Raw genomic sequence first — 144179 nt, 5'->3', positions numbered from 1 at the left:
GATGTTGAGTCAAAATGAGAGTAAAGGTAAAGGGACCCCTGACCATTAGGTCCAGTCGTGGCCGACTCTGGGGTTGCGGTGCTCATCTCACTTTATTGGCCGAGGGAGCTGGCGTACAGCTTCCGGGTCATGTGGCCAGCATGACTAAGCCACTTCTGGTGAACCAGAGCAGCGCACGGAAACGGCGTTTACCTTCCCGCCGGAGCGGTACCTATTTATCTACTTGCCCTTTGACGTGCTTTCGAACTGCTAGGTTGGCAGGAGCAAGGATCGAGAAACGGGAGCTCACCCTGTCGCGGGGATTCGACCTTTTGATTGGCAAGTCCTAGGCTCTGTGGTTTAACCCACAGCGCCACCTGCGTCCCTAAAATGAGAGTACCCCTAAACATTTTTTTAAAGAAAAAAGCACTGATTCTAACCCTTTTTTCTTATAAGGGCTGCTGGAAGGGAAAGCCTAGTACATAGAAGTGATCAAAATCAACATTTGTCATTTAGCCACATGGCCATAATGATATTTTCTGACCTGCTTAAAATATTTTTGTTTCACTAGCATTTTTACAGAATTAATTTGATTTAGTGTTAATAATTTGTCCCGTATTTTATATTATAATTTTATGATGTTTCAATGATTTTATTTTATACTTCATTGTAAATTTTAAAAATTGCTGGCTATTATAAATGTTCCTTTAAACATATAAATGAACATATAAAGTGAAACAACTTGTTCAGAAAAGAAAAATGAAGAAAGTCGCTTGTTTTATACACAGTTGGCTTGGGGGTTTCCTATTTGCTTGTTTTTTAACATATCACTCAACTCCTGGAAGCAGTGTGGGTTTGGTATAATTTAGAGTAATCATGCTTCTTATATAAGCTTAGATCATTCAAGGTCTAAGAGAATTAAGTGGCGTTATCAACTTATTATGTTTATATTTATTCTGCTTCAGACAAGGGATTTTACTTATAGATCTTTTTTTAACCCAAATGTATTTTGCACCATTCAAGTCCAAAAATCCAAGCCACCCTTTGCCGTATAGATGACTCTTCAAGTGACGTACATTACCAAGCAACTCAGCACTCTGCAGATTTAAATCTGATAGGCAATAACAGGTGGTTGCTGTGCTGATTAACCTTGGAAAGATGACCTCCCAAGGGACTATTAATTTACATCTGATGGTTGTGAGATAAAGTAAGGGTTAATTAAGGAGCTGTTCCCACAGGGAACAGACGATGTTCAGGTGGAAAGAAGAATAAAGTGATGCAAAAGCAAAACAAACAAACAAACAGGGCAAAAAGAGCTGCCTGAGACTTCAACATGGTGCACAACTGTGTGTGTATGCAGAACACCCCACTATTGGGGAGAAGTTTTATATCAGTGGCGCCCTACAATCTGGGGGGAGAACAGATCCACAGCACTATCCAAATCACTGCAGAACTATTAGCAAAGGATGCAAGGCAAGACATGCATTCTGAGTGCCTCTGTAGCTCAACAGACCCTAGTCTGAATCTTCCTCGTACTTTCTTATAAGGTTCATGTCTTTTCTTCGTCTGCTGCTAAGGTTCTGGTTTAGTACCCTTAGTTTAGATCACTTAAGCTTTGAGAGTTTTGTCATGAATTTCAGAACAGGGGATAAATTCGAATCCTCATCTTTAGGTAACAATTTTTATTTTATTTTTTATTTTACATGGGGATTTCTGATTGAAAACATCAGTATAGTTCTATGACCAGTTTTAGAGTTTTACATGAACCAAATTCTGGGGGCTCTTTTGAACACCCAGACGTCCAGAGATTTATTAAGCTCAAGCCAGCAAAGTGTATTCTTAGCAGGGATTTCATTGCCAAGTGAGAGGACAGCATGTCTGCTGGGCTAATTTGCTGCTTGCAGTGATAACTATGAGCATGTGGGCTGGGTGCCCCACCCAGGCAAAGGAATCTTAAGGAGAGGCAATTCTGCTTCAGCCAAGGGATTTTGTTGGCTCCATACAATTCAGGCAACATAAAGGCATTCTGCATGGCAATGGAATAGTTGCAGAGGGGGGATCAATGACAAATCTTTTAAAAGAACTGTATTTACATGTTTCTTTCATTTAGCTCAGAAGCGGCCAGTGGCGCTAGAGTGGGTGGAGTTGCATTGCTCTGCTGACTTCTCAATGCCTCATGTTGCTGCTGGTTACCGAGAGGGAGAAGAGGTGGGGCAACCCAATAGGGAGCTTGGCATCGTCCGGTGCAGTGGCAGAGCCAATTCAGCACTGCTGATGCTGCACTGCATCATGCCAAGCTCCCCGATACCTTGCCCCTTGCTCCTGCAGTAACTGGCAGCAAAGCATGATGTTGGGAAGCAGAGCAACACAGCCCCAGTTGCACTGACCCCCTGGTCGCTACTGATTTAGTCTACAAGCCTATTACATTTTGTAGGACATAAGAACATAGGAACCCAGTCTTATACTGAGTCAAACCATTGTTCCATCTATCTAGGGTAGGACCTGTACCAATGGATTCAAGTTACAAGAAAGGAGATTCGGACTGAGCATCGAGAAGAACTTTCTGACTGTAGGAGCTGTTCAACTATGGAATGGCCTCCGTTGGGAGATGGTTAACTCTCCTTTCATGGAGAGTTTGGATTTGATATCCCGCTTTATCTACCTGAAGGAGTCTCAAGGCGGCTAACAATCTCCTTTCCCTTCCTTCCCCACATCAAACACTCTGTGAGGTGAGTGGGGTGAGGAGCGGAGAAGTGAACCTGGTTCACCAGAATACGAGTCTACCGCTCTTACTTAACCACTACACCACACTGGCTCTGGAGGTTTGTAGGCAGAGGTTGGATGGCCACCTGTCATGGATGCTTTAGTTGAGATTCCTGCATTGCAGAGGGTTGGACTAGGTGACCCTAGGGGTCCCTTCTAACAATTCTGTGATTCTATCTAGCTCAATATTGTCTGCACTGACTGGCAGCAGCTCTCCTGGCTTCTAGGCAGAAGCTCTTCCTGGGTCTACCTGAAGATGCTGGGGACTGAAGTTGGGACCCTCTGCATGCAGAGCAGATGCCCTAGAACTCAGCCATGGCCCTTCCATTCCTGATCATCTTGGGGTTTAGCCATTATAGGCGACCTTTTTTTTGAAGAGAAGTACTTATTATGAAAAGCTGCCACCCCTTTCTATCTTTACATGGATAAATATTTGCCGTGGGTGTCAGAACAGTTCCAAAGCAGCACCTCCATCCAAACATTTATCAGGCTGCCTCCGCAAAGCACATGGAGGTTGCATCACTGTTTGTAATCCCAGTGCCTAGTTTTGTGGGCACATCAAGTTTGAGCTTGAGCCACAGTTCACCGAAGATAAAATGTTCAAGTGGGGCAGATCCCCAAGGGTTGAAATTCAAATGGTCGTATCAGCCCTGAGTGATCACTGGAAGGACAGATTGTGAAGCTGAGGCTCCAGTACTTTGGCCACCTCATGAGAAGAGAAAACTCCCTGGAAAAGACACTGATGTTGGGAAAGATGGAGGGCACAAGGAGAAGGGGACGACAGAGGACGAGATGGTTGGATAGTGTTCTCAAAGCTACCAGCATGAGTTTGACCAAACTGCAGGAGGCAGTGGAAGACAGGAGTGCCTGGCGTGCTCTGGTCCATGGGGTCACAAAGAGTCAAATACGACCAAACAACAACAACAACAACAAAGGGGAAATGACATGTTTAAATCTAAGCTTTCCTGAAGCAAGAAGGTTTTTTAACTCTCAGCCTCAGCCAAGAACATGCAGTGGCGATCCTTTCTGCCCTGATCCTTCTGGACTGCCCCAGCTGCCATCTACGTGGGTGATGTCAGCAGTGCAGTGTGTGGGCTCTGTGGGCATCACGTTTCCCTCCGGCTGGGCAAAAGAATGTAGCACTTGCTTGGCCAAACCAGGGAACTGAAATTTCATGGAATGATATCACAGGGTAAGAATTCTCCAGGCAGAAACTTAATGGAGAAGCAAGCCCCAAGTTTTATGCAGTCAGCATCCAGTCAAATGCTTCCATGCCGGCTTGCTGACTATAAAGAGCAATGGGGCAAACAGCCAGGAGCAAATGTAGCATTCTGAGCTCAGTTTTCATCCAACATCCTGCTTCAAATTTGGTTTGTAATCAAGTCCTTTTCTTTAGTCAGGGTGTTCTGTAGAGTCTATTACCGACTCCAAGCTATCTCAGTGTTTGAGCCTGGCGTAGATTTTGCAAGCTCTGTAAACGAAAATTGTAGAGGGGCAAGGAGGGTGGTGGTGTTGTTCTTTTGCCAAAGATAGACATTTTAGATATCACAAAGGAAAGGTGTCTAGGCTAAATGCATGGAAGGAAAGTCACCAGCCCCAGGCCTCCCTGACACCTGCATGTTCAGCATGGCATTGAAAGAGAGCCTATGACCTGGTTCTTGTGTAATTTATTTCTTTTAGTACATTTGTATTCATCCATATATATCAGGGCAGTTCACAACATAAAATACAATACAATACAATATAAAAGCACGAAATACATAAGGATAAAAAAGAACGAAAACCACAAACCAGTAAATACCTCCCTCTCCCCTAAGCCTAACCATGGCTTAGGCTGTATACACATCATGCATTGAAAGTAACGTGATCCTCCCCAACAAAAAATTCTGGGAACTGTAGTTTTTTTTAAAGGGAACTGGGAATTGTAGTTCTGTGAAGCCAGGGTTCCCAGAACTCTTTGGGGAAGGTCAGGTGCTTTAAATGTATGGTGAATACTGTCAGGAGGTCCTACACATGAGTAGGAATCCGGCAGAGATCCTAACAACTACATAGCCTTAGTGTAAATGAGCAAATATGTTGGTTTCCCTGGAAAACATTACAGCTACTTTTCATCTTATTTGGCTGTGCTGCTGTAAACTAAGCCATTGATTCATTTAGCATTATGTCTGAACCCAGGATCATGGTTTATCTTGCACCAGTCAAACCATGAGCTGCATCCAAGCTTTGAGGTATGGCTTACTGTCTGTGATTTCTCCAGGAGAAACAGACCAAGATGGGCGGTTTGGATATAGTGCTAAGTTGAACATGTGCAGGAGACTTTGTGTTGGGGGATATAGAGTTGCAAAGTCTAAAGTGACCTGAGGTTTATAAAATCCAACCTCCAATGGTATGTAGAGAACAACAGGGGTGGCATGAATCATGAGAGAAGCAATAACCGGCTTCACGATTTTCCCCACATCGTGATTTTTTACACAGCAAATACACATATAGTTTTCGTGATATATTATTATGTTGAATATAGTGGGATCTCGGTTTTCGAAAAACCCAGAAGTAACTTGCTTTGGTTTTTTAAAGCTTTTTGGAAGTTGAACGTGCCACGTGGCTTCCGTATTGAGTTTTCTATAAGAAAATACTTTGGTTTTTTAACGTTTTGGAAGTTGAACGGTCTTCCAGAACAGATTACTTTCGAAAACCAAGGTACCACTGTATTATGAAACCATTACCATGATGTTGACTTCAGACCGATTTGGGATGATGTATAGATACATCGCCCAGCCCTAAATCCATGTACAGTGGTACCTCGGGTTACATACGCTTCAGGTTACAGATGCTTCGGGTTACAGACTGCGCTAACCCAGAAAGAGTACCTCTGGTTAAGAACTTTGCTTCAGGATGAGAACAGAAATCGTGTTCCGGTGGCAGCAGGAGGCTCCATTAGCTAAAGTGGTGCTTCAGGTTAAGAACAGTTTCAGGTTAAGAACAGACATCCGGAACGAATTAAGTTCTTAAACCGAGGTACCACTGTAGTGGTTAGAGTAGGTGTGAGGAACAAAATCTGACCAGCAAGTTGGATCCTGTGCTCCCCACACCTGTGAACCACTTATGACAGATCCATAAGGCCACCCACCTGTCAATGCATAGGATTTTGCTGTAATCCTTACAGCACAATCTATGCACTTATCTGAGTGTAAACCTCACTGAACAGTGTATTTGCTGTAGAATTAACAGGCATTTGACTGCACTGTAAATTGACCTAATGCCTGACTCTCCGACTTTCTAGATGTCATATTGACTTTGTAGCTATAACCCACTTGTTTGAGTAAATGTTCAAGCCTGGGAGCTCCATCTTACAAGATACTTCAAATGTAGTGGAATTCAATAGAATCACTGGCATTTTCTTGACAAGTCATGTGCAATCAGAATGAATATGTAGCTTAATGGGTAAAAAAAAGAGCAAAGGCAGCAAAGAATACTACTCAAATCAGCATGCCTAGAATTTGAAGAGAAGCCTTTGTGGATTTCTGTGGTTATTGATCCAAAAGAAAGGACACCTGGAGGGTGAGAGGATGATGTCACAAGGGAATGCAGCCATATGAAAAATGGCTTGTACAGCCTCTATACAAATAGAGACAAGAAATTTAGGGAGGTTAGTGGGAGTTGCCACCCACCCCATGTTTAAAACTGCACGGTCCTATTTGTATAGTGCACCAATGTTCTCTGGTTTAAAACATCTATAAATATGTGTCCACAGGAACAGGAGTAGAAATTCCTCCTTCCTTTTGGCACCCCAGACTTATAGATTCAGGACTGGCACATGTAATTTAGCATTTTTAAGAAAGCTAGGAATCATAGAATCATAGAGTTGGAAGAGACCACAAGGGCCATCGAGTCCAACCCCCTGCCAAGCAGGATGTTCCGTTTTCTTTAAGGCAGGTGGTCTACTCATCATGAAGCCCAATTCAAGTTGTTTTGGCTGAGATTCCTGTGCAGAGAATAGGAATTAAAACGAAACAGTTGGGTAGCATCAATTCTTAACCAGTGCCCTGCAAGCCTCATAGTCGTAGGAATGCCTGTTATTGTGACTAATGCAAACCGATAGCCCCTGTAATCTGATGTTGCAAGCCTGGAGGCAATTTGTAGCCTACTTTAAATAAATCTGTGGGAAGCAACATGGATAATGAATATCTCCAGATATTCCCTTTCTGGGAGAGGGGAATATATGTTGGCATTAGTGAGGGGAGAAAAAATTCAATGATATACCACACGCGAGCTCAAAAATGTAGCTCAAGACAGAATGCAGCCCTGGATTTCTGTGTGTGTTAGGTTTATTTTTTAAATATACATGAGTTACAAATCAACCTACTTATTTCCCAAGAATTTGAAACAAATGTGTGTGTGTGTACCCACCCATCCACACCCATTACCACTATTTGTCCCTCACTATTTCTGCTTCTATAATATTATATATTATTGCTGCATGCACCTCAATCTCTGAGCAGCAAAAGACTCCAGAGGTTCCAGTGTTTGTCCAGGATTCAACTTCCTTGGAATGAATGCCAATGGAGACTGTGGTGTCATTATTATTATTGCTATTATTAGTATTATTGCTAACATACTGTACAGTGTTTTCTTACACATACATACAGCCTGAGCATAGGAGGCAGGGGTTCACAGCACAAACACTCTCCCCATTGCCTCCCCATTAGGTTTCCAGGGAAACACCAAGTCACAGCTTTGGGTTTAGCACAAAGCACGCAATCGTGTGCACACACAGATGCCCTCTTGCCTTATTGTTTTCCAACCTAGAATGTTGTGGCATCCAGCTAGGTGAGATGGAAAGAATCTCACCCATTTATCTCCATAGCAACTACGCAACCTCTTTGGACATGCACATGGCTGTACTAGTCAAATAAGACTAACACCTTAACAAAGGAATTGGTTTGGCTGGTTCAGCAGCTTTATCCTTCCTAAATTTAACCTCATAGACACAGGGTCATTGGTTTGGAAGGTACCCACAGGTATCCCCCCGTTATCATATGAGTAAAATACAGTCAAATTCCCTTGAAACAAATGAACTGGGAAAATGTATTGTTTCTTCCATAACACTGTAGTTTTAAGCAACACAACATGTTGTAGTAACCTGTATAACTTGAGGATAACCACCCACTGTTACCAGGAAGGGAGTCAAGTGTGCAACTGCTGAATGAATGGACAAGCCCAAAAAGTCAAGAAAGAGCTGCACTGAACAACTGGTTTAGCAATTGGGTGTCATTATGTATTATTGTAGGAATGACAAAAGTATATATTATTGTTTTAAAAAGCACAAGGTATGTCTTTCAGCTGCTGTGGCACATAGCAATTAGGAGATAGGGTTTTGCAGCTCTGCAGAAAGCATAGTCTCTAATTCCAGTTGACACTGCCTAAATTAATTGTACTTGATCACAATGGAGCTTTAGAAGTCTTTAAAATGTTACCTTTTATATCCTATAGCGCCACCAAAAACACTAGTCTCAGCAGTCAACCACAATAGTCATTCTACCTTTTCTTTTCCTTGTGCTTCCTTGCATGGTTGAAAATCAAAGCGTTTAGATTAATGCATCATCTGGTGCATAGTAAATAAAACATAAAGGGCAGGATAAAATGCTACCTCCCGAAGCAGTGAATGTGTGCATTCCCTTGCGGATATCCTCCAGCTCTTGGGGCCCCTTCAAACTATAATGCAACATAGGAAACACTGGAAGAGCAAAGGTTGGTGCCAGACATGTCTCCCCTGGCTAGTTGCAGCTTTCTAGATACTCAAAATAAACATGCATGATGGCCTATGCATGACCTTTGCACTTCTCCCCGAAAATCTTAGCTGCGGAAGGAGCTGAGAACATCACTGGGGGGTTCAGGCACACTGGGCCACATCAAACTTGCATCAGACCTCACAGAAGTGTGCAAGCAGTGCTCAAACAAAGGAAGGCTGCACGTACAGCTGTTGTGCTTATGCAAGGTTTAAGCTTCTCCCTCCCAATTCACTAGAAGGCAGACAAAATAAAACCCCAGTGAACAATAGGCGCTGCCCTAATAACTCTAATGGGTGTGTGTGTGTCTCTTGCATGGCAGGTTCTATAAAGGGGCTAGGAAAGACCTAATATAAAATATAAAATTATTTTTATTAAGTTCCCAAAATATAAAAAAAGAAAATGCATACATACAAAAAACCACACAAAACACTACCCCCCCCCCAAACGCAGGATGGGTATGAGATCATGGATAAATCAGAATCCAGACAATTTGGTAAAAAGAAAAAGAGAGAAGTAAAAAGACCAAATATATCTTATTATATAGTCCTTCTCTGGCCACTTAGGATTGAGATAGAGGTGTGTGTATGTCTATGTGTAGTTCAGCATTATATGCCACCAAGGCCATCTGAGCCTCAAGCAACAGCAGTGGGTCCAGAAGTACTCCCAAGCTGCTACTTACCGTATTGGCCTGAATATAAGCGGCACCTTTTCTCCAAATTCTGATAGCGAAAAGTTAAAAATGTGGCTTATATTCGTGACCTTCCCTTTCCCCCAACAGCTTGGAGGACGCTTAGGAGCAGCGGGTGGGCTGCGTGCCATTGCCCCATGCTCCTGGGCTGCTCTTGGGGGGGGGGAGTCGTACCGCTTTGCTGGTGGCCCCCCCCCCAAGAGCAGCCCGGGAGTGTGGGCCAATGGTGTGCAGTCTGCTCGCCACTCCTAAGCCTCCCCCAAGCCGCCAGAAAGATGGGGGAAGGGGAGAAGGCCGTTGGCAAAGCAGTGCGTCTCCCCCCCCCCCGGAAACAGCCCAGGTTTTGTCTTTTTTTCTTTTCCCTCCTTCAGTCTTAAAGGTGTGGCTTATTTGCAGGTGCGTCTTATATTTGGGCCAATATAGTATATAGCATCCATCACATTACCGCATTGTTAGAAGAATGAGGCTTTTATTATAGAAAATTCTAGCATGATGGAACAGTATTCCTGCCCCCCCCCTCCAAGCTTCATGGGCAGATAAAATTTTCATGCTGGCATCACTTTTTAAGCAAGGAGCAAAGCTACACTCTGATGCTTGGAAAACAGAGTCATAAATCTTCAAAGATCTTAGGCTTGCAGAGATATTATGCTCCGGTATGCTGGCATACTGTGAAATGCTATCTGATGATGTATTACAGGAGGGTGTGTGTGCCATCATGCTGACGCCAAGTGCAGAAGTGTGAAAAAAGTGAACACTTGTTTTGGAAATGTAAGGGGAGCAGCGGTCAAGGGCCGTGTGAATTTCCACCTGGATTTTGCCTTTCAGGGTAATTTCCTCCTTAAAGGCTGCCAATTTACTTCTTCATTGTCTAATACGTCCCACTGCCAAAAGCTGCAAACCTGCCGAGAAAGTTCTTTACGAGGCAAGCTGGTTCATTCTGTGCAAGATGATTTTCTTCTGCTTCAGTATTCTCTGACTCATCAGCACCAACTTTTTGTAAGCCCCTATCACAAATCCTGTGAGAGCAGGATGCTGAGCTAGATGGGCCTTTGGTCTGCTCCAGTATGGCTCTTATGTAGTAGTAGTAATAAAACAAACAAACAAACAAACAAACAAACAAACAAACAAACAAACAAACATCATTTATACCCTACCCATCTCTCCAACCACCCTGGGCAGCTCCCAACAGAATACTACTACTACTAATAATAATAATAAAAGCGACAAACTATCAAACATTAAAAACTTCCCTAAATAGGGCTGCCTTACTTTCTTGACATCTGATGCGAGGGCGTTCCACAGGGTGGAGGCCACTACCGAAAAGGCCCTCTGCCTGGTTCCCTGTAACCTCATTCTCACCGTGAGGGAACCACCAGAAGGCCCTCAGCGCTGGATCTCAGTGTTTGGGCTGAACGATGGGGGTGGAGACGCTCCTTCAGGTATACTGGACTGAGGCTGTTTAGGGCTTTAAAGGTCAGCACCAACACTTTGAATTGTGCTTGGAAACATACTGGGAGCCAATGTAGGTCTTTCAGGACCAGTGTATAGGGTCTTGGCGGCCACTCCCAGTCACCAGTCTAGCTGCCACATTCTGGATTAGTTGCAGTTTCTGGGTCACCTTCAAAGGTAGCCCCACATAGAGCGCATTGCAGTAGTCCAAGCGGGAGATAACCAGAGCATGCACCACTCTGGTGAGACAGTCTGCAGGCAGGTAGGATCTCAGCCTGCGTACAGATGATATGATTAATGCCTGCTTTCTCACTTTGCAAATACCCATTCCAAACAGGAATTCCTGAGCCAGCTAACGGAACTTCTCTCAGAGACAGAAATATCATAGTATACTGAATATATCTTTGATGGTACCACTGACGTCCTTTTACACATGTGCTGCATTTTAATTTAGGCAGACTGCAATTCATTAAAAATATTCACTGACTGTAAAAAAAATGTCTGAAGCTCAATGGGCTTTGAGAGGAATGATATATCTAAATGAGTGTCTGGTAACAACTTTTTTTTTGGGGGGGGGACTCAAACTGTGTCTGCACAATGGGAGATACAAAATAGGAAAATATGTTCTAATTATATAAATGAGACACAAAGAAAACCAGATAAGGCCATTGTACTCCATGCATTAAAAAGAGATTAATAACCACCAGAGTGTGGCATATTTTATCTTCATATTTAGTAAAGAAGGGTACAGTGGTACCTCGTGTTAAGAACTTAATTCGTTCCGGAGGTCCGTTCTTAACCTGAAACTGTTCTTAACCTGAAGCCCACATTAGCTAATGGGGCCTCCCGCTGCCACCACGCTACCGGAGCACGATTTCTGTTCTCATCCTGAAGCAAAGTTCTTAACCCGAGGTACTATTTCTGGGTTAGCGGAGTCTGTAACCTGAAGTGTATGTAACCCGAGCTACCACTGTATATGGAATAGGTCAATGTTGAAAGGGAGATGAATGGGACCAGGGAAAAGGAAGATGGTGCTCAGGTTATTAACCCTTTGGTAGCTGTGCAGCTGAGGGCTAAAAGTCTCAATTATTTTCAGTTGTTCAAGATTATAGCAAGCTACTACTTTGTGTCTGGTCACCCTGTTGACTATTCAGGTAGAAATGTTATCATTACCTTTATTATTCATTAAATTTATATACTGCCCTTCACCCGAAGACCTCACAAGATATACAGAAATATTAGCCTCCTCCTCTATACACCTGTAAGGTCATTTAGATCCGGGGTGAGGGATCTATGACTCTATAGATATGGCAATGTTGTCAAGGATTGATGGGGATTTGAATCCAACAATATCTGGAGGGCTGGCCACAGATTCTCCTGACTTAGCTCTTCTGGGTTGCTGCACCTCACAGGGCGCTGACCCCAAATGGGCGAATACTATTCCCTTCCATTATCCATCATTTGCTTTCAGACATGTTGTAATGATACATATCTTTCCCCAGACCCGTAACTTTGTGATTACTGAATTCCTGTTTTTATCTGATTTTACAGTACTGCTGTTCTGGTTTTTTATGTAGTATCTATTTTTATGATACAGTTTCTTTGTTTTTATGTTGTATTTTTGTAAGCTGCTTAGAGGTTTTTAAAGGGTAGGTTTGAAGATCATAAATAAATAAGCTAAACACAGCAGTACTTACCCACCTAATTTTTAACATTCTGTTTGGTGGCAACTGATGGATAAAAACAGGCACTTTAATTGGGGAGAGAAGCAGCTGCACTCATTTTATAGTGTTAACTCGATCCACTTTGATTGGTGTGGCAATTCCAAGGCATAATGCTTCTGTTGATTTGGTTTCCCTTTGGAAGGAGGGCACTGGAGGCTGATGACGTTTCATAATTTTTGAGTTTGTTTACAAATATATAGCTTGATCATAGGGGGAGACAGCCAGCTGAAGCATTCAAACAGATCTACTTACGCAAATCAGATTTTCAGAAAGAAGCAGTCCCTCAGAAGGTACACCCCATAGCCTGCTCTCTTCTTGTCACTTTCTCAGTGGCTGTGTACATAATATACCTTTAAAGCACATTCAAAGTGCATTTTCTTCCTCAGAGAATTCTGAGCACTGTGGTTTGTTGGGTGTGCTGGGAATTGTAACTCTGTGAGTGGCGAACTACGGTCCTCATAATTCTTTGAGGAAAAGAATGTGCTTTGAATCTGCTTTAAAGGTTTAGTGTGTGTTCTCCAAAAACAGTAGCCTGACTTCTGAATATACTCATTTGTTCTCCTCACATCTGGCTTGCCCCACCTGTGTGGCTGGAGTTGAAGCAGCAGGGTAAGTCCTCAACTATCTCTTTGGCTTCTAGGAATATTCATCTGTAATTCCCCTAACAGAAGATATGCCTGGCAATTTTGCCACTCCTTATTAAGGAGCATTGACAGTCATTCTCAACCTATTAACCTTCTCCTACTCACCCACCCCCATCTCACAACACTATTTTAGTTGAACCTGATTATATGGCTGCTGTTGCTAATAGTGAAGTAAATGAATCACATCCCAGCATTATAAGCATATATTTGTATGTTTTTAAAATAGTTCTTTTTAAAACGAGTTTTTAATTATTTTATGTCTTTGATTATTCTGTTGTTCATTATCAAAATACATTCAGAGACTGATCATGGGGGATTGTTGTATACTTCCATCGAAATTAAAATGTAATTCAGTATTATCTGATGTATTCATTTTATCCAAGTATTGTTAATACTACAATTAAACAAAACCATACGTAAAGATGTGCTTTCATATCATTAGCTACACACACTTCTTCATAGCTTCGCTCCTTAGGGGAAAAAATACCAAGGAACTTCAAAAAGATCTTAATACCCAAATAATCCTACCTATTTAAAAGAGGCATTTATAGAAATAATTAGCTATGCCTCGTAAATAATCCACTGGCATTTACAATAACCACCCTCACTGGAGCTTGGAATAAATATTTTGCTGCATATAAAGCTATAAATAACAAGACTGATGTCAGACACAACTTGAAAAGAATGGAAACTTGGGTGAACGGGTTGCACAGTGCTAAGGTATGCTTGTATCTCTTTTGATTATGGAAACAGCAACAAAGCCAATGTCAATGTTTACGAGAGGAGGTGACTAGTAAAACTAACCAATAATGAGGTCCAGGGGGTGACTATAGTTGATCAGATGTTGAGACGTCTATAGTCACTGATCAATCTCACTGTTGTTTGGTTCTACTGTTCATTCCTTTAGGGAACCAAAATACTGAACTTATTTCCCTTTCCTGTTTAACCAAAGGGGATGCAAACACATATGAACATCTAAGCATGCACATTTCATATAACCAAGTCTCCTTTGTTTTGCTCACAGGAACTGGTAGGGTGGAAGAAACAGAGAAGGCCAATAGTAGGTGAAGCTAGATCTGGGGGATTCTCATTCACACAAAGTTTTTAAGCAGAGATTGGATGGCCATGTGTTATGAATTCTTTAGCTGTGGTTCTTTAGCAAGGGTTGGACTAGATGAGCCTTTGGGTCCTTACAATTTTATGATTCTCTGATAGTGACAGGCCAAGACAGACAGAGTCAATGACTGGCAGAGGTGACTAATTCTAGTTTTGTCCCTGTCCTTCTCCTTGCTAAATTCTGCAACAGCAGCACTGTGACTGAGGAGGAGGAAGGTGACCACCATCCGGATTACAGTGGTACCTTGGTTCTCGAAGTTAATCCATTCCTGGAGTCTGTACGACTCCCGAAAACGTTCAAAAACCAAGACGCAGCTTCCAATTGGCAGCGGCAGCTTCCTGCAAAGGAAGCCGCGTAAGCAGTGTCAGACATTCAGCTTCTGAAAAACGTTCACTAACCAGAATACTTACTTCTGGGTTTGCAGCATTCGGGAGCAAAGCTGTTCGAGTACCAAGGTAGCACAGTAGTTATAAGAAGGCAGACAGGTGGGCGCTAGCTATGGACAAACTGAGGTTGCTGGATGTTGTGTCTCGAGATCTATGCAGCCCCCAGGTAAATTTCCCAAAGAAATTTTTATTCCTCACTTGGTGGGCAGGGAAGAAGAGGAAGAATGGGAGGAGAAGGGATGATTCCACTTACCAGGTTCCACCTATATCCATGCCTGGTTTCAGCTCCATCCAGAGTTGATATGTGGTGCCTGACGGACTATTCCCAAGAGAATGTGGTTGCCCACTCATTTTAAACCATGGTTTATTCTCAGCTCCCACAGAAGATGTCAACCTTAGAAGAATCATTTTCTTTCTGTATGAATGGACTCGTATGAAGAGTTATGCGAATTAAAATTAATTAAAAGCGAACTGGACACTCAGCAACATTATCATTATTTTGGTTTTGAACTGATATCTTGTACCTTTCCCCACAAGACTAGGACTAGTCCTAGGCAGATACTATTTTCTCTTGAGCCATGATTTATGCTACTTTGAAATAATTTTTAAAAGAACGTCTACCCTAATGCACTGGAGTGAGTGTAATGAAAAAATTATGCCTTTTAATCTATTATGAAGCAATTAGGATGCTGATGTGTGTTTCTGGCCGATGATCTTCTGCTGTATTCCTAATGGCGCCTGTAAATTTATCAGTGGGTGGGAATGAGACGCCTCAACTTTATTCTACTTGAGCTTTTTGGATTGGTATTCAGCTTGATGTCATATGAGCCTGACAAGAGCAGGTTCTGTGAAGTCAAGGAGAAATAATGCCTAGCATTTGCATGTCCTTAAACAACCTGTACATTTTGTAAAATATCAGGGAGTTTTCTTAATGGAGGGGAGGCTTAGAGATGAAAGAAGTGTTGAGCACCAAAGGACAGACTGGAAGTCTATCATGTATTACTTTCAAATTGCTAATGAGGAAAATGGAAATGAAATCCTGGGGACCTTGAAGCCTATTTGAGAATCTGGTGTGGGTGTTTCACACCTTTTCCTGCTGCTGAGGAGCACACAAGAAATATATTATTGTGCAACCTTATGCTTGTCTGGTTGGCAACAAGTTCTAGTCAGTCCACTGGGGCTTATTCCCAGGTAAATGCATACAGGATTGTAGCTTTACATCACAGTCCTAACTATGTCTGCTCAGGAGCAACTCCTATTGAATGGTGATTATCCCCAGGTAAGTGGCGTTAGGATTGCAGCTTTAGAATGTGACCCAAAGTTAAGCATTTTTACAACCCGCTGGTGTCAGTAGGTGATATTTAAGCACGTACTTGATTGTCCTATTGAAACCAATGGAGAGCATTTCTAATATTCTGCAATAGTGAGAGGCTTCTAGGAAGCATGGCAGAAATCTTTACTTTTAACCAATGAGTTCTGTGGCCTCAGTGAGTATAACGTGTTAGATTTTAGAATGATTATGTCAAGCAAAGAAAAAATAACAATGCAGAAGAGCAACTGACAATGTATGTACAGAGTTTAGATTCCTATATTCCAGTCATGATAAGATCAGAAGGATGCTGCAGCAGATTGCAAGTCAGAGGTTTCCAGAAGCCCTGCAAAGAACCAAATTCTAAACTGCTACTTAGTTTATACAAAAGAATGGGTAACAGCCACCAGCTGTAATATAGTGCTGTAATATCATTGTAATATAATGACAATTTATACGTTCTTCAGACATTCCCTCTAAACAGCTTCGATCCTGAGAGGTGCCACCAAATTGCATTGGGCTTTCAGTCTTCTGTCAAAAAGTGCAAACTTTTAAGAACAAAGCCGCCCCTTGTTACTGTTTCTGTCTTGCATGTGGCAACTTTTTAATGAGAGCCTTGCGTCGTTTTTTTTTAGCCATTCCTACCAATGCAACATGCTGTGTCAACTGAGCTTTGATGGAAGCATGTCTGGATTATCAAAAATAACTTGTGAGCAGAGACACAACAACTGACTCCCACTACAGCATGCAAAGTATTTGTGGCATGTACCTAAGGTTTCAGGAGCTTGCAACTGTGATGAACTGATGTGCTTGCGCATGCACCAATCTGGGCATGCATCACCGCCCCCTGTAGGCTGTCAAGTGCTCTACATGCACACATCCATGGAGTGAGTTTAATTCAAACATCAACGTGGATACAGTACTAGTTGAGTTACTGGAGTGTTGCTCTTTATGTCCACAAGACTCCACACTGTTCTCTTGAGCTAAAGGTCAATAACTCTTTTTCCAATATTACTCCTCTTCACTTGGCTAGGAGCTGCAATTCCTCCAGATATACAGTAAGTGGCGAAGGGCGATGGAAACATAAACAAAAGGCTTTAAAGCAGTAATGTGGGAAAAGCTTCTTTAATTCTCATGCTCCTAATAAGATGCGATGGCAAGATCTGTGAGTTGAACTGATGATATATTTCACAACTGGCATAAATAATTCTGGGATACATTGGTTTTGAATATAGACAGTATGGAATGGAAAAGCAGAAGACAGACATTTAGAAATTGAATGCATATCCAAGGCTGGTCAACCTGGTGTCCTCCAAATGTTGTTGAACAGTATCAGATGCTGGTAGACTACAAACTCCCACTGTGCCTGACCATTGGCCATGCTGGCTGGTGCTGATGGGACTTGTAGTTAAAAAAACCCTTTTTGTAGTTTAAAAAGAGGACCAAGGTGGTGTAGTGGTTAGAGTATTGAACTAAGGCTTGGGAGAAGGGTTCAAATCCACACTCAGCCATGAGGATTGCTGGGTGACCTTGAGCCAGTCGCTTTCCTACCTCACAGGGTTGCTGTGAGGATAAAATGGGGAGAGGGAGAACCATGTATGCCACCTTGAGCTCCTTGGAGAAAAGGTAGGGCATAAATGTTCCAACAACAACAATAACAGGAAATCTAGAGACCACCAGGCAAGAGAATGCTGTCCTAGTCAATGTAGCGTATCAACTGGAAGTGCAGATGTAGAAAATATGAACAGTAGAATTAAGAATGTTGTTTTGCCCCCAACATTGAACACAACTCTAGGTTTTAAAAGGGTAGGAATGTTTTCTGGAAAAGCATCAGGCAGGTTCTGGATACATTATCTGAGGTGGGTCTAGCATGGTTTGAAGTTAGTTCCTGGCTACAATAGTTCTCACCTGCATCGTCCAATATGGCAAGAGGTCAGTGATGCCAATGACTTCCAGTAATGCGAGAAGCCAGGTTGAAGCACATAAAGTGATGCCTAGTGGGGGATGGCTCTTAGCCAAGAATGAGGAACCGGTGGCCCTCGAGATGTTGTTGGAATACTAGGTATCAGATGGGTCAATAGCAAAAACGAAATCATCTGTATTTTCTTTGTCATGGAAGTGTTTCCCATATGTAATGAAACCTATCCCCAAAAAGCGGAAGCCAAATGCAGCATTTGCCCTTGTAAAGGAAAAGCACATCCAGGTACACCAACACCTGTCAGACTGGGACTGGTGCCTTGTGCACTGCTTTTCACCTAGCCAATGTCACACTCCTGTAAGTGGCACCAAACAATGAAAAGAAAGTCCAGTGGAGATGCTTCTGATGGGATGGAGGTCCCTGCGGTGGAAGTGTGAGCCAATCTTTAGCTTCTGTGACACAGAACTCTTGGTATAAGCAACTGGCATCTATGTCTTAAGGTGGGATGGATAGCCTATGGCCCTCCAGATGTGGGCCTAAATCTTCCACCATCCTTGGCTATGTTTTCTAGGGCTGATGGGAGCTGCAATCCAATGATGCAGGTTTTCCATCCCTGTCTTAACAGTGGAAGGGGGTGGTGAGGAACAGAGAAAGAGGGAAAGTACAGAGAAAGGTGGTGTACACAGACCGATACAATAGTTTTCTAGTTTTATGCTATTAACTAACAAGCAGATTCCAAACAGATTGTGTTCCCACATAAAGATAAGACAAAGAAATGAAGTTGCATGCAGGACATACCTTCTGAATATGAAAACACCCTCTGTTGCATATCTCACTGTATAATATTCACTTGATCATCACTCTCTTGCACAGTTACAGATAGGTAGCCGTGTTGGTCTGCCATAGTCAAAACAAAAAATTCCTTCCAGTAGCACCTTAAAGACCAACTAAGTTAGTTCTAGGTATGAGCTTTCGTGTGCATGCACACTTCTTCAGATACACAGTGTATCTGAAGAAGTGTGCATGCACACGAAAGCTCATACCTAGAACTAACTTAGTTGGTCTTTAAGGTGCTACTGGAAGGAATTTTTTGTTTTGACTCTCTTGCACAGTATGATTTTCCAGTCTGCTGCCTATGAAATGCGCTAAGAAAAAGATGTATCCTTGGGTGTTTTTCAGGGTTAGGGTGTAGATGTATCCTTGGGTGTTTTTCAGGTCTGGCAACACCAGACCATGTTATTCAGGTTGTTAAACATGAATCTGCACTTTGTGAAGCCCTGCACATGCTATGACAAATGCAGGGCTGCTGCCAAAACCAGTAGTCCCAGACTGCACTCTTCATCAACCTGGTGCTTTCCACATGCTTGAACTCAAGCTCCCAGCCAGCACAGCCAGTCACTGGGAGTTGTAGTCCAACACATTGGGCAGGAGGCAGCTTTATTCATGGATTATTTTCATGTACAGCTCACCTTTCACCAAACGGCGTGAGGGGGAGTTACAGAAACATAACCATTAAAACAAACACAATCTACAATTAAAATAATAAAGTAAAAGCCACAAAAGGCAACTAATATCAGGCTAGAAAAAGAGTGGCACAGAACTGCAGTCCAGTGTCCAAGGAGGGAAGCCATCCACTCAACCAAATATTAGCGAAGGTTTCTGAACCAAGTTGTCCTGCCCCCCCCGCCCCCCCCAGTCATGGCCACATTCACACTACATACATAAAGTGTGATGATACCGCTTTAAACAGCCATGGCTTCCTCCAAATCATTATGGGAGCTGTAGTTTGTTAAGGATGTGGATAGCTGTTAGGAGACCACTGTTTCTCTCTAAGAGCTACAGTTCCCGGGGTGATTTAACAATCAATTTCTTTTCATAAGGAACTATGAGAATTGTCACTCTGTGAGGGGAATTGTTGTTGTTTAGTTGTTTAGTCATGTCCGACGCTTCATGACCCCATGGACCAGAGCAAGCCAGACACTCCTGTCTTCCACTGCCTCCTGCAGTTTGGTCAAACACATGTTGGTGGCTTCGAGAACACTGTCCAACCATCTCACCCTCTGTCGTCCCCTTCTCCTTGTGCCCTCAATCTTTCCCAACATCAGGGTCTTTTCCAGGGAGTCTTCTCTTCTCATGAGGTGGCCAAAGTATTGGAGCCTCAGCTTCAGGATCTGTCCTTCCAGTGAGCACTCAGGGCTGATTTCCTTAAGAATGGAGAGGTTTAATCTTCTTGCAGTCCATGGGACTCTCAAGAGTCTCCTCCAGCACCATAATTCAAAAGTATCAATTCTTTGGCGATCAGCCTTCTTTATGGTCCAGCTCTCACTTCCATACAGTGAAGTGAGGGGAATAGAGGCCTCCTAACAACTCGAAGCAACTCTAACAAACCGCAGCTCCCACAATTCTTTGGAGGAAGCCATGCCTGTTATGGTATCCTAGCACTTTCAATGTACGGGGTGAATGTGGCCAGTGTCTAGTACAACTTTTGTTTGCATAGCAATGTAATTACACTGTGCATTTCTCTGCCCTTGTGTGATACCATGGGCTGTTGCATGGAAAAGCCCATCTGGGGTCATGCAGTAAGCCATACTGCACATCAGGGAAAACTTGATGCGGGGCTGCCATTTTGGACATTCTTCTTAATTGCAGGTAGTTCTTTCCTTCGAGGAACACCTCTAGCATATTAGCACTGGGCAGACAGTTGGCAACACCATGATGCAATGGCCTGATGATAGCTCACCAGACTCCTCCTTCCTCCTTCCATGTGTGTGGCTTGAGTCTTTGCAAGCTACTGTTGAGCATAAGTAACCCGCCTTAGCTTTGGGCGTGGTTTAGAGTAAGAGTCTTGAAAGACAGAACCTGAGAGTTTCCCCAAGTCATAAAAACAACCGAGCCGCCTGAAGTGTAACTAAGCCAAAATAAAAATAGACAGTTCACCTGGCAGCTCTCCGTCTTCTGTCTGGATCGGGGACAAGAAGATCAAAAGGAAAAAGAAAACACAGGGTCAAGCGCGTCGGCTCCACAGCATAATCCATGAATGCCTTGCCTCTCTCCCTCTTGCTGAGATCCTCTGGGTCTCAACTCAGGCTCCCTTGCTCCTCCCCTCTGCTCTTCTGCATCTGTAACAACCCCTTCTGCCAAGGGTATAAACAAACAGTAATAAAAGAAATGAACTGAAATAGCCGCATGCAGCTAACTGAAGCTTATGGACCTCAGTTGCATGCAGGAGGAAGACTACCCCAGATACAGTGAAAACTGACCAGCCAATGGCCTGTCAGAGATGATGATGATTTCCAGTCCATTGTGCTTCTCTGGGCTAGTGGGTTGTTTGCTTCTAATTTGCAGAAGCCTGGCAACTCATGATGTGCATAAGCAGCAGATGGGCTGATATAGCTCACATTCCTGGTTCTGGCTTCAAGTGCCTTCAGGCTGTGCTCAAAATCTCACAATGCAGTGATGAGGTCCAAGGCCTCACCAGAGTGCAAGACTTTGTCCGGCATGCCAGGACCACCACAACCCCCTCACCTTTTTCTTCAAGCAGTGCAATGGAGCAGAGGGTTTTATGAGTAGTTAGGCAAAAGAAATTCTTATTTGCAGTAGAATGTCTGGGCTTAAAGTGAAAGCATGTGTCTACTAATTAATATAGATTATAGTTAATTAAGAAGATCCAAGATTAGTTTCCAGAGCACTAACTAGTTTAATTGTTAGAAGCATGAAAACAAAGTTGCTGAGGCACCTCAGTAATTATGGAACACCTAAACTATAAATTAGTCATTCCTTTTTCCAAATGAACTGTAGTTATGTTTATGTATGTGTAGCTGGGTATCAGGCATTTCTAAAAGAAAAGAAAAAACTTCAACACTTCACCTCACCAGCACTACAATTCCCAGGATGCTTCAGGGGAAATTAGTTTGTAGTGAGAGATATGCCGTACCTTTTCCCCTTCAAAGATGCCTTAAAAACAAAAGAGCAACTGTTGATCTTGCACTGCTACAGCACTTTCCCTCTTGTTGCATATTTTGATATTCCCATTAAGACTTAGATCAATACTTTTGAAATAACTCTAAACATAAGACAAATAAACATTTAGATGCCTGTAGGGTGGTTAGGGAAAAGTAGATTTTTAAAAAAAAAAATCTGGCAAGCAGGGAAAAAACACCTTGGTGTAACTTTTCAATTGTGGATTTTGCAATTTGGGAGCTGTTAATTTAGGTAGGCAAAAAGTGTTTGTTAGGATGTATGTACATACCTAAAACTGATTTTTCCACCCTGCTGCTTTAGGCCACAGCTTTTGCTGGTTTACAAATCTGGGGACGAGAGAACTTATAATGAGTGGAAGAGCTCCTTAGTACCTCAAAATTACTGGTCACAATGTGCAAAAATGTGGGATTGGTATTACAAAAACGGTACCGTGTGTGTGTGTGGGGGGGAATCTTTTTTTTCAAAATTGCGTATGGCTAAAAATTCTATATGAAGCCTAGAACTTCATACAGTCTATCTACTGCATATTACATACCAATTACCCCTCATTTGGTCCACTATCAGGCAAGAACCAGCTAGTGTTCCTGGAGCATGCATAGTACTTCTTGCGCTCTCTCAAAACAACACAGTAATAAGCCTCACTTGATGGCCTAGCTTCTTACAGATAGTATCTGACAGTTCTGGATCCCCAGGATAAATGGCCATTTGGTGCCTTCCAGCGCCAAATAAACTCTATAGCTATGAATCATCATCAGGAAGTCATTCATGTGGAAAGGAGAAAAATGAACAATAAGAGTAATGCATAGATTGGAGAAAGAAATTTCAGTTGCTATGGCTTTTTACTACAGAACTGCTTGTGGTCACTACTAAACTTTACATAATTCTGCATTCAACTCACTTTTAGTCATAAGAAGCAGGTATGTTTGGTAAAAACAACAACCTGAACAGCTACATTTCTGTGTGTCTTCTGATGTGATTTATGTATTGTTTCTATTTGACATTTGCAGTTATGAATTTAGGAAGCTGTTATTCAGAATATGGTCTTATCTCTTCATTCAGACACCCCACCCCCATTATATTAGTAGCAGGAAAATCTCATGAGTGGAAAGCCTTTTCCTTGCAGTGGTTTATGCAGTCAATCAATATAAACCATCTTAGTCATGTGTGTTTGTGATTAATTGACCTTCTTATGCAGTGCTCACACCATGGCCTTAGTTTAATAACCAAAGCGGTAACTTGCTAGATACACACAGAAAAGCAAAGAAACTGGTTTGTGTGTGTTTTAAAGACAAAGGAAAACATGACCAGAATCACTATGCATTCTCAAGGTCTTTCACACAGAAGGAAACTTTCTCAGTCTCGTAACTGCAAAGCAAAATCTTAGGGAATCTGGTGGTTTTTTGATATACAGGGGTTTTCCCCAAAATGGTTGGTTCTATCCCCTGGGGGTGGGTGAAGGTGCTGGAGGTAAATGACTATCAGACTTTGAAAAGCTGATATTGCTGGGTCAAGTTTATCAATTTCATTGAACTAAACAGTTTCAACTGGATTCTGAATGAATGAGCAATTAATTGTTACTGTTTTGAATTTTGCTGTGTTATCATCCTCCTTAGTGGTTCCTGAATAGTGCTATTTACAGGGTGGGGTAGGGGGCACTGGAGTTGAGTTTATGGAACTCAAAAAAGTTTGGGAACCACTGGTATAAAGGTTCCGTTCCTGACAAATGTAATGATAAAAGTATGCCTCTTTCTGACTAGGTAATGGGATGAGCCCAGGATGTCTCCTACATATTTTAAGATGTGGGGCCAAGCCACATGATTAGTTAGCCTGTCTAGAATGTGCCCCTAGAGACTGATTTGTGCTTCTGATGAAAGGGTTACATGATAGCTTCACCTTATGATGAGCTTGCAGCTAAACCCACAAAACAGCCAATCCTTTAGTTTTGTAGACTGTATTGTGAAATTGGCATGTGGTTTCAGCCTAGGTAACCTAGTTACATGGTTATGTGAATAGTCCCTACCTAGCACATTAAACTTTTAGCATTGGAAGAACTATTCTGGGGTTGGGGTGAAAAGGGGAAATATTATTTAACCAATGGCTATAGTGTATTATTGTGTAGTTTTTTGGGGGGATTGCTTATCAATTCAGGTTGCAAGGCATCTCCAGAGCACCAGGTCTTGTTATCTGACATGAACAGGTTTACTGTCCATCCACCCACCATCTTGGGGCCATCCCATTAACTCTGCTTCACATCCTAACCACAGCCCAACAAAGAATGAAGTGTACTTTGAAGTGTACTTTGGCAAACTGGACTCTAATGGCTAGCATGTTTCACCTAGCTATCCAGAAAGAGGTTCTGATGGCATGTGGAAAGGCTAAAATAGCTGTGTATGAAATTAGTATATGAAATCAAGCAGCTAAATCTAGCCCACTATTACCACATGTTTGCAAAGAACCACTTTGCTACATGCTTATAGCAAGCAACAGTTACTTCCAGGTGACCAGTTGGAAAAGTTAGTTTGTTAAATTGGAGAATGTTGATTATTTCAAGTCATTGATCTGCCACAAATGACTCCCAATAATAATAATAATAATAATAATAATAATTTTTTATTTATACCCCGCCCTCCCCAGCCAAGGCCGGGCTCAGAGCGGCTTACAAGCAAAATAAAAACAAGATGAATGATTACAACTTAAAAACAAAAATAAAATACAACATTAAAATAATTGGAACATTAAAATATTAAAATGTAGCCTCATCGCAGGAGGAGAAGGGGAAAAAAAAAAAGAGGGAGGGCGGAAATCAAACTGGCTCCAAGCCAAAGGCCAGGCGGAACAACTCTGTCTTACAGGCCCTGCAGAAAGAAATCAGATCCTGCAGGGCCCTGGTCTCATGAGGCAGAGCGTTCCACCAGGCCGGAGCCAGAGTTGAAAAGGCCCTGGCTCTGGTTGAAGCCAATCTAACTTCCTTAGGGCCTGAGACCACTAGGGTGTTGTTATTTATGGACCTTGAGGCTTTCCGTGGGGCATACCAGGAGAGGCGGTCCCGTAGGTACGAGGGTCCTAGGCCATGAAGGGCTTTAAAGGTCAAAAGCAGCACCTTAAATCTGACCCTGTACTCCACCGGGAGCCAGTGCAGCTTGAAAAGCACTGGGTGAATATGCTCCCATGGCAGAGACCCCGTGAGGAGTACATAAATAAATAAAGGCAGGGAGCTTCATACAATGCCTTGTGGATATACCAGCAAGGCTGTTAAACTAGTGTATTTTCTAGAAATCATAGGTCCTAGTTCATATAGCTAGTGAATAACCACATAATTGTGTCTGAGAGTGTCTAGGGCAGTGTTTCCCAACCTTGTGCCTCCAGCTGCTTTTGAACTACAACTCCCATCATCCCTGACTAGCAAGACCAGTGGCAAGGGATGATGGGAATTGTAGTCCAAAAACAGCTGGAGGCACAAGGTTGGGAAACACTGGTCTAGGGACTGCCACAGGTTTATGTGAAGGTTGTACATGGAACCACTATGATTAAAAACACACCAAAGGCCCATCTAGTCCAGCACTCTTTTCTCGCAGTGGCCAATCAGATGCCTATGGGAAGTCCACTGTTGAACGCAACAGTGCTCTCTTCACGTGAGATTCCCAGCAACTAGTATTCAGAGACATATTGCCTCTAACAACAGTTCAAAGAAAGCCAGCATGGCTAGTAAGCCATTGATAGACTTATCAAGGATTGTTTAAATTTGCCATGATTGTTCAAATGAAGTATATGCTTCAGGTGCTTATGATACTTTTATACAATCCCAGCTGGACAACCTTGCATATTCTTGGTTACAATTGCACAGGGGCTTCTGGATATGTTAAATGGGTCACAGCTGCTGCAACTGTAAAATCTTCCCTGCACATCACACTGTGTAAACCCCTAGCTTTTCTGAAGCCTGGCACCTCATTCTGAAAGGCTATATTTCTGTGAAGGGGGCTGAACTTCAAATATGGAGGATAAATAATCAGGAGGCATTATTATAATAACTACTTCCTATAGTTCCAGTGACCTAGCTCAAGGTATGAAGGCGGAATTTATAAACAGCAAGAGAAATTTGCAGCACATGCTTCTTCTTCCCCCAGGAGATTGCGGGCCTATATATCAAGTGCTAAAATAATGATTGCACCATCAGGTCACAGTAAGACAAGAATTCCCAGAGGATCCATGTTCAGCAGTATGTACTTCTGCATTCTGATCCTAGAAGGAAATAGTGTAGTATAGTTCACAAGCCAAATTACATTTGACTTTCTTTTTGCGTCATGAAATATATTGGCACAAGATTGTAAGGGAAGGCTACATGGTCCTAGGTTCAATCCCTGGCTTCTGCAAGCATGGCTGGGAGAGACACCTGCTTAAAACCCTGGAGAACTGCTACCAGTCAGTGTAGACAAAACTAATGTAGTGCCCTCATATGTTGTTGGACTACAACTCCTATCAATCCCAGCCACCATGGCCAATAGACAGGAATCAGTGGACCTGAAGTTGGACATCTGGCTAATGCTGGTATAAACAATAATGACTAAGATTTATTATGGCAACTTTCTATGCTCCTAGTTTCCAAGTACTGTTTTACCTTGTTAAGAAACTGATTATATAGTGAAAAGGGGTTAAAGTCTTGTGAAACTGAAACACTACCTGTAACATGTTGCTTGTTATTCACCATTTCACAGACTGTTGAAAACAGAAGTCCCAGAATGCTAAAATCCTCTGTGTATATTTCAGTTACATTGCACCATCTATTTTAGTTGAATGCATTGCACTAATTGGTGACTTGTTACCATTGTTCTCATATAGTCTATATATTAAGGATTCAGTGACCACTTTCACAAGTTACACCCCCATCCTAAGATGTTTCTGTACAACAAGAAACCTCCAGGCAGGTTACAATGAATTCAGGCTACCATCGGAATCAGACATTATACAGCTTCATTATCTTCTACTGTATACACTCATTTTCCCCAAATCACATTTATGCATGCCATATATATGTGCACACAGAAACATCTTCACAGTGATGTATATTGCAAGTGCCAATTCAGTAAAGCAGGCTGAAGATCGTGCCTGCTTTTGACAGTTTTCAGCATTATTATTAGCTGTTTCAATTACAACTTTGTTCCAAGTACCACAATAATTTTGTTCTCCGATTTAACATCCTCTTTGTCTCTAGAATAAGAATGGGAATGAAGAACATCTGTTAGCAAATGTTTCGAGTGAAGGGAAAACTGGCTTGAATACTTTTTAAAAAATGACAAATCCTGTTTGATTGTGCTTTTATATTGTTGGATAGCTAGTGTGCATCTATGCAATTTGTCAGCAGGCATGAAAATTACCTAATTAAATAAGTAAGAAAACTTTTCATTTTCTCAGCATGACAAGAGTGTTACTGGGGCAAACTCACCATTTAACACAATTTAAATAGGACATATTAACAATTTCTGTTTCAAACACCCAGTGGATATTGAGAAGCTTAATAAAACATAAAAGGGTTTATAATTGTAAAACAAATTTGGCATAATTGTATTTCAGGCAAGGTAAATCATTTGCTTGTCACTGGTTGAATCTCCTTGTAAACTGATATATTCACAGTATTAGGACTGCATTTCATTCCAAACGCATGCTGGAAAGACCTGAAATTTCATTACAGCCATGAGTACTATAGCCAAATAGAACATTTGACTAGCGTGCTTTTAACAATTATATGGCTTACTGTAATGCTCTCACTCTTTTTGTGTCTCTAGATAAGAAATGGAAATATAGATTAGAAAGGGGTTATTCTATAGAAATAACTCCAATGGCACTTTTAAGAAAATGACATTGAATTAAAGGAAGTTTTCTATAGTTTATGATGTGATCTGTAACTTTACATGTGCTCATAGGGTAAAGATATAGCCAGGATGAGTAATTTTGGTGAGTTACTATGCTACTTGGTTTGAGCCCACATAATGCCTCTCAAATGAGGGCTGTGGGGTGCTTTGTATTTAATAAATGAACAATTTTATAATGTTAACTCTGGCCTTTCACTCATTCACTTTAAAGAAGCATTATTCATACCATTGAACTGGAAACTATATAAAGCATTTAATCTGTATGAGAAAGCACGGCAGGTAAGACAAGAGATTTTCATTTGTAAATGATACATATTGTTTGCTAATCAATTTCACATTTGTTAAGTTGGGGGGGACCACAGGCTTTCAAATATATATAAAGAGAAGACCCATATACACATTAGTAACAATTTCTTTTTATTAGAGCAAATACAGTTAAGAAAACTGTACATTATCCATTTTGGGTTCCATAATTATAAATAAAGAAGCTCATTAGATAAAGAGTTCATTCACAGCAAGAAATTTTAAATAGACAAAGTGACATATCATTAAGTACATTGGCAGATCAATGAGCTGTCCAAAATGTAGTGTACAGTATACAACCATCTATAAATAGCCTTTTATGTAAAATACAGCTGTGCACATTTTAGAAAAATACCAACAATTTTTGATTGGAGCTTCATTTTTTAAAAAAGCTTATAAATCATACATATTTATAAATGGAAATAGCATGCTTAATTTTATAAACATTTTCAAAAGCCATGTTCTTTTTTAAATAAACATGTAATAAAATTTAAATGTCAGTTACAAAATTATTTTAAGCAATAACTTAACTGGGGTGAACTGTAGATAAGAAAGTGTGTTTATACAGGACATCAAGGCTTGTTACAATTTTAAAAACCTGAATCTCAATTAAGAAGTAGTTTTCTAAATTTAAAAGTAAAACAAGTTTTCCTTCCTTAACAAACATACAAACACAAGTTGTTAAACGTTTCATTTGCTGCCTTTCTGCTTTCTTCGTGATTTCCACACTGGTCAAAACACAGGATTCTCAAACCCACTTCTGCAAAAAATGCCACTGTATTACTGCCCTGCTTTGAGCTGTTCCAGGCTATCAAAACCATCCCTTATTCATTTCCATTTTATGGGTTGCCTCTTACAATTGCTAACGTAGTTATGAAGAAAACTCACTATTAAACCATGCAAATAATAATAGTAACATCAACAATAATTATAATTTACAAATAGGATAAAACTCCTGAAAAGTATTCTTTTCTCTCAGATAAACCCAAACCCAAACCCATTACTTTTAATTTCTAATTAAAATGATGACTTTCAAAATGACCACTCCACGTACAATTTTCCTATAAGTAAACAAGCATGCTTTTGAGTAATATGGAATACAGTAACTACAGCAGGGAGGGGGTGAAATGGATCACATCATCAAACACAGGACTGTAAATCTAGTTAAGACAAAGAATCCAAATGAAAGTTTGAGGCTTAAGTTTTAACTGGCTGAGGTAAGATTACAGACTCATTTGAACAACATTAAAAGGCATCAAACTGATAATCAGTCATTGTTAACAGACTTAAATGCTCTACCTGAATGTATTCAACATGAAGCCTGACCTTTAAAAATAACTATTTATTATGTTAATGAACAGTTTCTATTGTGCAATCAGGCAAGACTGTAAATGCCAGCAAAATTTTGCAATATTGAGTTAAGATCCAAACTGCTGAGTGGCACACTTATCAAAATATTCTACCTTGCTCATCCAGTACGCCGATACATCCCGATGAATTTCACAGCATAAAAAAACAATTCTGCTTGCCACTGTCACTAGGAAGATATAAATGATGGCTTAAAACACTGTTGCGTATTGCCTGCTAAGCCTTCGAGGAAGATGATTTTACCAGCTTAGGTAAAAAAAAAAATTGTGAAGAAACTGAGCCTTCTAAGAAAATATCTATACTGCACATATTCTACAGGCTTTGTTTTTCTGAAGCAGGTGAAAACTACTGAAGTTTTCCAGGCTGGTCTACATTATTACATTATGGCTGTACAATGATTTTAAATAAATAGTAAATTAACAGAATCATGCATGAGCAAATGAAACACAATCTCCCAGAAAACTGCAAGGAGATTTTAAAAGCAGCAGGTAATGGAATAAGACTGGTGAGTGATGCTGCTAACTATTTCTTCTAATGAGATAGGAGTGAATACTGGAATCGCTTCCACAGCAACAGAATCCTCTGACCACATTCCTCTGGCAGTCGCTTTTCCCATCTCCCCCACCAAAAACATCAGACGGCAAAATAGTAAGGCAGCTGTTAGCTTCCATCATCAAAAGTGCAGCTCTGTACATTTCCAGTTTAGTCACACTCTTTGCTGGAACAGATGGAGTAACCAACGCAAGCTTGTGTGTGTGCACGCTCGTGTGTGAGGGTTTTTTTCCCCCCACCTTGCTTGCTTGCTTCAGCTTTCAGAGGACCTCAAAGCCACAAATCCTCAGCAGAGGAACTGCTGCTCAGGCCCCTGGCTGAGTTTTCCAAGTTTCATCTCTCTTGTGTCCCATCCTAATTCCATGCCTCCTTCCCTGTGTCTGAACATGACTCGTGCCATTTAAAAGGCTGATGACACAACTGCCGAGAATTGTGGGCTTACGCCACTAGTTGTCATGACTTCACTGAAGGATCAAAACAGTTATATCATTAAGTAACTATGTTGAATCACATTCAGGCATAGCTAAAATTAAAGTGCCAATAACATTAAACTTTGCAAATAGTAAAGCTTTGTCATTTGAAATGGGAAGGATTAGAACTGAGATTTGGGGGGAGGAGAGAATTTCAGGTGAAACATGAGACCATGCTTACCTTTCCTAATTCCAATCAAGTTAGAAAATGGACAAAAAGAATGGCTAAACCAATATTCAACAGCATTACCAGGACAATCATGATTGAATTAGGACCCTGAAAGTGAAATAAAATGGAGTTTGATTACATTCACAAAAAACAAGATAATGAATAGATCAATTGTAACCTTGAACATTATGCTGCTTCTAAATTTTGTCATAATAGCAAAAACACAAGATGTGACTCTTTCTTCTTTGTACCCTCTTGCCCTCTTGAAATGTTATTTTGAAAGCAATAAATTTTGTTCCTGATTCAACACATCTTTAGTGTGATTTCTTGAGACACCCAACTATGCAACATCTTCTAAAATAGGAGAAAGTAAATAAAAGTGTGATTATCATATGGATTGAGCAGTTTTCTTCCTAGAAATCCAGTTATGCAGTGAAAAACAGAGCAACACTAAGGGCTTCAAACAGTGTATAGGTTTTAGAAGTGAGGGTGAAGATTGAAAAAAAAGTGGAAGGCTTCAACCCCATTTCACCTTGATATCTATTTGCTATACAAATACTATAAATAATTTTGAAGGAAGGTTTTTCTGCCTTCGTGGCAAGTGGAAAAAACAAAACAAAACAAAATTTGCTGACATTTGCAAAAGCAAACAAAGATTAGCAAAAGAACTATACTGAAGTGTTAGCCCTTGCAATGTCAGTTACACATTCTCCCCTCCCTCATCTGAGCCAGATTATACAAATCCTCTGCAGAGGAACATTTCACTTTGAGATGTTTTGCTGTTAATAGATGTAAAAATGGTAAGAAAGCCCAACCAACTTAACCATCACCTCTGCCTGAAATATAGACATCATTTTAATGGTTTCAGTGAAAGTGAAAAGATTATTATAAGCAGGTCATGCTTGGCCCATAAAAAGGTATAAAATTGCTTCTTCATCTTTTTAAAAAATGTATTTCTTGTTGACTTCTCACAATTTAAAATATGTGGGTTTCTTCACCTTTCAAACAGCTGGAGCAGCACATTATGTAGAAGGTATTGGAAATGGCATCCTTAGGATGACTTAGTCCTCTGTGCCTGCAATGTGTAGCACACTGATCTGGGGCCTAACGTGAAAAACTCCCATACCACCAACTACCTGTTCTGGAAGGTGGCTGATGGTGGCCCAGAAACTCACCACAACAGGCTGTGTTTGGGATGATGCCACACATTGCTGCCGTGGCAGTTAATACCTCAGCTCTAAACTGAGGAGAGCAGCCTCTGCTGCACCATATGCATAATCTCAGTGCAACCTTCAAAGGCACATTTCAATCCCAATATGATCCCAGCATTATTAGGGTCCATTCAGATTCAGGGGATATTGAATTAGTTTTCCTGACTAGCACTTTATCCTTTTCTAACATTCCTTTCATGCCGCAGTATCTGTTGCATTATGGAACCGTGGCTTTTTGACCAATATACTGGCATGTCAAGCTAAATTCCATTCACAGCAGTGGGTGCGGTGTGGCACAACAACAAACACCATTGGAGAAAACTTCACAACTCTTCCACTCTTTCTGCACCTGTTTAGGGAAGTTTTTAATGTTTGATGTTTTAATTGCATTTTTAATATTTTGTTGGAAGCCGCCCAGAGTGGCTGCGAAAACCCAGCCAGATGGGCGGGGTATGTATGTATGTATGTATGTATGTATGTATAAATAAATAAATAAATAAATATCATGTATGCTTCTGTTCCCTCACGACTTACCCATAAAAACAGCATGGAAGTGATATATGACAGTATGCTACCCAAAATTTTGTCACTTTATGCCTGTGATTTTCTGGGTTAATGGGGCTACAAATGCATTATATTTGGAGCCAATTAACAGCCAAATGATTCTAAACTTGCACTATATTCCACTAGAATTCCAGAAGTGTCTTTTATATCATGTGAAAGCTCAAATGTAATTTGGAAATCATCAGTTAGGAAAATAAAATTAACTACCATGTGAATGCAGTTTTAAATGTTACCATGGAACTAAATTTATGGATTAAGCTCAAATAAAAAGGTTTTGCTTTACTGGATTATGAAGAAAGGTAAATGGAGAGTTTCAAGGAGTGAGAATGAGAATGGGACGGGGAACCTTGAGCAATGCCAAAAACCCCGCTCTGAATTGCTTAGGCATTTTGGATTGATCAAAGAAACTGCAGAGAACTTTGCTCCACCCATGGAATTAAAAATGTGACTCTTATTTCTGGCTTTTAAAACATTAATAGTGAGACTTCAAAATGCTTTAGGGTGAAGCGCCATAAATAAGGCCTCACAGCTTTCTACAAGAGCTTAAAATAGAAAAAGGCAAAATTAGTCTCTGCTTTCCATGACTGATTTGAACAGGTGTTAGAAAGAAGCTGTAACAGAAAAGCGTTATGCATGCCCGCAATTGTCCGTACAACTCTTATATAACAGCAAGCTTAAGGCATAAAAAAGGGAAGCATATAAAATGAAGAAGTAATGAAAAGCAAAAAAAAAGAAAAAGAAAAAAGCACACCGCGGTATAATACAGTGACATATTGGCTCACTGTTAGGAGGCAGCATATTAAAAGAAAAAGACGATCAACTATAAAAAGCTAATGTTAGTTTCTGATTAGTCTACTATTATAACTAATAGTAGTTCTTATTTTTCATGCAGATATCCCTTATTTATGGAGCACAGTGAAGGGGAGGGCTGTTGCTCATTGATCCCATGGCCAGTCTCCGTTTTCTTTGGCTAAAAGAACATCATGTACCAGGACAAGAAGGATATCCAGCTCCAAACTTGAAAAGCCTCTACCTATGAAAGCAGACAGCATTGGGCTGCGTAGACCAGCTACTTGGCTTGATATAAGGTAGCCCCGTAACCCAATGATGTGATTTATTTTTTCTTTTAGAATCTGTGTATCCCTTATAAACTTACGTAGTAGTTTACCAATATATTGTCATATAAACAAAAAATCATTTCAGTACTCCAAGACTTATTCAAAACATTTTCTAGCACTTCTGATTAAGCTGTCAAACCTCATCAGATAGTATCTCCAATAGCTTTGCGGTTCTCATTTCTGCGGAATGATTCACTGGAGGTTCTCTGTTTCTGAAAAGGCTGGGAGAAGAGGTAGAATAAGGAAGGTAATTCCCCCCCCCCCCGGGTTGAAATAGTACTGAAGACAAAAGGAAAATCTGCAAGCAACATTATACAAAACTTCTGTGCCAACTAGACCTTGATAGCACACAAATCATTTTGGAAATACTTTTGATGCTCAAAATAACTGGAAGCTACACAGGAGATATCCTGAGGACAGAGAGGTTATCTCTTGCTTTGAAATAAGTAAAAAGCAAACTGAGCTACCTCATTTGTAGCACACATTCAATTGTATCCAATGGTGTCCGTGCAAAAGCAGAATACCCTTCTTGCATAAAGGCACTAACCTTTCCCCTAATGTTCTCGGCAGCCTCACCCACCCACAACCGTGCTCTGGATGTAGGAATGGTAGTGGAATTTGCTAAAAGTCCACTTGCCCATTCTCTCTGAAGTAATTTGGCTGGCAGTGACTTTCCGAAAGTTCCCTGATACTTGGATTTGTTCTTGATTTTTTTTTTAAATACTGTATGATGACATTTATTCCAATATAATTCAGTCAGCTACCATCATCAACATTTTAACTTAACTGGGTACTGCTAAAATGTGTATTCATTTTAACTTCTGTCTCACTGAGGTGCTAATGTTACTCATTAACCGCCAATAATTGTTTTATTTTTAGACTTTCTCTCATTTTTTTGCCCTCTGTGACACAGCAGAACTGCATACAGAAGGCACAGTCATCGTCTTACAGCTTCATGTGAATCTATAATAACTAGTAACCAAAAATGAGATTTTCTTGCATTTTGTGAACATTAAAATATAAGCCTGATGCATGTATTTTTTGTAATAATATTATTACTTTACTATAACATTATAATAAACTGTTAAATTTTCTATCATCCTGTTTATACTTATTGTTTTTTCATTATTAATCATTGCAGAAATACAATCTGCATCATTATATATATATTTCTGGGCAAAGTGTGTGAGAGGGTTGAAGGGGTAATCATAAGCACACCCTTTGGGCTGTGGTGGGTTGTGTGTGCGTGTGGAATCAAAAACACACAGTGTCAGTCCCTATATTGGTGGAGGACAGGTATTTCACTTGGCAAAATCCAAACCAACAATCAAGGAAATTCATTCACTTGACAAAGAATCAATTGCATCCTTATCTGGATATGTGGGAGACTTTCTGGAACAGAACTCAAAGAGCAGAAGAACTGTCAATGTTTTTGCTAACTCAGTAACTAAGGCCACGTCTCACCATTATCATATTAAACTGGTATCACTTCTGTATTTATGTGTATTTTTTATCTATACAAAAGTTGCAGCAAATTTCTAGACTGCCCTTTAGGGCAAAGCCCTTGTAAGGCAACTTACATGTAAGAAAACGATCATCTGTGAAATGACCATTAAGTTAATATTTCTGTTTTCCTTTCCCTCTTATGCTTCTAAATATTAGCTGTAGTTTGGGTTTGGTGTCCTTTTACTGTGCCCTGAAAACCAGTTTTACACGATCTGCCGTCCTAGGATGACAACTCCTGAACTCGCTTTAGCCACAGATTTCTTTGCACATTCAAAAAGTTAATCCAAAATTTCAGGAAGGAGAAGGAGTCAAACATCTCTGATAAGATTATAGCCTTTGGATTATTCTCTCACATCCTGAAATAAAGGTTTCCTCAATTGTTGCACAGTACAAACCCCATGTTTGCTACAAAAGGATGCCACTGTAAGGGAGCTACAGTCTATCTCAGATTCTTTTCTAAAGCACCCATGCACGCTCACAAACATACATTTCTTCAGTTCACACACTGTATTTTAAAGGTGTGAAATATTTGATGGGTATATATAAAAATATAACATGAGAAGCTTCCTTAGCAGTTCTGTGAAAGACAAGAAATTGATAATCTTTGATGGGGAAGTTCTCATTTACAGCATAAACATAGCAATGTATGAATGAACCAAGGTAGTCAGCAAGGGTGTGAGTGTGTGAAAAACCCAATGAATCTTTGCTCATGAAAACAGAAGTTGTTTTCACTGGATAACACCCCTAAAATGATAGCCAGTAAATCTTGATTGGGGAAACAATCTCTAGTTTTGATTTATGAGCACAATCTGCTGTTAAAGAAAACTATTTAGTAAAATGAAGCCAATCCCCAGTGCTGAATGCAAACAATGCCAGTGAAACACTGGCACAGCACCAGCTAATGTAATTCCAATTTAAAGTGTGAAGCAGATTCCTCCCCCCTCCCCAAGTTGCCCATAAAACTGGTGTTGAATTGCCAATATGGCCATGCTTATCAGTGATGATAAAATTAGTATTTGTTCAGCAGTCCATGTTGCATTAGGTGCCCTTCCTTAGGTGAAATCTCAAGAAGCCTCTTATCTGTGACTTTATTCCACACTGCTGCCAAAGCATTCAAAAGCTTGTCACTATGTGAGTGGGGTCAACCACACACAGATCCTTCCCATCCAGCTGTCACCCTTAATTTTAACCAGGTGGAAACTGCATGGGACAAACCCATGGGATAAGCCTTACAGCACATGGGCAGACCCATTAGTGGCAGTGTGTGATGGAGTCATGGGTAAGGAGCTTTCGTGCTGCTGCTGCTGCTGCTGCAATGTCTGAAGGACATGTTAGTAATATGAAGAAGTAACTCAATGTTTTTAGGACATTTGCAGATGGCAGACCTCCAGTGAGTCCTAAGTATTGCAGACACAGTAGTGGCAAAGGAAAAAAGAAATACTTACTAGTTCACCAGGTTTAGAAATGGTGGTGGTGGGGTTGCCAGTACTGTCACTGAGCAAGCTATGCTGATCCTGCTAGCCTATTTAGACTTGCAGCAATCAAAATGGGGATTACATTAAACAGCAACCAGTCTTCAGGTATCAGGTGTGCTGTTAGAGCAGGAATTTGCAAGAATATCTGAATGGGGTACTTAGAAGCCGCCCAGTGACTTTGATATTGTAGGTTCTTCCATCTTAGGAAGACTTCTAAAGCACATTCAGAACTTAGAAGCCCTCTTCAGGCTTCAGTGAAGCCAAGCTGTGTGAACATGGGGCTTGCAGGTGTGCTCTGACCCCCTTCTACAGTTTAAGACCCCATGCAGACTTTTGGGTGCCTGAATAGGGTTAATGTGTGTATGAAAAGTAAAAGCCTTTCAGTGAAAGAGTCACCATTGACTTTATCAGTATTATTGAAGTGTGGTGAAAGAAAGAGAGAATTCCGTACACACTGCTTGCTTTCATCCCTGCCAAATATTTTATGAGCATATTTTACATAGATATTAATTTGATGTGAACGTTGAGAAAAATGTGAGCACTGAGATCAAACTGTTTGATGTTGTTAATTTTATAAATGTCCCTGCTGCGAAACTGATTTATCCTGAGTACCTTTTCAACTTCCATAAAGGTAAAGGGACCCCTGGCCGTTAAGTCCAGTCATGGACGACTCTGGGGTTGTGGCGCTCATCTCACTTTACTGGCCAAGGGAGCTGGCGTTTTGTCCGCAGACAGCTTCCGGGTCATGTGGCCAGCATGACTAAGCCGCTTCTGGTGAAACCAGAGCAGCGTATGGAAACGCTGTTTACCTTCCCACCGGTGCGGTACCTATTTATCTACTTGCACTTTGACGTGCTTTTGAACTGCTAGGCTGGCAGGAGCTAAATGCATAGGGCACCTTGAATGCGAGGAGTGTTTTTTAATATTGTATTTCCATGGGGAAAAGGTTTATGCTCAGTTAGGATTGCAGAGTCCAGTCCTAAAGAACAGGAATCCAGAAAGGGTTCTAGTTAGGCTTCAAATTAACTGCTTCTCATTTGTATCCTTGAAGGTGAGAGAATTCTGATGGAGATGTAAACTAAACTGAAAACAGAAAACATAGCAGGCAAATACTACCAAATACACTGAGTATGCCTGGCCGCTCAGAGGGCGACTCATCTAAACAGAAATATCTTACATGGTTTCTGGCCTATGCCCAGACTTGAACTCTCAATGCCCAGTACCTACCATACTGACTTCTCTCTCCACTGAAGAATAGAAGTCATTATTTGCGGGATTCTTTGGTGCAACAGATTCAGGCTTCTTTAATGATTCTTTGGCATCTAACTGAATCCCAGATTTGTTGGGGCTTGGCTTCTGAGCTGATGCTACTAGTGCAAGTGCTGAAGATGATGGGTTGGCATGGTCCTCGTCTTCCCCGAGCTCAAATGGGTACCTTGCTGGATTCGGTTTCACGTAATAGCCATGGTAATGATCATGCAACTCCCCATTCTCTGTGTGGATAGGATTGTTGTGGGGTGACAACTTTGGCTGGGGCTTTACCATCATATCCTCCTTCACAGGTGCTTTCGAATAAAGAGGTTTGTTGACCACAGGTGTCACATTTTCACTAGGTAAATTCTTTTTTTCTTGGATTAGTCTGACCTCAGAGGAGGAGTTTTGCTTTTTGCCTTGTTTTGCAGGGGAAGGCTCAGCAGAGGGGAGGGGGCTTTGCCTTGGGCTCTCTTCCGGGGTCCCAGGAGGTGTAGTGCCTTTTCGATAAAAGTGAGGAGATTCTTTTGGTGTAGGTGCTTTTTCCTGAGCTTTTTCTTCAGGGTTTTCCTTAACATCTGCACCTTCTTGAAATCGCTGCTTGATATAATCAGGACCTAAATTTAACAGTGACAAAAGCAATTAAACTTGAGCACTTGTATCAAGCTACTGAAACAAAAATAAGGAGATCAATAACATTTTCCATCTAACAGACTTATAGTTTTTACTCTCTTTTGATGTTGTGGGATATTTTTCTTTTGGATTAATCGCTTTTACAACTTTTTTTTTGAAGAAATAAAATCATAAATACTAGTGGTTTTCTTTTTATGCCCTTCTTTCAGCTAAAACATAGAAAAAGCTTTCATTAGTACTGTATTTACAGATGCAGCTTTCAAATGCTGCTGCTTCCTTGTTTTGTGTTCTCTGTCAACAAATGCACTTGGAAACGTTTCATCAGAAATTGCATTTTGAAATCAAATCAGTGAGCAAGACATCAGAGAAACCCAGGACTCTGCTCCCATTTCCACCCCAGAAAAAGAAATGTGGACACAAGTTCTGATATGACACTTTCTTTTCTACATCCTGATTTCAAAAAGTAAGCCCATGTATACCAAAATTAAAACAGGAGAGTGAGTTGAGGGCAGCCTGAAACAGAACTGTGGCAAAATGCCCAGTGTTTTTACACTGCAAGGTTTCTCCACTTGAAAGCATTGTTTATGGTAACATGTGCAAGTTTCAAAGTCAGTTCTTCCCGAAGCAGCTTCCAGGGTCAAGCAGCTTCATTTCTGGCATTACTATTTCTTTGAATTTCCTTCTTGTCTGCATCTTTCCAGTACTGAAGTACCAAGTAACCCATGCAGAGCCAGTAGATGCAGGCAAAGAAGAGGGCTATCACCTTGCTTCTCCATGTCTTGCGTTTGCATACACAGCCTAAAATAGCATTAGCACTTTTGTGGCTGTATCACATTTCAAATACATGGGCTGAGCCTGCAGTGTTTGCCAGTTCACTTCAATGGGCGTAGGATCACGTCTCTCATCTAATTTGCTGACTCCTATCACCTCTAAGTTTGTTTCACAGTATTACGCTTGATCAAGTTTCTTCCTTCCATTTGATTATTATCTCTTTCTCTTTTGCTTTTTGGCAGTTTTAACTCAGATTGAGCAACATTTACTCCAATTTTCTACCACCGGCTTGCAAGAAAAGGGACCTAAGTGAACCCTTTCTCCAAAGGAGACTTTACTAGTACCATTTGTACTTCTCTATCCCTCTTTGGGCTTTTCGTCTTATTATCACTGACGGCTGGTGAAAACCACAATCGAATTTCAATTTTTATATCAACCTTTTGCTACATATGTCTGCCATGCATTTTTTTAAAACACATTTTTATTTTGGTTTTTAAACAAATACAAATTCTGCCATGCATTCTCAATAAACAGCAACAACAAAAATTCATTTTTTTCATTTCCTATGCATCTACCATAGCCTGATTCTTCTAAAGTTTCTAGAAGCCCTATCTTAAACAACCAGCATAATTTTAGAAGGGAAAGCTGCAGAATTAGTCTCTAGACCTAAAGACTTATGAACAGTATAATAATTTCCAGCACACAGCCCTGAAATTCAACAGTTGTGGAACATAGGTCGGAGCCATCACTGAAAAAGCCCTGGCCCTGGTGGAGGATAGTCTGGCTTCCTTAGGGCCCGGGACCTTTAAGCTGTTATTATTCATGGACCTTAGGATCCTCTGTGGGACATACCATGAATGAAATCCTCAGTGTTTCATTTAATATTTATTTGTTTACATTCATTAGTCATAGGAAATTGGAGGCTGCCTTATACTGAGTCAGACTCCCAGGTCCATCTAGCCCAGTACTGTCAACACTGACTGGCAGCAGTTCTACAGGGGGATTCAGGAAGGAGACACTCTCATTCCTACCTGGAGAGGCTGAGGATTGAATCTTAAACCTGCTGCAAACAAAGCACGTGCTCTACCCCTGAGCTATGGCCACAATGACCTGGTCCTCAAGACAAAACAAATTCCTTCCAGTAGCACCTTAAAGACCAACTAAGTCAGTTCTTGGTATGAGCTTTCGTGTGCATGCACACTTCTTCAGATACACTGAAAAGCTCATACCAAGAACTGACTTAGTTGGTCTTTAAGGTGCTACTGGAAGGAATTTGTTTTGTTTTGACTATGGCAGACCAACACGGCTACCTATCTGTAACTGGTCCTCAAGGTTAGGTTACATTTTCATATGTTTATATATCACTCCTCAGGGATTATTTACAGAGTGTTCACCCCTCCCCCCAATGAACACACAATAACATCAATAAAACAACAGATTAAAAACTACTGCAGCAGAAGAGTTGCTCATCAAATAAAGAAGGCCTGCGAAAATGAAAAATCATCTTTCGGTGCCAAAAATACATTATTGTAGGTGCCAGACAGGCTTCCTGGGGAGAGAATTCCCATAAACAGGAAAGAATGCTGAGAGAATGCAAAGGCACTATAACTGTATACCAGCTCTGTCTCATCACATAACCTAAAAGCATATTGAGAAAAACAAATACAGAAATAAATCCTAACTATGCAAAGGAAAATTCTGGGAATCACAATTAAAATGGTGTTCTTAAAACAAATTAATATAACACGAAAACCCTCTTCCTAGACCGAGTTTGTAAGCAAGGTTCCTAGTTAGGACAAATATTTATGGCAGCTATAAATATATATTTATAATAAAGACAATGAATGTGTCTGGCAATATTCCATGCAGAAGCCTCTAATTACTCATCTCCTGAGCATTTTAAAGGGCCAGTATAAGAAAGGATAGAAAAGTACTGGCAACTTGTTTTCAATTAAGTGTTACGATGCTTAATGCTTTCCCTAGAGATGTAGCTTTTGAAAAAACACACAACTTGCCTCCAGAGTTTCATAGAAAAGACTAAAGAAAACTAGAATGTGCTGTTCCTTGAAAGGCTCAGAATCCAAGAAGAGAATTGATGTTGTTTAAAACTGCACTCTTTCAAAGGGCACATTATTTTTCATGAGAAGCTGGAGAGACATATTTTGTGAATGCAATTATCAGACAGCATTTTCAAGAAACTGAACATGCCCATGGCATTGTGTGTTAAAGGACAGTGAGACATTAGGAGCCTCAATGTACACAAACCATTGGAGAACAGGACTTTGTATCAAATCACGGCCCACGTAGCTTAGTATTGTCTCAGTACTGACTGATAGCGACACTGTGCTGAGGACTGAACTGCAAAACCTTTGTGTGCAGTCACTCCTCCCCACATTTAGTTCACATGCACTGACATTTTTATGGCTAGCTTAGTGTTGTCATATGTTCGGATTTCCCCGGACATTAGTGGGATTTCAGTGGTGGAAGTGACATCTGGGGGGAACTTCCAAAAAGTGGCCGGGATTTTCTCCTAAGTAAAGGTCAACAGATTTTCACTTCTTGAAATATGGCAACCCTAGCTAGCTTACTGTGACAACTCAGCGAGCTCTTTGCTACTGTGTCGATTCCACATCTTGCCCCTAGAATACACCTAATATGCCTGTACATTTATTATCACATAGCACGTATGAAGTTTATATATTTTTCTAATGATTCAAATAGCTGAGTAACAAAAATAAGTAACTCCCTCTTGCTCACTTTAGTTATGCAACATTTTCTGACATTCAGTAAAAAGATTACAACAGTAAAAATATGAAAAACTACTGCAAGGATGGCATAAGCAACAAACAGTTGTATAGCTGTAAAAATTAGACCAATAAATATTTTTTTACTCATAATATCTGGCAGAGATTCCTTATATTCAGTTTTAGTGTAAGAACTGACACAGTTTTAGTGTAAGAACTGACACATTTGTTTCATAGGTAATATTTTCAGCCAATGAGCTAACTGATGTTGGTACCGTACTTTGAAAACTGGGGAGACTGTTTTAATTTCAGTATATATGGACTCTTTAAGTGGATTGCGCTCACTTGCATTCAAGGGGAAAAAGACGCTCAAATAAGGCAAGATGCTAGCTGTCTTCAGTTTCTTTTCTTTCCATAAAAAACCCCACAGTCTTGTGGAGTTCCTATGTGCAGATGTGTACTCATTAAAGGACAGATTGCTTGCTTTTCATGCTAAGCATTTCTAGTCAAGAAAAGGGTAAAATTACATTTCCCCACAATATTGTCTTTCAGGACAATTTGACACAACAAGAGACTGTTGCCTAGCTACAGTCAGGAAGTGCAGAGAGCTGCCATGGCTAGAAATGGGAACTGTCAGATTTTTGTGCTGATGTCACAAATGAAGAGCAGGTTGATGGGTAAGGTGTGATGTGTATTTAAGCTTCAGGGCAGCTCAATCCATCCAGCAAACCTACAGTGTCCCCCTGACTTGGAAAAAAATACGAAGGCTTGGACTATGCTTACCTACGTGGAAGATGTACGTTCTGGCTTCTAGCTCTAGCTTATTAGCATTCAGCTGCCTAAGGTCTAAACTAGGCAATATGGCAAGGTTCCATGATCAAATCTACTATTCCTTCTAGCAGCTTCACTCCCATAGCACCAATTTGTCAGCATATGCTCACACATTTCCACGGTCTCATCTAGTTTTGTCCTAAGGTCTATGACTGGCAGGGAGGACTGAAGCTATCTGATGCATCATTGAATTTTTGTAGCACCTATCAGCAAGCTTTGGAGCTATTACAATCTAACTGACTTAGGAAACAGAAACAACTGGGAAATGGTTATCTGTGGATAACAACTTTGAAATTCTTTTCTTTCTTCTGAAACATTTAGAATTCCAATTTTTAAAAACTTTTTATTTGCCAAGTACTTAAGGCTGGGTGTTTGGTTTTTGTTTTTGTTTTTGGTAAATAAGAGTCTGTTAAACAGGCGACATCATTTATGCATATGTTACATCAGAAATGTTTTAAGCTACATATTATTATATCAGAGTAGATCTTAGCTGGCTCTAGAAAAGGTGAAAACATATTTCAAACTTCTAACATGAAGAAAGTAAGCACCTATCTATAAATAAGTAACATAGCAAGGGCTTTAAATTACAAGAGCTTTACAGTGGCATTACTACAGGCTCATATATCTTCTTGTGTAGAAATGCCGATATACATTCAGGCAGCTGGTGTAGCATTCGGAATGAGGGCTCCAGTTCAAGTCTCAGGTCAGTTATAAACTCACTGGCCTTAGACAAACTATCTCTCAGCCTCATGCTGCATTACCCTAGTATGAAGATGATATTGCTCAATAATATGGGTCCTAAGTAATGTCCTTTTAAAAATGATTTCATGATGGAACAGATATGGAAACCTTACACTGTATTAGCTTGTTCTCTTTCAGATAATGCAACACCTTAAACATGCATAAACTTAGACAGAACAGTCCTCTGAGGACACGTTAAGTATCTTGCTTAATATCTGGATTAAGGAGCTGAATATGAATCAGGACCCAAGAATATATGCCAAAGGTCACATGAACCTTTCAGGCAGATATTCTGTAGAACATGTCATTTATTTTCTTTCCATGTTAGCCTTTGAAATGGAAGTACTAAGCCACGCTTTGGTATTCAGGGGAAGACATGGATAAGAACATTTTTTTATCACGGTACTGTATTTCTTTAAGCCATGTTCCAGTTTCATGACACAAATCTTTGACCTGCTGGTTAAAGAGCCTCCTGCCATGTCACTGGGATCAGTATGTGGGCCAGTGAAGAAATGGTTATATTTGGTATCTATTGCAGCATCACTTTTGCAGGGATTGTTGAGCAGTGCCTTAATATGTTTATTTCTGTAAATCCTCATGCCTTCTGCAAATCACAAAACCCAGAGCATTGCAATGTTGTGGAAGCTGTGACATAATGTCCACTTGATTGTGCAACAAAAATCAACTGGTACAATGGGAATTTTGGGTTGTTTTCTCCCTGCCCCCCCATCCATCTGTTTAAAATGATGCAGAAAACATCATTCGCCTGCAAATTCACTCAATTCCCATGTTACCTGGCTGGTAGAAACCCGGGGAAAGTTCTCTGGCAACTGCTCTGGCGATGTCACACTCCTGACGAGCAGATTGGCTGGCTTGATCTGCAGCATCAGCTTTAGCCCTTGCGTGCGCAGTTCTGTAGAAGGCATTAAAAATGTGTATGAGCACAGCCGTCCTTTGTATCAATACAAGTAATTCATATAAATATGAAAAAAGCCCATTTAGTCCAGCATCATTCTCCCAGGGGGCAACCACATGCCCCTGGGAAGCCCAAAAGCAAAGCAACTTGTGATTCCTGGCAACTGGTATTCAGAAGCCTATTGCTGCCAACAGTGGAAATAAGCCATAGTCATTGTGGCTAGTAGTCACTGATAGCTACTACAGAAAATTCAACACACCAATTTTAAAGGCAATATGCAATATACCACACAAGGCATATTACCGCTACAGGAAAAAAAAGCAGAGCAATGTAAAGGTAGCAGAGTGCTTAAAATGCCACAATATTGTTGTTTTTGCTAACAAATTTACTATGGCAAAAGTTCATGTGGACCACTGTGTTGTTTTTGCTACAATAAGCTAACATGGCTACTACCCCCTGGATCCCCCCTCCCCCGAGCATTTGACACAAACCATTCAGCACCATGGATCAAATTCATAGGGGCAGAGAGCTATAAATAGTTGGGCATCAGTTTGAAGAACAAAAGCAGCCGAAAAAGTAACATAAGAAAAGATGGGCGCACATCTGAAACCTTATTTGCCCTTGCTTGCATTTGTTGTTACCTCAATCACATTGACACAGTTGGTCCAAAGATCAAGGAAGAATAACAGGAGGAACTGTACTGGTAACATGTGTCACAGGTAAAGTATAAAAGGTGAGAGGCAGACAGTATGAGAATATATAACAGTATACCATTTTCCCAAGAAGCATGTGAATAAATCACAAAATGTAAAAAATAATTTGCCTTCTTCTGTTCTTCTCCATGTGAGTCCTTTTAAAGGAATCCTGGGAACTGAAGTTTGTTAGGATGCTAGGAATTGCAGCTCTCTTGGAGAGTGAGAGCGAGCAAGCGAGCACATCATCATGCCAGCTTGCCTCATATCCCACCCAGCCCCTTCATCTATGTGTATGTATGTGGATAGAGTGAGAGGTTTGAAGAGGATAGTCTATTTGATGGAGAACTCTGCACAACGAGGCTTCTAAATTACAGAAGCACTTACATGTACAGAGCATGGTCCCTTCTTCTGACCTTTACTTTCCTGTGCATTAAAGACATTGCAGACAGGGATGTGATTCTGCTCTCCCTCCCTCCATGCAATAATTTTTGGAGAAGAGTGCCTGAAAGGTGTTTTAGTATACATATTTGTGTGGGTACATCTCCATGTCTGCAAATGAGATTGTGATAAGTACCTTGAGAGTGTGGTATGAAGGAGAAACCACCAGAGCCCCAATTAGAAGATGAGTGGAGGGTCCTCCTTTCTCTTTGGGCAGAGTCCAGAAGCCCAGCTCATCAATGGGCTTCCTAGCTGTAACCCATATAGTATAAAGTAGGCTTAGCCTACTGGGGCACCCTCCAGATCTTTTGGACTACAAGTCCCATCAGCCTCAGCTAGCGTGGCCAATAGCCGCAATGATGGGAGTCCAAAATGTCTGGAAGGAACAACATTAGACTGTTCCAGGTATGAAAGCTTTTGAAACTTGACTGAATAAATATTGTAAACGGATGCAAAGCCGGTCAAAATACAAATCTCTCAAAAGGCAAAAACAGTCCTTCAGTGTGAAAAAGAAGATGCATTGTTATTCCCACCCTGCCCACAAACACAAGAGTTCCTTATTTCCCATCCACGTAGCAAACTATCTTTACTTCATTTTCCAATACATTTTCATGTCTCGCACTTGTGTGTAACCAACCTTTTCTGTCAACAATACATATAAAAATACATATACCGAAGCAGTATGTCATCACATATGCAAGCAAGGGAACAGCCTTTTGCACTCATAAACACAAATCTTGTCTTGATTTTTATGTTAAAACCTAGCTTCAATAAGTTATCACACCATTTCCCATTTATCTTCACTCTTTATCTTTTTCTACTGTTCTTCTAACTATCATTGACATTTATGCCAATTCAACACATGCTAAAACTCTCAAGCTCTGGCAGTCCCTCTTTTCTGCCCTGACCTGCTGTTCACCCTATGCTTGGGCCCCTGCCTTCTGCTTTTCTCTTTTCCCTCTATGGCCTCCCATAGCACTTGGCTCTCACCCATTCTTCCTGACATTTGTCCTCTCACTCTCTGCCAAACCAGCAAGTAGAGAGTGGCATTTGAGGTTTGTTATAATTTATGCCATTCTTTCCGTAAGACTTCCTTTCTCCCTTCTGATTCTGAATCTCAGCTGCTTCTGCTAGACACGGGGGGGGGGGGGTGTTGTCTCTGTTTTGAGTTATTTTGCAAATTACTTTCATTCAAGAGCTGCTTCACACATTAAGGATTTACCACTGTTAAGTACAGTAAAACCATTTGTACACACATGCAATTTGATCTGCATGCATGTAACATAGATACACATTTGGAAGTTAGAGTCCCTCCTTTCTCCTGCCTCATCAGAAGGCTTCTTATGCTAACAAAATTTGGGGAGGAGAAGTTCCCTTGTACAAGTGGAAGTCATTCTACAAGTGCAATGACTTAACTGAATTCAACCCTGGGTGTCTATTTTTATATATAAAGTATTAATGTGTATATAATAGACTGGTATTTTCAATGTTTTACAGGTGATTTTTACTCAAACTGTTACATAACAATATAATATATGTATTATTCTGGATGATTTCCCTTCACCTTCACTGGATTTTTCCATACTCATACTAGAGTTTGAAAAATTCTTTCTTTCTCTGTTGAAAGAATGGAATTTTTTGCTTGCAGAGAACCACTTGCACCAGTCTATACTGACTTGCGAACAGGTGTATGCATGGCTGGTAAACAATGAAAAGCACCAATTTTGCCTCAGACTTTGCTGGATGATGTAAGGAGAAAGGTAAGGTGACCCTTACTTCTCCATGCACAGAGCTGCAGTTGCTGTTTCACAGAACCATGGAACCCTAGAATTGTAGAGTTGGAAGGGGTCACAAGGGTTATCTAGTTCATCCCCTTGCAATGCAAGAAGTTTTTGCCCAACCCAGGGCTCGAACCCACAATCCTGAGATTAAGAGTCTCATGCTGTACCGACTGAGTTATCCTGAGCCTAAACAAGCTCCTGGGAGAGAAGTGATTTAGAGAATAAAGAATTTTGGACAATATGGTTCTAGGTCCAACGCCAGGTCTTTTCTTCTAAGTCTAGCAGCACCAAGCAGGGGATTACTGATGCTGTGTTCTGTTGAACAGATCATCCTTCTGGTAAGTGCAGACTCCTACACAGTGGGACATTTATCAGAACTCTTGTGCGTCACATCTTTGTACAGAAAGTACTGACAGATGGAATAAGAATGTGCTGTTTCTGTCATCACTGTTATGGGTATATCTACTCGTCTTATAAAAAGAACCTCTTCAGTTTTCACTTTTTAAAATAGCTCCAGAATTAAAATATATTAAAATCAATTGATCGTTTTGAGTATGTTGAGCTATTTCCCACATTTCACTAAGAGAACCTGGAATGAATTTTCCAGGTATGAATTAAGATTCTGAATGCCTTTGTTGGGGGTTAAAATACGCACCCAGAATTCAATGCTGGCCAAGTCCCTTTACTTAACAGCACAGACGAGTGAAGCCATACATACACCAGGTTTGAGAAATCAAAACAGTCCTGTGTATGTGGATTACATCTATGTATCTCTTTTAGAAAAATAATGTGAGGGCTATCTTTTCTAATAAAATCTGAAACCCATATTCCCATAATTTGGTTGCTCCAACCCTTTAACACTCAGTGTATAAACTTTGATAAATTAATCCATATAAAATTGAAAATGACATATATTCTGCAACACTACACAGGTAAATATCAAAATTAAAGGTATAGTAAAAAGTATTACCCAACTCCAAATGCCCAGCACATAAATATATCGCTTCCAGTATACATGAGTCTCATCACGGTGCCAAAAAATATAAAACAAATAACATTAACAATGAACAATATATAAATGGCCTAAGGTAAAATACCATTATGATAATGGAATCATGTAACAATAATTAAATTGTGTTATCCTATAAAGGCCCAATACTTACTTGGAGGGGAGAAAGCCAGTTAGACAACGAAAATTATCAATTGCACTGCTCCCCACACCACCGTGTCTTGTAAGTAAATAACAATATTTCCATTAACTGCCTTCATCAATGCTGCTGCAGAAGCAGTTTCTCCTAGTCCAGGTTTCCTTCCCTTGGTGGCAATTTTATTTACTTCTTTATAAGATTTTAACAAGGCAGAAAGAGAAGACTCACAATTCTGTTTCCTGCTTTTGTTTGCAAGATCAAATATATCATTAAAGATCTAGCTTAAAATTTCACCTTAATCCATTGAAATCAATTCTAAAGACTAGGTGGGGTTGGAGTTGTTCCTTCAAGCTGTTGCTTGGCCCTGTGCACGCGTGCTCCCACCCCTAAATTGTTCACAGTATTGCAGGGCCATGATGTCATAGCTTTTCTCCCCTCTTTTGATACCAGGAGGCAAGTTCCAGTGAATGAATTAAGAGAAAGACTGACCAGTGTCAAAGTGATAATTCTTTTAACTCTACAGAATCACATGCTACCTCTGTTGTTAGCATGGATTTTTCGCAAACAGGGAAAAGGAAAGGAGAGAGCAGCAGCAAGTATAGACTGCTGGCAGCAGGCTTAAGTGACTGCAAAGTCTACCTCCAAGTACAGTGGTACCTCTGGTTACCTACTTAATTCGTTCCGGAGGTCCGTTCTTAACCTGAAACTGTTCTTAACCTGAGGTACCACTTTAGCCAATGGGGCCTCCCGCTGCCGCCACATCGCCGACGTGCGATTTCTGTTCTCATCCTGAGGTAAAGTTCTTAACCCGAGGGGCTACTTCTGGGTTAGCGGAGTCTGTACCCCGAAGTGTTTGTAACCTGAGGTGTTTGTAACCCGAGGTACCACTGTATGAGATTCAGGGAAGAGAGAAGGAAGAGCTGGTTGGAGAAAGAAATACAGAACTTGTGAAAACAGGGTGGGTTGCATTGCAAAGCAACAAGCCGAGAAAGAATTTGTGGGAAATAAGGCATATGATTTAGTCATTGGCAAGCTGGCTGTTCAGTTCACCAAATGTTAGCTTACCAACAGCCTTAAATAAAACTTTTATTAAAAGTTGTTGCTACTGAGTGGTATCCACTGTTCATGGTGTAAGCTTTCAGTCAGAGAAAGAGAGTTATGCGTCTATGAATGGAGCAACACTGGAGCTCATCCACTATCTTCACATTTTAAAAAAGCCTGCAGTATCCTAAGAATGCATTTCTCTTCTCTTGTTTCCGATTGTGTAATGGGTTTGAGAGCAAACTATTGGGCATGGTTTACTACAATATGAGTAAACATACATATGCGCCATGATGAGCACAACAAAATGTAAGCCAATTTAATTGTACACTTAGTGGGAATTTTACTACTGCAGGAATCTTCACATAATTCACAAGCACTTAATCTTAAAACAAAGAAGATTGGGGGGGGGTAGTGTTTACATTTTATGCATCTATTTATTACGCCACAACAGGATATGTACTGAGTTCTTTAAATTAGTGGAATTTAAGGAGCCTAGTGACATGCAACAATACAACTTCAAATCTATCTGTCTATCTATCTGGCTATCATCTACCTACCTACTTACCTATATCTATCATCTATCAACATTTCCTATAGTTACCTGACACTTAAAGCAAAATGTAACTTTTATAAAAGATGTGAAGAATCACAGCCTAACGAATTCCACCTTCATGGTCGTATGGTCCCCCATGAACACCTATAGACAATTTCCAGTCTAACCTATCCTTACCTGCCTAACAGGAGTATAGGAAGTTGCCTTATATGGACTCCTTATATGGAGTCAGAGCACTGATCCATCTATCTCAGTTCTGTCTATGCTGACTGGCAGCAGCTCTCCAGGATTTCAGTCACAGGACATTCCCAGCTCTACCTGCAGGTGCCAGATTAAGCCTGTGCCCTTTCCCAAACATAAACATTGACACCTATGTCTTGGTGATTGAAATGCAAAAAATAATACAATACCTCAATATACTCCTGATCATAACAAGTATATTAAAAGCCTTTGTATACAGGAATTGTAGGTCTGCTCATTTGTTTTTAACAGGTGTTCACTGCTCCAAAAAGTTCAGTTTGTTCCCTATAATAAAGTTCTACTAATAAAGCATGCTTTCCAAGCTGAGATAAATGACTCAAGCCTTTGGTATCAAACGCTGAATATCAATATTTTAAAGTGTTATTTCCCATGATCAGCCTTTGTTTACAAGCACATAATTTCCACTGATCTGAAAAGACATTATGTTTGGATAGGATGATGGAAAGGTTTTTTTCTTCAGCAAGTAAAGTAAAACTGCAACACACTGCAAACTAGCTACCATTAAGCAAATGGAAAATTTGTCACAAATCCAAATACATTTCAAGTAGATCCTTTAAAGCAAACTCTAACGTTCCGAATTAAGCGAGTACTTAGCTCTGTCCTGTACACTTTCATTGAAACGCTTCACTGAATTTTAAAACATGACCACCACATGACCTATACCTAGTTATGCCGGTGGACTGATCAACCTACATCAAATGGCTGAATGATTAATGTGCTTTAGAGAGACACCAGGTACAAAGTGACCCAGCCTATCATCACATTAGCATTATTTTCGAAGTAGAGAGCCCAAAATTGTTCAGAAACGAATATCTACTTTAGGTCAAAGAGTCAGAGCTCTCTACAGAGTAATACAATCATTATACCATGAGTTTTAAAGAGTCTACTTCTCTATTAGGATGCAACAGCACAGAGCAGTGGCTCTCTGAGCTTCTTGGGCTTGCTGATCAGAAGGTTGGCAGTTCGAATCCTGGCAATGGGGTGAGCTCCTGTTGCTCTGTTCCAGCTCCTACCAACTTGGCTGTTTGAAAGCACGCTAGTGCAAGTAGATAAATAGGTACCGCTGCGGTGGGAAGGTAAATGGCATTTCCGTGCGGTCTGGTTTCCGTCACAGTGTTCCGTTGCAGCAGAAGCGGTTTAGTCATGCTGGCCACATGACCCGGAAAGCTGTCTGTGGATAAACGCTGGCTCCCTTGGCCTGAAAGCGAGATGAGCGTTACACCCCAGTCGCCTTTGACTGGACTTAACTGTCCAGGGTCATTTACCTTTACCTTTTACCTGTTAATCAAAAAACGATTTCATGACTCAGTTCTGTCTCTGCAGATGTTTCTAATGCATTAACTGTGGCTGTGTTTACGTGTAATGATAAGCCATGGACAGCTAGTGTATTTGATGGAGGCATTAGTAAATCTGCCAGATGTGGAAGGCTCCATTTCAATAGGCATATTCTTCTCCTTTCCACAAGTTCCAAGGAGAACTTGCTTTCCACATGATGTTTGAACAGACACTGCATAGACCATCAGCATTGCTAGCTGGTAGGGGTATAGTTTTCTTCTTCAAGTTGAGGCCTCTCTAGCAAGCAGATCAGTTGCATCTCTTAAGATGAACCCTGGAGGATAAAGCCAAAGGCCATCATCCTGTTTCTTGCAGTAGCCAACCCTATGAGTATGGGAGAACCTCCTTTCTAACTTGCTTTTGAAGCCTTCTAGGTTGGTGGCCATCATTACAGCTCGTGGGAGCAAATCCCATACTTTAACTATGGGCTATGTAAAGAAGCACAGTACAGTACAGTAGTTTCTTCTGTCCATGTTCTCAACACTATGCATAATTCTATTCAGCTCTATCATTTCCTTTGAACATCACTTGTCTTTTCCCTAAACTAAAATGCCTCTGACATTGTAACTTTTTCTCATAGTCAAAACTGTTCCAGGTATTTTGGCTGCCTTTTCTATTCCTTTCTCAACACTAAAATATCATTTTGGAGATGCGTCAACCAGACGTATACACATATTCCAGTTATACATCTAAGACTGTGTATAAGGCATTTACGACATTGGCAATTTTAAGTCCTCTTTCTAGTGACTCCTTACATAGAATTCACCTTTTTTATAGAGTGGAGAGATTACAGGGGTTTGGACTAGATGGTTCTCTGAGTCCCTTCCAACTCTTACAATTCTATGATTCTATGAAGTTGCTCAGATTTAGATCCTAAAAAGGGAAACGATGAATATTGAGATTGCTGCACAGTGTTGACTCTGGAAGGCATTATGTTTAATAGGCTTGAGCCTGAAAGATTTTCATGAGGTGATTAGGATATCTAAAAAAGGTCAGCTAATTTGATTCCTGGAAAGGATAAAAGCCCATAGAGGCCTGATGGCTTTAAATGAAACACCATGTTGAAAGATTGAGAGGCCAATGAGGAATAGTTTGATCCTGAAAAAAATGGATCTTTACTCCACTACTATGAACACATCATAGTATTAAAATGAACAACAGTGGTTTACAGAGCACAGCTAGAACAAGAGATCCAATACAGTATGGGCAACAATGTTTTGGAATTATAGCAAGGTGTACACTTAACAGGGATAGAGAAAGCTTGGTGTGGACCATTTCCCCCTCCACTTATTTGCAAAAGTAAAACAAAACATTCATAATATTATTATTTTTTGTTCAGTGGGTTAATCCAGCAAAGTAGAGACAGAATGTGTAAAAAAAATTACACTCAAATGTTTCAGGAAAATAATAATAGTCATGAATGCTCAAGGAGGAAGGATGGGGTGGGAGGAACATAAAACAAATGAAAAATATCCCAATTAAGAAGCACCTTTGCAAATGTGAAATGCCACAGAAGTTAAACATTTCCCTTTATGTGGATGACATCAACATCTTGACAAGGTAAAGAAGCGAAGTATAACTAAAAGCAAAGCTATTGTGTGATTAATTTTTTTCAGCACAGAGACCCAAAGTTGTTCTGCCCAAATTGGTTAAGCACATACAGTACTGGCTCTAAAATAGAGACTAAACCATGGCTGACCACCCAGAGCAAGAAATAACAAACAGAAAAGGGAATAAGACATCTGGTTAAGTTTACTGTTTCAGGCTGTGATAAACACAGATAAGATTATTTACTTTAGCAGGACAGCATACCTCTATAATTAAAAAGCAAAGTATGATTTGTGTTTCAGACCTACTGGTTTTAGTCAGGTGTAAACTCATTCATAAATTTAAATCAATTACTCAATCTATTAAAATGCATATAATTGACTAACTAAAAGTTATTAACCCAGAGACCAAAAAAATAAACAGAGAGGCATTTACATGCAACCCTGCCCTAAAGAAATGCAGAACTGAAATTACCTTAAGTCTCCACTATTGCAAAAAATAAAATTGTCTATAACCATAAACCAGTTTCTAACTAAACTCCAACTAAACAATCACAAATTATTAAATAAAGCCATGGCTGGATAATGCAGCAATATTAAGAATACATTGGATAAAAAACAAAAAAGCAAAGTACCGTACTTTTCTGTATATAAGGCTGTTTGTTTTTACTGAAAAACTATGTTTAAAATAGGGGGTTGTCTTATACATGGGTAGTGCCTAGGGGAGACTTGGGATTGGATGATGGCGCGAACCGGAGATGTTCTGCAGTGTGTTACTGGTGTCTTTGGCAAGGGGTGGTGTTGATTGGCTGTTGCTGCGGCAATTAGGCGGGCAAGAGGCTGCTTCTGCTGGTGAGGGGACAGGCGTTAGGAGGCTGTTTGCTCCGTGTGCGAGTGTTACCGTTGGCCAGGCAGGTGAGTGATGGGCAATCTCCCCCCCATCTTCTAAATTTTTAGGGGGCGTGTTATACATGGGGGGGATGTGTGTGTTATACACAGAAAAATACGGCAAATCAGATAGCCAGGATTATGGCCCAGAGACAGAAATGGAAAGACAGATAATAGGAACTCTGTTTCCAATTTTGTAATATGCACCTCTCGAGTAAGCAAGGCAGATGCCTCTTGGTTAAAGGAAAAAGCAACTATACTTAATCTCGTGACCAGCAGCAAACTCGAGTGTGTTTGAAAGAAAACTTTAACAAATAAAGTAAACATACTAGAAGTTCCTTTTCAGTCCAAGATTTTTACTCACAAAGAGTGAAAAGTACAGTCTTAATTAGTGATTTATTTATTGCTGTAATTTATCAGCTAAATGCTTGCAGCTTCTAATAACCCTATGCTTACACTTAATGGGAGTGTTTTGCATCTGAACCTCACTCAGTTTTAAAATGTATTAAATCCTAATGCTCATTATCTTAATGTTCATAAACATGAAAGCTCCACTTTCCATCACAGTAGTCTATTGAGATATGGGCCTTATTTGGATGTAATAGTTGACAGGGACTGTAAATGGACACATTTACAAATGGGAAAAGCTGTTGAGGGCACCAAACATACACTGCAACCACACAAAACATACACATGGCAACCAATTCTATTGGCTATGATAGAGTTCTTGTTTCATGTATAATTTCTGTATGGGAGGGGGCCCTGCAGCTTCATGGGCAACATGTTGGTAATCCCTAGTTCAGCATTATAGGAAAAAGCTCTACTGAGTCTGTGGCTAGTATGCCTCCTCTTCCTCTTCTGGTGCAGATGTGAGGCAATCGGAAGCTTCCACTTGTGCTTTAGATCAGGCTTCCTCAACCTTGGTCCTCCAGATGCTTTTGGCCTACAACTCCCATGATCCCTAGCTAGCAGGACCAGTGGTCAGGGATGATGAGAATTGTAGTTTCAAAACATCTGGAGGGCCGAGGTTGAGGAAGCCTGCTTTAGATTAACTGCAACTTGTCACAATTAATCTGAAATGGAAGTCTATGCAATAATATCCAAAAATCCTTTGGAGATTTCCCCCACTCTGCAATGGCCAGATGGCAGAATTGAGCTATGGGAATTCAGTCAACGAACAGCCTAAAAGATCAAAACATTATGGATATTCAAAATACCTTTCTTTAGAATCAAAGCACACCAAGAGAATTTTGTTGAAACAACACTGAATAATTTTCTATTTATGTTTGTGCAAAGGATGAGCCATAATATAGCCTATGAAATATTACTCAGCTAAGAAATATTCAGCTAAAAGATAGCCTTTTGACAGTATTACTTATTTATAAAAATTCTAATCTGCCCTTCATAGAATCATAGAGATGGAAGGGACCGTGAGGGTCATCTAGTCCCATCACCTGCAATGCAGGCATCTCCACTAAAGCATCCATAGTAGGTAAGGATTCAGCTTGCGGATTGGGTCCAGTTTATCACCACTACCTTATTGTCTGCATCCCTTTTGGTGGAATTCCAGCATCCTGTTCTCACAGTGACCAGATGCTGATGGGAAGCCTGAAAGCAGGTCCCTGAAGGCAACAACACTCTCTTGAGAACCCCTGCATCTGGTATTCTGAGGCATACTGCCTCTGACAGTGGATGTAGACATTGCATCTTTATGCTGGCTAATCATTTTCTGACTGGCACTTGTGAAAGCAAGAGAGTTCTGCCAGGAGAAAAGGTAATAACCCTAACTCTAGGTGGTTCTACTGCATACAAGAGAAAGCAAAGAGGCAACTGAAGGATCAGGATCAGGATATTCTTCCACAGTAAGTTTGTTCAATGCCACTGGTTTGTGGCACTAGTTTCAATCAAGGCTGGCATTAGACAGCACAACAGCACAACACTAATTTATATTACTCCCTGGAAAAGACCCTGATGTTGGGAAAGATTGAGGGCACAAGGAAAAGGGGACGACAGCAGATGAGATGGTTGGACAGTGTTCTTGAAGCTACCAGCATGAGTTTGACCAAACTGCAGGAGGCAGTGGAAGACAGGAGTGCCTGGCGTGCTCTGGTCCATGGGGTTACGAAGAATCGGACATGACTAAACAACTAAACAACAACAACAAATTTATATTACAGGGTTTGGTCCTTTTAGCAAGGCAAGAAATCATTTACAAACCAGTCAGTAGTTAATCTACAATGCAAAGCACAATCCTGAAATATTTCAGTCACAGGATCATACTTTCCAGAAGTTTCATGATATAAAAAACCCAATGTATTTATGAAGTCACAGGTGAAATAATTTCAGTAATTAAGTAGCATATCTAAATAGCTTATGGTTAGAAAATTGAAATTAAAATTACAGAAACATACCATGCATGCAAAAAGAAATAATCGTGCACTTACTAGTTCCTTGTTTGGGTTCAGAATGCATCAAATCTTGCTTGCTTTGATATTCATACATTTCCAAAAATATTCATTATCATCAGCATCATTATTACACATGATGTGTTTTTGTAGAGATGTGTTATGACCTTTCCATATTAACCTGAAGCATCATTTCATTTTAACTTAAGCTGAATGGTTTACTCTATTTTCTTTAACTTTTAATTCAGTTTCTAATGTATAAATGTAAGCAAAACAAAGTGATTGACTGTCTAAGACTACAGTATCTTTTAATATACACTTCCAATCACATGTTCTGCAGTTTATTAAAAAAATTAGCCACACAGACAGTCAAATACACCCAGTTAGCATGCATATTGCCTGCATATATTTAAACTACAGTATGTATTTGCCTAATTGGCTCATAGTAGCAACTGGCCACACCAGAAAGGAGAGGCCACACACATTACAAGTCTGAAACAGTCACCAGTCAGTTTGGCAGCTAAGGGCAGATCGACCCAATTATGGTAATTCAGATGTAATTGTACCAACCCACCTTAAATATTTAAGAAGGAAAATAGCATCAACCCATGAAGGTCAGAGTCATCTACCTTTAAAAATATTTTTTGCCTTATTGAATGACAAGTGATATACACGGCCTTGCTAGGAAATAACTTTGAGTGAAACACACCACCACTAAGAGATAACTTGTAATTTGAATGTCTTGTTATTAAGTCACCGTCAGTGCACTAGAGTGAATTCCAACCTTTTTTGAACTCTTCTGAAATACTGCTGGAAGCAAAGAGTGGAATCTGTGATAAGGAGTACTCCAGTTCAAGAGGGAAGATTAAGTTGATGGAAATGACTTCAAGCTATAGAACACAGATGATGACTGGCATGCCGTGTTATTTATTTTCATACAACAATTCAATGCACTTTACAAATCCCAGAAATGTAACCAATGTAATTTGAACTGAAAATTCTAGATTTTTATGTGTGTCTCTGTGTGTGCATATATAATTCTTCCTAAAATGGTAGAGCTGAACCAGAAGTAATGGGAAAAATGCTTCCTGTGTAGTTTTCCCTACACAATATTGTCTGTTGGGGATTATATTTTGTTTTTGTTTTTTAAGTTACAGCTAATGGTTTGATCTTCCTACCCATAAACTCTTCTTTAAGTGCTCTAGTGTAAGTTTTTCTATATAAACTTGGGATTATTTGAATAAAAGCATGCTATATATGCATATATGCTAGGCAAGCTAATATTTAAAGTGAATATGTTGATGCTTAAGACAAGTAATATAACAATATTATATCTAATGATTGAATAAAGATAATGTTTTGCTTGCAGTGATTCAGTTGATGTGGAAAACCAGGTTATAGCTGATGAGATGGGAGCAGCAATCACCATAGCAACCACCTATCTCTTAAGAGAGAAAGTGGGGAGAAGCACTAGATATCTCTCCTTGCCCATCTAAACAGCTTTGTTTTGATCCTAGATTTAGGGATCTTAAATAACTATTCACCTTGGCATGAAGGTGAGAGAAAAGATATGGGTATTATTGCAAGGACAAACATGCATATCCCTGTGTTGCTATTCAGGCAAATACTGTACCATGATGGGGAAGGTAAACTCTCAGAGTTGTTCCAATTAAAAATAAGCGGCAGTATCTAACTAACTAGCTCTGACACTGCAAGGATTTCTGCTTGCACAAGGAAACTTCTCCCACTATCCTTCCCCGTGCCTCCCCATATATGTTTTGGTAGTTCCTTCAACCCTCTGGAGCAGATTTGGGATGGCACAGGATATGTGCAGAGAGAGGAGGGGTGGAGTTCTGTTGCACAAGCAGATATCCTTGCGCTGATGAATAAAGTTTTTCCAATGCTGCCCAAACTTGCTATTTTCTATAGGATGATAAACTGAGTTTTCATGTAGTTTATGTGCTTAACTGAAGCTTTTTCAACAACCTTCTGTGTGGCAATGTTGTAGCTGAATTCAAATTCGTAATTTTGTAGTCAAAATAACATATGTAACAAATGCAGGTGTTTTTAAACCAACAAACAGAAATGCCTTAAATCCAAATAAGCTGGCTAAAATGAGCTGCAGATGTAACTGACTGTTATGACTCATGGAAATCTGAAGTGCAATGGCGGGGAGAGCTGGCGCGGCTGCATTTGAGCGGCTAAACCATGCCCCCTGAGGTGGCACCCGATTGGGTGCCCAACTGGGAGGTGTGGCGCGCCAGCGATGATGAGAGGGCAGGGGGCAGAATGCCCCCTGCATGACGCGTGAATCGTCTCCCGCTCACAATCCCTCCCCTCCTGAAGGAGGAGAGGCTTTATGGAAAACGTCTGAAAGGCACACTGTTGCTTTATATTGCTTAATCAGCAAATGAAAAAATATTTTTAATGTTGGCAAAACTGGGAACTGGTGTGACTCTCTGTTCTTATGAACGCATTTAATTATAGCTGGGATCACACAATTCTGAATTACCAAGCTTTAATTTTTTACCCCCATAGGGAGATGAATGTTTTTAATGTGTCTTCAAAGTTGAGAAGTACACAGAGGTATGGGTACCTCCATTAAATAACAACAGAACAATCTTTTAAAAATATGAATAAATGTTATGCACTCAGTCTTTAAAAACAACAACCAGGAACAGCAACAACAGAAGTGGGAGAGGCTAATTTCAAATAGGTAGGATAGGAATACCAATTCCAGAAAAAAATCTGAAGCATATCTTTATAAAGGAAATGACCAGAACTTGCTTAACAGGAAAGAAGCAACGAAAAAACAAAACAAGTTGACAACATCTAAGAAAAACAGAGTTTTTGAATATGTAAGTAGAAGCATCAATTATTTCACAACAGGGCACAAATTTATGGAATTTATGCCATGCAAGCTTCATTGAAATAAATGGATGCAATTGCACAGTTAGCATTCCCAAGAAAAAGTTCACAGTAGATATATCAAATAGCAATAAAGGAATCAGAAATAGGAAGTGGGGATCTAAAAACCTGATGCAGGTGGAGGGGGTGGGTCTAAATAAAGCATGGAATAAATCTTGATTTCCATTATACCTCTTCTCCCAACTTGTTCTGCAAGCTGCTTCACTTGAGCCATCCTAGAGAGGTACTTAGTGATTGCTGCCTTGCCTCTGCTATGAAACCCATGCTGCTTGGGCTGGTATCTGTGAGTAGTGCCTTCATAGAGGTGATGTGTAGAAAGACCTCATCATAAAAGTCTGCTGCCTCCACTATCTGCCCAATGGCCAGAGAACTCATTGGACTGGATGTGATGGAAAGTCCTTTCCATAGGTTGTGGTCGAACGGGAGATAATCTGCTGTCAGTCAGCAATACATCAGGGCAAATGTGTTATTTTAAAGGCCTTTGGTGGATGGTGGCAGTGAACATGTAGCAAGCTACACAATATCTCCCCCAGCCCCATGCCCCCCAGCCACTATACACTAGCCATGGGATGACAGTGCATCTCCCACAATTATTTGCAAGGCTAGATTTACTCTGCTTAGTCATTCAAAATAGTTGCTCTTGGTTTATTCACACAAAAGACCAAGCTAGCTACTGTTATCTGTAACACTGCAGAAATTTTTTGGGTGCATGCACATGCACATGCGCACACATATACATACATGACACACTGGCAGTTAATGTAAAAGTACCGGTATTCCCTATTTTACATTTTATCATTCATTTCAAAAACACAAATGGAACACATTGTTCATCTAGATTCATGTTCTCTGCCATGGGAGTATTGTTAACGGATTGTAACAATTATTAAATAAATAATCTCCCCTGTCATGGTCTCTTTCTGCATTTATGCAGTTGGTATAATGAAGCCTGCAGAAAATGTGAAAATACATTTGCAGTTTATAAAGGCGTGTGTGTGTGCGCACCCCCCCCAGATGTACATTCATGCTTGATGAGCAACATAATTATACAAGACACTGCACAGCAAGGCATATTTGAAATCACTTTAATTACCCAGCAGCTTGATAATTTTGGAGTAATTGCAGAACAGCTTGCAAAGTTGCATTTAGATTTATTTAATTTTAAAACAGCTGTATATTAAAAAGAAAAGATGCTGCGGTATGTAAGCAACTTCTAAGATTTTGTTTAAACCCCTCATTAGCCTCGTTACAAATGCAAAAAAACCCCAAATTATTTCAAAATTAAATTGATAAGCACTCTTGCACCATCTTTAAGCTTCAAATATTTATGAGGGATATAAATTGTTTTCCTGATGGCTGGCAAACATTTAAATTCACCCAGCATGATGAGACTGTGGTTTATCAAAGAGCCTACAAAGGCAATCCTCTGTACTGACCTAATTCACAGTGTATCAACTACAGCTCAGTGAATGGAGCATATGCTTTGCACATCGAAGGACCCAGGGCCAGTCCATCACACCTCCAATTAATGTAACAGGTGATGGGAAAACACCTGCCAGAGATCCTGGACAGACACTGCCAGTCAGAAGAGACAATACTGGGCAAGGGAAGTAAGGCATGGCAGCTTCCTATGTAGTTGCATATACAACAATACTGCACTAACTATACAACAAACCACAGCTCAGCACAAAAGAGCAACCCACACATCAACACAAAAAAAGATTACGCTTATCCGATTTAAGACTATGTTCATGAGACTTAAGGATTGCCATTTGATTAATAGCAATGGAAAAGCATTTGAAGTTGTTTTTGGATAGCAAAATGGCAGTTGCCCCAAGGCAACTGTTCCAGATCAAAACCTATGCTGATCTGAAACAATGGATTCATATTCGGAGCAGAGGACCACGGCTGAGAAACTGATCACATTAAAGTCTGTAGCAGAAGTCCTACTGAATTCACAACACAGTCTGTATGAATGCAGGCCAGATTCTAGCATGGTGCTAACGCTTCAATTAACATAGCCCAAATGTCACAGCTGAGCTCCGGCTAAAATAATTTAAACTCTCTAGGCAATAAGCTTACAGAATCTTCAACTATGGTGTTTTTCTCTCAGCAAGCCTGATCTTGGAAGCAACCCTTCTAGATATTGCCTAGCTAAATATTTGTTTTTTTTTCATCTGATGATGCCTCTGGATACTGAAAATCCTCAATATGTATTACAGGGAAAGCAGAATTACTTTAAAATCCAGCTCTGACATTTGGGATATATTAAATCTAGCTTAGTGCCATGCTAGAACTAAGTCTGCATTTACACTGATGGTATTGTGTGCTAGTCACGTAAATCGCAGAGCTCACTGTACGCATCAGTTGTCTTAAGAGGTATTCACAGCACTTACATAAGCAATCTATTGAACATTGTGAAGCGGTAGAGAATAAAAATCCTGCTTATCAGTATGATGTCCACAATTCATTTCAAAAATACTTTATTTGTATGTCAAAATAGGGGAAAAAAACTTGCCAAGGATTGGAAGATATAGTTTGTTAAGGTATCTTTTGGGGAAGAGATGGAGTGGAATAAATTCACTTCACTTGTAAAGTTGAGATTCTTCACATCCGTACATCAGTTACTGTAATGTCTGTTTCTGAGCCACTAAAAACAGTCTCCATCTCTGTCCTCCTCAATTGGGCATAGTCTTATAAGAAGTGATTATTTCGCTGTTAGAAACCTGCTGGTTTGTGCTAAACAATGGTTTGGCTCAGTGTTACATGTGAATTGTCAATTTATCTGAACCTTTAACCATAGTTAAACTTAAAGAAGCTAGTTTCATAACCCATGGTTTGAAGCTGGCTTGTTTCAAACAAATCATAGCTAAGATTAAACAGTTTGTCCAAGCTGTATCAATAAGGTCTGCATAAATATAAATGGAAGTGAACTCCTCATGGCTGCACTGGACAAGCATGAGAGGAAGGAGAATGCAGATCCACTGCTTGCAGAGGCTTGTTCCTGTCATGGTAAACCATGGCTGATCATGATGTATAAATGCAGCTAGAAACACCATGACCACAGCATTACTCACAAGAATGTGTGCATTTAGCAGTAATGGGGAACCTGTGGCCCTCTAGATGTTGTTGGACTTCAACTCCCATCAGCCCCAGTCATGGTCAGGGACGGTGGGAACATCAAATAGATGTTTTGCTGCCATATTATAATAACTTAAGGTAACAATCCTATAGATAGCTCTGTGTTGCAAGCTGACCTCAGAGCAGATGCTAAAGCAGTTGTGGAGAACCTTTAGCTTGTGGTGCTGATTAGGTGTCAGCCCTAGGTGTTTGACCCACCAGGCAGTTTTGTGAGACCCAAACCCTTCTTTCTCATACCTGATATCAAACAACATCAAGCATGGGAAAGTTCAAGCTGCAGACACTAAGGAAGACCCAGAAGCATTTCTAATTCTTTACTTGCAGACATAGCTTAATTCAAGCTGCAAATGCTGTGGCTTGAATTTAATCACTTGACATCATGTGAAGCCCAGCTTAAAAAAGAGCCATTCATTAGCATTCTTTGGGTATAGTCCCAAAAAAATAATAATTCCCCACATTCTGCCAGCTTGCCAACAAGAATATCATGGGTGACCTTGTCAAAAGCCTTGCTAAAATCAAGATATAATACACCTGCTTGACCAGGCTAATTAACTTTATCAAAACGCTAAGTGCCTTTTTTTTTGTAATCCCAGCATCCTCACCCTGCAAAACTAACAATAAAAAGGCATACTACTGACTGCTTAACAGTGTGTTCTTGATAGCTCATCCCCAGTTTGTCAAAGATTAAAATGGGGGTTGGGATTTAAAATAAAAACTTATAAAAGAAGGAAGAGGAATGTGGGCCTGAGTTGCACCAACCAACCAACCAACCAACCAACCAACCAACCAACCAACCCTTGGACACAACTATGTAAGCCCAGATCTGTGCCTAGAAAGTGCATGGCAAAAGTGGCTGAGCCCAGAATAGCTAAAATCACACCTGCCAGTTTCTTTACTAGCTCTGCCATTTTGCATTTTTTAATTGTTGTAACCCACCCTGGGACCTAATGGTAAAAGGTACTGGTAGGTAAGCAATCAAATTACTAACAACAATAATTCCATTCCAAGGTTTCATCATCCAAGAAATTATGAAGCATAGCTAGACACTTGTATGTTTAGGGCACAATTAATTTCAACCCACACATGGATGCATTAATCCAATGGTCCTGCCTTAGTCACTGTTTTGGCTTTAGTGAAATAGGGAAAAGAATGACCAATCCTAGATTGTTGTGATGGTGAAACACAGTGAAGTGTATTGTACACATGAATATTGTGGGTGTATTTTATTTGTGCATTTTTTGTACTATCCTTTTCTGTAGAAAAGAGCTCCAGGATAGCTAACAATAATAAAAATAGAACAAAAATTAAGAACCAAGCGAAAATAAATAAATGCTAATACTATGTATTACACACATATATGCCTGTGTCTTAAACATAGCAGCAAGTTTCAAATCATCAGCACTTCACAGCATGTATGATAACCTTTAGGCTCCTGATTATACGTCAAGGAGAGAGACAGCATAGAAGAAAAACAAAACAAACACCAGAAGCAACACAATGGAATTTGGCATAATCAGTGAGCTACCTTGATATCCTTATGACTAAAAACCACCCTATTACAATTTAAAATATAAACAAATTATTAAGCATTGGAACTGACCACCTTGGGGAATAGGAGGAGAAAGAAGTTACTCTGGCCTAACTCTTGCATTAAATAGAACATTCACGCAAATCAGATGGGGTAGTGGAACGAACTCTGGCGCTAAACAGCAATCTGACACAAAAACATTCTTAATGTTAACAGAACAAAGGAGGCCTTACAGAAGCTCTGTCACTGATTTCATTGGAAGCTGCTGGCTAGACAACAAGATTCCTGGGAATGAAGTAAGGGCATCAGATTACTGCCATCACTGACTTGCTTTTGTTATAGCAGTGTGCACTATGGATATTAGAACAGAGTGTATTCTGATTTAGCTGGTACTGGCAGCCATACAGTTGAGATATGTAACAGTCCAGTTCTGCCAGATTTTCAGGATAAATATATAAGGTAAACCTGAGACAGAATCATACAATTGTAGGGATGGAAGGGACCCCAAACGCCATCTAGTACGGCCCCTGCAGGGCAGGAATACTAACATTTAGTTAGAAGTTATAATGTAGACTATAAATGTTTTACACCCAACCCAGAAACACAGTTGGATGATAAATGTACATGAGGTATAAGTAAGTCAGCTGGTGATAGCAGCAGAAAGATGGGTTACTTGTTTGGAGGTTCTAGCAGGGGAGTGCAGCTATCGTATACCCTTGACCGAAGAACAGTACTCTCCTATCTGGGATGGTCGTCCTCTTCCACCGAGCGCACAGCTTTGGGAGGGATGCACATGGAGCCTAGCCAGCCGGATCAGCCGAATCAACCCTGGCGATCGATGGGGTGACAGATGTCGCAGCCAGGTTGTCCTCACATCCAGATGGGTTACTGTATCAGTTGCCAGTGAGCTATATTCCTGCTGAATGCTGATAAGTAAATTTCATTCATTTCCTTATTTAGACAGACTTCTCTGCTGACCCACCAGAGAGCAGTAATGTACACATAAGCTGTTCCATTTGTGGGAGGCATATGAACTCCTTAGCTTGTAGCTAAGCATTTGATATTTCAGCACCAGAAGACAGAAACCTTCCCAATGGCATACCAATGGACTGAAGATCTACAGTGGTACCTCGGGTTAAGTACTTAATTCGTTCCGGAGGTCCGTTCTTAACCTGAAACTGTTCTTAACCTGAAGCACCACTTTAGCTAATGCGGCCTCCTGCTGCCGCCACACCGCTGGAGCACGATTTCTGTTCTCATCCTGAAGCAAAGTTCTTAACCTGAGGTACTATTTCTGGGTTAGTGGAGTCTGTAACTTGAAGCGTATGTAACCCGAGGTACCACTGTATTGGTTTTGTCAGTTAAAAGGGTGGGGGAGCCCCTCTGGACACAAGTGGTGGAGATTACAGAACAAATACACCATTTATTCCTGAACATCTGCACCACAGATAGCCAGGGTGGTGTCATCCAGATGCTGTTGCACTCCAAATCTCATCTGCCATAGCCGCAAGGCCAATGGCCATGGCTGATGGGAGTTCCATACAGCAATACCTGGAGGATGCCACACTAGCTACTCCTTTGGAATGGGAAACCTGAGATCTGGGGGCCAAATGCTTCCCTCTGGCCTTCAGAGCTCTCCCCAGGCCACACCCTTCAACAGCCCTGCTCCATGCTGCTCTTGAATGTTTTTGCTTGCTGAAACGTGTTATTGAACTGTGATAATGCTTCTTGGTCGCTTGGCTGGTGTGTGGTTGCGTGCACAGAAACCTCTGGCTTTTCCATGGCCTGTTTATTGTACCAAGGTAAGAGTCACATCCATTGCTCCACCCGCTTTTGCCTCTTGCCACCAGTGGCTTGCAGTCTTCAGAAGGCTTCCCATATGTCAATGCAGCTCATAGGATAAAAAGGTTCCCCACAAGGTGGAAATTGATTTTTCCCCATTACATGTAACTATGAAATGGACTGCTTTCATCTGTCTCATATATTTTTATTACTACTTATTAAATTTTCTATATAGCCCTTCATCTGAGGATCACAGGGTGGTTTCCAATATAAAAGCACAAAAATGCATACCAGTAACAAACAAAACAATACCCTGCCTCCAGTTCAAAAGGCATCTATGATTGTTTAATTAGCCAAAGGCCTGGGAGAAGAGGGGTGTTTCTGCCTGGTGCCTAAAGATATGTCATGAAGGGGCCAGGCAAGGCTCCCTGGGGAGAGCATTCCACAAGTGGGGAGCCACTGTAGAAAAGGCCTCCTCTCATGTTGTCACCCTCCAGACCTCTTGTGGAGGAGGCACAATAAGGGTGGACTCAGACGACGAGTGTAGGGTCTGGGTTGGTTCATACTTTGTCACTCAGGCCTTTCCCATCCCCACTCTCTTCACCCTCTATTTCCCTCCCTATACAGTAATTGGCTTACTTCAATATATTGAAAGTTTATTGAGAGTTTATGGTAGCTGGGAAATTCTTTACTGGGGGTTGGGGTGATAAACAGATGAAATAGAGGGATGTTTATCATTGCTTTCAAAAAATAAAATGTTAAATATAAATACCTAGTATATACAAATATCTAGTTAGTTATTTTGCAGAGTTTTGCAAAGTCTTTTCTTGCAGTCATGTAATAATTAACCTTATTTGAAGTTTGTGCATGAACCAGAAGAAAAATTAAACTCAGCATCAAAATAAGAGTCCATCTGTATTTATTAAAGGAGTTTCTAAGGTTGTCATTGGTGCAAATGTATGTTCACAGAAGCCTGTAAGCTTTGCTGCCTTCACTTTTCAAACACAACCTTCCTTTGTTTGCCATACATGTGCTTGATGCAGCCAAAGGAACTTTACCAAAGAGGGGATTGGAAGGGGATAAACGCCAGGAAGATACATCTCATTGCACAATAGTTAAACAATGCTTCTGTGTGAGAATGGCTTTAATTAGCAGGAAGTTTGATAGGTTTGATAGGTTTTGAATAACATTCAACTAAGACATTCTCAGATTAGCAAATATGTTGTGTTTAGTGGGTTTACTTTCAGTATGGCTAACACTGGAGATCACCCAGTGTTCTTTTGTATGACCTCATGTTTCATCTTTTATTTTAATTAGCACGGGAATTAAACACTCCTTACTTGGAATTTTGGGCTGCTATATCTAGAATTATCAGTATCCCATTAAATAGCTAATTGCTTTCATTCTGTTACATGCTAATCCAGAGTTCACTTTTTCTAACATAATCTTCTTTGTGATAAAGCATGATGGTGCTCTTAATACATCTGACAAACAAGTAACAACCCATTGCTATTTGTATTTCATCCACACTGGAGTGCTATGTAATCCCATTGAATCAATGCAGCTATCAACATAGGAAAAGCGGAAAGCAATAATAATGCATACACATATTCTGATTGCACAGTGTAATTATGGTATTATGTTATTTTACACAGGATGCTTCCATAACTACATTGACTATTATTGGCCCATGTCTCAAAAGCGCTGTGTGAATTGGTAGGATGGAGGTGCCAATTGTTAAGGATGAGTTTGCATAATAAATGTGTTTGCCTTCTGTAGCTGTTTCACTGGCTATTTTCATATTTTCAGCTGTGAACAACAACAACAACATTTGTGGTACTTAAGAGGCAAATTGGCTTCCTGTAAGATAAACCATGGGTAGGCAAACTAAGGCCTAGGGGCCGGATCTGGCCCAATCACCTTCTAAATCTGGCCCATGGACGGTCCGGGAATCAGCATGTTTTTACATGAGCAGAATGTGTACTTTTATTTAAAATGCATCTCTGGGTTATTTGTGGGGCATAGGAATCTGTTCATTCCCCCCCACCCACAAAAAAAATATAGTCCGGCCCCCCCACAAGGTCTGAGGGACAGTGGACCGGCCCCCTGCTGAAAAAGTTTGCTGACCCCTGAGATAAAGAAACTTGGAACTTTGCAACTATGTAAATATACCCAAAGTTCCAAGTTTGTTTGTTTATCTCATGGGAAGCCAATTAAAGACACTGGGTCTTTAATAAGCATCCTTCAAGACCATTTATGCAATAAGAAAAAGAAAATTGTGCTCCTATGTTTTCATGTACATTATTTATGTATTAAGTACTGCAAATTGCTGTAACAGTCACTTGCTTTCTTAGTTTATTTATCACCCATTTCTTAAGTTCAAAAATGTAGTTAGTGGCAAGTGGCAAGTACCATCTACCATATGGAGAGCAGGAGTGTATCTTTTGATCAGTGCACAAAACAGATTAGGGATTTCATTTATTTATTTAAGGTATTTATATACCACTCTTCAGGCAGATCACTCAAAAAGGTTTACGAAAGATTATTACAACAAGTATTGATTCTGTTGAACTATGTCTCACATCACTGTCCACCAATTTCTCTGACTAAGCTGATGGAGGTGCTCTCTGGATTGGTGTAAAAAACTTCCAATATGACTATTATGGAGAAACTCACTATCCATAATCAAGAGCACCACTTCCAGGTTGACTCAAGACTTCATAGCTTTCATGACATATTCTTGATCTGTGTTTTTTCCCCCTACCAGGCAAGAAGATGATGGTCTAAGAAGGGTTTTTTGTTGTTGTTTTTTAATGTCATGGTTGGATCACTTCTTGTTCAAGTTTGGGTCTATAGAAACTATTTTACTTTGCAGGGCTGGAAGACATTGATGAGATTTTTTTTGTTGGTAAGGCTTATTAAGCACCTGTCAAATCCCTAGTCACTATGTGAATTGCAAGAATGACCCTCATAGTTGACATGATCATTCCTAAGCATCCATTTCCCCTGAGCATAGTCCATCTGGCTCCTTGATACACATCTGAGCTGAGGAAAATACAGGAAGTTGACAGACTGCTAGAGTGGAAGTGACGAAAGTCTTGTGGAGTCTGTCTGTACAAATAAGAGCTCATTACAGAATCTATGCTGCAGCAATGAGTGGTGGAGAAGAAAATTTCCTCTGCTAACATTCTTACAATATTGTCCAGTGAACTTTTAAAAAGTGGTTGGTGTTTTTTTAATTATGATCCAGTGGGGACAGGGAGGGGGGACTTGTGGCCCTCTAGATGTTGTTTGGATCTAATCAGCTTTAAGCAGATTAACCAGCTAGTCAGGAATAATAGGAGTTTTAGTCCAACAACAGCTAGAGGATTGCAGGTTTCCTACCCCTGAAGTAGGTGATGTGATGGAAGCTTTGGTAGCATGTTGTACATGTTTGCACGACACTTTGATTACAAAATCCACATTATATGAATAGCATGTCTTTCCTATGCTGTGCATATCCTTTGTTATGTAGATGTACTTGTTGTGCTCTTTGGGTAATGAAGTTGCCCCCCCCCCCGAAAATAAATAAATTAATGATCAGCTCTTTATTACTCTGGTGATGCAGCTCCTTTCTACTCCAGTGGTGCCCTAGTTTCCAGGAGATCATAGATTCTACTCATCTCTGAATATAATGACATTCATATCATAACCAGAACAATACTTTAGTCCCCAGAAAACACCCCATATAAATGTGGTGGAACAATAAAGCCTAGTGACCTCTGGACAGCCAATATTCAAATAGTGAAAATGTCACCTTGAACACTGAGTTTAAAACAGACATATCCCTTTGTTTAACATTTTTGACCCCCTTACTGAGAAAGAATTCAAACCAGCCAAAGAGACTGATCAATGCGCTGAGCATTGTACTCACTCATATCCCTTTGACTTTAACGGGATTCTGAATGAAATAGACAGTTTGTCAAAGCTTAAAATGGGGGTTGGGATTTAAGATAAAAACTTATAAAAGAAGGAAGAGGAATGTGGGCCTGAGTTGCACAGCTACAAAATATCTAGCAAGCAGTCAGTTTTATTTATGAAAATGTGCACTTCAACCAGCAAATTCCTCGACTTCTATAATGTGAACATGTTTTCTGTTTTTGTTTGTTCTGCTGTTGCAGCTCAAATCAATCTAATTTTGTCCTGACATATGCATGACCAACTTCCACAGAAATCAATGGGAACTGCACAAATATACTTGAGGGCACAGCAGTCTCTCACAGTCCTATAACACAGTGGTTTAGTTCTGGATGGCAATTGGAAGAGGTGAAAGGAATAAATAGCAGTAAATATTCAAATAGCTAAGCTCTCTCAGTCAAAAGTGTGAGCTTACCATTCCCTCCCCCCCCCCCATTAGCAACAGTACCTTCTGTTTTCAATATCTTTATATACAATTTTGGAGATGAGATTAATCAGCTGTTTTCACTTACATTAAAGGAACCAGGGCAGTACAAAGTCAATGACCTGATTCTGTAAACTCTATGAACTGAGATGTGACTGAAAAGTCAGACTAAAAATAAAACAAAAGGTGCTTGCACTTTACATCACGTTTCTGTTTTATTCAGAAACTCTATTGCTTAGGCTTATGGTATCAATGTATTATTCTCCATTAAGTATGCCACTGTTATTCCTGTTGAAGAAAAGGGAACTAATTCTACCCAAGGTCAGCCAGTTCGACTGTAACTGTTCTGGGACTGGAATGAAATTCTACCATTTTCCCACTGGATCTTACTGGCAAACAGGCAGCAATCAATAGAACCACAAATTCAATTATACAGCATGCAGCTCCATCAAATGAGTTTACATTGGTTAAGTATATGACCCTACCTGGTCTGAGCTACTCATGTACTTGTTATAGCAGATTCGGCTATTGCAATGCTATCTACTTAGGGCTGCCTTTAAAGGCCGATTAGAAATTGCAGTTGGTACAAAATGCAGCTACTAGGATAATCAATTGCAATGGTTGTCAAACAGTTTCCTGACTCATTCAATATGTCCGTATTAAAATAAACAAGCAATAGTTAAAGGAATTCTAGCCCAGCTTTTAGGGCATATGACATCTAAAAGTTACAACAAATCAATAGCATTTGCTCTCAGTACCACCAATCAAAGTGGGTAAACTTTGGCATTTTCATATCTTACAAGCATTGTGCTCAAAGGTTCTATCAGCTCGGTACAAAAGCAAGCGAACTTATATTAATACCATCGGCATCAGCTGAATCCTATTCCTAAACACAAAATTCATATTGCATCTATAATAAGTAAAGCATTTTAAAGATTTGCTAGGCACTAGTCTTACAAGTGCCCAGTTTAGTTCTTGCGTAAAGTGAGACTTGTAGCGTCAGCTTAATCCAGAGTGGAAAGTTGTCTGCCCTGCACATAATTCCACACGGTTGGCAGGGTTGGTTGCTAATGTTTATTGGTGACTGAATCTCAAGTAGAATGCTCGTTACAAATCTAAGTTCACAAACAGAAATTTGTTATCAAGCAACACCATTTTAAATCTTGCTAGTTCTTTAAAATTAACAAACTATCCTGAAATTGAGGGAACGGATGATTTTCTTAAGACTTGGGTGCACTGTTGCCAAAACCTGCATTATAGTTACATGGCAGCTAGGAAGTAGAGGTACGTCTGCTACTATGACTACAGCTTGATATAATCAGGTGTGCCAAAATGCAGGTAGATCAGCAGTTAAATTGCCCAGTCTTTTTTACAAACCTCCTTCAAACAATCGGCTTCAATGCTATTGCCCAAGGCAACTGAAAATACAGTTTTTGATACGTCTGCAATTTTAGCACACCACATCTGAGAATGGAGGGCCAAATACCGGTAATTGCAGGCACTCCATTTCAATGACTCCACTCCTACCTGAATGATAGTTTCCAGATGATGGTGCTGCACAACAGCTGCTCTGCTCTGCCTGATGGCATTAATGCTGTGAGGTTCAGCAGGTTTCCACCTTGGCTCCCCTGCTGTTTAACAGCTACATAAAACCACTGGGAGAGGTCGTTTGGGGATTTGAAGTTCCATCAGTATGTTGATGATGTTTAGCTCTATTTCTCATTTACATCAAATTCAAGTGAGGAAGATGTTCTGAACAGGTGTTCAAGTCAGAAAAGTTCTGAAAGAGGGCCAACAAACTGAAGCTCACTCCACACAAGACTGAAGTATAGTTGGCTGGTAATGGAGTTGACCAGAAAATCGGGGTTCAGGGCCATAACTTTGATTCTGCTTTGCAGCTGACATTCCGAGCATTGGAACCAATTTTGGCTCATATGTTAACTGCAACTGCTAACGTAATTAACTGAAACATGTAGAAATGAGTACATTTTGTCTGTTCTGACTAACAGCTTGCTTTCAAGAAGAAAGTAAAAGGTTGCACTAATGCAAGGATTACCACTAGCACAACAAAGATTCCTGTGCCGCCCCCAAATCTATTTTGGAGGGTTGAAGGAACCCCCAGAACAGATTTAAGGGACATACGTGGGAGGAGATAGGGAGATGTTTCAATTGTGCAAGAAGAAATCCTTGCACTGATGCAATGATCTACTTAACACCACATTGAATACAACCCATTTGTTTTAATTATGAGAGCCACAAATGGACAATAGTGGAGAAGCAGAAGCCTTTTAGATTTTGTTGGACTCCAACCCCCAACAACCCCAGCCAGAATTGCCAATTTTAGGGGATGAGGGGATTCATTTGGAAGCTCACAATTTAGACACACCTGGTCTAAGACATGTACATTTGACACCTGCCGTGCTAGTGGACTGACTCATGGTGCTCCCACTCTTATCTAATTACTTGGCTCCATGTATCAGGGAGTGGTGGTGGCAGGTACTAGTTGGAGAACCCCAAAGGGAAGAAGGCTCAGAGCCAGTGGATTGGTGGTGGGATGACAATGAGTGGTCAGAGGGAGAAGAGGGAGCAGACTGGGAGGAGCTGTTGGAAGCTGAAAAGGTAACGGGGTTTATTGAGCAGGAAGACTCTATGGCAGAAAGCAGTCAAGAATCAGAGACAGAAGAAGAGGCTGGAGAGGAGGGGGCCCAAGAGGCAGAGAAGAGTCAGGCTGGTAAAGAAGTCAGTCTGTCTCCCACTCCTGCAGTGACCAGCTCCCCTCCCCCCTGGTCTACTAGAACCCAAAGAGGTATGAAGAGGGTGGACCAAAGACAAGCAAGATGGAGGAGTCTCAGATTGCTTGGGAAGGAACCAGGGGAGTAGTCTTAAAGAGCACTGGGAAGCAAGAGCTACCGCAAAGAGTTGCTGTGCTCACTAGACCTGGCCTCCTGAGCTGTTTGTTTTTTTGACTTAAGACTTAACAACTGACACCATGTGAGTTATTACTGACCTCATCCTGGCTCCTGTCATTGACACCATGCCTGATGACTTTCAGTATCCAGTAAAAAAACATTTTTTTTCGTTTGGCCTTTTAGGGGTTTTAAATGTCTCAAGCATTGTATTGCTTTAAACAATTGTTACTGGTTTTAAAATATGTTAGCTGCCTTAGGAATGTTATATTAAAAGCTGTGTAGGGGGATGCTTAAAATAAATATGGCTTGATTCAAACCCATTTTCTTTTCATTTTAGCCAACCATCATGCTTAAGGGCTGTGCTAAACACATTGGTTCAGATTTCACTCATCTGGTGCCCTCCTAATTAGGACTACAACTTGCATCAGTGTGTGCCTGCTGGGGCTGATGGGAATTGTAGTCTAAAACATCTGCAAGGCACCAGGTTGCCAAAGGCTGAACTAGTTATTAATTGCCTAATATAGGATCTGTACAAAAGTGAAGGAACAAGGCCTCTTTTCTAAAAATGAAAAAAAAAGTTGGCAAACTTACATTTATGTACTTACAAAACTATTTCTATACCCCCTTCACGACAATACCAACGTAATTTACAACCAAAACAATATAAGAAATATTGTTATATAACAATATAACAAATCATCAAACACATCCATAAAAAACATGCTAGTAAAATATTAATATTTGGGTGCTAAAACTGGCACTAATGGCCTGGGAATGCCTGAGCAAATAGCATGCTGTACGTACTCTACAACTGATGCCTGCCTAATCACCAAGGGGAGATCATTCCATAAAGAAGCAGGGAGGGAGCAGTAGTATAGTAAGTAGGGTGTGCCTCAAGAGGAGACCTCAGCAGGTGGCAAGAGAGGATGGTTTCTGTGGCTCTGCAAGTTCCAAGCTAAAAGGAATTGCTAAGCAAGGTCCAAGGGTGGCTCCAAGCTTCCCCTCCTAGGTGGATTTCAACAATAATGAATTCAGCCAGTAGTGTTTCAGCCAGTAATTGTAGTATTCAACAGGAGACTAGTTCAGCCCTTCAATCTTCTCTCCTTCACAAAGATAAAAACACCAGCTCTCCGAGCCTTGCTCCACTAGGGGTCAGTTATGTTTGGGGCAAACTAGCACCAGCACTCTTACTGAGTGAGAAAGCAGAAGTGGCCTAGTCATATTTCTGCTCATTACTTTATACAATGGTACCTCGGGTTAAGTACTTAATTCGTTCCGGAGGTCCGTTCTTAACCTGAAACTGTTCTTATCCTGAAGCACCACTTTAGCTAATGGGGCCTCCTGCTGCTGCCGTGCCGCTGGTACACGATTTCTGTTCTCATCCTGAAGCAAAGTTCTTAACCTGAGGTACTACTTCTGGGTTAGCGGAGCCTGTAACCTGAAGCGTATGTAACCTGAAGCGTATGTAACCCGAGGTACCACTGTACCTACTACAGTTACATTAAAACACAAAAGTGCAACTCTATCCAACATGCAAATGAGTGTAACGTGCTGGGTTCAGACAATATGCTTTCTCTGCAATTTCTGCTTCCACTGCTTGGTGGAGTATTTTTCTCTCTCTCCAGCCTTACAGGTATGTGTCACCACAGAGAAGGATCTTTTTAATGAAAGCTAGTGTCCATGGTTTACTTGCTCTGAAATAAAAAGTGCACATTTATTTAAAATCTTAGATGTTAAAGAGCCATAAAACGTGCAGTAATTATATATACCGGTATATTAAGGAATACTAATATACTAACCATAATTTAGGATATTTTTATCCTGCTGTAAGGAGATTTAAGAGTAAAAAAAAGATGTTTTAAGAATACCTTTCTGGACAGAAGTACTGAATACTACATGAATATGTACAGGTTATGATCTCCCAAGATACCCTAAAAAACTCTCCTTTTGATGCTTCACCCTTAAGTCATTAATACTGATTTACAACTGATTGCTACTGCTAACAACAGCAAAACAGTATATTGCACAAAAAGGGGACAAATAAAGATCCCACTACCTTAACTGATTGCTAAAGGAAAACTTGGTGAACTATTTTAATGATAAAAATTACATATAAAAGAAATGCAATACTTAATCATCAAGAGAGGTGGGGCTTGTTTTTACATTTCTGGAATGGCAAAATAAATGATGATTTCCACCCTCCTTTTAACTCATTCATGGTATTATAGAGTTTTGTTTTCCTGTCTCTCTCCCTTCTTCATATGCCATTTGCTTTCCTCCCTCCCCCCCCCCCTTTTGGCATGAGAAGCAAGGATGCAAACATCCTTGTATAATGGTTTTTGCTACATATTGTCACAAAACATACCGTATTTTTTGCTCTATAAGACTCACTTTTTCCCCTCCTAAAAAGTAAGGGGAAATGTGTGTGTGTCTTATGGAGCAAATGTAGGCTGTGCAGCTATCCCAGAAGCCAGAACAGCAAGAGGGATTGCTGCTTTCACTGCGCAGCGATCCCTCTTGCTGTTCTGGCTTCTGAGATTCAGAATATTTTTTTCTTGTTTTCCTCCTCCAAAAACTAGGTGCGTCTTGTGGTCTGGTGCGTCTTATAGAGCGAAAAATATGGTAATAACCATTTATAATAAAACTAAACACCTTCTAAGAAGAAAGTCTTAGTCATGCACCTGAAGTTCAGCAGAGAGGGTGCCTGTCTCCCCTCAGCTGGAAGAGAGTTCTATAGCTTGCGCCCACTACACTGAATAGACAGCTTATTGCAGTTATGAGTCATGTATCTGAGCCATGGGGGACTGCTAACCAAGATCCCTCCTCCCCCCCAAAAATCAGTGATCAGACCAGGATATAAGGAATCAGGTGATCCTTAATATATCCTGTTTTTACCACTAAATATTTCATCCTGGTTCACTTTTTACATATACTAATTGTCTTAGCTATAAGGTAAAAAGTAAAGGTAAACGACGCCTGGATGGTTAAGTCCAGTCAAAGGTGACTATGGGGTGCGGCGCTCATCTCGCTTCAGTCTGAGGGAGCCAGCGTTTGTCCACAGACAGCTTTCCAGGTCATGTGGCCAGCATGACTAAATCGCTTCTGGTGCAACAGGACACCGTGATGAGTGCCAGAACACATGGAAACGCCATTTACCTTTCTGCTGAAGTGGTACCTATTTATCTACTTGCACTGGTATGCTTTTTTTTGAACTGCTAGGTTGGCAGATGCCCTAACAGAGCAATGGGAGCTCACCCCATCGCGCAGATTCTGAACCGCCAACATTCTGATCGTCAGGCCCACGAGGCTCAGTGGTTTGGATGTGGGTGGTGCTGTGGTCTCTCTTAGCTATATGGTAACAAGATCTACATCAACTTGCTGCAGGGTCTCGAAGTTACAGATTTGGGCTTCCAAATAAATATTATATATTCTCTTTGCAAAAATATTATATACTAGCTGACTAGAATCTACTGCCACATAAGTTGCAAACTGATGATTTCACATGCCATGTTCACGGGGTAAATCTGCACACTATTTCTTATAGATGTACACCTAAGATATTTTTATGTTTCTACCTAATTATGTTCTGTGTGAACAAGGCAAACACTTGCTATATAAGTGCAGTTGTCAGAGACCTGTGACTGGCTGCAGCTTCCTGTTGAGTGTTCACTCTGTGGCAATCTTGGACTTCTGCTTAATATGTGAGCTGGCACCAAGACCTAACAGAGCAGTAAGAATCTTTGCACTGCCACAAGACTGTGAACACACAGCTCACATATCCCCAACCGCAAAGAACTGGGGGTCTTTCTCCGTCATTAATGTCACTCCATCTCCTGGTCTCTGTGTGAGCAAGAACTGTTATTGCAAGGCTAGAATATCCATGCCGACGACAGTTACAGAAATAAAAATAATTATTGCATAAAGCACCCTTCATCCTCCACTATTACCCCTAGTGAATTGGGTTCAGAATGTTTTCTGTCTGGCTGTACTCTACACCTGCCTGCATATGGAACACTCCAATCGGAGAAAGATTTTTTTTTTTTTTAATCCTCTTAAACCCCAGTATTTAATTTCATATTGTAGTCATGTTTCAAACTTACTTGGACTTTACTGGGCCAAGATGCCCAGTAAAGTTATTTTTACCAGCTTGTGTAATATGCCTATCACTGTAATACTCAGCAAATACGTAATGAAGGAGACAAGAGCTGAAAGTATACACATTTACATTCCAAAATCTGCAAGCCATAATGCAAGGCCTGCAAGCCTTTTATCATCCTTGACCATTGGCAAGGGCTGAGGAGTGTTCCTACACACAGCATTTGAAGGGCGCCATACTGGCAACCCCTGAACTAATGCATATTCATAGGCTATGGAAAAGTGCCCTAGTATTACTTTTTTAATGAAGCAATTGATTACTTCTTATCTTCCTATTACTAAGATTATTACTCTTACTAACACCTTCACCCACTTGCCCTTTTACCCAGTCAGAAACAAACTCTCCCCATGCTGCTTTTCCAGACATCATAGAAAAGTGACTGATAGATATAAAAGCAGCTTCCATATCTTCTTCCACAAGCAATTTCAAGCAAAACAACAGCTAGGTGTGAAAGGGTTAATCAGCACCCCTGCCATTCCTTTGGCCAAACTCTCAGCATACGGCATACAGCTTTTTAAAATAACACACACACACAGATACCTGTCGAAAACTAGACACAGTGCAACATCTAGTTTGGCCCTCAATTCAACTTTTCAATAGTCATCTTTAATCATTCTGTTTCAAGTCAACCCATTATTAGCACTAAAGAAGCTGTCTTACACCAGAGGTATGGAATACATTCAAGGATTGCTGCTCCACTGAATACTGCTTCTGTATATCTAGTATTTTCAAAAGTAAGTCCATAGGGGGACCTTTTACGTCTTTGGGAAGAAGAAACCATCACTCAGTGATAGAGCACATGCTTTGCATACAGAAGTCCACAGTTCCAACTCCTGACCTATCCACTTGAAAGAGATGCATTTGTGGCAGGACTAGCATAGACTAACTGAGACCCAGGAGTGTGGATGTGAGTCAAAGCAGACAGCAGTGGTCTAGAATCTAGATGAATCAATGACCTGATTCAGGACATATAAAACTAATAATGGTTGCATTTGTACACAAAACTAAGATGTAAAAACATGATTTATTGCGCCATATTGTGCATGCAGCCACACTTTGCTCTTCCCTTCCATGAGCAGGTAAACAAACCTTGCAGAGGGTAGCTTAGTGTAACTTCCAAACCCAGGACTGTGGTTTGCTTTGCCCTAAAAAAATCCAGGATTGCTAAGTCTACAACAAACCATGACTTCAAGCTGGCTAGTGGTCAGCTAGCCTCTTTGTAATTTATTTATCACAAAGGGAGGAGTGAAGTGGGACTGCTCAGGCTACATGGGACAGCACTGAATTCATCCACAGTGCAGCTTGATAAAGCATACATTAGTGTTACTTGCAAATGTGGCCTTCCATCACAAATCCCTGGTGACAAAAATTTAAAAAAAATTCAACAAAAACTGAATTCCTCTTTTAAAAAATGCAAACATTACAAAGGTAATGGGAGACTAGGCCATTTTTCAAATTATACATTACTAAGAGAAAACTAAAAAGGTGGTTTGAGCTGTTAATCTGAAGTCTAATAAGATGGTTCCTTGAACACATTTTAGACTAAGCTATTGATGCAACACTTTGCTAGCTGATAATGCTTGCCAAGTTCTTCCTTACTTCTTTAGGGAATCAAGTACCAACATTCCTTGGAGGGCAAATTGCATAATCATGTACATTTCCTTTCAAGGTGCAGACTTTTAAACCAGAGTTCTATATGCACTTGCTTGTTAAGATTTGTTAAAAATTGCTTTTCATCACATAATTCAAGTATGAATTCTGCCTAGCTCTTACTTTAAAAAAAACCCAAACCCATTGCTGCATGTACAGTGAATGTACCACTTAAGATTTATTACCTACAAGCAGGATGATTTACTCTAAATGTCAGGGGTCAATTGTACAAGGTCATTTTTTAAAATAGTGCAATACAAATACATCCTTTCAAATTCAGTTATAGAATATTTTCTTGCTAAGACTGAAATGCAAGTACTCCATAATATTCCCCACCATATAATTTCACATATTATGAAAATATGTTTTTGATAGTGCAATCCGTATCATTTCCCAGCAATCTAGCCTTATCATTCTTGCAAAACGGGTTTTCCTAGAACTCATCAATTCCATGTTCCTAACCAAAGAATTAATTTACAATTGAGAATACCGTTAGAGTTTTGTAGGATTATGGTTTGAAATGTTTATCTTCCATTAATAGGTTCTACAATCATGGAAATATTGTCCTACATAAGGGAATTCGAAAGAGAAAAAAGAATTGGAAAGCTATTGGGAAACAAAATAAATAAATAAAACCAGCAGGTGGCAGCTGCAACTAGCGAGAAGCATGAATTGGCCCTCAAAAACAATTTGTATTGAAATAAATACTCGGGAAGCTTTGTATTAATTTGTACACCAAATATATTTCTTTTTCATTTTGTATCCCACTCTTCAGCATTAACGCTTCCAAAGCAGCTGCTTACAAAATAAAAGATGAAAAACCAATACAATGTTGCATTTATAGAACACTCATGTAACAAATCAATATGGCTTTCAAGAGATACTTTTGTCAGGTCACATCTATGGCAAATACCTACGTCCCACATACTTCTTGAAACAGTGATGCAAACTAATCCAAATGTCAAACCAATTCCCCACTACTTTTATCATGATGGGGCCTTGCCCATATGGAGAATCCTTAGAGGATGCTATGGTATCTCATTAAGATGAGATACACTTTGCATTCATAGGTGATCACAGGGCAAGTAGCTAGAAATATTTCCAAGAATATTTGAGAATCAGTTGATGGGGAATGCATATATGGTTCCTAACTGGATCTGTCCACTCAAGACACCCTAAAATAAATGCTTATAATGCCACAGCAATCTAGTTCAATCCAATAAGCCTGTTTCATTCCAGTGCCTCCTCAAAACTGTTGAACCGAGTTATCTTCCAAGGGTCACACTATGCAATTCCACTGTAAAAAATGTAACTGAAACCTGCACTTGCACCATTTTGGCCAATATATTAGCGAACAAAATGTTTCTGGTTTGTGTCACTAGAGCAAGGAATAAAATGCTTTGAAATGGCTTACCTTGAGGTTGCAATTTCCACTTTAGTTCTTGCCATGGCAGATGCCCGCTGGGCACCCTCGAGTGCACGCTCCACCTTTTCTTTAGTTTTTGTGTTTCTTATGGGTATAAGCTGCTTCCTTATTCCACGGACCAAAACATTGTTTTTATACTTTCCCTCTTCCTTGGTGCCATCTGGAAACATGGTACATCCATATCCATGCCTCTTATTATTTAGCCACTCCCCTTCGTACTTCATACCATTTGAGCGCTCACTTATACCGAATCCGCTGCGCTTGTCATTCTTCCATTCGCCCATGTACGTTTCTGTTGTGGTGGCATCAACGTGGTCTTCCGCTGGGCAATAATCACAATCCCCATCTCCAAAACTAATGGTAGAATTGGCATCGCTAGAGCTAATCCTACTTATAGCAGCATCGCTCCTGACAGAGCTGCGTTTGCTAGAAATCGACGATTTTGATTCGGATTTTCTAAGTTTTATACTACCGAGAAGGGATCCTCTTCTGAACAAGCCTCCTTTCTTCTTACCACCAATTCCTTCGAGATCACTGTGAAAATTCAACACAAACCCTCCTCTTGTTCCAGCAGGGCTGTCCAAAGTAATATCATGTAGAATAGTGCCATTGCTCTGCTCACTACGTAGTGACGCTAGAGATGTCCGGAGGGGAGAACGGATCACAGTTGCCATGCCATAGGGGACACTTTGCCGCATGCCATAGCCATGCCTCATCCCTCCTGTCCACTGTCCCTGGTATGTACCTTTCCAAAGAAATAAGAAAAAACAAGGAAAATGAATAAACATCTAATGATTTTAGTTTGTCAGCAGTGCTGGAAATTCATCTTGCGTATTTTCACCACTATATAAGCACAGTCTGAAAAGGCTTCTCCCCCCCCGCCCCCAGTGATTTAAATAGAAAATAACAAAAAGCCTAAACAAATTAGGAACTGATCCATGATCTATATATATCATATACATTGCTTCAAATGCTTATTCTAATGTGGCATGGAATCTGCTGATCAAAGTATTTAAAATTATTTCCTATGTGATAAGCACAAACACAAACCCGAGATAATTCAACTGGTGGACATTCATTTCAGCATGCCTACCAGAAGATAGTATTCACTCTGTTTTGTCCCCAGTCTGGAACCCTGGGATGGTTTTACCTTGAGTCTACTGGTAGCATCACAGGCTGAACTCTATGGTATAGCGAGGCCTACCAGTCTTCCTGTTCCTGATGAGACATGCCACCAGGTTAGAAATCCACAGGCTACCCTAAATTATCTCACTGGATGTTGGCAAATGATAATGAGGTATCAAATTTATCATATTTGCATCCATTGGGAATGACTCATGTACAAAGGCACCCTACATAGAACTCAGTGAATGTATATGAGCCATTAACTTGTTATGCCCTCATAACAACCCTATTTGGCTATGGGACCACAGCATTAAGAAATAAGCCTTTGCCTGCTGCCTTTTGCTGTCAAAGAGCAAAGGCTTATCTCTCATCTTAACACTGCAGTAGTAAGTTCTAAGATCTGAGATAACAGATCTCCACACCTAACGCATGGCTTGCCCCAAAGAGCCTCACAGGCCAAATTTGGAGGCCTGGCAGTCCTAATTTGAACCATGGGCCACAGGATCTCCATTGCTGTTAACAGCATCATGGTGTAACGTAAGTAAGTAATTATGTTTACTCAGTGCGCTTCATGTCTGAAGCTTCATTCCCAAGGCCATTGAGTAAGCTTCTGGCATCTAAACCCCAATGCCTGTAAATTCAACTAATTTAAAGCACTGGGATTTAAGTTAGTTGCAACTAACTAACATGTTCTATTGCCTTCAAAGATATGTGAAAGACAATGCTGAACTTGTTCACTGGGGCCAATTGATTTTAAAAGAGATTTGCTCTCATGTGAGCATGCATACAATTGCAGCCTTACTCATCCCAAACTTTCGATAATTTGGGCATAACATGTATTGTCGGACACTTTCTTGGAGCAATGAAGCCTCTCTGCCTGTGATTTTGAGTGGTCATACAATTAACTTATGCATATCTTGACGTACATTTTTTACATATGGTTTCCTATTTCATTTTCTGTTGACAGTGCTGATTTATCATTCCCATTTTTTTAAACCATCAATCAATGCAACAAAATATATCAAAAAAGTTTCAGCCTAGATTTAAAATGTTTTTGCTATACATTTTTGTATTTCATTTCTTTAAGTTATTATTTAATATACAGCAGGCTCTAGGATTACAGCACACATATTTTATTGCATATCCTTGGTGCAGAAAAAATAAAATTCATGTCACCTGAAAAGTATTTTAAGAAACATTCCAGTACCCAGATCTGAACACTCCTGGCCAATTATGAATCATACTCAAAATAGGCACATTGAAATAACTAACAATACAAATAAGTCAATTGATTTCAATATCCATACCTTAGTTGGATACAACCCATAGTTTAAAGATTATAATATATATAGTGTATAAAATATATGAACTACAAATATTAAAACAAGCAAGATGCAGATTAGGGTTCTCTTTTGTTTAAAACAATGTCAACAAACTACAAAAACCCATTTGAAATAAACATTTGATGTTTTGGCAAATGTATTCCTTAGCAATAAAATATTTATCTTTCATAGTTAATATTTACTTTTTATTCTCACATATTGTTCTTCCAACAGCTGAGAAAAAGCGGCCACCCACAAACACGACAGAAAGGCATGTTTGGTACTTCTCATTAATGATGTTTAACACACGAACCTTAGATTTTAAAGCACACAACATTCCACCACGCAGATCACTATACAATCCAGCCTTGCAAATAAAATTGCATAGCCAGTTGGATGAGAATTAGGAACTAGTCTTTTGACAAAAGAACTCTGACGCTGAGAAAACCATACTACAGTCAAACTAACTTCCAAGTAAACCTGCACAAAGGATTCTGCTGAACATTTTCCATTAAAAATGTTGCTAGTCTCTATTTAACACAAAGGATATGCTGAAGCACCACTCAGATTTATGCTCTAAATCTAGAGATATCTGCCAGAAAATTGAGGTTTTGTCTTGCAATGTTAAAATAAAAAGTCATATTTTGAAGCTGGCAATATATGGACTTTTGTTCTTCTTCTACCACCAGTCAAGAGCTAACTCATCCTCTCTGAGTGATGATGAAAACAACCCACACTGGCCAGGTAGGCTAGCTGCATGTGGGAAATGATGTACAGCAGGGAAATGATGGGCAAGTGAAGAGCCATATGTCCTTCCCCCGCTGCAGTGGCCACTTTCCTGCTCCAGAAACAGCTTTTTCTTTTCTTTTTTGAAGAAGTTCTGGGGAATGTTGTGTGCGTTAATATGCAATATGCAGTTCGCTTCTTCACTGAATTACGTAAGTCCCACTGTGTGCCAATAAACATGCAGAGAACAGGGCAGTTAGGCTAATACCCTAACTTAGTGGTTCTCAAAGGGTGTGGCAGGAGAGGCTAGCAAATGTGGCAGGAAGATTCAAGGACAATCAAAGAAACATTTGAGCATTTCAGTGTAGTGTAGTGTAGTGTAGTATAGTATCAAAATAATTATTTTTATTTGTGGAATATGGATAGATAATTTTTCGAAATGAGAGCATCAAGTGATACCTTTGTATATATACTTATGGTACAGGTGTAAGAGGCTCATTTATAATTATGTTTTGGGAATTGTTCATGTTCTTCTGTAGCTAGCTGCATTGTTTTATACTTTCTGGATGTCCCCTGATCATGCTATAAAGCAGTTGTGTTCTAAATCAAGCACTGCTAAGAGTTGTTTTCTTTTGTTTTCCAGTGTATTTTTTATCAATAAAAAATGGTGTGGCATGAGGAAATTTTTATTCTGAAACTGTGGCTCATAAAAAAAAGCTTCAGAAACACTGATCTAACTATACTTCCCTGGAAGTAAGTTCTGTTGAAATCAATGGCAATTCTATCCAAATGAAGGGCAATTGGATTAGAATATTAAAACACTGACTTTTTTGTGTTGCCAACCACATTTTGCAGAATAATGTACCACCGCAAACTTCCTACATACTAGTTATGCAGCATTAATTGCTAACACAAGCAAGATAAACATGCCCAAGTTTTATTTACTTTAAATATTATTATCCTGCCTCTCCCATAGCTTGAGGTGGTTGTGTGATTAATGTATGCAGTGCACTGAAATTTTAAAGAGATTGATCCAATTATACATTTGGGCTGGAATAAATCAGAAGCAGCTCAACAGCTTTAGATGAGTTTTGTAATTGTAAATGGCAAGGATCCAGCCTATTTTTGTTTTTTGTACAGTGCTCAATATGACACAAGTACAGTATGTCAGGGAAACAATTTATCTGGACAAGATGTACTCTTAACTGACCTAAATGAACTCCTGTTTCATGCCCCCTGTTATGCTCACTTTGCTGCCAGAAGAAATTAGGAACTTTCCCCCCTAGATGCAAGGCTAGTTCACATTTCAGATATCGATGATAAAATATGTTGTAAGTGCTTTCAGAACAATAACCATCTTCACTGCTCTCAAAACATAACTATTCGGTCTTGTCAAACTCATCAGTTATGGCTGGGTGCACCAACTTCTTTTGATGCAGATGCCCTGCTCACAATTTGCTTCCGTACCCTGGTAAACTTTCAGTTGGACTACTAAAACACGTTGCACATGGGGCTGCCTTTGGAGATTTATTGGGAACTTCAGAATTCAGCTGCTAGGCTGCTGACTGTAAACATCTATAGTGATCACATCCCACCAGTAGTTAAAAATCTACACAAGCTGCCAGCCTATTGCCATGTAATAATAATAATAATAATAATAATAATAATAAATTTTATTTATATCCCGCCCTCCCCAGCCGAAGCCGGGCTCAGGGCGGCTAACAATGTACAATTTGAAGTCCTGGTTGCCACCTATGAATCCCTAAATGCCATGGGAACATGGTCTTGTTCCACACAAATATGACTATGCCCTCTATCCTTCATCTGAGGACCTTCTGCCCACTACCCAAGATTAAGCGGATGGCAATTGCAGAGAGGGATCTTTTGGTTTTTGCACCCTGCCTATGGCATGCACTCTCCTGGTGAGCTTGCCTGGCCCCAAGCTATTCCTGTTTGTCATTTCATCACATATCTGTTTTGTTTTGGATTTTATTTGTTTTACAGCGGCTTTTTATTTGATCCTTGCTTTTGTTGAGATTTAATTATTGATTGAACACCCCAGAAGAAATAAGGGAGGGTGGCCTAGAAAAGATAACTAGCCTGATGCCACTCTAGGGAACCAGCGCTATCTTGACACAGCTTCCGTTTAAACCAGAATGAGGTTTACCCAGTAGCAGGCTCAGGAGCATGGTGTCAAGGGCTAACACACTACTGCTACTGTGTGAATTGGCTGTCAGGCACAGAAGAACAAACTGCAAAAAGGTTCTGCATTCCAGAAAGGTAAAATATTGGAAATATTTCTATCAGCTGGTGAAGAAAAGTAACAATCCTGAAAACACAGTCCTGTAACATTTAATCTCTCCCTTGTAAAAGTTAATTTTAAATACTCCATGCATCTGCCTCCTCCAAGAATCCCGAGAACTGTAGTTTGTTCAGAGTGTTGGAAATTGTAGCTCTGTGATTGGTAAACTACAGTTTCCAGGATTCTTTTTTGTGGTGTGTGAGCGTGTGTGCTTTAAACGTGTGGTGTACATGCAGCTTCAAACTCATGATGTTGAGCAAGCTAAAAACTGCGTTCAGGATTTTCAGGAGAGACCTAAGCAACTGTATTGCACGAAAATGCTGAGGTGGGAAAAGGATGTCTGAAGGCAACCTAGGCAACCATCTAAATTTAAGTCAGGCAGCCCATACTCAGTTCATCCCACAACACCTACTGCAATTATGTGCCCAAGCAGATAACAGGGTGCTTACTCAAAAATGATTTAATGCAGATTAGATCTCCCTTAGCAACTTAACATACTGTCAAAACAATCAGAGTGGCAGAAAGGGTGGACTTTCCTCACTCTTTTAATGTCATCTTATAGGAGAATTGAAGGGAGGATCTAATGCAATTTGGAAATTCCAGAGGAATATCTGCAGCCAAAACAACAAAGAGTCTTATGGCAGCTTAAAGGCTAACCAATATATTGTGGCATAGGGCTTTGGTGGACAACAGCCCACACTCGGATGTATTGGATGAACTGAACTGTGCGATTGTAGCAAAAGAAAGGGGGAAAAAAAGGGGGGGGGCATTATCTCTTGTCTGCGCTGCAAACCGCCTGTGGAAGACAAGCCGTACAAATGTGCTAATACTCCCTTATCGGCGCCTGTTTCATTCCCAGATGGCGGAAGATCAACAGCAGCAGCAGGGTGTCAGCCGCCTCTCACTTTTTGCATGAAGCTACAAAGGGCCATCGGCTTCGCGGCGGTTGCCACCTATGCACGGTGGTGGGATCTATACTTTTTACAGAAAACGCGACTCTGAGCAATCCTCGCGGTGAGGAAGGCGAAACTTTTGCAGGCTCTCTTCCTCCTCGTTTGCTCCTCGAACCTAGAGCGCCGCGCGTTTCCTTCCGCAAGCGGGACGCTTCAAAGAATACACCGGCTACCCGCGTTTGTCAAACCATAAGATCGGAAAAATAAAAAGTGAAAGAGAGCGCGAGCGCACCAACTCGGGAAGCTGCCGGGCGCAGCGACCAGGGATTGGACACGCGCACGTGTGGAAGCCGTGGCGCGCCCTCTCCGCGCGCCCCCTGGCGGCCGCTGCTCGCCCGCCCGCCCGCCCGCCTCTCGCACTCACCTCCGTCGCCGTAGGTCTCGACGCCGTAGCCGTCCTGCAGCCCGTTGCTCCAGGTGCCCTCGTAGCGGGCCGGGGTGGTGAGGCTCTGGCGCACGCCGTAGCGGCCCTTGAAGCCGTGCGACCACTCGCCGCGGTACATCCACTTGCCCTTCGTCTCCACGCCCAAGCCGTGGCGCTTGCCCTGCGCCCAGTAGCCGTGGTAGGTGTTGCCGCTGGGCCAGGTGTAGGTGCCCACCACCTCGAAGCCGTGCGCCCACGAGCCCGCGTACTCGCCCTGCCCCTTGGGCCCGGTGCAGATGCCGTGCCCGTGGGCCTTGCCCTCCTCCCAGCCGCCGCAGTAGGTGCCGCCATCGTCGAAGTCGAACCTGCCGCCCGTCATTCAGGGGGAGCGGGGCGCGCCCGGGCCGAGCTCGGCTCCTCCGCCGCCGCTGCTGCTGCTGTGCTCGGGGCGCTGCGCTGCCTCCCCTGCCGAGGCTCCCGCGACAAATGCCAGCGCTCCGTCCCAGGCAGCGCTCCTCGGCTCGGCGCTGGCGCCCGCCCTCAGCCGCGCTCCTCCCCTCCGCCGTCCCCTCCTGCCCCACCCAAGCCCGGCCGCCGGCCGGCTCCTGCCCCGGGAGAAGGAAAAAGGCGGGAAGGGGAGGGGGCGAGGCGGGGCAGGTGCCTCAGGCGAGCGAGGCAGCCGCGCAGTTTCCGGAACTCTTGAAGCGGGGGAAAAGAGGTTAAAAAAACAAAAAACCCGGTGCGCGCGTGAGGCGGATCCCGCTTGAGGGGGAAGGGGGTCTTGCCGGCGCCTCAGCACAGGCAAAGGTGTGAGGGAGCGACCAGGAGACCACGGGGGGGGGGGAGCCATAATACCATACGTTTAAACCACATTTAAAGCACATAACCCCCCCCCCCAATCCTGCAAAGGAAGCTGTAGCTTTGTGAGGTAAACTAGTAGTTCCCAGGATTCTCTGGAGGCGAGGAAACAGGTGCTTTCAATGCGCTTGCAGTGTATGGTGGATGTGCAACCTGTGTGGGGTAGGTAGATGCACTTGTTCAGCACTTAAAGGACAACAACTTGTGGGTTCGACCCCCATAGCTGCTTTGCAATGCTGGGCACGACTCTGTTTGGGCTGAGAGCATATCAAGTAATAATAAGCTAGGAGCTCTGAGCATGCACAGAGTGCATTTCCTTCACCATGGACGCTCTGCAACCTCTCTTCACTCATCTAAGACTCAAAAAGGAAAGCTTTCAGTTCAGAAGCTTTTAGGCACAAGCAAGCTTGATCCTTAGTAGGCTCCTCCCTTCTTCTGAGAGAACTTGTCTGTGTGTGGTTTTTGAAGCAACCTGCTAATTTCTAAAATGACAGGTTTCACGTTGCTTTGAACCCTCCTACTGCTTAATTCCCAGTTGTGTGAAGATAGCTTGTGGTGGGGACTGGTGCTGGAAGTTCGCCAGCCCTGGAGCCAAACTGTCAATGGCCTGGTTTTTCCCTTTCATACATTCCAGAGCGATTTCTGTTTACCTCAAACCATCCATTGCCTTTAACCTCTATCAGTAATCACACGCAATCTTCCCAACAAAGGAAGGTGCCCCAGTCGCTGTATCTGATGCAATAAGGTGAGGTAGCAGAATGCACTGTATCGCACTTCAGTCTATAGCTGAGGTATTCCATTTGTGAAGGTCCCCAATGTTTAAAATAACAAACAACACACCTCCCTGCAAGTAGAAAATGAGCATAGCAGGGATTGTGCTGGCTAAAACTCTTCTTCCTGCTGTGCTCATTTTGTTGACTATCTAATCAGTTATCCATCTCACTAATTCTCCGAGAGTGTCAACAAACGTAGAAACAGAGGTGATGCAATTGGCCTTAAAGGAAAAGATAAAGGGACCCCTGACCATTAGGTCCAGTTGTGGCCGACTCTGGGGTTGTGGCGCTCATCTCGCTTTACTGGCCAAAGGAGCCGGCGTACAGCTTCTGGATCACGTGGCCAGCATGACTAAGCCGCTTCAGGCGAACCAGAGCAGCTCACGGAAACACCGTTTACCTTCCCGCCGAAGTGGTACCTATTTATCTACTTGCACTTTGTCATGCTTTCGAACTGCTAGGTTGGCAGGAGCAGGGACTGAGCAACGGGAGCTCACCCTGTCACAGGGATTCAAACCGCCGGCCTTCTGATTGGCAAGTCCTAGGCTCTGTGGTTTAACCCACAGCGCCACCCGCGTCCCCCAATTGGCCTTGGCCTGGTGCAAATGCTCTGCCTCCATGTTGTTCTTGATCCACTGCCTCTGAATGCCATTTTCTGGGAATCCCAAGTGGGGAGGGTGGTCTTATGCACAGGTCCTGCTTTGGCTGGGGCTTCCCAGGCGCATCTGGGTGGCCACTATGAGAGTAGGATGCTGAACTAGAAAAGGTGCACTGGCCTGATCCAACATTCTCATGTTCTTATAAGCCAAACTAAGGTGTGGGCTCCTGAAGAGGACCCACACCCACTTTGCTCCTCCCCAGTCCTTTTATCTCAGCATGGTGCAGCAGTTAGACCAACATTTGGATGAGTGTGTCTTCTGAACCTGAGTGAGCTTAGCAGTCATGGGATAAATGTGTTCTCAAATAGAGAACAGGAATGAAGGGGTAATTCTCCCGATGGAGCAATATAGGAAGTAGAGTCCTTTGCTGTGGGAAAACCATGAAATGCTTGTGATTACAGTGGTACCTCAGGTTACATACGCTTCAGGTTACAGACTCCGCTAACCCAGAAATAGTGCTTCAGGTTAAGAACTTTGCTTCAGGATGAGAACAGAAATCGCTTCACGTTACAGACTCCGCTAACCCAGAAATAGTGCTTCAGGTTAAGAACGTTGCTTCAGGATGAGAACAGAAATCGTGCTCCAGCGGCATGGCAGCAGCAGAAGGCCCCATTAGCTAAAGTGGTGCTTCAGGTTAAGAACAGTTTCAGGTTACGAACGGACCTCCGGAACGAATTAAGTATTTAACCCGAGGTACCACTGTATTAACAAACTTAGTATATACAGACAGTCCAAAGTTGCCACAAAGAGAACAATTTGTAGACTTTCTGGCACAGCATTGGACCCTGTAATCATATCTATGGTACATTTATGTCCTGTGGGATTCACATGAGAACAGTGCGCTGAACAAGATGGGTAGAGGTGGATTTAGGGCAGTGTGCTCAGTGCAGTTGTACAGGGCCTGCAGCTGAGGAGAGCACCTTCTCAAAGCCCAGTAGGTGCATATATGGCTTGGGGAAGGAGGTGCCAGGGCTCTGACAGGGTCCTAGAGTCCTCTGTACCAACGCGGGGGGGGGGGGGGCACTTACCTGACTTTGGGAAGTAGATAGGAGGGCTCTAGGACCCTGCCGGAGCCTTGCACATCCTTCCCAAAGCCTGTGAGGGCTGGGGGAAGGGTGTCAAATGGCCTCTCACAGGGCAGCATATTACCAAGGTCAGCCCCTGAGATGGGCCTGATCCAGCACAGCTCTGCTTACGTTCTTAAAATTGCTTGATGTAAGAAGTTTATCAAAGTGTTTTACAGTAAGAAAGTCCAAACTGTAAAATGTATAGGAACACACGGGACAGATCCACAGTTGTTTCTTATGGTGGGGACCATTTAAAAATAACATTCTCTATGTGAAGTGACTGTCATGTAAACTGTTAGAGATTTTTTAAAAAATTAAGTGGTTGCTGTGAGAATCAAATGGTGCAGGCAGTGGCAGGTGGGGAATTACATATGTAGGTAAGATCTGGAACTAATAAATTGATGAAGTATAGTTCCTATCTCAATCAAAAGTCAGCTTTTAGCATTCCCACGAAACAGGGCTTGACAAACAACTGGGTGCTAGAACAGTGACTGTAGAACAATAAAGATAAGTCAGGAGAACAAGGCTTTCTATAAGTGCTGGAAATAACCTCTGTTGCGGATGGCCTATGGCCAAAACAAAATAAACTACCTGTCTGTCTACCTTGACCTCATTGGTACTTCCTTCTGGGACTGCAAATATTTTTGCAGAAGCCAGAGCTTATTCAGCAACAGAAAGGAAAGATGAATTGACTTGAGGAATGGGTAGGGGTCAGAGAACAATAGAGGGGGTAATACAGAGGCACTGGTGTACCAAAATGGAAGGTAGGGAAAACTATGGCAGGCAAGGGGGAAAATGGAAATAAAAAACTATAGGAAGGGGGCCTTGGAGAAACGTTGGAATGTAGGTTGCCATGGGAACGAGAAGGATTGAGTGTTCAGAGTGGGATGGCAGTTAAATGACAGTCCTGTAAGTGGAATGACAGTCAAATGTCAGTCCCTCTCTCCAAGGAGGAATAGCAGTGTCCAGGGTTAAATGATAGTCTCACAAATGGAAAAACAATAGAGTCCCTGTTGAAGACATGTGCATTTTGTAGAACAATGTGAACTGGCATTGTTATTTGCCAGAAGTGTGGGCTGCGAGGAAGTCTTCAGTTCAAATCTTACCTTAGTCATAAACTTACTAGGAAAGCCAGCATCAGTCTCATCTCCTCATGCAGTAGAATGATAAAAACAAAAGTCTTGAATAAGGGAAACAGAGGTAATTAGTGTAGCACCAGCTTAGACCTTTCCTCAGAAAGGCAGGCATTGCCAAGGTTATGTACAACATGGTTACATCCAGGTAATTGACATAACAAAGTTAATTTCATTAATTTCAGTGAGTCGACTCTGAGTAGAACCTAGTTGACTACAACACACACATATTTATTCAGATATATTTCTTGAAGTTTTTCGAGCGAAGAATTACACAGGTGGAAAACTGGGAAGTAACTCACGAGGTCAAATGAGAATCATTTGTTTTTATTACATAGGAACACAGGGAGCTGCCTTATACCAAAATCAGGCCATCTGTCCATTTAGCTCAGTAATGTCTGCACTGACTGGCAGCAGCTCTCAATGGTTTCAAGCAGAAATCCCTCTCAGTCCTACATGGGGATGCCCGGGGTTAAACATGGGACTTTCTGCATGCAAGGCAGATGCTCTACCAACCATATTCAAACACATTGATTACATAGGGTTCTACTTTTGCATCAACCGTCATGTCAACCACTCAGCTATCCCGCTGTTTTCATATGCTTTTTGTTAAGTATTGTTTTCCTCTCCTCCAGTTTGCCCACATGTATATATCATGCTGGGAAGAACCAAACCCTTATTTTTCTCTTTGGTTCTGCAGGTGAGCTCATGAGCGGAGATGGGCAACAATCATTGAGCTTTCTAGAGCCAATTGAGGCTAATATCTCAAGGATACTTACCTGTTAGCAATAAATACTGGATAGAAATATGTAGCATTGAACTATACCATCTAGTTCAGTGTTTCCCAACCTTGTGCCTCCAGCTGTTTTTGAACTACAACTCCCATCATCCCTGACTAGCAAGACCAGTAGCAAGGGATGATGGGAATTGTAGTCCAAAAACAGCTGGAGGCACAAGGTTGGGAAACACTGATCTAGTTCATCATATTTACTCTCTTTCTGTGTGATGCAGAAAGCTAATGCTCAACATTTTCACTTGAGTTTACAACATCTGGTTACACAGATGGTTATACATCATTGCAGACACTAATATCTAATTTCTTGTTAGATTATATCCAAGACCCAGCCACGACAGGCTTTTTAAAAAACATGGAACAGAAGTATTCGGACATTGAGAACTGACAGTAGGCATGCTTGTTCTGAGTTGAGCCCCCGTGCATTCAATAGGACTTACCGTAGTGCATAGGAAGTTTCATTGTTTATTAATAGTACTGTCCTAAGCATGCTTACTCAGAAGTATATTTTGCTACTTCAATGGGACTTACTGGATGTGAAGCCAATTTTCCTGGGCTGGGATGACATGCTTTATTGCAGGTGTGTCCGCTTCTATTCTGGCACATGAGGCCTGTTTGGCATCCTGCAATCAACACTGTCTCCGTGCTGCCCTATAAGAACATAAGAGGAGCCCTTCTGGATTACACTAAAAGGCTCATCAAGTCCAGCATCCTGTTCTCACTGCAGCCAACTAGATGCCTATGGGAAGCCCTCAAGCAGAACATAAATGTGCATATGATTACAGGGTGGCTTAATGCTGTGCTTGAAAGTCTGCCTGTTGTAGAATCATAGAATCATAGAATCATAGAGTTGGAAGAGACCACAAGGGCCATCGAGTCCAACCCCCTGCCAAGCAGGAAACACCATCAGAGCACTCCTGACATATGGTTGTCAAGCCTTTGCTTAAAGACCTCCAAAGAAGGAGACTCCACCACACTCCTTGGCAGCAAATTCCACTGTCGAACAGCTCTTACTGTCAGGAAGTTCTTCCTAATGTTTAGGTGGAATCTTTTTTCTTGTAGTTTGGAACCATTGCTCCGTGTCCGCTTCTCTGGAGCAGCAGAAAACAACCTTTCTCCCTCCTCTATGTGACATCCTTTTATATATTTGAACATGGCTATCATATCACCCCTTAACCTCCTCTTCTCCAGGCTAAACATGCCCAGCTCTCTTAGCCGTTCCTCATAAGGCATCGTTTCCAGGCCTTTGACCATTTTGGTTGCCCTCCTCTGGACACGTTCCAGTTTGTCAGTGTCCTTCTTGAACTGTGGTGCCCAGAACTGGACACAGTACTTCAGGTGAGCTCTGACCAGAGCAGAATACAGTGGCACTATTACTTCCCTTGATCTAGATGCTATACTCCTATTGATGCAGCCCAGAATTGCATTGGCTTTTTTAGCTGCCGCGTCACACTGTTGGCTCATGTCAAGTTTGTGGTCAACCAAGACTCCTAGATCCTTTTCACATGTACTGCTCTCAAGCCAGGTGTCACCCATCTTGTATTTGTGCCTCTCGTTTTTTTTGCCCAAGTGCAATACTTTACATTTTTCCCTGTTAAAATTCATCTTGTTTGTTTTGGCCCAGTTCTCTAATCTGTCAAGGTCGTTTTGAAGTGTGATCCTATCCTCTGGGGTGTTAGCCACCCCTCCCAGTTTTGTGTCATCTGCAAATTTGATCAGGATGCCCTTGAGTCCATCATCCAAGTCATTGATAAAGATGTTGAATAAGACCGGGCCCAAGACAGAACCCTGTGGCACCCCACTAGTCACTCTTCTCCAGGATGAAGAGGAACCATTGATGAGCACCCTTTGGGTTCGGTCAGACAGCCAGTTACAAATCCACTGAGTGGTAGCATAGTCAAGTCCGCATTTTACCAGCTTCTTTACAAGAATATCATGGGGCACCTTGTCAAATGCCTTGCTGAAATCAAGGTAGGCTACATCCACTGCGTTCCCTTCATCTACCAGGCTTGTAATTCTGTCAAAAAACGAGATCAGGTTAGTCTGACATGACTTATTTTTCAGAAATCCATGCTGACTATTGGTGATCACAGTATTCCTTTCTAGGTGCTCACAGACTGTTTGCTTAATGATCTGCTCCAGAATCTTCCCTGGTATTGATGTCAGACTGACTGGGCGGTAATTATTTGGGTCCTCTCTTTTCCCCTTTTTGAAAATAGGGACAACATTTGCCCTCCTCCAGTCTGCCGGGACTTCGCCTGTTCTCCAGGAATTCTCAAAGATGACTGCCAGTGGTTCTGAGATCACATCTGCCAGTTCTTTTAATACTCTTGGATGCAGTTCATCTGGCCCTGGAGACTTGAATACATCTAAACTAGCCAAGTATTCATGTACTATCTCCTTAGTTATTCTGGGCTGTGTTTCCTCTGCTGAATCATTTGCTCCAAATTCTTCAGGTCGGGCATTGTTTTCTTTATTGGAGAAGACTGAGGCAAAGAAGGCATTGAGGAGTTCAGCCCTTTCTGTGTCCCCTGTTTGCATTTCACCATCTTCTCCTCTGAGTGACCCCACTGTTTCTTTGTTCTTCCTTTTGCTACGAACATACCCATAAAAGCCTTTTTTGTTGCTTTTAACCTCTCTAGCAAGCCTGAGTTCATTCTGTGCTTTAGCTTTTCTGACTTTGTGTCTACACGTGCTGGCTATTTGTTTGAATTCCTCTTTGGTGGTTTCCCCCCTTTTCCATTTTTTGTACACATCCTTTTTAAATCTTAACTCAGTTAAAAGTTCTTTAGATAGCCACCCTGGCTTCTTTAGGCACCTTCCATGTTTCCGTCTCATTGGTATTGCCTGAAGTTGTGCTTTTACTATCTCCCTCTTAACAAACTCCCAGCCATCATGAACTCCCTTTCCTTTTAGTATTACTGTCCATGGGATCTCACCCAGCACTTCCCTAAGTTTTATGAAGTCGGCTTTCTTAAAGTCAAGAAATTGAGTCCTAGTATGCTTGGCTGCTCCTTTCCGCTGTATAGTAAACTTCAGAAGAGCATGATCACTCGCGCCTAATGATCCTTCCACTTCTACCCCACTAACCAGGTCATCAACATTGGTTAGGACCAGATCTAAAATGGCTGTTCCTCTTGTTGCTTCTCCCACTTTCTGGACAACGAAGTTGTCTGCAAGGCCAGTGAGGAATCTGTTTCACCTTATGCTCTTGGCTGAGTTGGACATCCAGCAAATATCCGGGTAATTGAAGTCCCCCATTACTACTATCTCCCTTCCTTTTGCATGCTTGGCCATCTGTTCCAGGAAGGCATCATCTATGTCCTCCGTTTGGCTTGGGGATCTATAGTAAACTCCCACAATGAGGTCCCTGTTATTCTTCTCTCCCTTAATTTTGACCCAAATGCTCTCACTTTGGCTTTGAGGTTCTAAATCTTGGATCTCTTCACAGGTATACACATCCCTGACATATAACGCCACTCCTCCTCCTTTCTTGTCTGGTCTGTTTCTCTGAAATAGATTGTATCCCTCCATTATTACATTCCAGTCGTGGGACTTATCCCACCAGGTTTCAGCGATGCCTATTATGTCATATTTAGTTTGCTATACCAAGAGCTCAAGCTCATCTTGTTTATTACCCATGCTTTGCGCATTAGTGTACAGACATTGAAGTCCATTAATCATTCCCCCGTGTCTCTTATTTAAGGACTTTTTCCTCCCACCACTAGGTCTGTGTGCTGTTTGCTCCATTTGGTCTTTGACATTTGGATGATCATCTTCATCAATTGATAGACTCCTACCTTCAGGAGCACTGTCTCCCTCCCCCACGTTAGTCAGTTTAAAGCCCTCCTGATGAGGTTTCTGAGATTTTTGGCAAAAACATTCCTCCCAACCGTTGTGAGGTGTAGCTCATCGCTTGCCAGAAGTCCATCTTCAAGAAACTGCAGTCCGTGATCTAAGAATCCAAACCGTTCCTGTTTACACCATTTGCGAAGCCAGCTGTTCACTTCCACTATTTCCCCCTCTCTCCCTGGGCCACGTCGTTCAACTGGGAGGACAGATGAGATGATAATTTGTGCATTTAATTGCTTCAATTTCCTGCCCAGAGCCTCATAGTCTCTTTTGATCTTCTGGAGGCTATTGCTTGCAGTGTCATTGGTTCCCACATGAACCAAGAGGAAGGGGTATTTGTCAGTGGGTTTTATGATTCCTTGCAGTCGTTCAGTTACATCTTGGATCTTAGCCCCGGGGAGACAGCACACTTCCCGAGACATCTTGTCAGGCCCACAGATCACTGCTTCTGTTCCCCTCAGTAGGGAATCCCCTATCATCACTACACGCCTCCTCTTAGGTTTGGTCGGGGTTCTTCCGTGAGCTGTCCGTTCCAAGGTCGCCTGCACATTCCCTGAGGACTGACTTTGCTGCTCGTCTTCATATACCTGATCGACTGTAACGAGGGAGAGATCCTCAAATGGAGTCTGCTCTTCGTCTTCCATGCTAGGGGAGAGGACCTCAAAGTGATTGTGCATTTCTAAACAATCAGAGCGAACCCTGGGCCTCCTACTTCTTTGCGTCACGTTTCTCCAGATATCTGGCTCCTATGTTGGTGAACTAGCCTCCTTCTCAGGGGAGTCCCCTGTCTCCTCCTTGGTGGAGACGGTGTGCTCTGTTGCTTCCAAGAAGAGCTCCAGCTCTCTAATTCTTTGGAGCGTAGCCACACGTTCCTCCAGTTGCTGGACTTTGTCTTTTAAGAGGGCAATCAACATGCAATTGCTGCAGGTAAAGCTGCCTGCAACCTTTGGCAAGATGGCAAACATTATGCAGGAACCACAGGCGACTGCAGCTGTTCCCTCACTCTCCATCTTGAGAACGTGTCGTTGGGGCTGGCTACAGCGGCCCTCCATCATAAGAAGCGTGCAGACAGGACAAATAACTCCCCCCCAAAAAACCCTAGGTCTCCCCCAACAAACGTTTGAGACTAGCTCCCCTAAATCTAAAGATGGATCAAACGCTGCTGCCCTGCAAGCTCTGATGACAATCCCATGTTGTCCTTTGCAACATGGGATTGTCTGTGCATCCTAAATTTGATATAATCACAAATGACCTGAACTGAACCTGTAGGATGTGATGTGTATATACACCATCAGAGAAAACATGTTCCTCTCTTTATTTTCAACTTTCTTGGGCACATGAAACTAACCATAATTATCTTGAATTTCTGCTTAAGCCTCAAGAAAGAAGGGCATTTTCGCTGGCCAGGTTTAATTCAAATCCATCAAACCTCCTTTGGGGAAGGTTCTCGGGCAGGGTGGAAGGAGAAAGAACTTGCCCAGGTGAAGACCAGCTGGTGGAAACCCTTACACATATGGTTCTCAATTGTAAACTATATGCTGATCTCCACCAGCAATTTCTAGATCAACTCTGTATCCCCAAACGGAAACCAGAGTCAGAGGTCATACGTTTTCTATTATTGGGGAATGATCAGGAGCTCACCAAGTTAGTGGCTAAATATCTCTATCTGGTTTTTTGTCATCGAAATACACTGCAGACGTCTGATCTCCCTGGAGACCAAGAGATGTGACGATAGACTGCTCTGCCTCCTTTCTTTTAGCAAATGTTTTGTGCCACTGGGGAAGTGGTAATTCTGTATTGATTTGTTTTGGATGTTGTATGTGACACTAATAAAAGGTTTGATGAGATTAGATATATACACCAGTAAGTCAAAATATAGGGCAAGTGTGTAGTCTGCCCCTCCTGCACCCACACAGACACAAGTTCATTGCACTTTTACTATTCAGTGGAGGTTTCTGAAGAAGATGAGGGACCATGGTTTCTAGCTTATTAACTTTCACACACCCTTCTCTCTTACACACACACAAATTTGTTGGCATTCACCTGTCTCAAGAGGCAATGGAATTCACCTCTGGAGGTGAAGTCAAACCGCTGGAGAATTCACAGTGCCTGCTGTGTCTGCAGAGACCAGTAACTTATAATTGCTGCCTCCTGTGTTGTTTTTGCTGTGTTAGCAGCACCAAAGTGACCTCTTTGAGGTGCAAGCCTGGACAGTGTGTATGGAGGTCCTGGGCTGCCCAGATAACAGTATCCCCCTCTCGGTCTCACTGATGTGGTCCAAAGGATAGCAGAGCAAAATGTTTGGCACTAGCTTCGCTGAAGGTGTTGCCGGAAGGAGGCATACAATACGTTGTTTTAGGGACTCCAGTCTGGATTTGTGTAAGACTTACACTTTAGCCTTTTCTTCTCCCAAAGAAGATTCACCTGGCAGCATGTACAGATTTTTCCTCAGAGTTTACTTCCCAAGCCTTTCTCATGAATGAATATAGCCACAAGGCAGAAAGGTTTAGGATCAGAGTTTTCCTTCTTCTAGATGGGCTGCCTTCCCAGGTTGACAAGTTCCATCTGTCCCTCATTTCCCTCTACAGCACCCACAATTGGTCTCTTTGACTCAATTCACTGGAGCCTATATTCACATGTTGGCAAATACCAAAGGTTTGAGACCCATCAGCTACACTTCATCTGGTGGTAAAGTTGAAGTTGTAAATGAAATGAAATGCAAACAGGGATAATAATTAATATTCCACCTCTAAACAGAGCATGAGACATGACAATAACACAGATCTGAACCTCATTTTTGAAGCTCTTGCTCACTGCAACTTTCCAGTAAAACAGATGTGCAGGTGAGCATTAACAGTGGTAAATCTACAACGGTGCTGCATGCTAATACCTACAGAAAAGTGTTTCACATGTAGGAATTTTGCAGTGTTTGCAGCACCCAACAAGCATGCTGATGCTTGCTTTATACAGTTTGCTAAATATGACGGCAAGCCAAGATGTGGTAGGTGATGATAACCCAACACAGCCTTGAACCTGTATGACCCAACACTTGAGATTAGCTGTATTTTATAAGCAAAGAACAGGCTGCAAGAGTTATAGATCTATAATGCCTAAATATAAGAAGCGTATTAAATTGCCACTAAACCATGTTATTGTGTACAGTGGATACCTAGGGTGGGTATCCAGTTAAGATTCTCCCTCCCCCCCACCATTAAAAAGACTGATGCATGCAAGCAATTTTCCTCCCAAGTAAACTGTATGTTTCACTTCATCCTCTCTTGCTAGAAGTGAGTGTTGAAAGACGAAGGGACAGGCAATGTGCTTCTGGTGCCAAGGAGAGAGGAGGCAGCATGCTTGCCCTAGAATAGCAACAGCCGTAAATATGGTCATGCTGCTCCTTCACTCGGAGACCCAGATCACATTCCCAGTACCCAGTGGGGCCATTGGCTGCCAGGCATTCAAAGGCTTTGATAAAACATTTGCAAAAGTAGCTGTGGTTAAGAGAGACTTAATTCCTGTCCTGATCAAGCTGACATCAAGCAAAAACAGGAGGAGGGCATATGGTCCCCGAGCAGAGAGTGTTAACTTCTTGGGCCATATATTAAAGCAGCAGCTGACTCAGTGTTTCAAGATATGGGAGTGTGTTCTGCGTGAGAGCTTGCTGTTATTTGTGGCACTGACAGAAGCATGCAACTCCTTGCATAATGAAAAGCGAAGACTGAAAGGGTTCTTTCTCTGCCTCTAATATTCTCTTTGGTGTTACACAACCATCTGTGGTGGAAGTATGAAAGTGTTAACACAAAATGGAGTAGACAAAACCCTCTCAATATTCCATGTATCTCTCTCACTAATTTAAAAATGCTTTCAAATGAGAGAGCACTAGTGATTCCCCCCCTGGGGGGTACGCAGGGGTACTCATGCCCCCTAAACAATGTGTGAATCTTTGTACTTTTGTCCATTTACTGTTTTTATTTTCCCCGATTTGAAGTATAAAATGGTGAGAGTACCCCTAAACATTTTTTTTAAAGATTCAGGTAGGTAGCCATTTTGATATATATATATGTCCAGTAGCACCTTAGGACCAACTAAGTTTGTTCTTGGTATGAGCTTTCATGTGCATTCACACTTCTTCAAATACCTTTTTTTTAAAAAAAGAAAAAAAGCACTGGAGAGCACTATATTTATCCACCATGCACAAATATTTCCAACTATCTTTTCAGTTGGCTGAGAAATGCCTGTGAAATATAAATTCTAAAAGGATGAAATACAGTACTGGTACATGTCTTTTTAAAATATCACCACCTCCAATCACTAACTCTTCCTTTGTTTTGATTTTTTTTTAAATACAACCTGCAGTTTTGCATAGTTGTATTGTGTAGAGGTATAGACAAAACCCTGAGTAATCAGAAAGTTACAGAGCATAGTTGCATTGACTTTGGAGCAATGATACATGAAATCAGTGATATATGAGAAAAGAATTTGGTTTTTGACAACTTTTCAGAGGGCAGGCTGCCTTTATTTTGGGGGTTTTTTGGAAGAGGAAATTAGCCTTGTGAATAGCATTTTGGCTATTGATGTCAAATGAATTCCTGGTTCAGCCGCAGACTCACTGAGGGGCCTAGACATGTTTTCATCTCACCTATTTGGAAAATGGACATCCAGCAGTATTGTTGTAGAATGGGCAGGATAAGACGTGCTTATCTTCCTTGAAACATATGTGCTCTTAGCTACAAATTGCAAAACTTACTGATGGCATGCAATTCAAGTTTTTGACTGGATGCAGTCATGATGCAGTCTTGCCCATAAGCCTTACTATCTCTCTTGTTTCTCTTTTTTCTTCTCCTCGTCCATCTTCTCACACTGCTTTGGTCTCCTTTGCTCTTTGGCAATGTTACTGGCTGTTACATATGGAAGGAAATCGTGGGTGGACTTCCCTCCACTGCCAGAAGTATGCCTCTGAATAGCAGCTTCTGAATCACAAATAGCCCCACATAGAGATCTGGATGGCCACTGTCAGAACCGGATGGTGGCCTTTGAACCGATCCAGCAGGGCTTTCTCATGTTCTCCCTACTTCTTGGCTCAGCCAGACGCATGCCGGCATATCTCCCCCATCCTGACTCAGCTGGCTGAGCTGGGCCCAGTGGATCCCAAACTGGTGTTAATCCTGAAAGAGGAGTGTGGTGAGGGCAGGACCAGAGGGGGTGGGGGAACTTAGGCTGGATTCTAACTCTATTCAGCTCTGTCATGTGACCTGGAAACTCAGCATAAATTAAGCCAGCAAAAAAGGTGGTTTAAGTTGAACAATAGAGTTTGGATCTGGTGTAACTTTACTCCGGTTCCTGGGAATATCCTGGCCGGCCTGTGCTGGAAATCAGGATGCTGGACAAGATAGACCAAGCAGTGCTCCTCTTCTGCCGACACACAATCAAATAAAGGCATTAGATGCATAATTCCATCATCCCCTCCCCGACAGATGAAGCTCTCTTAAGCAGGGATTTGGCCTAAGTGAGCATCATTGTTGGACACAGCCAGGGGTGCCAACTTGAATAAAATATTGTGGGGGCTCGGGTAAGCCCTGCCACACATAATTGATCACATGACATAGTGCACACAAACCATTTGAATGGGGATGGCATACCCTCCAACATTTCTCTGTTGAAAATAGGGACGTACCATTCCATAACGATAATTTTACTATTTATACCCCACACATCTTACTACTGGGTTGCCCAAGCCACTCTGGGCAGCTTCCAACATATATAAAAACATAATAAAACATTTTTTAAAACTTCCCTATATAGGATTGCCTTCAGATGGCTCGGGGGGGGGGTCAGATAACTCCATACTCTTCAACTTTTATCCAATGAAAATAGGGACATCCTAAGGAAGAGTGGAACATTCTGGAATCAAATCAGAAACTGGGACAGCTTCTCTAAATCAGGGATGTCCCTGGAGAATAGGGATACTTCAAGGGTCAGGAATGGCCATCAATTTTGTGGGGGCCCAGCACCCTCAAATATTTTAGTGTGTTAGCTCCCATGGACACAGTTCATTCTTTCTCAGAGGGAAAGATGGGGGCAGATGCCTCTTCTGATAGTGGATGAACTGGGATTTGCTTTCCCTCTCTCCTCCTGCTAACTTTCTTTTCCCTGGTGTATAAAATAATGTATAAAAATTCACTGTTATACAATACAATACAATACAATACAATACAATACAATACAATACAATACAATACAATACAATACAATACAATACATATGATAAAATGTTTTCCCTTTTGGGTTTACTTTTCTCTATGTAATTTGAAAAAAATAGCTAGATGGTCTCTTGAGGATTTTCTGCTTTGCTTCTTTCTATGCTGATATAATAGTCTACTGTGGCCTTGCTGAATGCACGTTGTTATTTCAGACACATGCTGTTGCCTGCTCTATTAATTTCTCCCTCCCATTCTCACACAGGGCACACAGTCAACGTCATTCTCACTTACAAGTCCAGGGTTTGTATTTTCACTGTCTCTTTCCAACTGGATATTTTTAATCTAAGGAGTCTTCAGTAAATGCTGCATTAGTAAATCTGAATTAGCTAACTTTCATTTGCAAATGAAATGAATTGTGGTGATCATATTTTAAATTTAAAAAATCGTGGGGTAGTGGAGTGTTTTGTCCTTTTAGGTAGCTCTGATTCTTCTGTGGACAGTGTGATTTTAATATAAGCATAATAATATCACAAGCAACAGGAAAATCACTTACACAGTTCAATGGGGTTTCAGTGGGAGAGCATGTAAACAGAGTAGATCCATGAATTAATTTAGACTGTCACCCTAAATGAGTCGTTTCAGAGCAGGGTGACTCCTAGAGATCATAAATGTTTTCTGCTGAGTTGCTATATGAATTAAATCACAATAGTTACTTCTCTCATACGATTTTTCATCTAGTTATAATCATGATATTTTAGTTTAAGAGAACATGCATTCATTTGTCTGGTTAGTCAGCCTGCAATCCTTACCACACTTTCCAGGAAATATGTTACACTGAACTTGTTGAGACTCATGAGGAAACATGTATAGGATGACTCTGTTTTTGCTCTTCTGCATTTCTAAGATGAAATGCAATCTAAATTTGAAGCTTTGCCATAGTGAGTACATTAGTTGTTTGGGATGGTTTTTTTTTAATTAAAAAAAAGAAGGCTAGGATAAAGTAAGGTAAGAACAGCAGAATGCATTTATCATTAATGTAATTTCATTATAAATCTTTTTTCAATTGTAGTCTTTGAGATAAACTCTCTTTATTAAAACAAAATGTAGCAATCCCCATATTTTGTACTTAGTAATCAGATCTGAGGCTCATTTCACACAGGCAGCAGATCTGTAGGTAAGATGTCCAGTTTTACGTACCACTCTCACATTGCAGATATAACAGGACCTTATGTGACTTGCCGAGATTACAAAGCAAGTCTGTAAGAGAGCTTGGAAAAATCCCAAGCAATTGCCTGGCCCCTCTCTTAAAAGCAACAACACACGAGAAAGTCCTATGGGACCCAGTGGATCTCACTGCTAAGTATATTTAGGACTTGAAGGGTAGAGTCTTAACTTTGAATCCGGACAACTAGGAAACTGGAGTACGGTATTATGCTACTTAAGTCATGTTATGCATCACGAGGGATACAAAAGTTTCATAATAGACTTCCGGGTTGGTACCTCCGGTAATGGCGGAATTCCTCTGATCGGGAGGAATTTGCCCCATGGGAATCTGGGTCTGGCCGCCATGGTGAAGGCGGAGACCCGTAAAAAATCACAGGCGGGAGAAGCCTGTGAGCGTGGGATTCGGCGGGCACCTTTTGCGCCTCCCCTACTCGTGGGGAAACCCGGTTTTGGGGGTCCGGAGTGACGTGGGGTGAGCGGCGCGGTGCTTCGAATCGTCTGCTTCTTCCACGGAGCGAAGCCACATAGCTGTTGCTGGAGAGCGCTGACTTTTTCCTGTGGACAATTTGATCTTAAAGTAATTACCTGTGAGTAGAGCTGAAGCGGGAGAATTGGATTTTTTAAAAGTTTGATTTGGCATCATAACGGGGCGGTTCAATACAGGAAGTCCGTCTTCCCCTTTTGTAAATAGACTGAAGCAATGAGGCTGCAAGCTGAAGTCTTGGAAAGCCTTCTGTAAAGGACTAAATTTCCACTGGTAAAGAACATTAAACCCCCCCTTGGAGGCAGGAGAAGAGGGGGGAAAGTTGTGGATTGAGTAGGCCTGCAGGAGAGAGTGAAGAGGGCTAAAATACTGCCGCTCTGACTCTGGAAACGGGCTGCTAGCAGGACTGACGTCTTTTGGAATGCTTATTGACAGTGTTTAGAACGTTCATTGACAGCTAGCTAAATAAGAGAAATACATTATTTCTATTGTCTCCGGCTGTTTTTAAAAAGGAGTAAAAGTAACTGAAAATTGAAACTAACTTTGGATTGTTGGAAACTGTGTTTAAAAGAGGACATTACGGATTAATATAAATAGAAACTGTTTCCCCCTAGTGGAAGCCTTTGAAACTGGTTGCTTTACAAGAGCTGGGCTAGGGGAATTTCCAGCTGCAAGATAAAGAACTGTGAGACTCTGGGACTGACCTTGAATTTTTTAAGTGTTATGGCAAATTGAAAGGAAAAAACAGACCAGTCAATTGCTGAAAAAACATTAAGGTCTGGGAGGACTTGGCAGCAATCCAGGAGAGGCTCAACATCAGGCCCCTCTGCCTCTTCTGCTGCTGCTTTTGCATCAGTACACTCAAAATCAAGAGGAATGTCGACAGAAAAAGCCTTAGCGGCTGCATTAATTAAGATAAATGATTCACTGGAACAGCTTAACAAGAAAACAGACGCGATAAACATGAAAGTGGATGCTGCAACTACTAAAATTGACTTAAATACAGAAAGTATAAATAATTTGGGACAAAAGGTGAATACCAATACAGAAACTATCCAGAAATTGATACAGGAATCTACTTTGATATGGCAGACTGCGGAGGAAGCCAGGGAGAAAGCCGTTGCTGCTGAATGTAAAGTAACACAACTTGAGAGAGAGAGAGTCCCAGCCCTACAGAGGCAACTTGATGAACATAAGTTGACGCCTGTTATGATTGAACTCAAAGAAAAACAGATGAATTTGAGGATCAGAGCCCTACCTGAATTGGAGAAGGAAAGCTTGACAGATTTTCTCATACAGGAATCTGCTGACTTTTGGGACTTGGACTTGGGCCAAGAAGAGTTTAGAATTGTGAGGGCCTTCAGACTTGGAAGAGGAGGGAAAAAAGAGAAGAATAGATTAAGAGACTGCTTGATCACCCTTCGAATTAAAGAAGAGAGAGATAGAATCTTGGGTTGGCATTACCAGAAGGACCTAGAAGTACAACAGTCAAGAGTGGACATTTTTAAAGACATCCCGGAATATCTTTTGGATTTTAGGCCTAACTACAGAGATATTGTTGCCCTGCTGAGAAGGAACAAAATCATCTTTAGGTGGGAGTTTCCCCAAGGTCTATCCTTCAGTTTCAAAGGAAGGAAAATAAAAATAAGATCAGTAGACGATAAAGTAAAGTTTTTGTATAAATATGAAGAAGATCTGCAGAAGGGACTTGGAAAAGAGCCAAGAGCATCGGATAGAAGATTACCAGGATGAAGTTGATGGACTATACGGACTATACGGAACTGGTGGAAATGACTGGCAGAATCCGAGACCAGGGAGAAGAGTCGGCGGAAGAAGACTGGAAAAAGTTTAAAGATTATTTATGGAAATACTGTAAATTTAATGAGTGTTAGAAAAATGTTGGAATGAAGTTATATGGCTTTAGTAGAAATGTTATAAGGATTTAAGTATAAATATATTAATAGAGTATTAAAGATGAATGTTAGAAAAATGTTGGAATGAAGTTATACGGCTTTAGTAGAAATGTTATAAGGAATTAAGGATAAACAGATTAATAGAGTATTAAAGGGAATATAAGGTTAGAATGTGCTAAGATAATTACAGGATAGAAAACAGAGGAAGATGGAAAGGAATTGCTGAAACAATTAAAAGAAGTGGAATACAAAAAGGGAGGTGTGAGGAGGTCGTGGAAATAAGATATTGAAATTATTTGATGTGCTTTAAATTGTTCTTGTTTTGTGTTGTTAGTTTAATGTGTTAGTGTTATGTAGTGTTTGTGTATTGTATTGTATTGTATTGTTCTTGTTTTTTATAGTGTTTAAATTGTTGGAAAAGTAATAAATATTATTTTTTTAAAAACACACACACAAAAGTTTCATAATAGCAGCTAAATGGCTTTTGTAGTGTATTTGTGAGCCCTGCTGTTGTTTCTCCATGTCCATCCTTGTATTCCCCTGCTTCCAGATCACATTTTCACATTTATGATTTGAGTGGAGCAGTGAATAGTAGTAAAAGTAGTCTTTTTTCTTTTAAAAGAACTTATCTGAATTGTGACTTCTTAAGCTCCTAGTGCAATATGATAGCACACAATATGACAGTCCAATTTGTACGGCACTTCTGGTATTAAATTGAAATGGTTGCCACCTTCATTGCCAACGAATGAGGTACTGAGGGAGAAAGCAGTGCCCCTATGTCCTTAAAGAGAAATAATTATCGCAGGTGCCTTCAATTTGCTCCAGAACTTCGGTCTGTTCATTACTCTAGACATTTGTTTTTGTACAGAATTATGTACAACTGGGAATACAGGAAGCAACTTCCAAAATGGCTGGGGTTTCTTCCCCAGGAAAATTCCCAAGGGAAACATGGGAAAAGAGCCAAGCAGATTGCAGATTCTACATTGGTCAATGTCATGTAGAAGAGAGATGTGTTTGGAGTTGCAGGGTTTTGTTGTTGTTGTTGCTTTACACATATACACATGATTTATAATTATGTCACATAATATAGTTTATATGCACATTGGGGGTTTCAAGTAAAACTTTCCTCTTTGTGTGTATGCCTTGCATTTTAATATATCTATTATTGTATTATGATTTTACATTGTTGTAAACCACCCTGAGTTAGAGGTAGATACAAAGATATATGGATTCAAAAAGCATATAATTGGTTAACAAAAATTAAAACTCATTCATTTTGAACTTCACACAGATAAAAAACTCCCAAATCCCTTCCATTTCCCCAACCATTTCTCGAAATATGGAGACCTCTTGTGGTCATTCAGGGACATGTTGTTTACTGGATGCATGTTCATCACTCCTACAGGCTGTGTGATTCCTAGAAACAGCAAGAAATCTTGAGGAATCTTGATAATAGGCAAGAGTGTACTTCATCAGAAGCTGTTTCTTATCAAAGTAAGTTAGTACCACAGTATATGTATTTGTCTTTAAGGCAGGGATGGAGAACCTATGTCTCTCCAGGGGTTGTTGGACATCAGCTCCAGCTAGCATGGCCAGTGGTCAAGAATGATGGGACTTGTAGTACAGCAACATGTGGAGGGCCAAGGGTTCCCAATCCCTGTTTTAAATTGTTGTAGAACTCTTCCTTTTTCTGGCTACGTTTCTATAATTTATTCATCTAGATTTAATGTGTCTGATTAATAATACCCTTGCATATAAATAATATAAATATAAATATAAATAATATAAATATAAATATAAATATAAATATAAATAATATAAACAAATATAAATAATGTTTCTGACAATGCAATCCTATTCATATCTACTCAGAAGAAAGCTTCATTGACTTCAATAGGACTTACTCCCAAGTTAATTCAGTACAGGATTGCAGTTTGACACTCTTATTAAGGAAGTTGGCTAATCTAGAGTTCCATCATCAAATTTTGGTCTTGTGTTGATAGATTTTGCATCACCATTTTTCACTTTCTGAATGTTGCCCTTATTCAGAACATCGGTAGTAGCCAGATGTAGACAGTGTCTCACAATACATCCCCTATTGTGTTTGCATATAGTCTATTTAACATTACTTAACATTGCTCTTTCCTTTTTTTAATATTCTTGAAGGGCTCCCCACCTTTCTTTATAGGCTGACTATGGTAGCCTACAGAAAATAAAACATCTGATTCATGCACACAAACAATTCTGCTCCCTAGGTTTTAAAACATATTTATTTTTGTTTGTAATTTCCACCCTGCTGTCAGCAGTACAAATTTTATTTGACATCATTAAATGCATGCTAATGCTGAAATAAAATATGGTCTGAAGCTCAACATCAAAAAAATGAAGATCATGGCCACTGGTCCCATCACCTCCTGGCAAATAGAAGGGGAAGAAATAGAGGCAGTGAGAGATTTTACTTTTTTGGGCTCCATGATCACTGCAGATGGTGACAGCAGTCATGAAATTAAAAGATGCCTGCTCCTTGGGAGAAAGGCAATGGCAAACCTAGACAGCATCTTAAAAAGCAGAGACATCACCTTGCCAACAAAGGTCCGTATAGTTAAAGCCATGGTTTTCCCAGTAGTGATGTATGGAAGTGAGAGCTGGACCATAAAGAAGGCTGATCGCTGAAGGATTGATGCTTTTGAATTATGGTGCTGGAGGAGACTCTTGAGAGTCCCATGGACTGCAGGAAGATCAAACGTATCCATTCTTAAGGAAATCAGCCCTGAGTTCTCACTGGAAGGACAGATTGTGAAGTTGAGGCTCCAATACTTTGGCCACCTCATGAGAAGAGAAGACTCCCTGGAAAAGACCTTGATGTTGGGAAAGATTGAGGGCACAAGGAGAAGGGGACGACAGAGGGTGAGATGGTTGGACAGTATTCTCGAAGCTACAAACTGCGGGAGGCAGTGGAAGACAGGAGTGCCTGGCGTGCTCTGGTCCATGGGGTCATGAAGAGTCGGACACGACTAAATGACTAAACAACAGCAACAATGCTGAAATATGAAAAAAAAATTATATGCAACCTTCTTTGACAAAAGCAAGGTAAATTAATCAACATGGACTGTAATGAGGAACCATTAAAATTCAAGGAAAGAGTTTAATCAAATTGTAGAAGCAGAGGAATGGAAGGCTGAGCTTGCAAGGGATTAGTGTAGCTTCCTGTGCTCTCTTTAAAAATCTTCTCTTTGGGGAACTTACCTCCTTTCTCAACATGTGAAAATCAGATAAAATAATTCTTGGAGGGCTGTCTGGCAATCAGGTTTTTGCTGCTTCAAATTTAAATTCTTGACTGGAATCACAATGTCTTGCCTTCATTTTTATTTTTTATTTTTTGCAAATTAGAAAATAGGATACAAGAGAACCCTCTTCCAATTCTTTGTGTTCTGCATTTATATAGGTTCTTTTGTTGTTGTTCTCCCTCTGTGCCTCTTTTAAATCTCCCTAGGTTCAAACTGATGGCAATTTCAACACTTCTCCCATTTCAGGTTCCAAGGGAGTCTAAGGGCATCGTCAGAACAGCAGCTTCATCTGTCAGCAGTGAGCATGCTCAGTCCATGGAGCAGACTCAGTAACGACGAGAGAACAAAATCTCATAGGTAGAATCTCGGAGTGGTGAGTTGAGCCGAGAGAAAAGGTGAAATGGCAGAAGAGAAGGAGGACCAGGCTGCAGGGGAAATGCCTCCAGCTGAAGTATATTTGAAGACAGATGACAAACTGATCCTCTATCATTGGACTCAGTCCTTCAGTTCCCAAAAGGTGAGTAGCTAGTGTGGCTGTTTCTAAGAATGTCAGATTTCAGAACCCGGACAGCTCCCTCTGTATGTTTTGCCCACCTAAAAGGTGGTTGCTGGGTATGGATGGACACTCTGTTTATCTAAATGCAGCTGTGAGAATGCATTTGGAGAAGAAAGCAGGGAGAAGGGAGAGTAGGGAAAGGTGAGGCCAGTGTGCTTCTTAAACAGGCCTCAGAGCCCTTACAATTGTCATAGTCTAGGGATAGCCAATGTGTTGCCCTTCAGATGTTATTAGACTTCAGTTCCCACCAGCTCAAGCCAGCATGGCCAAGGGTCAGGGATGATGGGAGCTGTAGTCCAACAACATCTAGAATGGACCACACTGACTACCTGTCATAGAATTTTATTCAATTTAAAACAGTTAGCTGTTTCCAAGAATAAATAAATTGATCAGCAAAAGGGAGAAACAATATTTGCTTGCTTCTTCATACATGGTTTTCTTTACAGAGACCACAGAGTGCACTTAGGAAATTAATGGGTATCATGTTGTGAGCATGTCCCTACCAGAAGCCACCTGCAATGCTGAACCAAATTAAATAGTATGTTACTCATTTTCAAAACAGCAGCAGCAGCAGCAGCAACAGCAACAAATTAATTAATTAATGTTATATGTATAATGTTTTAATAATGCTGTTAGTTTCAGATTCTTCATCTGTATTTCCAAACTCTATTAATAGGAAATGCGTATTTTTAATAGGACAGCTGTAAATCGTCAACAAGAATGTTCACATATATTTTTCAGGTGCGTTTGGTGATTGCTGAAAAGGGACTGAAATGTGAAGAGCATGATGTAAGCCTCCCACTGAGTGAACACAACGAGCCTTGGTTTATGCGTTTAAATGCATCTGGAGAAGTCCCTGTACTTGTCCACAGAGAAAACATAATTTGTGATGCAACTCAGATTGTTGACTATCTTGAAGAAACTTTTGTGAATGGTAAGAAGAGTACTTTGGTGATTTTTCGTAATGTAAATGTTGGGTGTGAATTACACCTTGCTGCATGAGGATTTGTTTACAGGTGCCCAAACGATTGCCTAAATGTTACCGATTGTCTACAGATGCCCAAATGCTTCCAGGAGGGTCACATAATGTGCAGTTTAGTCCTTGTGGCACACTGAAAAATGGGGTTAGGAAACTTTGTGGGATGGGTTTGGGATAAAAATTATAGCCACTCTTTGACATGGGTTATGATTTTATTACTCCCATCTCTCTCATAGTTCATTTGCCCATTATTGTCTACTGTGACTAGTAGCTCTCTAGGGACTTTGGCAGGAGATTTCCCTATCAGCTGTTTCCTGATCCTTTTAACTAGAAGCAACAGGGATTGAACCTGGGATCCCCTGCAAAGAAAGCTTGTGCAGTACCACTGAATGAGGTAATAGTGCTCTCCTACTATTGCCTGAAAGCATTAAGGTTTGCAATTGAGCCTTCTCCAATCACAGTATTGCAGTGACTAAGACTTTAAACTTTGATCCTTCAATTTTATTCTCACCATCATCTTTGTATATCTATCTATCTATCATCTATCTATCTATCTATCTATCTATCTATCTATCTATCTATCTATCTCTATCATCTATATCTATCTATCTATCTATCATCAATATCTATATCTATCTATCTATCTATCTATCTATCTATCTATCTATCTATCTATCTATCTCTATCTATCTGTATCTATCTATCTATCTATCTATCTATCTATCTATCTATCTATCTATCTATCATCATCTATCTCTATCTCTATCTCTATCTCTATCTCTATCATCTCTATCTCTATCATCTCTATCTCTATCTCTATCTCTATCTCTATCATCTCTATCTCTATCATCTCTATCTCTATCATATCTATCTATCTATCTATCTATCTATCTATCTATCTATCTATCTATCTAATCTATCTAATTTTTCACCCCAGAAAACATCCCAAGGCTGATTCCAGAAGAAGGGAGCATGTACTATCCCAGGGTTCAGCACTACAGAGAGCTCCTGGATTCCTTGCCAATGGATGCTTATACACACGGATGCATCCTACATCCTGAATTAGCAGTAGATTCTATGATCCCAGCTTACGCCACAACTAGAATTCGTAGTATGTACCATTGTCTGATGAGAACTCTGCTTGTGCTGTGTTAGATAGAATGCTTTAACTCTATTTTTGTGTGTTTATCATAAAACTATTTCCGTTGACAATAACAAAACCATTTTTTTTTAAAAAATACTGTTTTCCATCAAATTAATTATAGTGTATTTAGGGGTTAAATCTGCATCAGTGATAGAGAGGTGTTTATACTTAAAGTATGTCAGATATTGGAGCAGGCAGACAACGCACATTTGGCAAGTTCTTAAATCAAAGAGTTTCTAACTGATATGTTCTAATATATAGCTGTACTGAAGTATTTTGATGGACGTGGTTTATTAGCTTTTAATGAGTTCATTGTTTCTTCAGGCCAAATAGGCAATACTGAGTCTGAATTAAAGAAACTTGCAGAAGAAAACCCAGATCTTCAAGATGCCTATATAGCGAAGCAGAAACGTCTTAAAGTAAGAATGGACAATATCTGACAGTCAAAAACCCAACTTAGAATGCTACTGTTCCTTTTGGATGTGATATTAATGTGATATATTTCTTGTCATTGCATGTATGTATCTTCAGAAGAAGTCAAGGTTAAGGGGAATGTTTTGTAATAGCTCTGCTTTTGTGGCCACACTCCTTGCTATTACTGTTGCTTGTTTGTTCTATGCTTGTATTGGTGTTGTTATGCAACCAGTAGTGGGTTCCAGTTTTGCTCACTTTCTTTCCAAATACAGTGGTGCCTCGCAAGACGAAATTAATCCGTTCTGCGAGTCTCTTTGTCTTGCGGTTTTTTTGTCTTGCGAAGCACGGCTATTAGCGGCTATTAGCGGCTTAGCGGCTATTAACGGCTTAGCAGCTTAGCGGCTATTAACGGCTTAGCGGCTTTAAGAAAAAGGAAACAAACTCGCAAGAACTTGCAAGAACTCGCAAGACGTTTCATCTTGTGAAGCAAGCCCATAGGGAAATTCGTCTTGTGGAACGACTCAAAAAACGGAAAACTCTTTCGTCTTGCGCGTTTTTCGTCTTGAGAGGCATTCGTCTTGCGAGGTACCACTGTACTGAGCATTGCTGCTGGTTCCTGAGAGGGGCAGGGCCTGGAGAGTTCAGCAGAGTGTTGCCTGGTGATCATGCCAAACGAACTCTCTTGTTGCTGCACCCACACTGCACTCCCCATATCTTGCCCCTCCACCTCTCAGGAACCAGCAACAACACTCTGTGTTTGAAAGTCAGGTGAGCAGTGCTATTCTAGCTACGACACTCCACTGATCACTACTGGATGCATAGATGCCTGGCTTATGACACTATACTATGCATGCTTCCTCGGAAGTAAAACTCAATATGTTCAATGGGGCTTACTCCCAGGAAATAGGACTGCAGATTAAATATATAATCTATTTATTTTCCTTAGTCTAAACTGATGGATCATGATAACATAAAGTATTTACAGAAAATATTGGATGAGCTGGAAAAAGTTTTGGATCAAGTTGAGACTGAGCTGCAAAGAAGGAATGAAGAGACTCCAGGTAGGAAAATTTCATATTTAGTTCTTGGTCAGTATGTAGCTGTCTCAGTTAAAGCATTGCATGTTGTTCGATATATTGGCACTGCACATCAGACATTTGATCAGCACATGGAAAGTTCATTTTAAAAAGAAACTAGTTCCTTCCAAGCACTGCAATTGGTTAAGTCAAAGGTTCCCAGTGTTTTCTTGTTCAAGCACTTTTGTTGCTTTAAGATTGAAGATTTAGAAATGCAAATAAACAAACAATTTAATGCCTTTTCCAGGAACAATCTGGGGCTGGTGGCTATTTGAGCATAATAGAGAAAACAGTGACAGAAACATAAGACCAAGGTCCTTCTCATCTTATTACTTTTTATTAACACCTAACTTTTTTTTTAACCTTCATTCTGATTAGAAAATGGACACCAGCCTTGGCTCTGCGGTCAGTTTTTCAGCTTGGCCGATGTATCCCTTGCTGTTACATTGCATCGACTGAAGTTCATTGGACTGGCAAGGAGAAACTGGGGGAACGGAAAGCGGCCTAACTTGGAAGCCTATTATGACCGTGTCTTGAAGAGAAAAGCATTCCACAAGGTTTTAGGACATGTCAACAACATATTAATCTCTGCAGTTCTTCCAACTGCATTTCGAGTGGCCAAGAAGAGGGCACCAAGGATTTTTGGCACCACTCTTTTGGTTGGCTTCTTAGCTGGAATTGGGTATTTTGCTTTGGTGTGTCTCCGGAGGAGGTTTCCCAATGTGCTGTCATCCATTAGAGCAAGGCAAAGTTATCTGTAGATGTTTCTTGCCAAACTGTGAAAGGACCACCAATTACACCAAGGATGTAATGGGCCACAATATTGTTATATATTAGTACAGGGGTTGCCAACATGGCACCCTCCAGGTGTGGTCGGACTACAATCCTCATCAGCCAACTCTCATGGCCATTAGTAAGGGATGATGAGAGTTGTAGTCCAGCCACATCAGCGGGCACCATATTGGCTACCCCATATGAGTAGATTTCTGCTGTCGCACAGGTACTTATAGAAATGAAATCTTGAAGAAAAATGAAAGAATAGCTTGGATCTGGAGTACTGGGAGCAGAAAACTATGGAATGGGATTTCCCTTTCTACTGCTAAAAAAAATCTCTCTGGATGGTTGAGGGCCCCTTCTGAGCAGCACAGGATGGGGCATAGTGCCAGAAGAAGGTTGGATTACCCAAAGTTGTGGGAGGGGAAAGGACCATACACATTGCACAAATGGTGCTCTGCTCATGTAATGACTTGGGTTAACTTCCACATGATTTGGGTCAACTTCTCATCCTCTCAACTCATGCTGTTCAGGAGGGCATTTGGAGCTGCAGGGGGGTAAAATATAATGGGATAATCTCCAGGCTTCTTTCTGCTTCCAGTACTCAAGATTCTAGCTGATATAACTTCCTTTTCAAATTGTGGCTCATATGGCAATATGCAGTTGGAAAGAATATACAACCCCCCCTCTCCCATCTCTCTCTCTCTCTCTCTCTCTCAAAAGCCATTCCTTAATATTTTACTTTATGTGGTCTTTGGCAATTCAACATTTCTCATCATTCAGTGTGATCAGCCCTCTGCTAATCCACCACTTATATATTATGTAAATTTGGCCCTTCTAAAAATTGGGAGCTTTACATCAATTATATGTTGCACCATGGCTGGATTAAAACACATTTTCCTAAAACACCAGTTAGTTGAATGTACTTTGTCAGAGCAGCACACATTTAAATCACATTAGGAAAGCACATGAAAAGTAGATTGTTATTAGGAACATAGCAGACGGGTTTCAAGGCACAAATAACAGTTAGGCACTGGACCTCTGTGGATTGTCCATTAGGAGGAGACACCTTGATGGAATTTGTGCCTTGATTATTCTTTGCACAGGAGTGTCATGCATCATCAGTCTATTCTGAAGCACTGTGCATCATGCATTGGATATTGTGAGTGTAAATCAATAGGTGTGTTGCTTTTCTATGTAAGCATATTTTTTGTGCCTGTGTATGAATGTAGCCCATAATGTGCCTCAGAAAATGTCCTCTCCACAAATATAATTTCTTCAGAAAAGACACACACACACATTTGTAAATAGATTTGTGTCCAATGAACTGTATTTCGCTTTCTGATTAAAATTGGTTTAGTGTGGGGTAATTATATTTTAGATCTGGAAAGGGTGTGAAGGCTATCTGGCACTGGGGTCTGATATCCCTTGCTAATCCTACTCAGAGTAGATCCACTGAAGTTAATGGAAACAGCTAACTTCGGCTGATTAATTTCAGTGGGTCTTCTTTGAGTAGGACTCAGTTGAATTCAACCCTGGGACAGGATCTTCTGTTCTGTGGAACAGGTCTTCCAAATATCAGAAGAAGCCACTTGTATTACCCAACCTTTTCCCCTGGAGTGGGAAGTGTTCACACATATGTATGTAACCCTTAGGCTACATAAATAAAGCAGGTTGAACCAAGATGCACTGTGTCAGAGGTGGCTGTAGGACAAATGATTTGTTTTGAGTAAAACAAACCCAGATGACTCAAGGAAAGCATACTGTGCCATATGATACAGGGAAATGCAAATCCCCGTCCTCCTGCAGCAAATTTGATTTAGAAAAGAGTTCGTTTTCAGATCACAAACATTGCATTGTCAGACTGTATGTGCGAAAACCAAGGGAAAGTTTTCTCAGCATTTTTACACCAAGCCTTTTTGTTCAGTACTGCATGTTCAGTTGCACTAATCTTTGCTCTAACAAAGGGCATTGTTAAGGCATGACACCATATATTTGTTTTATTAGGCACCCACCCTCCTTCCAAGAGCTTATATTACCTCCAGAAGTAAATATCACCAATTTCGATATGGGAATTATTCCCAGATATAACAGTAGTCTCATAACAACCTTATGAGACAGCTTAGGTGGAGAGATTGCAACTTTCCCAAAGCCACCTACAGGTTTCATAGGTGAACTTAGGTTTCACACACACAACTGTTAGTCAGTGGTTTCTTCAACTCATCAAACTTGACTTTCCCACATATGCTCTGCTTTTTGAAGCTCCTCATCCTAGACAAACCTGCTGATCATGCCAATGGCCCATGTAATCCAGCATGCTAGTCTCATAATGGCCAACCAGATGCCTTTGGTAAACCTGCAAGCAGGACATAAGCACATGGCTGACAAAGAGCTGCCAAGGGAGATGCAATTGGAAGGGGAAATCTGAGAAGTCGCAGTGCATAAATGGCAATGTCTGACTAAGTTTACAGAGAAAACTTTGGATCCCATCCCTACATCTTCCAATTTAATTCACTAATGATTAGAATCAGAAAAGGAGATAGGATTTAGCTATTTTAAAAATCCCACTCCTGACAGCTGTTTATTTCATTTTGGGCTAGCTGGTCACATATCCTATTCCATTCTAGGTGGGCGGGTTGTGGTTTGGCTGGATTGTCACTGTCAAGTGACATCCTTTGGGGGTTCTGAAAGAGACCTTGCTGGCAGACCAGTTTGTCTTCTTGTACTGCAGGCACACAGAAACTGAAGCAGCAGAAAGCAAAGACTTGAGATAGGCTGGGTATAGTGTTCTGTTTCTATCGATGAGCAGTGTCATGGCTCATGATCCTGGGATCTTGCAGTGTATGTTACCCAGCCCAGTGTCGTCTTCTTTTTAGGCAGCCCAAGAGCATGAAGCCCTCTTATTTTTGACCCAAGAAAGACTCAGGACATATTTTTAATGCTTTATTAATACACAGTTCTAAAGCAATATGGCACACACAAACACACACACACGTACAATACTGAAGCACAAATTCTACTACTATACATCCTTTAACAACCCATGTGGTTCCTCTAGAAGGGCAGAGGCAACCATGCCACAGGTTTTGTCGGTCCGCATAAGGCTCCAACTGACTTCATCTCACTGCTGTGACACCTTTCTACATCTACCTTAGTAGGATAGCGTTTCAGCCAGCAGGGCTCACTTAGAGCTGTTCAAGGCCCTGTATTTCTTGGCCCTCTATATACCAGGGCTTCTGATCAGGTTTACTTATTAGGAGAGAGCACCCCAGCCTTTCCAACGGGGCAGCCTGTTCTGTGAGTGCTTGAGGTTTACTTGTGTAGTTCTAGGACCTTCCCTATTTTTTGGTGATTGTATTCATTGCAAACTTTTAAACATTTAATACAGTATTTTAAATTGTTGGAACCTTCTCTGGGACCTGACATCATCATCATCATCATCATCATCATTATCATGCAACAGCTGTGGGAAACTGCCAGTGTTGGCCATGGATACACGAGCTGACACATAAGACCATACTGGTTTTCAGCCAAGTCAGCATATAATGCAAGAGTTGCCAACCTTTTTGGAGCCCATTTACAATCTGGAGAAACTGTCATGGGTACTGCACAAGCACTGCAGCCATTAGTACCTCCAAAATAGCCTCTTCCCCATTGCAATTAGGCATGAGGTAGCCTTCTTTTGGCTACAGTTAAAGGCTTTTGGGAAGCCTAATGCAGCGACCGGAGGATTATTTTTGGCAGTGGGCGTGGCAGTCACAGCTGCAGAGGGGAGAGTTAATCAATCTCATCTGTGAGTCCCCCAACCCACCACTGTCCTGCAATTAGGCTTGAGAAAAGCCTTCTATTGGTTACAATGGGAGGCTTCTTTCCAATGTAATCTCAGTGTGGAGGGGCACATAGGCACCACATGTTAGGTTACATACTTATCTAGATGATAGCTCAGTCAGTAGAGCACAAGACTCTTAATTTGAGGGTTGTGGGTTTGAGCCCCTCATTGGGCAGAGGATTCCTGCATTGTAAGGAACTGGACCAGATACCCCTCATGGCCCTTTCCAACTCTACAATTCTATGAAGAATCCATCTCCACCATCTTCCTTACCAAATGACCAAAGTTTCAAATGAAGTCTCAAATGAAGTTTTGTGTTGTGGACAGTGGTTCAAGGCACAACAATGCCTATTGTTTCATATTGTACCAATAACTGGAAAGCATTTCTAATAGTCATACAGTGGTACCCCGGGTTACATACCCTTCAGGTTACATACGCTTCAGGTTACGGACTCCGCTAACCCAGAAATATTACCTCGGGTTAAGAACTTTGCTTCAGGATGAGAACAGAAATCGTGCTCCGGCGGTGCGGCGGCAGCAGGAGGCCCCATTAGCTAAAGTGGTGCTTCAGGTTAAGAACAGTTTCAGGTTAAGAACGGACCTCAAGAACGAATTAAGTACTTAACCAGAGGTACCACTGTATATGAAAATGGGCCAAAACAATAACAAATATTATTGATACTCTTCAACGCCTGCAAAAGGGCAGGACTTAGTTTTCCATGAGCAGTCCCTTCACCAATCACATCTCCAAACTGTTCTAAAGGAACTCACCAATAATCTAGCATTTTCCTCTTTCTATCAAATGCCAAATTTATTGGCATCATGCCTTTCCTCGGAACTTTTTGAACCCTCCTAACCTCATCTAAAGACATTAAGAAATTAGTTTTGACGGGACTAAATCCCAGATGGAACTAAATTCCAGCCAAATATCAAACACAGAGAAACTCTTGTTTCTTAAGTAAACATTTGTTGCCTAAAATTCAATAGGATTGGAGTGTTAAATTCTTGAGTGCCTATACCCATTAATTTGAATGGGCCATTGTCTCTGTAACAGTTGTTATGGAACCTGATGATCAACTCACAAGGTACCAGATGTAATCAGGGAGGTACCACCCTGCCAATTTAAAATTACTGTCAACACCGAAATGGCAATTCACTTGCTGAAATTTCTGGTTACTATTTCATAGAAATAATGATTTAACAATATATTCTAAGTCTCTGCTCCGTCGCAATAATGAGAAACACTCTTTTCTTTTTTTTATTTGGGAAACATTTGGAGGCAGTAAGAAACAGATGAATATAATTTAACTCCATGACCCAGTTATTTTGGCAAAACTGATGAACTGGATATGCTCTGTTTGCAGAAACATAGTTTAATTTGACCACACAACACTGTTTATATGTAGCATCTTTCCCCTCCAGTGCTAACTGGCTTTAGTTGGAAGTAACCTTAGTTATTTTCAATGGACCTAACTTCCGGAGAAAAGCCCTTATGAATGACTGAAATTTTGGTTTAACATTCTTGCTAATATACTGCAGTGAATCAGCACTTACTGTATTGTAACATTCTGCTATACATATGCATAGCAGAAACTGTGGAACTGGACAGCCACAATGACACATCATATTGATGTGATTCTGAAATGCAACATTCAAATATTATCTGCTATGGCAAATCTACTATTTGACTATCAGTAGTGAAAGTGGACACTTCATGCGCCCTCTCTCATGCCTCTAAATCTGTCCAGAGTCAATTTCCTTCTGTGTTAAGGTGTTCACTCTTCTGAACGGTGAAAGTTAATTCCTTGGGTGTACAATGTCATTTCACTTATCGTGACCTTTACTGTCTTCTCTGGAAAAAAAACAAAATACCACCAGATGGCAGTGTTTTCCAAGCCTACATTTGCCGGAAAGCTTCGCAGAATTTTGGGACCTTTTTAAAAGCAGCTGCTGATGTTACTTTCTCCTTGTGTTTTGAAAATAGATACAGGGAAGTGGCTAGGGAATCACCAAAGCAATACAGCACATCTTCATAAAGGCATATAGAAGTGCCTCTTTGTGGCAGGTCAGATCAAGGCAATTCATTAAAAGAGTACATTAATTTATCAAGAACATATATACAGGTTGGTCAGGCCTGAGCCATCTTCCAGTCACAAACAATAACAAGCAATAGGAAAAAAGAGAGGAAATAAGAGTAACTTGTGTCCTTAATCTCAACAGCAATGGGCTTCTTACCTTTGGCTACTACCTCTCCAGCTAGCCATAAAGTTTCTTTCCCTGCTCCTACGGCCATTTTTGTTCCACAAATGAAGGTCATTAAAAAAATTCTTGTGGACTAGTCACTTCCCATCTTAGCTGCAGGGCTGCAAAATCATATTAACAATAACAGGGCAGTATCGTTTGGAAGCATAAAGGTGGGGACAGCAAGTGAATTTCATGGCTAAGTGCAAGCTAAGACATTGATCCAACAGCAACATGCTCCCTTGCCCTGCTTCCTTTTGAAGAGTGGGCAGGAGACAGCTCTTAATATGGCAAGTGGGTAGAGTCTCCAGACTAGGCAAGCAAACAGGCACTCTTTGGAGTGGGTTGAATCTCTGAGGTTTGTTCGCACTGGTGTTGGCATTTTCATGCCTTGGGTGATGGAGGTGGGGTTGGCAGTGACTCAGTATCCAACTTACTTTGTTGCCTCCCCCAAAGGGGAAGGCTCCTCAATGCCAGGGGAAGCAGTAGTGTCTCCACTCTAGTAGGTGCCTGGCTAGAGGCATCTGATATCGTAGGAGCAGAACCCTTCACTGCAGGGCTGGATTTAGGTTTGATGAGGCCCTAAGTTACTGAAGCTAATAGAGCCCTTTATATGTCCAGCTGTCCTTTGTCAACAACAAATTGTTACTGCTTTTTGTGTTGACTATATGCTATATGGGATGCGGGTGGCACTGTGATCTAAACCACGGTGCCTAGGGCTTGCCGATCAGAAGGTTGGCGGTTCAAATCCCTGTGACGGGGTGAGCTCCCGTTGCTCAGTCCCTGCTCTTGCCAACCTAGCAGTTTGAAAGCATGTCAAAGTGTAAGTAGATAAATAGGTACCGCTCCGGTGGGAAGGTAAACGGCGCTTCTGTGTGCTGCTCTGGTTTGCCAGAAGTAGCTTAGTCATGCTGGCCACATGACCCGGAAGCTGTACATTGGCTCCTTCGGCCAGTAAAGCGAGATGAGCGCTGCAACCCCAGAGTCGGCCACGACTGGACCTAATGGTCAGGGGTCCCTTTACCTATATGCTATATGGTAATTTATGGACCTAATAGGTATCTAAAGCCATTTGAACACAACAAAATATGTATTTTATCAAAGTTTTTTTTCCCTTTAAATTTTTTGGGGCCCCCCAAGAAAGTGGGGCCCTAAGCTATAGTTTGTTTAGCTTATACGTAAATCTGGCACTGCTTCACTGTCAAACCTTCTCTGTATTTAGCACCTTACTCTCTAGTTAAACTGTTCCCCTCCTTGGGCTCAGACATGTACCTCAGTTTATGAATTTATTCCGTTCTGGAAGTCTGTTCTGAAACTGAAACCATTCTTAAATTGAGGCACACTTTCCCTAATGAGGCCTCCCGCCGCCAGTGCCCTTCCACCATTCGGATTATATTCTTAGACCAAGGTAAAGTTCCAGTTTTGTGGAGTTCGTAAACCGAATAGTTCTTAAATAGGGCTGTTTTCAAACTGAGGTACCACTGTATTGGGGTCCCGCTCTTGGCTCTCCCAATCTTCCAGGGCTCTCCCCCAGGGCATCCAGTTCCAACTCTTGGAGGTCCTCCCACTGTTCTCCATGAGGCTCATATCACATCAGGCAAGTTTTGCGGGTGTCAAATGTACTGAATTGGTGTGTCTGTCACTTGAAAGCTTGGGGATGATGTCAGCCCACAAATCAATCACTTAAGCCAGGTGTGGAGAATTGTTTTGAGCTGGAGGGCCACATCCTGATGTGGGAAACTTTCCAGGGGCACCGTGCCAGTGATAGGTGTGGGGTCAGATGCAAAAGTGGGCAGAGTAATGGATGTGACTCTTATCCAGCCGTGCTGAATTCAAGAGGTTTCTACAAATTCCCCCTCCCCCCACAGCATCATTGGAGTGTAACAACTAAAATGAAAAGAGATGTTAAAGAACCAAAACTTTCTACCTGCCTGTGCGATGTCAGAATATCGTTCTAGGCTGTTTCATGTCACTTTCACCCCTCTTGTAGGTTAACATTTAAGGACAAAGCCATAACATTTCTTCCTTTTTGTTAAAAGTTAAAGAAAAAGCACATCTTTGGGGGAATTGTCAAAGCCACCAACATCCCTAATGAATCAATTTTCAGTGATGGTAAAACATTCAGTGAGACACAGATAATCAGATCTGGAGCATGTTCACGCAACTTCGTTTCCTCCCCCCCCCCTTCTGAATTTGCTTACAACAAGCCTGAATGTGACTTGTGATGGTATTTATACCATAAAGTACAGCATCACATGAAAAAAGCATCCTTTAAAAACAGCCCAGTTGTTTGTAATTCATCAAGAGCCACATAATAGTCTCTTTTAAAATGGGGATTGCATGGTAAGCATAGAACTGTGATGCTTTTAACTCATTTAAGCTTTGAACATGGGCATCATGTACTGAACCAAACTTTTGGAACACAGAGTTATTTCTTTGGGAAAATGACTCCTTTTATAAAGAGTTTGTGGAGTATGTTTAGGATTGTCTCCAGAACAGCATCATAAATTTTGTGTTTTGTGTGTTTTAAGACAGCAGAACGCTACAGTTTACTTTAGCTTTTTTCCCTAGACCTCTAATCTCTATAAATGGGAGATTTCAGCTGTCAAGAAAAATCCTGTAGTTTATAGCTTTTTTAAAAATTTGTACTAGCAGTAGTCATGCACAGGGAGAAGGGCCTTGATTTCTTTGTAGAGAGATCCACTCAAAACTTCCAGGAAATGCTTGTGAGAAGAATATCAAAATAAATAATGGCACATTGCTAAAGTTTCAGCAAAAGTTTCAGCATGGAGTACTTAACAGCTAACAAAACAAACAAAAGACTTAAAAAAAAAACAAAAACCTGACACAGTCCCAAGGGATACATTTAGTAATACATCTGGTTTGCACCCCCTGTTTTGAATTCACTTCATGCAATGCAGGAGAGTATTCTTTGTACATGAGAGGCTTCATTACCCAATTGCCACAGTTGGGTTTTTTAAATAGATATACTAGGTGGTGTCCCAGCTCATTTGCTTGCCAACCCCACTGCCATTTCCCCAACATTAAGACCATAAAAACACAAGAAGGGCTTGTGAGATCAAGCCAGTGGCCCATGGTCCACCATCTTGGTTTCACAGTTGCCAACTAGAAGCCTATGGGGAAACTGCAAGCAGGGGATTCAAGCACAAAAGCACTCTCCCCTCTTATAGTTTTGGAAGCATTTCTGCCTCCAACTGTGGAAGCAGAGAATAGCCATAATGGCTAATAGCAATTGATAGCCCTCGCCTCTACAAACCCTACATTGATACCCTTCCCACTCCATGTAACCATGAAGCTTATTTTTCTTGGCCTTTTGGGTTTTTCTTCATGCAAATCCAGGATTGTGATGTGGTGCTACAAATCTAATGGGGGCTGTGTGATGACAGCCTTACATTTTTATGTATATAGGAAGATAGGGTTCAGGAATGTAGAACCTTTGGCCCTCCAGATGTTGCTAAAATATGTTTCCCATCATCCCTAGCAAAGATGGTCAATAAAAATACCACCTAAAAACAAAAACAATGAACACACAGTGGTCAGTTTCCATTACTGGGCTTACAGGAAAGCCCAGCTGGAGATGCCATGACTTTTTTTCCTGGCAACACAGGCACACAGGAAGTCTTTAGAGTGCAGACCACTTTAGAGAGTATAGTGTTTCTGCCCACCCACCCCTCAATCTCTGCTGAGCAGTAGCAAGATTCCAGGGAGCTTGGTACTTAACCGGTGTTTGTGTTTCCTTGGGGAAAAAATGAGGCACAATGGACACTAGCTTCTTTATGAAATATTGCTTTGTTCACACATATTTAACCTGAGTTTTTATGGAGAGAGACTTCACAGCATTTGCATCTCAAGAGTTGCATGTTCTACCCAGCAGTGTAGCATTGGATTCAGGGGCATCCTGAGTGCCACCCCTGTGTCTTTCTGTAACAGCCTGCTCCAGCCAGCCAGCATGGCTGCCGCCCTTCAGTTCCCACATGGAGTTCTGCTCACTTCCTCCTTCCCAGCAACACTTGCAGAAAACAACTCCTCCCCTTCCACTTTCAGTACCCTGTCAGTCCCCTTGGCCCATTTTCTCTAGCCCATTGCCAGAGGCATTTCCCCCCTTGTTGCCAATGGTAATCCTACTCCAAAATCTACTGGGCAGAGAGTCTGATGTCTTTCCAGTGGCTTCCCATTATCCAGTGCTTTTCTTCTAGACAAAAAGGTGCCGGTACTCACCATGAAGTTGTTATAGTAAGTGATGCACTTTGAACAAGTTCTTTTCTTCTAGATAGAAAGATGCCGGCACTGTGTACCCTCAAGTACCCCTAGAAAAAAAAGCACTGCCATTATCAGACAAACCAGGGAATATCAGCTTTTGGTTTCTTCAAGTGAGCTGTTGCCAGGCTGACCTCATGAGGAAGCTAGCTGGTATTATTTCCAGTCCTTGCTAAAATTCATGTATTTATGAGTTTTCTCTTCATTGAATGTAGAGGTTATGGCAGATCTTCCCCACCAATTCCAGAATGCAGAATGAAAGGAAATGCACTCATAAACACCCCTTAGCCATCTTGAAACTAAGGTGAGCACTACAGAAATCCTTCATCCCGTGGGCAAGATTTTTGCAGAAATTTACATCTTCAAATGTAAGTTCCTTTCTCATAAATTGATGGATAATGGTGTGTTTTTTTAAAAAAGCAGGAGAAATGTTGAGCACAGCACTAATCCAGAACATTGTGTAAGGTTTTTTTGTTTTTGTTTGGGGTGGAGGGTAATGGCCAGTGATGCTGGCATTTCTGAAGCAAATTTGCATGGCAGAGCAACATCCCAGCTAAATGGCACTCTTGAGGACTGGGCCACCAGGATGAAATTATTGTTTTGTGGAAAAAAATCCCATCAACTGCAGTGATTATTGAGAACATTTCCCTCCCCAACATGGGATGGCTTATAATCCATTTATTTAGACTCTCCCCAGATGGGAAGGATGTCCAGTAAATCATCAGCTCAGATTACTTCTTTTCTGCTAATAAAACAGATTTGTTAATTATTTGTTTATCGTTATGGGAAAAGGCATAGAAAAATAGAAGGGCAATGGATTTGTATGAATACAACAGAGACAAAATGCTTATAAATGAAACTCAACCTGAGGAGTCCTGTTTCAATCCAAGTTGCCAAATGGAGTCTATATTAGTGGCAATTGAAAAACAGGGATTCTGTGACATTGTTTATTTACTATTCCTGAGAATTTATTTTGGACCCTTCTATATAAACGCACAGACAGCTCCAACGATCCTCATCTAAAATTATAATTCCCTTAGATATTGAGCAAGATCCAGCCAGGAAACTAAATTGAGTGCAAGTCACAAGCGATTTACATTGCCGGAAAAGTTCACGCCATGTGCAGAAAATGGTTTGCTCTGGGAATAGGACTGCTCTTCAGAAAAGCACAGAATTAACATCAAAAAGTAACAGGGTGGTAAAAAGTAAAGTGAATTTCCTAAAGAAGACAATTCTATACTGTATACATTTGTAGAGATAAAGTCTGCACACGCAAACTGCCATTTTGGAGGACTTTTTGAAAGGATGCCAAAAATGAGCTCAGTTCTCACCCTGACCCTGACAGAGCATAATGATAGAAGCCACAAAACACCTTCCACCATTCTTTAATTCACTATACAATGTATAATTAATTGTAAATGATTAAATGTGGTAATTATGCAACTTTTCTGAGCCTGATTACGGTATGGAGCCCTTTCAAACACAAATCTATCAGAAATCTCTGTAGTGCAAAGTTTTTGCTTTGGTTGTTCACCATTTTCGGAACCAATTAGATCAGCTGGAATTTGCAGTTTGTTGAATGACTTCAAAAATAGTCCCACATCTTGAGAAGATGGAACTTTTCTTTCCAAAGCATTTTCACTGTCAGTTTCAAAAATGGGGGTACCCCAACAATTTTTGTCACCTCAAGCAGATATACCACATGGGTCATTTGGTGTGCCCCAGAACCTTTTGCAACGCCACAGCAGATGAGGAAGCACAACATTTGCTGCTGAGCGTTGCATCTTGGCACCATCTGGAACATTTCAAGGTACATGTCCTTCTGATAAACATTGCTTCATAGTGGCCAAATCCATGGATGATAAGGCCATCAATGATTGCTAACCCTGATAGTTATGTTCTACTTCCACTGTTAGAAGCAGTATATTTTTAAATATCAGTTGCTGGAAACTACTGGAGGGGAGCATGCTGTTGTGCTTTAGGGGGTTGTCCAAAATTCACTTGTCCTGTGCCTAGAAGGCATGGATCTGATTGGCTTTCCACTTGTCCCATGCTTTCTAGGCAGAGGTCCAAGCGGCTTTCTATTTGCCTCACTCCGTTTATTGGGAATACCCTCTCTTCACTGCTGAATTGGAGCAAATGTCAATTCAGGGAAAACCCATCTGAGGTTTGTTCCGATTCAGTGTTAAAGAGTGGGTTTCCCTGGGGGAAAATGGTGGGATAAGCAGAAGTGTGAATGATCCCTAGGTTTTGCTTGTGGGTGTCCCATAGGCATCTGGTTGTTCACTGTGAAAATAGGGTGCTTGACTAGATGGGCCACTGTCGTGATCCAGCAAGCTCTTCTTATATTCTTATGCCCCCCCCAATATTGCCCCCCAAGGCAACTACCTGAGTTGTTTTACAGGAAGGATGGGCAATCCGTGGGCTCCCATATGTTGCTGGAGTCCCAACGCCCACCATCCCTCACCATTAGCTATGCTGACTGGGGCTCATAGGAGTTGGAGTCCAACTACATCTGGAGACCACAGGTTTCCAACCCCAGTTTTACAGTCAGAAAAGTCCTATTCAGAAGCATGGAAGTGAATATTTTTTGTGCTCATTTTTCGTCTTTGAATTGTAGATTATCTCCAAAGGCAAACGTTTGCATGTGAACATGGTATTACAGAAAGTCTGCAGCTTTTAATATGCACAGTACTTTCCATAACGCATACAAGGGCTTGTGTGGAGCACAGTAACAGTTTATATGCTTGCTTGCTTCTGGAAATAGGTCATTTGCATGTGTTGTGCATATGTCTTAGATCTCAAATTTTGCAAACTTTGGTTTATGAAATACATCTGTGCAAAGCTTAGGGCTCCAGTCCAGCACTAGTCATGCCGAGCTATCCAAGAGCTTTAGACCATGCCCTTGGACAGTTACGCAGGGGGTGAATTAGGCTGCATATCTGCATCCATATAAGCTATATGTTCTGAAGTGCAGGGAATGGCAGTCCGGGAGAGGGTTCTGGCTCTGTGGCAAACCCTAAACTGTGGAATTCTCTCCCCACAGAGGTGTGACCAGCCTCTTCACTGTACAGCTTTCACAAAATGCTGAAGACACACCTCTTTACCCTGGCCTTTGACCAAGGTATTTTGTCTTATGGGACTCAACTCTTCTATTGAATGCAATTTGTTCTCCTATGTCTGGAATGGCTTTCCTTGTTTTGGAATGATCTGCTTTTCTATTAGTACATTAATATTGTTATAATCTGCATTGGGACCTTAGAGTGAAGGGTGGGTAAGAAACGCCATAAAAAGGAATAATCAATACCTCAAAATTTGTCAGAAGCAGGGTAGATTTCTTTCTAAGGAAAGTTCTACTAAAACCTAAAAGAAGGTTCTACATTTTAAACCTCTAAACTTACTAGAGATCTCTTTCTCACAGGGTTTTCCCCAGCACCAAAACTATTCACACAATAATTGCTATGATGGATCTCTTGCAGTGCCAGGGTTTAGGTCTAACTTTCTGCACTTTACAATGCCTTAGGATACTCTTATAAAATAATGTTTGTTTCACCACCCACCCTCTTTCAGAGCAGAGAGCAAGAACATGTGCCATTTAAAATGCAGTCTGATACTTATCAACAGTTACACTTTCTTGGACAGAGAGATGATAAATGATAATTTGCAAATTGTCTTCCAGGGATGGTCCAGCTCTTTGTAGGAGGACCCCAAGTTCAGAAAGAATAACTCGTGAGCCAGCAAGAACAGCTGGGGCTAGTTAACATGAGAAGGATTAAACAGACTCGTTGGAAGGCAATGCCAAGCTCTGTAGGCAAATCAGAATTTTAAATGCATTGGTAAACCCTGAAGTCATGCAAACTCTGTAATCCTATGGAAGTGGTTAGTTGAGGGGCATTCACACATCAACAAACACTTGACAGTTGTCTTGAGTCAGTCCTTATCTTAGGAGTGCACACACTTGACATTTTGAGAACGCACTTGAAACGTGTGTACATTTTTTTTTTAAAAAAAGAATGCAATGGACCTGTAGCTCAGAGTTGATGTTATGCAATAAAGCAACAAGATCATGTGCAGTATTGAGTAAAAGTAAATACTGTTCCAGAGCAAAGCAATGGGCTCATTGCACTGTGAGTTGAATGAGGACAGCTTCCCAGTCTGCTCAACAGAGCTACAATGGAGACAAGTCAATCCATTCTTCAGCCAGATATTAGAATGCTGTGAGATGTTTGCATGTAGTGTGTGTGTATGACTCTATTTATATTGTACACCCCAATCACGAAGTAGTGGGAGGCTTCAGGGGTCCCAGGTTCCTTGGAATCTCTGGAGAAACCGATGCCATTGCTTACAACATATAGACAGGCTGTGCATGAGATGGAAGGCTCACAACATGAATCGTCCAACAGATTCCTATTAGGATTCTAGGAGAATTCCTCTCCCTAATGCCATAGAACTGGATTCATATAGCAGGCTGCTGTTGCATTCAAGTCCTGGGCATCTGCCTGGCCATTGTGAGAACAGGCTGCTGTATTAGATGGGCCACTGGCCTCATCCAGCTCTTAGGTTCTTATACACAGAAAGGAAGCCAGGCCCAGTTTTGAGATGGAATGGTCTTCTATTCTCATTCATACAAAAACACCCTGCTGACATCACTTACAGCTAAGGGTGTGGGCAGTGCTTTTCTTCTAGAAAAAAATGGTGCCAGTACTGTGTACCCATGAGTACCCTCAGGAAAAACCCACTGTTGATGGGGGGGGGGAGGCACACTTTCTTCTGCTCACTTTCTAGAAGGATCTCCACCTATTTAATTTCCGTGGGGCAACCCATTGCCCTAGCTTACGTTACAAAGCATATACTTAATTTATACCTTGACTGAGTTATTCATTAAATGAAGAACTGGTTTGCCCAGGTTAGCAGTTTATCTGGGCAATTTACCTAAGTGTCTCACACTGATATTAAATCCACAGTAGAATAGCCCAGTGGCATGTTACTGAATATAGAACAATAGTACTCTACCATATCTTGGTGAAAAAGTCCAAAGGCAAGGTAGTGATTATTCTGACTCCCCTTGAGTCAAACTGCACCGGCTGCACTTTAAACAACCTGATTTATTATCAAAATATACAGACCATGCTATTGCAGTCAATTTAAATATACAATAAAAGGTTGTTCTAACTTCTGAACTGGCCCAGGCTACTAACATAGGCAGGTAGCTGCTCTTGTATGCTGCAGGGCTAAGGACAAAGGATAAAATGAGTTGATATAACATGACTTCAAAAACAGCTGTCTATCATGTGTTTATTTTATTTTGGTTTAATAATATCCAGGTAGTGAGATGTTTCATATTTTGGATTTAGTTCAGGCTTTTGCCTCCTTCCAGTCTCGGTCCCTTGACTACCCATGTTGTTGTTGTTATTATTATTATTAATTTAATTTCTATACCACCCTATACCTGAAGGTCTCAGGGCAGTTCACATAAAATATAAAATACATAAGATCAAAACAAAACCAGCAACTCAATAAAAAAATCCCCAAAGAGCCAACATTTTTAAACAGGGTATAGGATGTAGATCAAGTCAGGCAAAGGCCTGGTTGAAAAGGAAAGTTTTTGCCTGGCGCCTAAAGGTGTATAGTGAAGGCGCCAGGCGAACTTCCCTGGGGAGAACATTCCACAGATGGGGAGCCACTGCAGAGAAGGCCCGTTCTCGTGTTGCCACCCTCCTGACCTCTCGCGCAGGGGGCACACGAAGGGCCTCAGAAGATGATCTCAGGGTCCGGGTAGGTTCATATGGGAAGAGGCGGTCCTTGAGGTATTGTGGTCCTGAGCCATTTAAGGCTTTATAGGTCAAAACCAGCACTTTGAATTGGGCCCGGAAACTAATGGTAGCCAGTGCAGTTGGATCAGAATTGGTGTAATATGCTCAAACCGCCTTGCCCCAGTGAGCAACTGGCTGCTGAATTCTGCACCAGCTGAAGTTTCTGAACCATCTTCAGAGGCAGCCCTTTGTATAACGCATTGCAGTAATCTAACCTTGAGGTTACCAGAGCATAGACAACAGTAGTTAGGCCATCCCTGTCCAGAGAGGGGCGTAGCTGGGACACCAGCCAAAGCTGATGGAAGGCACTCTGGGCCACTGAGGCCACCTGAGCCTCAAGCAACAGCAAAGGATCCAGGAGTACCCCCAAGCTATGAACCTGCTCCTTCGGGGCAGTGTAACCCCATCCAGAGCAGGCGACCATCCAGCCATCTGTCTGAGGAACCACCCACTAACAGTGCCCCAGTCTTCTCTCGATTGAGCTTCAGTTTGTTGGCTCTCATCCAGTTCCTTACTGAGGCAAGACACTGGTCCAGCACTTCCACTGCCTCACCTGCAGATCTAAAGGAGAAATAGAGCTGAGTGTCATCAGCATACTGCTCTTTATTGTGTTCTACTTCACACAGAAATACCTCAACGACATCGCCTCCAACCAGGGACTGGAAGAAGGAACACATGCCCCCACCTCTGCTCAATTTCTAGAAGGATCTCTGGCTTGGTTCTGTGGCAATTCATTGCCCTAGCTTACATTACAAAGCAGATAGTTAATGGACCTGGCCAGGCTATTCACATAGCAAACAGACTGGTTTGATTATTTTAGCAGTCCCCCTTTCCTGCAGGCTAGAGTCTTACAGCTATAAAACCAAAAAGGCTGGAAGGGAACCCAAGAAGATGTCCAGCCCAATTCCAAACTCATTATAATATATTTTACGGAAGAATGCACATATGTGTTTTGCATATTATCAGTGCTTTTTTTGGGGGGGGGGACGCAGGGGTACACAAACCCCTAAACATTTTGTGAATCTAAGTTTGGCCTCATAGAGAGGCAGTATTTCAATATGAGTAGGAAAATGAGAGTACCCCTAAACATTTTTTTAAATAAAAAAGCACTGCATATTATTAATTTTAAAAGTCTTTTCCTTGGGAGATGGATTCATTGTGCTGTACAGATCTTTAATTTACTAGGATGTCCCCAGGTGATAAATGTATGAATTTGGCCCAACTGAGTGAGCAAAGACACACATGTGGGCTAATTTTGCGCCGGCAGAAAGCACCAAACCTTCAGATGTTTGTTTCATGGATCAAGGCAAGAGATAAAAAAACAACAACCTGGGGCTCAGATTGAGAGTCATTGTGGTGTAGTGGTTGAAGTGTTGGACTAGGAACTGGGAGACCAGGGTTCAAATCCCCACTCAACATAAAGCTCACTGGGTGTCAGGGGCTGGTACTGAGGAGGAATGGTGGGGGCCGCCCCCCTTCTCCTGAGCGTTCCTGAGAACAGGAGGACAGTATAAATTTAAAACAGTGGTTTGCAGAAGGTTCAGAGGCTGCAGAGGGGAGAAGCTGGGAAATATTGGGAGAGGAACAGCAGGAAGAAGAAATGCCAGGGGAGAGACAGTGGATAGACTCAGTGTCTTTGGAGAGCATTCCTGACCCCCCCCCTTCCAGGCAGTGGCGAAGCTGCATGCTCTGGCACTGGGGGCGGAGGGCAGGCGGGGGTGTGGTGCCCGGCATGGTGGTGGGGTGCGCGGCACATGTCTGGGGGGGCAGTCGCGATGGTACCCCCCTCCCTGACGGTGCTGGGGGTGGTGGGCTCTCCCCGCCCCCCTGTTCCTCCACCAGTGCTTCCAGGACTAGGCGGGCATTGAGGGTAGTAGAATAGAAAGCTCAGAGGCAGAAAGCTCAACACAGGGGTGACACAGAATAGGAGAGATGGAGGGGGTGGGACTTTACTCGGAGCAATGCCACTATCTTAGGGAGACTGCATTCCTTCGTGTCTCTCTGTGAATTATGGAATAAATTACTTGGTAAGAACTCTTCTTGTTTATCTGCTCCTTGGCTGCCACTATGGAAGGGATCAGATTCCCTGACGCCTGACACTGGGTGACCTTGGGCCAGTCACTCCTCTCAGCCTAACCTACCTCACAGGATTGTTGTGGGGATTAAATGAGGAGAACCATGTGACCACCTTCAGCTCCATAGAGGAAAATTATGGGGGATGCAAAATAAATAAATAAACCAAAATGCCCAGAGGATCTGATACTATATATTTATAGGACTCCTACATATCTAACATATTTGATCAGCCCAAATAAGCATCGTATTTGGTACTGGAAGGCTGGGAATCAAGACACTACTTTGGGCTGACCCTGGGGCTTTCTGAAAACATTGCAAATAATTCCATGAACCTGTCAGGCACCAAAGATACACAGGCTGAATTACTGGCCTCCTAATTCACAACCTTATCCAATTAATCTGCATTTATGGAAACCTTTTAGAATACTAAGCAGTCCCGTTGAGCTGTCACTGTTGCAATTATTGTTTAATCACAATCGTGCTGTGGTTCAACAGGAAGAACTATTGAGGTAATTGTTGCTGCTCTTGGTTGGCTGATGGTCTCTGACTTTGAGGCCTATAACAGTTCCCTGAAGAATGTTGTAACCAACCCAAAACCTTCTGCTGACAGCAGTTTATAACCTGATGCTCTGGGGCAGTAATAATAAAAAAGAGTTAGGATTGATTTCTGTGCCAATGGGCTCTTACCCATTTTGGCCTAGAACCCTGAAACTTGAGGGTTTCTTTCTTTCCTAATAAATGAACCATATGGTGCCAATGAGGATAGCTATTGAAAACATTGTTTTTCCTTGTCTATCTAGGTACTTAGTCACTGCAGAAATTAAAATGACCAAATCGTTTAAAAATAGCATATTTCAATGGCAACATCTCCTCTTTGGGGAGTTTACAAATTTATTGTGTGGCTCCTGGCTCAAGGCCTCAAAATTAGCTTTAAGAACAGACTATTGTTTTCCGAGTGAGCCTCTGACAAAGGGTGAAACTAAGTTAACTCATGCCTTCCCAATCCTGTGCAATACTACCTCAGATGAATAGCTAAATAGCTCCTTCTCACCGTTGACAAGTAGGCATGTCATTTTCAAGATACTGAAGTAGCAATCATCTCAGTTGCATTTTGTAGAAAACATGGTTGATATCCAGAAAGTTTCCAATTCAGTCAAGTGATCTGTTCCTGATCCATAAGTTCAAACATACCTGTGTTGCTCAGAATAGCTTTGCCATTCATTTCAGCTGGAAGAGCAATCCATTCACATATTATTTCTTTGCAATGGCAGTTTGGTTCCATCCACCGGGATTAAATGGGATGCTTGCTGAACATACAGCAGTTTACATCAGTGCACAAATACCACTTTGAATTGGGTTGTACGTTTTCTTAGATGTGCATATCTTTCAACAAATGGATTGTTGCTTGGGAACATACTGACTAAAAGCTGCAATTTTGCACAAAGAACAGCAGTCTGGTGGCATAGTGCAAGGATAGGTAGTTTGTAGCCCTAGGGATTTTTGTGGCCTGCAGCGTAATTCCAAAAGTCCTCTGCAAGTAGTCAGTTCTGTTAAGAGTGCACTGTCCCCTCTCTGACAGTCTACTGGAGGAAGAAGATTGGGGGGAAAGAGAGGTGAGTAGGGAGAGGGAATAATATTTTTTTTGGCTCTGGCTATTAGCCAGGCTCACAATCAACATGCAACCCCTGACAGATTTTCCTTGATGGGGGCGGGTTGGGGGGAGATTGTCCATTCCTGCTACAGTGGTACCTTGGGTTACAGACGCTTCAGGTTACAGATGCTTCTGGTTACAGACTCTGCTAACTCAGAAATAGTACCTCGGGTTAAGAACTTTGCTTCAGGATGGGAACGGAAATTGAGTGGTGGCACAGCAGCAGCAGCAGCAGCAGCAGCAGCGGGAGGCCCCATTAGCTAAAGTAGTGCTTCAGGTTAAGAACAGTTTCAGGTTAAGAACAGACCTCCGGAACGAATTAAGTACTTAACCTGAGGTACCACTGTATAGTGGTTGAATGTGTTGAAAGACCTGGATACAAATCCCTAGGTAGCGCTAACGTCCAAGCCAACTCACAGGGTAAAGATAAATTTTGGTGTTGCTGTGTCTGCTGTCCTGGGCTCCTTTGGGATGAAGGGCAGGATCTAAATTGAAACAACAACAACAACAACAACAACAACAATGGTGGGAGAAACCCTTATTGGAGAAAGGGCAGGATATAAATATCAGAAATATGTAAATAATAGTAGTGGTGACTAGTGCTAACTGGAACTGGCAGGCCAAAAGAAGGTAGAGCCATAGCCAGGCACAGCCAACTCATACTAGGTTTGCCCCCATCCTCTCCTCTGTTGAGTTCTACAAGGGGGACACAAAGGAAGGAGGAGAAAGCTGATAGCTGAGGAGTGGTTATAAGAAGAAGGCAGGCATGCTGGATGGCGTTGCTGGGGGAGTGTCCTGTTCACTTTGATGGATGAACCTCGACTAAATAATAGATATGCTGCAATACAGTCCTGAGATTCTCTTTCTCGACTCTTCCGACAACCACAAGCTCCTTAAACCCTTCTCCAAATTGGCAGGAATGAAGCTCAAATATGGGGCCGAATTCTATGTAGCTCCATAATTCATCACCAACTCTAACCCTTGCTGGATTTTGTTTGAATGAATGTTTGCTGTCACTCTATCTTTGAGCTCCCTCTGGCGGTGGCTGTTGCTAAGTAAAGTTGCATATACTGTACTGCAATACAGTATCCGACTTTAATACAGTATAGGAATTCATTTTAGAACAATCCTGCTTGTATCATGGAGAAACAGAGTGGTTTCTAATAAAATCAACTGTATTAGTTTTGAGAGTTGCATAAAAGAGGTAATGTTATTATCTTTTTGTGTGTATGTGTGAACCACCTTGAGTCCTGATTGTGGGGGAAATAATAATAATAATAATAATAATAATAATGATGATGATGATGATGTTTGGAATTACCGTACTGAGATAACAGCAAGCACCATTACATTATTTACAACTTTGAAAACATACCAAAATAAAATAAAATAGATAAATTGCCGTGTAAGTTGCCAAGTTCTTTAAACTACTAAGCAACATATACAACACATCAAAACACTGAACTTGGAGGTCACATTGGTTATTTTGCACAATTCTTCATTTCAAGGGAAATTGCTTATGAGGTAATTCATCTCCAAAGAGGAAGGGCTGCAGCTGAGTAGTTTTGCATGCAGAAATTCCCAAGTTCAATCCCCAACATCTCCAAGTAGGACTGGGAAAGATTTGTGTTTTAAATCCTAAAGACAGTCCTGTACAATTTAAAACCCCGCGCTATTCTGAATATGTACCTAAGTATGTACAGCAGCCTCCCCCCCTTTAGAACATCCCCCATACATGGATGGTGTAGGGGTGGGTGGGGTGGAAAATAAGGATATGACATTGGAGGCAGGTCCAGAAAACATGACCCCACTCTGCCCTCAGAAGAATGCCTGAGAAGAATGGCTGACTAGGGCTAAGGACTAACAGCAGAAGACTGCCCAGAATTTCACTGTTTCAGGTGGAAAATTTAAGAACTGCTTCCAAGTCCAATAACATCTAGAGAGGTTAATTGTCATCCAGGAATCTGACCCAATAAATCCCCTTTCTTCTAATATTCTGAGGAAATATTAGTAAAGCCTGGAAAAAAGATGCTTCTCATCTTCTTGGCATTCGATTTATTGTCTTTTGGGAAGCCTCGTACTACTGATACTCCGGTCATGATGTTGGAGTGGGATTATTTTGACCTTACTTGACTTTCAACAAGAATGAAGGGCACTTGCCTTGACCGTCTGGACTGTGGCCTTTGAAAGTGTTATTTTATATTTGGATTGCACCTACAAAATATTAAGAAGAAAGAGACAGTGAGGTGTGTGTGTGTGTGTGTGTGTGAGAGAGAGAGAGAGAGAAGTCACTATAGCTTGAAATCCCTAGTTGGGTGACTGATTCTTGGAGTTAACTGTTTTGCAGATATTTCTGGGATTGACCCAGAAATATCTGTCTTGCTCTTTGATCTGTAAAACAGCTGAACATATTATTTTTTTCCTTCCACACTAGGCATTGCAGAAAATATGCATCTCACCTTCTCAGAAACCAAGCAGGAATGCCTTTGGCAAAGCATGATATATGTCCACATCTATTTAATCACTCACCTGATGTTTCCAATAGCGGAATACATGGCTGTCTGGTGTGTGCTCAATTTTCTCAGGCCAAGGATGATTTCTTACTGTCTCCAGTAGCCCATATTTTGACAATGACACACACATCTCATTTAGGGTTAGAGCGATTGGGCAGAGTAGACCGTATTGAAGGTGGCAGAATAATATGTCACTGGCAAGGGAAGGTGGGGAGACTCTTGTAGCCCCTCAATTGCTTTGGAACCATGATGTCATCTGCAGCAGACAGACAAGAGTTCCATTGATTGGGGCCGTATATCAGCGATTTCTATGTTAAAGAGTTGGAGCTGGCACATGTGTCCTGGGCAAAGAGAAATGACTGCCTCCTCTTCATAGAACATCTGAAAATCGCTGACCTCTGGCAATAAAGGTTACATAAGCAACAGTAAATCACAGTAAATAGCAATGTTGTACAACTAGGTTGTGAACCAAAGAAATATGCTGGGCTATTTTGATTTCAGTGATTATGCATAAACTATGGAGTGTATATTTTTAAAATCCCATCTCTCCAACATATACTTTAAGCTGCAGGGTTTCTTCCAAAACAAATGCTTTAAGTATGAGGTTAGTAAAGGCCTTGTTAAAACTTCGATCCTAGAGTAATAATATATCTGGCATCAGAAAAATGTATGCTCCGTGTCCTTCAATCTGAACATTTTACCACAACTAATTAAATACTGGCACTGACATGAGAGCAAGTATGCATGTTATGCTATTGATTTCATACTGTAACCATGAAGCCATTAATAAACAGTTTGGCATAATTGTGTCAATTACCTCATTTCTTTTTCTTATCTTCTTTTCTCTCTCCTTCCACCCCAATCTGATTTGTTCTGCATTCACTACACAGTTCTCTTGCAGGTCTTGATAACCCAAAGTAAAACATATAAAAGGTGGAGAAACAAAACATTAAACATCAGAGCAAAGGACTAGCATGGTTTTCAGAGAAAAGGTTCACAAAGTGTGGTCCGTGGACCACCAATGGTCTGTAAGGTTTGCTTAGATGTCTGTGGATTTGTGGTTGAAGATAGGAGATGACACACCCATCACACTGAATGTTCACATGGATTTTATTTTTTTAATGGTGGGAAAGTTGTTGGACTTCAGACCAAGAAATATGTGACGCTACCAACTCAGTCCTATAATGTCTACTCAGAATGTCCCACAGTTGGTCTCACTCCCAGGTAAATGGTATAGGATTGCAGCATCAAGACAACACTGAGTGGTGGGAGGGGAAAGTTGGAACAACAGTGCCTGAGAAAAGGGATTTATCTTTTCTTCCCAGATCATGGATCAAGTGAAGGGTAGGTCAATAGCAAATTTGGGAATGGGCTTTTTTTCAGTCAGAACTCACTGGAACTCAATTCCAGCACCTCTCAGGTAGGCACCATTGCCATTCCAAGAGAAATAGCAAAAATAGCACTGGTTTTACTCAAGAAGATATGTGAGTGCTTTAATGTACCGTATATCCACTGCAGTTCCAAAGGTGAATCCAAACTGCAGGCCTAAGAGAACTCCCAATTTGCAAGCCTCTGTCAATCAGGATGAATGCCATATATATAGCAAATACCATTTGTAGATACACCTTCCTAGTTGCTTAACATTCAAGTGCTAACAAAGCACACAATGCAAAATCACAAGAGCACTACGTATTCAAATTATACAAGCACATAACTTTCCCCAAAACAAAGAAGCACTTCCAGTTGGGTGGGGTAGGAAGACAGGAGACAGGAGAAAGAGAGACATAATCCCCTTCCCAAAAAGATCTCCAGCTATTTAATTTCCATGGCAAAACATTACCTGTACTTGGCCGTCTCTTTAGTTTTGCAAAGACCCATTCCACCAACAAAAGGGAACTTGTTAAAGAGGAAATATAAAACTGCATTCTTCTGACCAGTGTTCCTTTTTGTCAGATTGAATGATTTCCCCTTTCCTCCCAACATACATTGTTCTGGGGATCTCCTAATGCACCAGAGCAGGTTTTGGGGAGGTGAGGAAGGCCCTATTGTGCTAGTGAGAAACCTTGCACTGGCTTCTCGTAGCACACCTGGTTAGTTGAATGCCTGCTTAAACTTGCCTAACCAGTTTGACTTCTTTAGCAGTTTCTTTTTCCGCAGAATCAAATCTACAGATATATAATTACTGGGTTGAAGGGGACAGCGAGAACCATTTAGTTCAACCCCCATTTCTTGACAGCATCATTCAGGGTCCTGGTGCTTCCTTATAAACGTGTCCATGGCCTAGGCTCCACAAATCTCAGATAGCACTTCTGTCTATACTATCCTTCATGTCCACTTCTCAGCACCAGCTCTGACCTCCTCAAACCCCTCTGTTGTGGGTCTTCCACTCAACACTGTAGAATGTACTTCCCTCTATCTATAATTCCTGCTCTCTATTAAACTTCAGCAGGGCTAGGAGCAAGAGGCATTCATTTCCTTTGGCTTTTGGTTTAGCCGGCATATCTGTTTGTTTTCACCAATGCTGCCTTTTCAGATTGTTGTCATTGCTGTGGAGCTCATTTTGTTTCATGTCTTACTGAATGCTGCCTTGATTGCTGGAGAGAGAGATTACAAGAGATTTCAATAAACAACAAACAAACAAACAATTATCACTCCTGGAATCTATGACAAAGCTGGGATCTGAAACCAGCCTCCTTGGCTTGACCTCCAAGACTCTGATCACCAGATGTCCTCCATCAAAAAGAATGTGCAAGTCAAATGCTCCTAACTCAATTGCATCACTAGTTCATTGGTGGCATGGTGAAAACGATGCTCTGATGGGAATAAGCCTCAGCATTGTTCCTTAGAAATAGGACTCACTGACTTAAAAGGAATCCACTCATCTGCTAGTGTGCTTAGCACTGCTGTAATATCCAGGAAGTCCAGCATACTGTCATCCTACTTTGAGACAATCCATTTCCTTTTAAACCTCTCTGTTTTGTTCCCAAAGTCTTAATTTTAAGACATAGCATTCCTTTATTTAGATAATTAAATACAATACTCATGGCTTTAGCAAACTGTCAAATACAGGTCTTGGCAGCTGGGGGAAAGTATTTCAAAACAGCACATCATCTACTTGAATCTTGGATTAATGTGCAAGAAACATGACTGTTTGCCAGGACATATTGCACCTCTCTTAATCTTACCCCTGCCCTTTCGTCCCTTCCCTTCTCTTTGAGCAGAGCAATGTATGCTTCAAAATTCAGAATCCTTCCTGTGCAACAAATGGCCTTGTGGGTGATTTCAGAGATCTTGGAAGTACAGGCAAATAAGCCAACAGCTCTTGAAGAGTGTTGGAAGGAGCCCATCTGCAACTGGACCATAACATGCAACATAACTGCTTCCAAAAAAAGGAGGAGAAGGAAAGAGAGCCAGCTCTATCTTGGCTGGGGTGCCAACCTTCTAGAATGAAGCTACATGAAATGTTTACAGTGTGTGTGTTCCCCCCCCCTGAGCCCCTGGTGTCAGAGAGAGACACACAATTTTAAACAAATGAGAATCTGGAGACAAGGAGTTGATCTTTTGTTTGTGAAAGCGAAAAATTTACAAGCACAATGTGGCATACATGACAATGTCAGAGCTTCCCTGTTTTATAGGAGGAGCCCCCTAAATAGAGCAGCATGCACGGAATAAAGCTCAGGCAAATGCTTAAAGGGACAGGACTTTTAAAAAACGTGTATACTTCCACTTGGACCATTTGGGGGGTAAGGATGGCTTACAAATGACAATAAAATATGAATAAAACCACTATGCACTATGCAGACCTCTTAACATGTTGACACATTAAAGTATTTCATATCTGATGCATTAATAAAACTGTAGTCTGCCAGGTTTGTTGTTGGCTCCACCCCGCAGGAATGATGAAAAAACGCTGTGCATTTATTATATTTCCTTTTCACTTTACATGGGGATTCTTTTCCAGAGGGTTAGCCATGTTAGTGTGTTTCAGCAAGAGGAGCAAAGAGGGTTCTCTTCATAACAGACCATGCTGGCTGGGGCTGATACGATTTGTATTTCAAAATATCTGCATAGCCCCAAGTAGAGGAAGACTGCTTTAAAGGAGGTGAACTCTGATGTGTTCCTCTGTATTTTTACCTAAGCCCTGCCAGGTCAGGTGTATTGTCCATTGTTTACTGTCTGAAGGTCAGAATATGGTTGTGCTTGGTTTGACTATTTAATCTTTATATTTTACTAGGTGCTGCAGTCCTGCTTGTATTGCTCTCCAATCACGCTTATTCACCTCCACCCCTTGCCACCCCTCTCCTTTTACACCTGCTCAAAGCCCCTTCCCTTTACACCTTGGCAATTACCTCCTCCTCCTCCATGTTTTAAAAAACATTGGACCTTTTGCAGTAAGGAAAGTGATGAGGAAAAGCACTAGAAAGTATGGAATCAAAATATCGTATAATCTCTCTGTAGAATAGGTGCCTGATAGACCTAGATATCTTCCTGATTACCTGTTTGTCTGTCCTCAGCAAGCAAGTAATATTTTCTTACTCTGAAACCAGCTTTTCCATAATAAAAACACTCCAAAGGTAGTTTAAAAAGTTAACCTCCTATAATTTAATAATAAAAAACCCAATGAACTCTAAACTTTACTTGTTTAAATGGACAGAGTTCCTAGAGTATTAAAGTTCTGGCTGTGGTCATGCAAGGAACAACCTGTTCACTTCTTGTGTTATTGAGCTGAGAATTTTAAGCCAAGTGCTGTGCTTTTGTACATTATTCCAAAAGTAACATCAGATTATCAGCTTTCTCGTTCACCCAAAGTTCCCTCAGTGCAAACAGCTCCACATAATTGATTTTTATTTTAACTGATACAAAAACACTGGTACAGTACTAAAGTAATATGAGCTATATCCTCTAGAGATATACTTGCTAGCTTAAAAAACCAACATCTGCCAACAGTCTCCATAAAATAAAATAAAAAATCTGTTGATAAGTTCAACTACCTTATTTAGAAGTTCTGTTTACTCAAGTACAATAAAAGGGTTGCAATATAAAGGCAGTACATACAAATTTATTGATTGTAATCAGCTCTGGAGGGTGGGCTACAAATTATCTTATAAATAAAATGCTGTTTTGTAAATCTGAAACCTTGAAGACGTGAGATAATGCCTTTTACTGGATCCATTATTCTGCTGGAAGCAAGCTTTTGGGATACACTGAACTAACCTTCAGAGATAGAGGTTAAATTGTAAGGTCCATAGTTGTGAGTTGTATATTTGATCCAGATGGTTTAGTCATACTTAGAGTAGACCCAGTGAAATAAATATGTTCATCATGGCTTACTTAAGTCTCATTGATTTCAGTAGATCAACTCTTTTTCAATTTTTGAAAATTAAATTCTTTCAACCTATAATGACATCATACAGATAAATATCTACTCTAAGGGCTCATCCATACTTCCCCCCACATTTCCAGGCACAGGTCCAAGCTTTTCTGGTTCATTTCCAAGTTCGTTCTCCTTTTTTGCCTCATCATTTTCTCCACGAAACCCCACTGTTTATCACTGAATTGGAGTAAACAGAAATATGCAGAAAACCCAAAGTGCCATTTGCTCTGATTTAGCAGTAAAGATCAGCTTTTCCAGGGAAAAGCAGAAAGTGACAGCCCCCCCCCTCCGAGGGCTCAGATGCTGACCAGAAAAGCATGAACCTGTGCCTAGAAAATGTGGGGCAAAATATAAGTGTGGACCATCCCTAAGACTGCAATCTAAACCCCACTTACTTGGGACTAAACACCACTGAATTCAATAGGATCTCTGAGTAGAAATAATAAGGATTGTGCTCCATGTCTGGATCTAGTGCTATTCAGATGTCCATGGAGGCACAGGTCAATTCTGTGTTCAGGGCAGCTGTCTACCAGCTCCATCTGGTACGCAGGCTGAGACCCTACCTGCCCGTGGACTGTCTTGCCAGAGTGGTGCATGCTCTGGTTATCTCCCGCTTGGACTACTGCAATGCGCTCTATGTGGGGCTATCTTTGAAGGTAACCTGGAAACTACAACTAATCCAGAATGCGGCAGCTAGACTGGTGACTGGGAGTGGCTACCGAGACCACATAACACTGGTCCTGAAAGACCTACATTGGCTCCTAGTATGTTTCTGAGCAAAGTTCAAAGTGTTGGTGCTGAACTTTAAAGCCCTAAACTGCCTCGGCCCAGTATACCTGAAGGAGCGTCTTTACCCCGATGGTTCTGCCTGGACACTGAGGTCCAGCGCCAAGGGCCTTCTGGCAATTCTCTCATTGCGAGAAGTGAAATTACAGAGAACCAGGCAGAGGGCCTTCTTGGAAGTGGCGCCCGCCCTTTGGAACGCCCTCACATCAGATATCAAAGAAATAAACATCTATCTGACGTTTAGAAGACATCTGAAGGCAGCCCTGTTTAGGGAAGTTTTTAATGACTGATGTTTTAATGTAGTTTTAATCTTTTGGTGGAAGTTGCCCAGAGTGGCTGGGGAAACCTAGCCAGATGGGCAGGGTAGAAATAATAATAGTAGTAGTAGTAGTAATAATAATAATAATAATAATAATAATAATAATAATAATATTTATGTATTCTTCTTTTTAAATTTTATATCAGTTTATACCAGTACTATCAGTTTATGCATTGGAATAGTCCACTACATGTTCCTATCTAAATTTATTTCTCTCTGCCTCTCTCTGCTTTTCTCTTCAGCCAAAATCAAACAGCAATATAATACAAAAAAGGATAGGCCACGAAAGAATATGAAAGGCCACCTTGTAAAAATGGCCTGTCCACCCTGTCTTGGGTAGAAATAGAATATAAATGATATACTTTTTTGGGGGGGGGGAAGACTGAAATATATGAGGAAAGTTTATTCTGCCACACACTCTCCTTAGAAAATATTTAAGTGCGGGGTGTGGGTGGGTGTGACCAAGATGAGTAACAGTTGTGGGAGTTGGATATGTTTAGCCTGGAGAAGAGAAGACTGAGAGGTGATATGGTAGCCATCTTCAAAGATCTAAAGGGCTGCCACATGGAAGATGGAGCAAGCTTGTTTTTTGCTGATCTGGAGAACAGGACCCAAACCAATGGACTCAAGCTGCAGGAAAGGAAATTCCAACATAACATTAGGAAAAATTTTCTGATGGGAAGAGCTGCTTGACAGTCAGAAGGAGGTGGTCTCTCCTTCATTGGAAATTTTAAAACAGGTTCTAGGGCAGTTCCTGAATTGGAGGTGGGTTGGACTAGCAACCCTTTATCACCTTCCAACTCTACAATTCTATGATTCTACAATTCTAATTTTCCTCTCTGTTCCTTTTATCATTATCTTTTCCTTGTTTCCTTGAAGCTGCCTCTGGCTTCAGGACTAGCAGCCTAGGCTTACTGCATTACCTTAAATATAAAGAGTCCAATTTTCAAACACATATAGGTTTACAAGACCAACAGTGGAAAATGCTGGTCAGTTGTAGAAGCATGACACTGAATTTCTAAGATTAGGCAAACAGGTTTGGAAAGTTTGGCCACAGACCTTCAGGACGAGATGATTAGTTTACTTTT

General features: G+C 41.3%; 2 protein-coding genes across 4 annotated transcripts; one reads left to right on the top strand and one right to left on the bottom strand.

Moving 5' to 3' along the window:
- Positions 1-28010: 28010 nt before the first annotated feature.
- Positions 28011-87552, bottom strand: JPH1 (junctophilin 1). 3 transcript variants are annotated; one of them, XR_014159510.1, is made up of 7 exons: positions 87026-87552; positions 80222-80978; positions 44116-44234; positions 37578-38218; positions 33509-33590; positions 30489-30584; positions 30073-30301 (listed from the first exon to the last, which is right to left on the bottom strand). XR_014159510.1 is itself a non-coding variant. In XM_081874299.1 (6 exons), exons 1-5 carry the CDS (start codon positions 87402-87404, stop codon positions 30504-30506), a joined length of 1977 nt encoding a protein of 658 aa, XP_081730425.1. In that variant the 5' UTR covers positions 87405-87550; the 3' UTR covers positions 28011-28677; positions 30489-30503. The 3 variants fall into 3 exon arrangements, 2 of the variants coding, with proteins under 2 accessions (XP_081730425.1, XP_081730424.1); XM_081874299.1 differs by lacking the exons at positions 30073-30301; positions 33509-33590 and adding an exon at positions 28011-28677 and having other exon boundaries at positions 87026-87550; XM_081874298.1 differs by lacking the exon at positions 33509-33590 and having other exon boundaries at positions 87026-87550.
- A 12350-nt stretch (positions 87553-99902) lies between these two features.
- Positions 99903-115564, top strand: GDAP1 (ganglioside induced differentiation associated protein 1). The gene is made up of 9 exons (XM_081874580.1): positions 99903-99995; positions 102623-102660; positions 107387-107475; positions 109515-109785; positions 110566-110758; positions 111741-111914; positions 112272-112366; positions 113308-113422; positions 113816-115564. Exons 4-9 carry the CDS (start codon positions 109669-109671, stop codon positions 114196-114198), a joined length of 1077 nt encoding a protein of 358 aa, XP_081730706.1. The 5' UTR covers positions 99903-99995; positions 102623-102660; positions 107387-107475; positions 109515-109668; the 3' UTR covers positions 114199-115564.
- The last annotated feature ends 28615 nt before the right edge of the window (positions 115565-144179 follow it).

This window comes from Podarcis erhardii (assembly GCF_964252035.2).
Source record: "Podarcis erhardii genome assembly, chromosome: 8".
Lineage (NCBI taxonomy): Eukaryota > Metazoa > Chordata > Lepidosauria > Squamata > Lacertidae > Podarcis > Podarcis erhardii.
Note: the sequence above shows the minus strand (reverse complement) of the source record. Positions and strands in the feature narration are given on the sequence as shown.

What these genes read in the sequence shown, in the direction of transcription:
- JPH1 (XM_081874299.1), bottom strand. Translation starts at nt 87,404, where the DNA reads ATGACGGGCGGCAGGTTCGACTTCGACGATGGCGGCACCTACTGCGGC. An exon ending in GTGGAAATTGCAACCTCAAG is followed by an intron (nt 44,235 to 80,221) that starts GTAAGCCATTTC and finishes TGCCTTCTACAG; the next exon opens with AACTGCGCACGCAAGGGCTA. An exon ending in CCCGGGTTTCTACCAGCCAG is followed by an intron (nt 38,219 to 44,115) that starts GTAACATGGGAA and finishes TGTTAAATTTAG; the next exon opens with GTCCTGATTATATCAAGCAG.
- GDAP1 (XM_081874580.1), top strand. Translation starts at nt 109,669, where the DNA reads ATGGCAGAAGAGAAGGAGGACCAGGCTGCAGGGGAAATGCCTCCAGCT. An exon ending in CGCCACAACTAGAATTCGTA is followed by an intron (nt 111,915 to 112,271) that starts GTATGTACCATT and finishes TTGTTTCTTCAG; the next exon opens with GCCAAATAGGCAATACTGAG. An exon ending in CGAAGCAGAAACGTCTTAAA is followed by an intron (nt 112,367 to 113,307) that starts GTAAGAATGGAC and finishes TATTTTCCTTAG; the next exon opens with TCTAAACTGATGGATCATGA.